At 40.2% G+C, this 131,021-nt stretch overlaps 9 protein-coding genes, 1 long non-coding RNA gene and 1 other non-coding gene across 23 annotated transcripts; 8 read left to right on the plus strand and 3 right to left on the minus strand.

Moving 5' to 3' along the window:
- The first annotated feature begins 241 nt into the window (after window positions 1–241).
- ocel1 (occludin/ELL domain containing 1) lies at window positions 242–6,832 on the plus strand. Of its 7 annotated transcripts, none has more exons than XM_038718311.1 (7): window positions 242–355; window positions 2,595–2,707; window positions 2,971–4,106; window positions 5,302–5,489; window positions 5,690–5,861; window positions 6,031–6,081; window positions 6,329–6,832. In XM_038718311.1, the coding sequence occupies exons 3-7, from the start codon at window positions 2,979–2,981 to the stop codon at window positions 6,437–6,439; spliced, it is 1,650 nt and encodes a 549-aa protein (XP_038574239.1). In that variant the 5' UTR covers window positions 242–355; window positions 2,595–2,707; window positions 2,971–2,978; the 3' UTR covers window positions 6,440–6,832. The 7 variants fall into 7 exon arrangements, with proteins under 7 accessions (XP_038574239.1, XP_038574235.1, XP_038574240.1 ...); XM_038718307.1 differs by having other exon boundaries at window positions 243–355; window positions 2,904–4,106; XM_038718310.1 differs by having other exon boundaries at window positions 255–421.
- A 2,526-nt stretch (window positions 6,833–9,358) lies between these two features.
- On the plus strand, window positions 9,359–21,718 carry zgc:154006 (uncharacterized protein LOC563016 homolog). 2 transcript variants are annotated; one of them, XM_038718313.1, is made up of 9 exons: window positions 9,359–9,579; window positions 10,551–11,127; window positions 12,427–12,630; window positions 12,710–12,871; window positions 16,419–16,570; window positions 18,985–19,239; window positions 20,088–20,259; window positions 20,493–20,534; window positions 21,189–21,718. In XM_038718313.1, the coding sequence occupies exons 2-9, from the start codon at window positions 10,579–10,581 to the stop codon at window positions 21,288–21,290; spliced, it is 1,638 nt and encodes a 545-aa protein (XP_038574241.1). In that variant the 5' UTR covers window positions 9,359–9,579; window positions 10,551–10,578; the 3' UTR covers window positions 21,291–21,718. The 2 variants fall into 2 exon arrangements, with proteins under 2 accessions (XP_038574241.1, XP_038574242.1); XM_038718314.1 differs by lacking the exon at window positions 20,088–20,259 and having other exon boundaries at window positions 9,360–9,579.
- Window positions 21,719–21,894: 176 nt separating this feature from the next.
- nr2f6a (nuclear receptor subfamily 2, group F, member 6a) lies at window positions 21,895–29,177 on the minus strand. 2 transcript variants are annotated; one of them, XM_038718317.1, is made up of 5 exons: window positions 28,884–29,177; window positions 27,406–27,500; window positions 25,675–26,003; window positions 25,203–25,449; window positions 21,895–24,222 (listed from the first exon to the last, which is right to left on the minus strand). In XM_038718317.1, exons 1-5 carry the CDS (start codon window positions 29,150–29,152, stop codon window positions 23,948–23,950), a joined length of 1,215 nt encoding a protein of 404 aa, XP_038574245.1. In that variant the 5' UTR covers window positions 29,153–29,177; the 3' UTR covers window positions 21,895–23,947. The 2 variants fall into 2 exon arrangements, with proteins under 2 accessions (XP_038574245.1, XP_038574244.1); XM_038718316.1 differs by having other exon boundaries at window positions 25,675–26,006.
- On the plus strand, window positions 29,138–30,263 carry LOC119902250. The gene is made up of 3 exons (XR_005444314.1): window positions 29,138–29,219; window positions 29,630–29,781; window positions 30,125–30,263. It is a non-coding gene; the product is annotated as an uncharacterized LOC119902250 (long non-coding RNA).
- Window positions 30,264–41,889: 11,626 nt separating this feature from the next.
- plvapa (plasmalemma vesicle associated protein a) lies at window positions 41,890–47,366 on the plus strand. Its single transcript, XM_038718318.1, has 6 exons — window positions 41,890–42,541; window positions 43,093–43,162; window positions 43,249–43,955; window positions 44,799–45,774; window positions 46,002–46,059; window positions 46,815–47,366. The coding sequence occupies exons 1-6, from the start codon at window positions 42,146–42,148 to the stop codon at window positions 46,846–46,848; spliced, it is 2,241 nt and encodes a 746-aa protein (XP_038574246.1). The 5' UTR covers window positions 41,890–42,145; the 3' UTR covers window positions 46,849–47,366.
- A 12,157-nt stretch (window positions 47,367–59,523) lies between these two features.
- Window positions 59,524–75,665, plus strand: ano8a (anoctamin 8a). 2 transcript variants are annotated; one of them, XM_038718319.1, is made up of 18 exons: window positions 59,524–60,533; window positions 63,199–63,309; window positions 64,526–64,658; window positions 65,362–65,500; window positions 65,669–65,765; window positions 65,888–66,004; window positions 66,185–66,312; window positions 66,684–66,845; window positions 69,123–69,275; window positions 69,647–69,773; window positions 70,070–70,125; window positions 70,223–70,297; window positions 71,907–72,404; window positions 72,683–72,868; window positions 72,979–73,170; window positions 73,302–73,433; window positions 73,696–73,806; window positions 74,372–75,665. In XM_038718319.1, exons 1-18 carry the CDS (start codon window positions 60,341–60,343, stop codon window positions 75,038–75,040), a joined length of 3,279 nt encoding a protein of 1,092 aa, XP_038574247.1. In that variant the 5' UTR covers window positions 59,524–60,340; the 3' UTR covers window positions 75,041–75,665. The 2 variants fall into 2 exon arrangements, with proteins under 2 accessions (XP_038574247.1, XP_038574248.1); XM_038718320.1 differs by having other exon boundaries at window positions 59,525–60,533; window positions 72,686–72,868.
- trnak-cuu lies at window positions 67,259–67,331 on the plus strand. The gene has a single exon. It is a non-coding gene; the product is annotated as a tRNA-Lys (tRNA).
- Window positions 75,666–75,985: 320 nt separating the features above from the next.
- Window positions 75,986–79,189, minus strand: LOC119902253 (DET1- and DDB1-associated protein 1-like). Its single transcript, XM_038718321.1, has 5 exons — window positions 78,832–79,189; window positions 78,525–78,605; window positions 78,316–78,367; window positions 77,967–78,028; window positions 75,986–77,837 (listed from the first exon to the last, which is right to left on the minus strand). The coding sequence occupies exons 1-5, from the start codon at window positions 78,838–78,840 to the stop codon at window positions 77,733–77,735; spliced, it is 309 nt and encodes a 102-aa protein (XP_038574249.1). The 5' UTR covers window positions 78,841–79,189; the 3' UTR covers window positions 75,986–77,732.
- An 879-nt stretch (window positions 79,190–80,068) lies between these two features.
- On the minus strand, window positions 80,069–81,801 carry mrpl34 (mitochondrial ribosomal protein L34). The gene is made up of 2 exons (XM_038718323.1): window positions 81,670–81,801; window positions 80,069–80,794 (listed from the first exon to the last, which is right to left on the minus strand). The coding sequence occupies exons 1-2, from the start codon at window positions 81,714–81,716 to the stop codon at window positions 80,473–80,475; spliced, it is 369 nt and encodes a 122-aa protein (XP_038574251.1). The 5' UTR covers window positions 81,717–81,801; the 3' UTR covers window positions 80,069–80,472.
- A 1,549-nt stretch (window positions 81,802–83,350) lies between these two features.
- On the plus strand, window positions 83,351–90,394 carry abhd8a (abhydrolase domain containing 8a). Its single transcript, XM_038718324.1, has 5 exons — window positions 83,351–83,738; window positions 86,371–87,197; window positions 87,338–87,508; window positions 87,726–87,942; window positions 88,126–90,394. Exons 2-5 carry the CDS (start codon window positions 86,380–86,382, stop codon window positions 88,336–88,338), a joined length of 1,419 nt encoding a protein of 472 aa, XP_038574252.1. The 5' UTR covers window positions 83,351–83,738; window positions 86,371–86,379; the 3' UTR covers window positions 88,339–90,394.
- A 1,176-nt stretch (window positions 90,395–91,570) lies between these two features.
- LOC119902256 (lysine-specific demethylase 4A-like) lies at window positions 91,571–111,359 on the plus strand. Of its 4 annotated transcripts, none has more exons than XM_038718325.1 (23): window positions 91,571–91,726; window positions 93,474–93,635; window positions 93,917–94,092; window positions 94,244–94,358; window positions 94,523–94,716; window positions 96,073–96,122; window positions 96,209–96,312; window positions 96,413–96,550; window positions 97,176–97,396; window positions 99,153–99,319; window positions 99,469–100,145; window positions 100,727–100,834; window positions 101,033–101,150; window positions 101,430–101,605; window positions 102,166–102,379; window positions 103,173–103,252; window positions 104,583–104,638; window positions 105,772–105,880; window positions 107,124–107,315; window positions 108,649–108,819; window positions 108,992–109,111; window positions 109,485–109,577; window positions 109,744–111,359. In XM_038718325.1, exons 2-23 carry the CDS (start codon window positions 93,495–93,497, stop codon window positions 109,879–109,881), a joined length of 3,558 nt encoding a protein of 1,185 aa, XP_038574253.1. In that variant the 5' UTR covers window positions 91,571–91,726; window positions 93,474–93,494; the 3' UTR covers window positions 109,882–111,359. The 4 variants fall into 4 exon arrangements, with proteins under 4 accessions (XP_038574253.1, XP_038574254.1, XP_038574255.1 ...); XM_038718326.1 differs by having other exon boundaries at window positions 101,036–101,150; XM_038718327.1 differs by lacking the exon at window positions 100,727–100,834.
- The last annotated feature ends 19,662 nt before the right edge of the window (window positions 111,360–131,021 follow it).

A 131,021-nucleotide genomic window follows, 5' to 3' on the forward strand; every position in this document is an offset into this window, starting at 1 on the left:
TCCAAGCAGCCTGAATGGCCATCCAGGCTCTTTAAAGCACCTGTTGTAGGTTGCATGCATCATTTCAGGTTAGCTCACCACCTCCTCTCCTCAGTTTTATTAATGCCAACAGTTTCAGCCTCTCTCTCTCTCTCTCTCTTTCTCTCTCTCCCCCACAGATTAACCTAGTGCCAGTCAGCACCAGCACAGGGGCGGTTCAGGTTTAATGTTTAAGCTTTTACTCCCCCCTTCTCCACAGACATTGGCCAATCGCCCTGCAAGTGCGGAACTGTGCATCCAACACCAGTAGTGAGTCACCTGAGAGACTGAAGAGGGTGAGCTGACTGGACCTGGTGGACACGGCGGCCATTTTACAGTAGGTGTCAGTTCCTACAAGCAACTAACATCTGCATGACAAGAGAGACAATTTTGGGTCAAACTGGTAAGAAACATTGTGGTGTTTTGAGATCTTTTTATTGTCCTGAAAAAAAATATGCTCTGTGTTATTAATGTGTTCCCACTTGGATGTACTGTGACTTTTTCAAGACTGTTGCTGTGTATTAAGAGCTTGTGCAGCAGCATGCTGTGAGTCACAGTTCAGCTTGAACTCCTCTGTTATTAGTTGAGTCTGAGCTCTTCTGTAGTCATGTAGTGGTCCCTCCCTGAGTTGTTAGAAATCGTTATTTTTCCTACCATTCCAGACTCTTCCTTTATTACAATTCAATTTTATTAGCAGACTCTTGAAACTTGCTTCAGCTGTGTAATCCATAACAATGAACATTTCCATGTAGGCCTAATGATAAGGTAAGATTAAATAGGAAAGAAGCCTTTGTGTTTATTTTGATGGATGATACAACTCAAGTTTAAAGTGGTCAAAATTTTTATTTTAACAATGGATCACATTGAATGTGAAATGTAACTCATAAGCCCCATTTTCACCTGATTTTAACAAGTAATCTACATCTGGTCATTCATCTGAATAATGAATTCTGATCCATGGGTTGCAGTGTGGTCAGACCTTAAATATCCCAAATTACTTAGGTGGGAGTAGGGTGTGGTAATGAATCAACATTTATATGCACTTTTTTTTTAACTTATTTTGTTTTACTTTCGTCGCATCTATGTCCTGTTTTTAAATCAGAGAGCGAGTCCATCAGGCTAGCAGCACAACACATAAAAGCAGACTGTAAAGATTCCCCAAGTATACAAGTACTGTAATACTCGACTCTATGTATAACAATTCGAAGGCAGGAAATAGTTTCAATGCAGTGTTAGTGAAGGTTAAGACAGAGGAAATGTTACACTGTGACAATTAGAAGATTTGTTTACAACCTTGTTTTAGGTAAAAGGCTTAAGGAGCAGCCACGTGTGTGTTTATTTTTAGTTTTCATGGCGCTAGAAGTGATACTGGGCACGCTGCTCATCATAATGCCAGAAGAATACAATTATTGTACCGGTTAGATACTCTCTCTATCCTTGTTTGTTTGTTTTATAGTTGAGTATCTTTCAAAGGTGGCAGATTACTTGCTTCAGTTGTGGCATACCAAGTTGCAGCAAGACACACTTCCTTAAAATACACAGAAGTTTGAATAGAATATAGCAAACTTACATAGTAAAGCTATAATTATACAGGATATTTCCAGTATACCATAAGACTTCAATTAATAGCTGAGTCTGAAATAGCCTGTCCCAAATATAGGCAGGGTCAATTCAGTGATTTTAGCAAATAAAAGCCTGGGCTATTAATTGAAGTTTTTCAGTAATAGGTTGCATGAAAATGCAGCTGAATTGCAGGCTGAAAATGAGTCCCATTCCGGTCCTAACATGGCATGCCCCAGGTCAAGGAAACCAATGCCACGAAGTCAACCGACCAAGCGGGAACCTCCGATGTCTTAAGTGTCTTAAACCTGCAATCTTTCGGCCAGCAGGGGGCGACTCCACTGGTTGCAAAAAGAAGTCTTGCTCTATTACAAATAATGTCAAAATTACTCTGCTTCTCACCTGATTTATAATGTTGGCAAACACTTTTCTAATGAGTTTATGATCTCAGCTGCCAGTTTCAAATCTTTTTCAATACAACATGATGTTCATTTAGTAAGTTATGGTCCCATTTAGAGGAAAATAGACAATAAAGCAGAGTAAGCTTTTAGGCGGGACTACCTTGTGATTGACAAGTCACTACCATGTTAGCAGTCAATAAGGCTAGAGGCGACTAGTATACACCACATTGTTTATTAGGAGTTGGCAGTTAATTTAAGTACATTTTGTCTTAGGCCTGTTTTTCGCTAGCCAAAATTAGCATCCCGGTTAAAATAACAGTTAATGTGAATTATGGATGCACCTTGCTCATCAAGCTAGCTAATGCCATGGTCTTGTCCAAAAAAATCAAGATGGCGACGGCCAAAATGCCAAACTCAAGGCTTTACAATGGTAGTCCGCAAAACAGTGGGTGACGCCACGGTGACTACTTCCACTTCTTTTAAACAGTATATGCAACCGACTAAGCTTTTGCTACTACATGTAGCTTTTTCCCAGGCAGCTTGAGGTAGTGGGAAGTGGTGGAGATAAGTGATCTTTCAACTTGCTGCCTGAGTTTTTCCTATCCTGTTTTTCAGCGCATTGATTGGGGTTTTCGGCCAGCAACGTCTGAACATCTGAAAATCATAAGCCCTGTGTTCAAAAATAGTCAGTAAAAATCTGAAGTATACTGCAACATGCAAACACGCAGGTATGGTCCTTTAAGATTAGATTTCCATGAAGAAGACTGCTTCTATTATTTAATGTTGTCTGTATTGCATTGTAAAATCAGGGTTTCTTTGTTTTTTGAGAGGTTTATGAAGGTGACGTGTGTTATAGATTTTAGAGCATATGATTATGGGATATATGCTTACATGCTTAATACGATTTGTCTATTCCTCCCACAGTTTCTCCCTCTCAATGCTTCATAAAGATTTTGTGATTTGTTCTTTCTCAATGAATCACCAAAATCAGCCCGCAGCATGAAAAGCTGGAGCAAGAAATTCAAGAGACAAGAGCCTGACAGTGTGGTTGGGTCCTCCTCTAGCAAGAGGAACTCCATTAGTGATCCACCAGTGCCTGTGTGGGTTACTCACACACCCACACCAGATAATATCACAGATGATGACGATACAAATTCCACAGGCCGCACATCCAGTACTCCACCTTATGCAGAGAAGGAGAAAAAAGGGAGCATGAAGGACAGGCTGAAATCCCTCATCCCTCAGTCATGGGGGGGCATCATCAATAAATGGACAAGGGAAAGTGACAGTTTCAATAACTCTGAAGCCAGCACCATCGCAATCCTTCCTAATGGGACCAGGGTGAGTCCTCCTGTAAGTCCACTGCTGGAGCGTAGGAACTGGGGTGAATCACTGGGCAACTGCAGCCAGAACTCCAATAAGCCTTTGTTAAGGGCGAGCCCCTCTGATGATCTGTTCAATCAGGGTCCACGAGAGGAATCTCTGCTCACCAGTATCCACCCTGCAGAGTACTACGCAGAGAAGCTGGAGGTCTATAACCAGAAGTACTCTTATTTGAAATCCTGGCCAGGCCTGCTCAGACTTCTTGCCGGATTTCAGCTCCTATTTGGGGGCATGGTCTTTGCCTGTGTCATTGCCTACATTCAGAAAGACAGTGAGTGGTCCAACAGCTACGGACTCTATAATGGTGTATATAATAATGGGCAAGGCCTATCTGGGTACAGCTACAGAGGCCCCATGACTCCCTTTATATTAGCAGTAGCTGGAGTCTCCTGGATTATAACCCTCATTCTCTTGGTGATGGGATTAACTATGTATTATCGCACCATACTCCTTGACGCCCCCTGGTGGCCTCTGACAGAGGCCTTCATCAACGTGGCACTGTTCCTGTTCTACATGGCAGCAGGGATCGTCTACCTGAATGACTTGAATCGTGGGGGGCTGTGCTACATGACCATAGGCGTTAACCCCATCACGGCCAATCTGTGTCGGGTTGATGGGGGCCAGATGGCGGGAACAGCTTTCATTTTCATCAACATGGCAATGTATCTGGGAAGCTTCCTGGTGTGTCTAAAGATGTGGAGGCATGAGGCCACACGTAGGGAGAGGGAGTACTTTAAGAACAAGGTACAGTTCATTTATCCTATGGAAATTTTAGATGAAAGACAAGCTCATCGCTTCTAAATTTAGTGGGAAGGAAATCATTTGTGTCTTATTCAAGAGTTGCACTTAGTTGGATGTGGGAACTGCTTCTCATGGATTCAGTATAGAAGTATGGTTAAATTCACTATATAAGGCCTATACAAAAAGTGCTACGTTAACCCTTTAAAGTTTTAACTGTCAGGTTATGATCTCAGCTTCCGTAGATATATTGCCCATGCTTTATCCCCTTTCTTGTATGACTCCTGTCAATGCTGCTCTGTAACAGTCTGAGACAGGAGGCTGTCTAAATGACATTTGGGCATCACTCTCCCCCTTTTTTTGTTTTTTGGGGTTATTTGAAGTAATCAAACACCCCATTTATTGGGATCAACAGTAAGGGATAATATTACTGTGGCAGATCTAATCCAATGAAATGTAAAGTCAGTCAAGACAATTTGCAGTGAGCATGCCATTTGTCAGTACTGTTATGTCAGCTTTTTCTGCTGGCTGATGCCATGACATTCAACCAGGATTTGTCCCAAAGCTGTAAAGTGTTTTTTTTTTACATTTATTGACCTCTTAGTATAAATGTGCCAGACACAGATGAGTTTAATGTGAAGTAGACACTCTTATTCTGCTACCCAATGTGTGTTCTGCATCTGTAAATGCTGGTAACCCTGTTATAGCCCATACCTTTGGTATCTATAAGTAAGACGTTTACTGTAGTCTACCAGTGTAACAAAGGGGACATTGGCACAAACAATGTTGTGTCCCAAGTACTCGTGATTGTTCCTCAACAGCTACCAAGCTTAGTACTATCATCACAGCCACCACCTACGGGTGAGAAACCGCATGGTCAGCTAATGTATTTGATGTCAAATAAGAAATGGTGAGAGGCCAGCAGTGAATATAATAATTCCAGCTCCTGGCTGAGGGAATGCAACTTCAGAGGCTTACCTTGTCGAAGCAAAAGAATGGGGCAGTATTTTTCCTCTGACACGTAGCTTAAGCTAAATTTTGCTCCTGGCATTTTGGAAAGCTTCTTGTAATGATGACACAGCCCTGCACACATAGTGGTGTATAGTCATTAGATAATTGAATTTGTTGGTTAAAGTTGGTTAATGATAATTTGATTTGTTGGTTAATGTTTTCTGAATTATACTATCTCTTTTACCTTTAGCCCCAAGAGGAGTTTCACCAGTCCATCCCACTAACCCCTCAAAAACCAAAACGCATATCATTCAAGGATGAAATGGATAAGTCTCTGAGTGAAGATTATATCAAGAACCATAAGAACCCAGTCAGTCTGAACAAAGCCCCAGCGTCTGAATACACCCCCAGAGTCCGTATCATTGCAGACTACGTCATGTGAGTGAACATTTAAACTATAGCTACATTTTAAGTGGTTTGGGGACTTTTTTCTTTCTATTTCATAATCATATTATTAGCCATATTATATGCCATGTATTGCATATGCTTGACATGATTTGAAAACAGAAACAAACCAAAAAAAAAAATAAGCTTGTAGTCACCGTGTAGTGTCACCTCCTTAAAATCCTTTCCTACAGAAAGTATCCAGAGATCAGCTGTGTGGAAGAAAGGGAAAAGTACAAAGCAGTTTTCAATGACCAGTATCAGGAATACAAGGACCTTCACAGAGACATCAGCACCACCCTGAATAAGTTCAGAGAGCTGGATGCCACGATGGCACGACTCCTCAGAGGTACAAAAAGCCAAGCGGTGAGATGGATTTTTAATTAACTTTTATATAACATATAAACCATTTATGTGATAGGCTTCCAGGATTTAATTTAAAGTGAACATTTTTTAATTAGGCCTTCTTATTGTGTGAGCATTGTGTGTCATATTTTGTGAAAACCATCTGGTTATCATTCTATTTATCTTTTAGGATCAGCAGAGGATTCAAAGCATTTTGAAGACATATCAGCAAAAAAAGAATGTAAGTGATATTGTTAAAAAGTGAGGACACTAGTCCCCTTGTATAAACACCCACTTGTCTTTTTCAATAAAGCTGTCCACTTGTGCAAATAATATTACTTCCATTGTGATATGTGAGTAAACTGTGGAAGTCCTCATTTAGAGAATGAATCAGACAAGACGATAGTTAGCAGAGGAAGAGGAAAAAGGCAGATTTGGGTGGTAGTGATTGTAAGCCATTAATCTTTTTTATTTTCTAATTTTCACAGGACCCTGCTTTCCTAGAGAAAAAGGAACGCTACGACTATTTGAAAGCTAAATTAAGCCACCTCAAAAAGAGAATCCGCACTTTTGACCAGGAAGCAAGTGGTCAGACGTGAAGAAGGAAATATCTGCAGCACCTGCTGAGCAGACAAAAAAAATAAACTTTGCGTCATCGGGTTCTTGTCTTTTGCACTAGCATATTGACTGCATTGAATGTATTGTATTTTGAATGAAAAGCATATTTTTCGATCTGGGTAGATTAAATAGATTATTGGACATTTTTCTAACAGAATCAACATGAGGTTAGTGTTAACATGTATCCACAGTTCTAATCCTACTGAGCTACAACATTATTAAAGGCTAAATGGTACACTTGTTTTGTACAGCTTTCACTAAATGTCATGTTACATTTTCTTATTATATACGTGTCATTTATGTCTGTGCAGAGGGTCAACATGTTGCTTCAGTGTACATTTTAAATTAAAGTTCTGCCAGTTTTTCATGTCATACTTTTTTTGGTCGTTTGTTGACAGTTGGTTTACCTTTGTGGGTTACTTTGTTTTATTCTTACCACCCAACTGTTAAAGGTAATCCTTTATTTTTATTGTCCTTTAGCTTTGTAATTTCTTCAATAGACCTCAGACAAAATAACATCATCCTGTGGATAACAATTGTGGTTTCAGAATTAAGTGGAGAGTAAGTATTGAAAGCTATGAACGTCAGCACTTAGTATTTTGAGTTGTTACTGTTAATCAAAAACTTTATCAAGCCTAATAAACAGACTGTTCAAATATTTGTTATGGAACCTTTGACCTAGTAGCCTGGTACATTGCTCATGGCAAAACACGGTCTGCGTAATAGAAAAACACCAAATATGTATTTTAATTGATGATTGGGATTTACTGTACAGATTGTGTCTGTCCTCTGGGTGTATTTCTGGACAGCAGTTAGCATCCAACAGGCCATATCCAAAACAGGTTGTAAAGTGACACAATTCACCCTGTCAGAAAGAAACAGAACTTATGAATCGCCTATCCTCCCACAAGTCATTTTATTTGTAGAGGAATATGTATGTTTTTGTTTTGTAAGATAAGACTGAACTCTTATTTCTTCTGAGGGAAACTGTTGTGCAGCAGTTGCAGTAGAAACAGGAAAGTACAACTATAAAATATCAATAAAGTATATAAATAGCAATTAAAACATATCCAAAATTCGAATAAAATTTCAGTGTACCTGAATTGTTGATTTGACATGTTCCCACACAGGATTTTCTAAAAAAAAACTGATAGAAAGCATCTTGGTAATGTGGCGACATAATAATAGTCAATCTTTTTTATCTTATGGAATCAACTGTTGTTAGGCCAACCTCCCCCACATTAACTGTCTGCTAACTGTGTCCCTTCTGCTATAAAATCCCATGTGCGTGCACTATCATTAGTGGTGGTTTTCTGGATAAAGCTGTGACAGCCACCTCGCCTTGTACATCAGGGTCAATTAACATATCATTATCAAAGTGTTTTTCTCCTCTTTTATGTTCTTGTGTGCGGAGAGTGATGCCGGCCATTTGGATGTTTTAGTACAGCAGTATTAAGGACAATGATGTTTACTGCAGACTGATAGCTGTTGTAAAATGATGTGAATGAAGATAAAGTTTAGGGCAGTTTTAGTTATATTGCTTAATGTCTTGGAAAAAGCCAGCAGCATTCTATGTGATGGTTTACTGGTTTAACCTACATGTTAGGCTGTATGTAGTAGATACCTGCTGGCCTGCTTTCAGGACTGCATTAAAGCAACATTATGTAAGATATGTTTTTTTGAGTTACCTAAGTTTTCAAGTCAACTCAATATTCATAGCTAACGGCTAAACCTCTGAGTTAATACACTTTGCTAACACAGCCAAACATCAACAAAACTCAACAACACCGGACATAGCACGCCAGCTAACAGGTATTCATATAACTTACAAGTCCAGCAGCAAGTAGGCCAGCTTGGCATCTGTCCTGCATCCTTTCATCTCTTTTAGCTTGCGCCAATAAGTAAAAGCCAGTCCGATATTTACTCTCGTCTCTCCCCCCGACGTCTTCTTTGGTCTCTTCTCAGCCTCTGCTATTCATATTGAGAATACAGAGCTAGCTTCTTCTTCTTCTTTGTTACATTTTATGGCGGGTGGCACCCAGCGTGAGAGCTAGCTTCTTCCAAAGAACTTTAATTGTACATTATACACTTTTTGCTTCTTCTTATTGCTTGCTTGCTTTAGAGTCGTGTTGGTGCCGTAAAGCAATAAGGCGTTGTCATGATAAATTTCCAGCAAGGCTGGAGTGGCAAAGTCACAGACTCAGTTTACCCTGTAAGTGTACAATCAAAATGATTTTAAAGCTGTTTTTAAGTTAACAAAAAAAAACAACTACTACATAATGATGCTTTCACACTACACAACTTATAGGATTACCTTTAGAACTGGTTGGTAGTCTATATAAAATGCCAAAGGGAAAAGGCCATCATAATTACCTGAAGTATCAGCTGACATCTTCAAATTTCTCTTTTTGTCTGAACAGCTCACTTGTTTGTTTTTTTTACTTAAACATAAGACAAAGGAAAACAAATCCTCATAATTGAGAAGCTGGAACTTGGAAATTTTTCCATGAAAAATAAAATGACCCTAATTAGCCTACTTGATCAACTAATCAATTAGCCTAATCAACCAACTGTTTCACTTGTGATTGCCTTTAATATATGTAGGCAATAGCTTCACTGTATGACCACCTACACTATAATAGCATGCAGCTATATTAATAATGATACAATTATTATTAGGCTATTATTATAATTATTATTATTATTATTATTATTACAATAAAGCTATCCTTTACAGTAAAGATCCAATTATACAATGTTGTGGTTCGTCAAAACATTCATAAACTTTAAAAAGTTCGAGTGTATTGCATGAAGTGGACTGAGAGTACATGCGGTCTTTAATGTTTAATGTTAACGCAGCTGTAGCTGATGGCTGATGGGAGCCATCAGGTCAGTTGTGGGTGAACTGTGCCCCTGCCGAGACGCTCTGCAGGTTTCATTATCGATTTTTGTTGGGTTTTTTTGTTAGGAAAAAATATCCAGCATGGAAAATGACGACGTTTACGATCGTCGGTAGGCTATAAAGTGTGCAGATCGAAAGGAGACTATCGTGAATAACGCGATATGAGGACAGGTGAGCTGGACGGGTGTAAAGTTGAAGAACGTTTGCTGTCGTGTCTGGGTAAGTTGTGTACCCCTAATCGATAATTTCATTGTTAAAGTTGTGTGAAGGTTTAAACGATTGTTTCATATTAGAATGTGTTCACTGATTTGGCCTGTTGAATGTTTAAAGAGGACTTTCACCTATTATTAGTGGACTTCAACTAAAAGCACTTTGAATTGCAGTTCGTTTTGACCAAAGTAAAATAAATTGCTCGGATCTTACACTTGAATGATTGTAAAGTGGACAGAATCTAAATATTTAGTTGGTTTGTTTGGATAACAGTAATATGCAGGAATATGTCCAGTTCAATTGGTGAATAACGAATAAAGAGAAAAGAGAGGAAAGTTAGAGACATTGAGGAATTATTTTTGTTTTGTTGTTATTTTTCTTACTTTCTGAGAGCAAATTTAAAAAGTTATAGAAACTCTGAAATTGATCAAAACACCCAAACAGCTCTTTCAAGCCTGAGTGGGCTTATTTTGTAACTTCCCGTTTTTCTCCCAGTGGGCTGACACTCACAGCAGGTTCACAAAGGTAACATACAGTAGGCCTAGATGCAGCACAATGCAGTGAACACCCTCGCATGGCTGCCGCGGCTCACCTCTTATCTGCTGTCTGTCTGAATTATTGAAGCTTGAATTATTGAAGCCTGTTGGGTTGAGTTCCTCTGGAGTGATGAAGTGTGGGTCAGCGATACTGGGGAGACGGTTCAGGCATGGGCTGAGGTGAATGAAGGGCAGAGAGGTCCATGCTGTGTTTAAAAAAAACCTAGTTACATCATATAAACAAAAGTGCTGAAAGGACTATGAATGGGCATTTGGAGTAAAGTTATTTTATATTCTGCCATCACATTTTCAATTCTAAGAGTCTTTTTTACATAAGGCATCACTCCAGAGGACTGAGGTGATACAAGGTTAGAATTTGGGTAAAGTGATAAGATATTACAAAATATAACAAGGATGTTATCTTATTTTTCCTCCCTCTTCCAGGTGAAATTGCAGTAAGATCTTCTAAACCATGTATGAACCTCAGTATTACGATAGCCCCCCTGTGTACAGCCCGCCTTACAGCACCACCTCCCAAGGCTTCTATCCCCCAAGGAGCGTTCACTCCCCCCAGAGCCAGTATGTCCCATACACCTATAATGTCCCTCCAGACTCCTACTATATGGAAGAGACGCCTCAACACTTCTACCGCTGGTTTTCTCCTCCTGGTTTCGTCAAAACCTTTCAAGGAGCTACAGTACTCATGTGTTTCCTGATCTTCGCCTGCGTGGCTTCAACCTTGGTGTGGGACATGAACGGATTTGGGTATGGGGGCTATGGTTTCGGGGCTGCAGGGGCTGTCACAGGCATGGATTTTGGATATCATGGAGGCAGCTATGGTTACAGTAGCTCCTACATGACGCCACATTCTGCCAAGTCGGCGATGATTTCCATGGCGGCCATTTGCTTCCTGGTTTCACTGGGGTTCCTGGTGGGGAGTTTCTCACGGTCACGGATGATGCGGGGGTGCAGGTTCTACCTTACTGTGTTCATTTGTGATATCATCTTAGCTGTCCTTCAGGTAAGTTTCACCAAATATAAAATGTGTCAATCAATTCATGATCACACACAGAGCAACATGTTACAGTCAGGTGTGGGTCATGAGGGTGGAAACAGTAGTAGTGATAGCCACTGTAAGAGGAAAAGGGTGGGAGTGTTTCCAGTTCACAGAAGAGATACAGTCCTTACTCAAAACAAATATCTTGTAGTATTGCCCTCTGCTGTATTGAGTCCCATCTCAGCCCCCTCTATGGTCTTGATTCAGTTATTAAATAAGGACTTGATTCTGACAGTTTGATACCGAAGTGAAAAGGCTGTGGGGTAGCAACCTAAATATGAGACGAAAGTGGCAAAAAGCTGCATAGATGTTTTAAATTCATGAAATTGGGGCAGCAAAAACAAGCTGTAAACAATACAAGTTGAAATGGTGAACTTGTTAGCAAAGAGTTACTCATTTGCACGTCCAACAAACAAATTAAAGTAAAATTAATTTGGACATTTGTGTGTTCTGGCCATCTGATGAATGTGAATCCAAAGTTCAGTCTGCTCTGTTTTGGTCTTTCCTGAGAGAAATATCTGGCTCTTTAGCTGCTAAATGCTCCACTATGTTCACAAGCTAGTTTGCTCACTGTGTCTACTGTCAAGCAGGTAGCAGTGGTTATTTATTCTGTTATTTATTTATAATAACAGAAGGGGACTAAGCATTAAGTTAAGGCTAAGTTAAGCATTAAAGGCTAAGTTCTGTATTTTTTTTAACCTGGATCGCATTTTCCCATTTCTATATGGCTTATTGGAATAACATTTTTTAAAATTGGTCCAGTATTGAGCGAACACTCTGCAGTTGGCAGCAGTGATGAGAGCTGCAACGTAATCTTTGTGAGCAATTGTACCCCGTCAAAGTACGTCCACTTAAGTGCCTGTTTTGCCACTGAGTTATTATGAATGCCTGACAACATTATGGAAAGGATCTCTACCTTTTTTTAATACTGAGTTCCCTTTTGGCTATGTTCACACTGCAGTTTCTGGTACTGTACAGTGCGTATAAGCCCTATAACTCTCCCTATCTACTGTTTCCGTCCAGACAAGTAGCAGAATTGTGACGACGGTCTGAATCTATGAGCAACAAATATTGTGTCACTTCGGCCTGCGGTCTGAACACAGCATTTGACTACCTAGAAATATTGCTTTATCGCTCTCGTCAAAGCCAGTCCCTTGACAAAAAATGTCATTTTTTACTTTTTGTATTGGCAGCATCACTCAAAGATAACATAGGCATTTAAATCATTACAGTGATTAAACGTGCCTCTCCTTTGATTTTAAGGGCATCATCGATATCATCTTTGTGATCGGAGTGAACCCGATGTCTCAGAGCTCACAGAGCATGCTGTACAATCCCATGCTGATGATGTGCCAAAACATCCAGGGCAGTCCCAGTTTCAGTGGCAGCGTGGGGGCCGGTTTTCCAGGGGGGTTCCCCATGTACAATCAGTACCTGCACCATTACTGCTACATGGACCCCGAGGAGGTTAGCAGGATTATTCTATTTTACTCTATTTTATTCAATTTTATTCTATTCTGATCTATAATTTACTGTCTTTCCTCAGGCGGTTGCGTTAGTGTTGGGTCTGATGGTGGTGTTGGCCCTGTCCCTGTCTGCTTACTACGCCTATAAAACCCGCAGCAAGATTTGGCACCACAGCCAAGCTAACATCTACTGGGACGAGCCGCTGGTCAGGCCGTCAGAGGGGCAGGATGTTCAGGACTGGGTGAGTAATGTCTCTATGTGTTTTATGATTTTTTTATTCATGATATTTTAACAGGATGAATGGTGATTGTGTTTGTGTGAGTAAAGACTGAGTGAGATGATATATTACTTACAGTCCACAAAAGACCTGTGGTTTATGTTTATTTCGATTTCCCCAGGCAGATAAAAAACAAAACCCAGAGGGACTTCACTGCTTACAATCTCATGTTTGTTCTTTTCAAGTTACCGGAAGGTATAAAGCTCAGAGCCAACATATACTCATTGTGAAGTTCCTTGTAGCTTTGTAGTGACCATTAGGTTTCACAAACTCACATCTCCTGCTGCTGTTGACTCAGAGAATGCTGCTGTTAATCTGCGGCGCACCCAGGTTTCACTCTGACTGATCATTAACCAGACCAGTGATAACAGCTGCAAAGAAACCATATAAAAATGAATGACAAGAAACACTATAGGATTTCCTATGAAAGGAAACACAGCCAGGCAACACATTAAAAGTAATTCACTTAATGGTTAGGAGCCAGGTTTCAATTTTCCAATATTATCACACATGCATTTCCGGCACACACGACACATCACATAGATAGACTGAATCATTTGAAACCAGTAAATGTTGTAAATAGCTCACTGCGTTCTTTACCCGTAGAAGAAACATGTATTCTTAAGCATATGACAAAACCAGACTAGAAAATATGTAGTTGTATGCTAAAATGGTAGTTGTCAAATCTTTACTGCCAAACATTTGCTTATAATTAAATAACATTTACTTTTTTTGTTTCTTTAACACAGAACCATGAAGGTTTCAAACTAATTGCACCATATGGTTCAACAAAGACATTCATAAATAAACTATCCATAGCAATTGGTATTGGACATAAACCTATATATAATTAACCAGTAATGTTATTAAAGTACATTATTCACCTGAAAGTTTTACTCTGAATTGTCAGCTGTAATGTATACCCAAGACTTTCAAACACAACACATATATGCAGAAGTGTCTCTATTCAAAATTGTCTGCTTGTAGGGGGATTTAATCAGAGGACCCACAAGTCCTGCAGCAATTTGGCCATTCACTTTTTCTCCCTGTGGTCATTATGTAGGTTAGATAAGCTATTGTTTATGCGCTGTAGCTCGCCACATACAGATTGGAAACCATAGCTGATGTCTTTTGTCGCACTGGAAGAATGTTTATGGCAATATATTACATAAATAATCATTCAGGGCTCAAAAATCATTTGAGCAAGTGGGTCAAAGTGGCAGAAAATCTAGTGGAAACTGGCAGGTGTGGCCTAATAACAACAATAATTGATAAATCCACCATAAAGTTGTTGAGATAGTTTTATTTGAAGGACAGGTGAAAGTATACAGTATTAATAGATGTAAGTATAGCAAAAGTATGATTCTTAACTAATATACAGTACATGATTTTGTGTGTGATAAATATCTGGCGGCTGCTCCCACAGGTGGAGAGCCACTGTCCCAGACCATCAGTGCTCCAGCATTTAGCAGGTGCTGTAAAGCCCTGTGAAAGCTGCGCTGTTTGTACTTCACAGCAGTAGCCTCATGTGGTATTTAGCAGTGATTAATCTTCTAGTATCAGTGTACTATGAATGTATCATGTCCACCATGACTCATTATGGAAAGGAAACAACATATTCATTCAGTTTATCCAGCGAGGCCTTGGCCTACATACTGCCATCCCTGCAAAGCGTGTAGCAAGTCGCTTCATTGAGATGCAGGCCCTATTCTGGGGCACTCTTGTATTTCAGTGAAGATGCTTGCCTTGCAGGGAGGCATATATAATGTATGTGGCATGTATAATGTATAAAAAGGGTTGAGTTGCCTCAGTGTTGCTGTGTGAATCCCTCCAGAGTGTGATGGCGCTAAATGATTCAGTATGCAAAGGGACTGCTACACACTGCTACAGACTAGACTCCTGGCAAAGAAGTAATTTCCTTGTGTTTTGTGCTACGTTTCTGTTTAACTGGAACTGGAAAGGAGCAGTAATTGAGAGAAAATAATGTAGGATAACTACATAAAAAAACACTGCATCTGTTTTTGAAAATTGTATGTTGATTGCATTATACGACAGCCCAATTAATATTTATCCAAAAAAAATCCCTAAAGTCACAGAGGAGACCAGAACTAAGACTGTAAACATGAGGTGAGTGTGCAGCTCCTCCTAATAAAGTAAATATCCTGAGATGATGTACAAAAAAACAAACAAAATATTTCATGGAGGCGTTGATTTATTTTATACTGCAGAACAATAAAGAAAATAAATATGCTGAAATGATTATTCAAATTGGTGATCATCATCTCCCTTTAAAGGGAGGATGTTTTGCTCTTTTCACTGTAAATTGGAAACCTTTGCGTTAAAGACATAATTTTGGGGTCTAGAGTTGAAACAATTTGAACAAGTTGACTAATTCATTTATTATTCGACTGAAAATTAATCAGCAACTATTTTAATAATCGATTCATTGATTGAGTCACCTGCCAAACATTCACTAGTAACAGCTTGCTAAATGTGTTGCCTTAACCTCTGGAAAATTGTGATGAGCATTTTTTCACAACGTATTGGCATTTTATGACACATAAATGATTAATCAAGAAAACCATCAGCAGATTCATTTTTAAAGAAAATAATCATCTCTCCATCATTGGAGCACTTACAGATTTACGTGTCAGTTCTTTGGATTTTAGCTTCAGCAGTTTTCCGGGAGTTTTATTCACATAGAGGATCATCCTTAGACTCCGCATTCATGAGATCTATTTCACAGGCTGCTTTTTCCAGACATTCACATCAGCTCACTAGATCCTCGTCCTGTACGACTACTCTCCGATCCAGAAATAGGCCAATGACTAGAATTCATTAATTATGCATTACAGTGGATTACATGAGACATAATGCAGTTTTAGTGTTTGGTATCATTTGACAATGTTTTATTTTGACTATGCTGTATTTAACATTACATTTTTTCAAAAATGTTGTGGTTGTAAAGGGTTGTAGCATTGTGTATTGTTGTGTAGGTGTTAAAATCTTCCATTTGATAAGCACGATATTTTCTTCTGAAAAAGAAAAGAACCTGGGTGCCTTGCTGCATGTTTACCTGATATTTCAGAAAGAATGAACAGCAAATGTTTCATTTTATTGCTCTGTTTGTGTGTGTGTCTGTGTGTGTGTGTGTGTGTGTGTGTGTGTGTGTGTGTGTGCGTGTGTGTGTGTGTGTGTCCTTGTATGTTTTTGGCTACATGCAAACATGTCTGGCAGTGACACAGTCTGCACAGTGTCCTGTGCAGTATAACAAACCCTCCAGTTCTGTACTTTCTTTCCGGCATAAAAAATGCATTTGATTCATCCTCATGATTCTAAATATGGCTTTATGCCTCAAAATACTGAAAGACATACTAATCACATTATTAGTATTTTCTGATATTGTTGATTTTCTGTCTTATGCATCTCCAAATAAATAAAATCTAATTATCTGCAATGTAAACACATAAAATTAAGTGATTTTGACTCCAGTCTTCTGTTACTGTCTTAGGTGAACCATGTTGGAGAGGTGCGCAGCACACAGCAGGCTCCAACTGTTGTTGTATCAGAGAGAGCAGCACCTAACCTGAGGGTGGAGAGAAGTGTGGTTTCCTACGGCAAGGGAACAGTCAGCTACAATGAGGAAAATTATAAAAGTAACAGGTGAGTGTTGGCTGCAGCTAATGAGTCCGTGGTGCAAGAACACCACAGTATGGTCTGTGCTCTACCTAATGTTAGTCTTATAATAATTATAAAAAAATCTTCTCTGTGAAAATAATATCAATTACGATGATCTGTTTTCTGATCATTAAAGTTCTACGAGCAAGTGAAACAAATATGTGTTGATGTATTGTTTTATACTGAAAGAAGTTAAATTACTGAATTAGATCATTTACTGTCTTGGTCCAATCAGAGTGATCACATTGTTCCAAAAGTAGATTTGCATTCATAAAGTCACTAAAACACATGATTGTTTTATTTGATTGCTTTTGTTGCTTGGTATTTGTGACCATTTGTTTTTGTCACATTGTAAGCTGCTAGTGTATATTGTTTCATATGAAGAGTAATTTCACTTATTTTCTGATCATTATATTTGGCTTATTTTGCCTTTTTTGTTTGAATGATTCTGTGATGTTTGTTTTTTTGTTATTGTTTTTGTGTGGACCCCAGGAAGACTAGAGACCAGTTTGTGGAAGGGATCCGAATAAAGAATAAAGAATGGGCTTTGAAGTATTCATTTGTTAAACCAGCAATAAAACCCACTTGATCTAAATTAATTCATTATTAAACAAGCTGAGAGGACAAAAATTGCCCATTTGTAAATTGTCATTACCTGGTTTTGGAACAGGGAAATAACAGCTGTGCTCATACTTCTGGGTATGAACTGAGTGGTAATAATATCCTTGTATAATAAGGTCAGAATTGGAGAAAAGATGTCCGGGAAACATTTATAGAATTCTGCAAAATAACCATCTGTCCTGGTGCTGTACCAGCTTTAGTGGCTGCCTTAATGCCCATTTCCTTGACATCTGTCAAATCAAATCAGATCAAATAAGATTTATTGGCATGGCAGATCATCTATATAGCCAGACCAGTACAGAAAATTATTAACACTGACAGATCTATTTTTTGTCTTCAAAGAGGGGTGCATGGTTGGTTGGGTTGTATTTACATTCTGATTCATACAACTTTGAATGGTATTCTTGAAATGCCAATTTTATTTGTTTTTGTTCAAATATTAAAGATCCCCTTTTGCCTTTAGAACTGCGTGTGAGTAGCAGTCCCTTTTCTTAGTGGCATGCTTTCTACAAGGTGTACAAAACATTCCTCTCTTTGGACCATATTGCCATAATAGCATCATGCAGTTGCTGCATATTTGTCGGCTTCACGTCCATGATGCAAATCTCCCGTTCCTCCACATCCCAAAGGTGCTCTATTGGACTGAGATCTGGTGACTGTGGAGGCTATTGGAATACAGTGAACTCATTGTCATGTTCAAGAAACCAGTTTGAGATGATTTGAGCTTTGTGACATGGTGCATTACCCTGCTGGAAGTAGCCATCAGAAGATGGGTACACTGTGGTCATAAAGGGAAGGACATGGTCTGCAACAATACTCAAGTAGGCTGTCGTGTTTAAATGATGCTCAATTGATACTAAAGGGCCCAAAGTGTGCCAAGAAAATATCCCCCACACCATTACACCACCAGCCTGAACCGTGGATACAAGGCAGGATAAATCCATGCTTTCATGTTGTTTACGCCAAAGTCTGACCCTACTATCTGACGAGATACTCATCAACTCAGGGAGCATTTCTTTTAAACTTCTATTGTCCAATTTTGGTGAGCCTGTGCGAACTGTAGAATCCAGTTTCAAGGTTCGACATGTTGTGCATTCAGAGATGGTATTCTGCATACCTTGGTTGTATCAAGTGGTTATTTGAGTTACCGTTGCCTTTCTGTCATCTCGAACCAGTCTGCACATTCTCCTCTGACCACTGACAAGAACAAGGCATTTTCGTCCACACAACTGCGGCTCACTTTCTCTTTTTCCATTCTCTGTAAACCCTGGAGATGGTTGTGTATGAAAATCCCAGTAGATCAGCAGTTTCTGAAATACTCAGACCAGTCTGTCTGGAACCAACAAACATAAATCCCCTTTCTTCCCCATTCTGATGCTCGGTTTACTTACGCTAACTTCAGCGAGATGTCTTGACCACGTCTGGAAACCTAAATGCATTGAGTTGCTGCCATGTGATTGGCTGATTAGCTATTTGTGTTGACAAACATTTGAACAGGTGTACCCAATAAAGTGGCCGGTGAGTGTATGTTGCCTGTGTTGACATTTTTTTGTAATAAGTGGTCAAAAATGGCCGAATGATTCTTTTTTAACTGATACTTTTGAATGTTCGATTCAGACCTCATATCTCTGTTATCGGCGATACTAGATTTAGCAAAAATGTTCTCCTGAATTTGCAGCTTAAATTCTAATAAATCCAACATAAATAAATGTGACTGTCGACGTTCAAGCATAAATATACAATCAATCATCAAATGCCTGTGTCTGACATTTCCACAGTTCCTCTGCTGACAACAGCAACCGTCGGGGAGCTGAGCCTCTGTATCAGAACAGCGGGGTCACAGTTTGTTCCAGCAACTCCTCCGACAAGACTGACTGCTTCAGGAATCCTCCTCCTTATCATGTGGAAAGGGAACAGAGGAAGGACCCAGAGCCCAATCCTGCTGCTCAGGAGATGATGGAGTCCCAGTGTGAAACTGGTTACACCACCGGAGAGACTGGCAATGAGCTGGACCACACAGATTACCTTTACAGGTGGGCCACTCCTCCACTGCCATTTAATACCGCAATCTTGGCGTGTTCATCATCTGAGCAAGTATTCAAACAAGTCTAATCAAAGGGGCAGTTCAAAGTGTTTTCCATATTTAATTAAACTAAAAAAACATTAAATACAACATAAAGCATTTAAACGCATACTAAAGAGGTAGAGAAATGTAGAGAAAAAAAAGATAAATAAGGATGCGTGGACGTGAATGCAAGAGATATCAGTTTCCCCTAAGCTAAATAACGTTAAAAATATGTGAGGAGGTGCACACTACAATTGTGGTTACTATGCTTAAGTTTAGTTACTGTAATTGAACTGAAAGACTTGTAATTCACAGAAGAGCTGTATTGTCTGCATACTGGTTCAGATGCTTTTCCTCAATGTAAAATAACACAATATTATTTTTGAGGCAGGAAAATACTGAAATTTAAAGATGTGGAATAGCAGCATAAATGTTCGCTATCAGCAGCTTGAAGCAAGACAAATCAGCATCAGTGTCAGTAAAAAAAATAAAAAAATAAAAAACTTGTTAAACCCAAATGAAAGTATTTAAGTCCAATCTGAGAGGAAGTATTACTTTCTTCAGGCTTAACTTTTTTTAATTAATAACAGGAGAGACTGGAGAGAATGTGCCCTGCCCTGAACAGACAGTATTATTTCAGAGGAAAATGCTGTAATACCACAAATGCTGACATTACAACTGTCTTTAAGGCAAGTTGGCCAACTTAAATTATTTTAATTTTAACACTGGTAAGAAAATAAAGCTCATCACCTTCTCTTTTTGCCACTGCCTCAATAATACTTTAAATTTAATATTCATATTAACATCCCACTCCAGGCAGTACCCAGAGATAATTTCAGACAAGCAGCGCCGCCAGTACAAGAAGGAGTTTGATTCCGATCTGGCTCTCTATAAGAGCCTCTGTGCTGAAATGGATGACATCAGTGACCAGATGCACAAGCTGAGCCGAGAACTGGACGTGTTGGATGAGGGCTCCATGAAGTACCAGGTAGAGAAAAATAGGAGGGAGGTCAGAGTGGACAAATCCAGGGCAAGCTTCCTGGAGAATGCATCGTCATAGCTGTGTCTTTTAATTAATTAAAATTTATCAGCTTAGTTCATCCTCAGTATGATGGACTGCCATAGAATCACAGTAGTGAAGATGAACCAAGACAGATTTCACTTTTCTGCTACAATTTCAGAATGGTCTTATGTTGTTTACGTTATAATTTTCATTTTCAGGGTGTGGCAGATGAGTATAACCGACTCAAAGACCTGAAAAGGGTGAGTGGAATTATATAATGTGGTATCATAATGTGAAATTAAAGAATTAGTCCAATATTCTGGGAAATAAAAGCTTATTCGCTTTCTTGCCGATAGTTAGATGAGAAGATCGATACTACTCTCATTTCTGTACGGTCAGTATGAAGCTGCAGCCAGCAGCCGGTTAGCTTAGCTTAGCATAAAGACTGGAAGCAGGGGGAAACGGTTAGCCTGCCTCTGACCAAACCGTGTGCAGTGACTTCCTGGAGTCTCAGCTGTTACCTAGCATCCTTACCAAATTTAAAGTGCCACTGAAATTGCGACAATCTTACTTATGGAACAAGAAATAGACTTTGGCACATAAACCAACATGATGAACAAATTGTTGTTTACACACTTTGGTTTTTGTGTGAATTAAACAAAAAGGAAGGAAGGTGTAGTGAGCGGGTGTAGGACAGAGCCATGCTAGCTGTTTCCGCCTGTTTCAAGTCTTTATGCTAAGCTCAGCTAACTGTAACATCAGACTAATCAAGTAGATATGAGAGTTGCATCTCATCTGTCTGCAAAAAAGTGAATGAGCGAATTTCTCAATGTTTTAATACTCTACTATTGCTACCAATGCTGATAATGTTGATTGCTTTTTATCCGCGTGCTTCAATTTATCTTACTTCCTAGACGCCAGACTATCAAGCAAAGAAGAAGCAGTGCAAAGAACTTCGGCAAAAGCTTTTCCACATCAAACGTCTGGTGAAAATCTATGACCAAGGTCTTTGTTAGTGTGTTTTAATAATCTGCTCAAACAGCTGAGGATGAACCCACACAGGGTGCGACTTTGCGAAAGAAACAAGGATTTATACTCCATTTTTTCTTCAGTTTCACTGTTTTTCTGTTTGAATTGTAACAGTTCAGTCCACACCAACATGGCCCTCACACTGGCCTTAGAGTCACTGAACCTCAACTGTTTTTGACCCCAGTGTTTACAGCTTCTGTATTAGTTTCTTCAGCTGTCAGAGCAGATTACTGTCAGAACAGATCTTCTGATAGACTCTCTGTGTGATTGAATGTGTTGCACCTTGTGTTAGATTTTACTTTCCAACTCAATGGCAATTTTTATTTAATGCTGTTTGTTACAGAATGTTGTATTATGGAAACGAATGAATATCAGTTTTTATACAAAAAAATAATGTGATGAATAAAAGTCTGACAGAAAAGGAGACAATTATTTAAATAAATCAGCTGTTTAAACTGTTTTGGCATATGAATTCAAATCACACTTATACATTTATGATACATGTTGCAGTGTTTATTTGGCATTCTTCATACAGATGTAATTACAACACATTTTCAGGTAGTTTAAAAAAAAACATAACAAAAGACAGTCATTTTTTGATTCTTTTAATAACGTTGTCCATACACATGAAATTTTAAAAACTCAGTAACACAAAGATAAGAAAACAGTTATAGTATATTTATCTTTTTTTTCCCTCACTTACATGATTGTGTGAGTGGTTGCCTAAAAGAAGAATATCCAACTTTCAAAAGGCCCGGTGGTAGATCAAGAAGCAGAGTTACATCCTTCTACATGTTTTCCTCCCTAAATGCTGAAATATGTTGTATTTAGAGTTGATTTTGTGGTTTTGTAAACTCGCCTCTTGAAATACCTGTGTGAGGTAAATTCTGGTGGACCAGCGTATCAGGGCCCGTCTTCTTTTGAACTGTTCACAGATAGTGTGATGTTTTGGCATTGTATATCCTCCAAGTGCAGTTTTCCCACCAGATTTCCATGCATTACAGTATCATCTCACATCATTCACAACAGCAGAGACTCACTCAGATGCTTAGAGATGAGAGCATAAACATCTCTCCGTCATATCACCTGTAATGGCATGAAAGTAAGCTTCTTTTTTGACATCTAAACAGATGACAGAGGTATTTTCATGTAAATACATATAAGAAAAAAATCCATTTAGGAGCTAACAGTGAACACAATATTTTAATGTTTAAATGAATCTTGAGTTACATAATGTAAAAGGATGAAAGCATTTCAACTCAGCAGAGATCCAAAACAACATTTGAACATGCAAAAAGACAAAGTTGGCCTCAATATATACACATTTCAATATGTTTTTCATGGGATCATTCCCCCAGAGACCGCATTGAGTGACGTAAACTGGTATTTAACTGGTAGTGTTGGTTATAAACTCTCATCACCAGCTATATTTGTTGAATGAGTTCTTATTGTCTTGAATTGAAAGAAACCCGAGTTGATGTCAGCCTGCCGTATCTCAAAAAAAAAAAAAGGAAAAAAAAGAGGCTAGATCCAAAGCAAGTTTAATAGCTGAATTCACCATATTCAATCAGTCAAAACACAAGTGTTCACCTGGGGGATCTTTTTTAAAAAGATACAAGACGAATGTTTGTGATGCTCGGAATATTTCATAAATGACCCAAATTCATACTGAATAACAAGGCAGTTGTCAAAAAGAAGGCGGTTTCTGGTGAACAACATTTACAGAGTTTTGTGTTTAGGAAATATCAGACTAAAGCATTCTGATGTCTAGTGAGGTATTAGCCCGTTCTCATTTAACTGGCTTTTTTTTTTTTTTTTCCAATCTTCTTCAACTACAGCAACAGTGAGCCCTGTGAATGAATGTAAATGCAATGTTCACTTGATGGTCAGGCAGTCACAGGAGTCCTCTTTCTCTCTGCTTCGTGTACTTATGATTCTATTCTAGACTTTGGTGATTTTTCCTTGGTTTTATTTTATTTCACTTCTGTTCCATTTGATCAGTTCCTTGGCTTGTTCCTCAGTGAATTTTCTCTTCAACAACGAGGCCCTTACTGTGTCTTATATTCAGTTCACCGCACAACCGCAGCTTCCTGATGCTTCACTGTTCAGTTAGATCCATTATATTCATGATACTGTGCTGTAATGTTATCAGTTGTGTGGACACAAAGGTCACTGTATCACAAATGGTGATCTATGGAAAATGAGCCCAGTGTGAGAAAAAGTGTTCTGCTGACTTTCAGTGGCAGGACAGTTTTGTCCTCTAGATGTATGTATAGCAGGGTGCTGGTGCCCTCTACATGAAACTGCAGCGTCTTTATTCACTATGGCATGTGGGTGGTGACATGACAGGCTGTGGTGGCCATATCGGCACCCAGCACGAAGAGCTTGTCTCTGGCTTAAGACCTGGACCAGAATGAGTGGGCTGGCAACAAGACAGATCCACCCTGGCACCAGCCCCTCTCTTCTCTGGAAGCCCATGTGGAGACAGTTTCATGAGGGGGAATAGAGCAGTTACAGTACAGTACATATGACGGCCAGCTGGCACTGCAGTTTCATAACCACAGATGGATAGTGATGAGTCAAGAGGATTCCTGTGGGTCTTTGTCGTCACTAAATCCAGACGGAGACCTCGTCCGCGGGGGGACTACTGTCCTGGGACATACGGCCAGCTGATTGAGCTTCCGGAGAGCTGCATGTCACGGATCAACGTCTCGATGGGTGTCTTTCCTACCAGGCGCATGAAAAAGAGCTGCGAGATGAGGCTGGCCGGAACGGCGCGCAGAGCCGGGAGGCGCAGGAGCAGGCGTCCGAAGCGCTGAGGCTGACTCGGGTACTGCATCCTCTCGTACTCTGTCAGAGCCACCTGAGCCTTCTCCTGCAGAGACTCCACATGAACTGGGTCTGTTAGACCACAGGCGTCTGAGAGGGAGGGAGGGAGGAGGCAGTTACTTAATAGTGTGGGCAGGTTACATAAAGAGTCGTGAGGAGCTGAGAGGCAGGTTGAATTCCAGCAGATAATGTGATAAAATGCCCCTAAGGGGAACACATACAAAAATAGTGCGATTCATGTCTACAATATAAGATCAACAAACGATTTAAAACCAACCTCAAACAAAACTCTAAAACATTTGCAGGATATGGTTATTTAGTTTTAAAAAGATATGAATGCTTTTAGAAAAAGGCACTCCCACTCAGCAATCTGTGTAGGGAAGCCACTTTTTGTGTTTTTCTAAAGTCTTAAAATGCAGAGTGCTGCACAGCGATCAGCGACAGCACTAAATTATGCAGCACATAGTGCATTATTTTCATTTTCATTTATAAGCCAGAAGATGGTGCCATAGTTGGTAAATTCACACAGTGAGGTGGCCAACAGACCTGCAGTTCTCCAGACACCTTAGGATTACAAATATGAAGTTTGCCATTTTAAGATCTCCAGTATTTTCACTGAGCTTTTAGACTCTTAATTTATGTGTGTTCAAGAGGAGCTTTGTCAAGTCTAAAAAAAAATTACCCTGGTGATGTCATCAAGGTTATCTGGGCATAGACTTTTAATTCAGACAATTAATTCAGAAAGCTTTTGTTAAAAACTGGAGGTGTGGAGTTTTAAAAATGTGGGTGTTTACCAGGCAGGAAGGGTCTGCTAAAAGATACTGTCGAGTTGCATTATGGGAAATGTAGGACACAGTGCTTTTGGAGATGGATCCATACAAGAGAGTAAAATATCTGAGCCACTGCCGAACTCACTTTAACCATTCTTTTTTCATCTGTGTTTTCGTCCAAAACTTTATGGACGTAAAACGCTTAATCACTGGAGTGCCCCTTTAAAATTGGCTGGGGTGGTTCTGCAGCACACTGTGTTGCAATAACAGCCAATAGAGCAGCAGAGCAGCAAGTATCACCTGGTGAGAACAGGGCGATGGCCTTGAGACAGCTGTACTCAGCAGAGTCCACCTGCAGCCTGGTCAGCTTGTCCACCTGGTCCTGGAACACCCTCACCTGGTCCATGAAGGAGACCACGCGCTCCGCAGACATGGGTGAGGAGTGGAAGCCGGCCGCGGCCAACAAGGGAGCCATGTGGAGCGGCAGGGCAGACTGGGCCGCGTTGAGGATGAACAGCTCGCTCCAGCTCAGCCTCAGCAGGGCCACCTGTGGATTTGTTAGTGTGCTAATCAGATTGCCCTGCACAGTTATCATCCATTTTTCATGTTCACTGTAACCACTGTATATTTATATTTTGATGTAGACACTGTCCTTCACTTCACTTTCCCAAGTGAAGAAGACTACCTTCTGATAACAAGGGAATAATTAAATAACTAAATATGCAATCAAACCATACTTTTTGACCTTTTCAATTAACTGTAGTCTACTAACCTGGTCTGACACAGGCAGCTCAGGGAAATAAGGGATGTTTCTGGCCCACTCCACAGTGCTGAAGAGCAGCCTGGCAGCCAGTTCACAGATGTTATCGATCCCCATGGCGTTATCCGGACCGGCCTGTTGGTTGTACTGGTGTCCATACCGACTGCTGGGGTATGGTTCGGCTCGCAGCAGCTGGGAAATGAGCTCTGACACCGGCTGACCTCCTCCACTTCCACCATTGTTGTTGTTGTTATAGAACTCGCCACCAAGGCCGCTGGCGCCACCTATGGGTGTGATGGAGGGGCTGAGGCTCGGCTGAGGTGGGATGCGGCCGCGTTGAACTGCTGTAGTTTGGTTGGGGGACAAAGGGGAGGAGAGGAGAGGAGAGGAGAGGAGAGGAGGAAAAAAGACAAAGGGAATGAACAAGAGAAGATAAAGAGAGAAGAAAATAGTGAAGGACAAGGGGAGGTAAAGGAGGGGAATTGAAGAGGAAAACGGAGAGGAAGAAAAGTTAAAACTGAGTTCAGCCAGCGGTGCATGTCAGATTATCAGCAGACAGGCTTGACCCGATTAGGAAGCTATTCTTCAACATTAAAGGAGGCATAATCGAGCCCAGAAGGATTCCTCAAGAATGGCGTGAAAGCAATGAGAAATATTCTTGTGCCCGTCAGGCTACATGAAGGTTATCCATGGAAATAAAACAAAGACACTTACTCTATGTTAAAAATTTTAAGGCGCTGCAATATTAATTGTGGAGGAGAATTACAACATGATTGGAATAAACTAAGGTGACTGTATCACCTTAGTTTATGTTGTAATCATTATAAGCAGATAAGATAAATTCAGCTTGAAGACCAGATGAAGAACATCACCTTAAATAGAAACTCATTTATTTGGGGATATTAATTCATGTGGTGAGCATCTGTCCTGCTTAAGTGTCCTTAAGCAAGACATGGAATCCATTCACCCAGGCCTTGGAATGCTGCTCTGTGGCTGACCCTGACCTCTGACCCCTCTGTGAAGGTGGTCAAGTAGAGGGAATTTCTCTGTAGGGAGCCATAATGGCTCCCATTAGCATGATTTACGAGTATGAGGGGCAAACAGCTCAGAGACACAAACCTTCAAACAAGTTAAATGCATTTTCTATGGTTGCAATGTTGAAAAGCCTTGCAACTATCTATACGCACTGTATTTATTCATTATTTGTTTCCATGTATCTATCAGCATGACATTGAATGATGCCTCCCTTGAATTGCACCACTTAAGGTGAAATCCCCATATTGGATTCTGCCTGATCGAGCAAACAAGGCAGAGGGGTTTCTATAGCTTCAACCAGAGGCTTAAGGCTCTGGGACGCAGGTGTCTTAGCACTGTATCCCTCTCAGTCACTCTTACACAGGCACTAGATTAAGCCACTTAGTACATGGCATTGAGCTGACACGCATGGTTAGCTTAGCCATGATAGGGCCTTGACAGCCACGTGTGGCATTTTCTCTGCACTATGGAGCTCATGGAGCAGAAAAGGCAAGATAACAACAAAGGCAAATGTGATTGACTTCGTTCTTTCATAAGGGCAGCTGACTGAAATAATGAAAGGGCTCTTTTCTGAAGGAAATATCAATGATTTTAATTTTTTATATCAATTCAGTTGCAGAATTCGCAATATTGCACATGTACAGTCACAGCTTGCCCCATCCTTTGCAAGGGATCAAAGTGGATTTACGGATCAGGGTAGACAGATACCTTCTTTGCGCATGCCAACACGGAAGCATTTCTTCAGTCGGCAGTACTGGCACTGGTTCCTGTGGTGCTGGTCAATCTGACACTCTCTGTTTGACCTGAGAACATAAACAAATGATTTTGAGGCAATGGCAGTCTGATTTATTACAGGTGTCAGACTGTGTGATGCTGCTCAGTGATTATTGTTGTATTTATAAGAAAACACTTCCTTTTTACAGTGCTTCTGAACATTAATATTGTATCATGAAACTACATTTCCCATTAGGCCACAGGAAACATTATGCTTAGGAAGCAGATCCTATCATTCACTGTTGTTTATATAACATATCTCAACTGTTCTTAGGTGTACTTTGCAACATACTCTTTTATTTTCATTCAACTGAAGCAGAGCTTAAACAATTGGTCAATTCATCAGTAAGTCAACTTTTTGATGAACCATTAATTCCTTCAGTCACTTTCCAAGCAAGTATGCCATTCTTCATCATATATAATTGTAAATTGAATAGGTTTAGGTTTTGGACTTTGGTCAGACAAAACAAGCAATGTGAAGACATCAGTTTGGTCTCTGAAAAACTGCGAAGTGCAGTTATTTCACTATTTATTGAAATTTCACCGAATAATCGATGAATGAACTTTGATTAACAATGACAGTAATTGTTAGTTGTAGCCCTAAATTCAAGATTTACATAAATTGATAGGTACGAAATGAAATACTTAATACTGACATACTTAATTTGCTCTATAATTAATGACAACCGAAGTCTTTGTTTAACTTCAACTATTTGGAGACGCCTTTATTTGTGCTTGCATGACATGCATGCTTCCCAAACATTACAACAAAGTAGGGCTGCAACTAAGGATTGTTTATCATCAATTAATCTGCCACTTTTTTCTCGATTCATCGTTGTCAGTAAAATGTGAAAGAATAGTGGAGCATTTCCCTGGAGCTGAAGGTAACATATTCAAAAGTCCAAAACACACACAAAAAGCAGAAAATCCTCACATTTGAGAAGCTGCATCCAGGCGTTAACCGACTAATCGATTCATTTTTCAGCTGTATTAAAGAGACACCTTTACTATTGTAGATGTTATGAGTTTTGGTGCCATGTATGACACTTTTCACACACGTCATAGCAAAGACAAATAGGCCTATTGCTTTGTGTGAGTGTAACAGCTCAGCACGAACTCCTGTTTCGTCATTCATTAAGAGATTGGTTGCCTTTTTCTTTGAAAAATACTTTTCATTAAAAATTTAAAAAGCGCTTTCCATTAAACAAAGAAATGGCATAAATAGATCACAGGTGATAGAATGAGTTAAATGTGAAATGTTGTTAGAACTATGCTAGAAAGACTTATAAGCAGACAGTCTCGCCATCTGTATATTAACGTCTATCAATACATAACCACGTGTGGCTGTAACTTAACGTTAACGATGTACGTTTCCAGCAAAACAGAACAATTACCCATGATGCCCCTCTCACCTGCATGTGTAACTGAGGTTGCGTCTGACGCTCCTCTTGAAGAAGCTCTTGCAGCCCTCGCAGGTGAAGACGCCGTAATGCTTCCCGCTGGACTTGTCCCCGCACACCACGCAGTCCACCACGCAGGCCTTGTCATCGTCCCCGGCCTCCATGTCGCTGCCCCCCGCCTGTGGAGAACCGTCCTCCTCCTCCCCCCTCAGGTAGCTCTTGTCTCCCAACCCGTTTGTGCCCCCATTGGGATCTCCCCAGCCCCCACTCACCATGGCCATCGCTTGGTTAGCGAACCACCGCAGAAGAAAATGGGACAGGCAGCCAAGATCTCTGGTTGCTGTCAAGGTAACGTAAACATCAAAAGTCCAGATTGTGTGTTTCCCCTCTCCTGGAGAGAATCAGTACTTTCTGCTCGCCTGTGCTCTCATTTGTTTACTCTCTGCATTAATTTAGAGCATATAATAGCAGAACTGGGAAGAAGCAGAAAAAAACAGTCCTCAGGCTAAACAAGCAGATGTCAAAGTGAGAAAAAAAATAGGCTACAGCCTTGAGGAGGAGGGTGTTTGGCAGAAAAAAAACAAGAGCAGTTCTGTCTCCTCCCACTCCACTATGACCTGGAAACAGTCTAGTGTAGCAACTTTTAGTTGTGCATGCTTGTAGATTTTAGTGCCCCCCCTCCCCTCCACCGCCCTTTTCCCTTATCCAAGTGGTAGCCACTGTGTGTCGGTTTGTCCTTTTCCCCCTCCTCCTTTCAGACCAATTCCTGAGATGGTGAAAGAGAAGCCTGCTCGGCCGAACGGTGTCACACTTCAGCCGAGGAAGCTTTCACAGGGAACAATGAGTCGAGCGTACGGTTCTCCTAGAAGAGAGCAGAGGCAGACTGATTTGTGAGCAAAATACATGAAAGGTGAAAATCCTCTCGGCCACACACACAGCTCCACATACTGTTCTCTTCTCCACTCTCACACAGCTCAGTCTCTGTAGCAACAGTAATGGCTGAAAAAGGACCTCAGTGTAGCTCAGCATAGCACATGCCTGGAGAGGCTTTGACCACCCCTCTTAAAGTACCCCTCACACTGAATTTGTCCTCGCTTGTACCAATTATTTCTCATAAAAAGGTGTCGGTCTACCTAAATATTCCCCTCTAAATCTTCCCAGAAATGGAGTCAAAGCTTACCTCAGGGCGAACATTAATGTGCTGTGTCTGTGGCTTCCTTCCCTGGAAAATAAAATCCTTTTTCTCGCTCTAGATCTTCCTTCCATTCAGCGAGGCTGCGGACACAACTCCCCTATTCTGCTGTAATCCTCTCAGCGGCAGCAACAGCAGCATTGTGACCCCCTAGATCAAGCAAAACAAGTTGATGTCCCCACAGCAACAACAACATCACTTTCATGTGGTCGTGGGCTTCTTCGGGCGCCGCCAGCTGCGGCAGCTGCAGCGGCAGACGAGGCGACGTGGACTGCCTGCGCTTGCCTCCAAAATGTAGATAGTCGACACAAGGAAGTGATCGCTCTTCCCCTGCGTGGTGTAGCACGAGTGCTCTGTTGTGACAATATCCTCGGTGGTGCTTCCTTCCAAAAAAAAAAAAAAAAACATCAAGAAAAGCAGGAGCGCGTCCTTCTTGCTCAGCCCTGCATAGTTCCTGTGGCTGAACTCATACGGGCTTCTCTCTCCAGCCTTTTGTCAGTGCTTGCCCACGAAGAACTAATGACTTGCGGCCTAGCCCTGTGTGCTGCTCTCTGTCTGTGTGTGTGTGTGTGTGTGTGTGTGTGTGTGTGTGTGTGTGTGTGTGTTTGTGTGTGAGAGAGAAGCCTTTCCCTATGGCTCAGGCGAACGGGGGTCTGGAAAGAACGAATGCTCCTCTTCTCTCTCCCTCTCTCAGGCTCTCAGAGTGCACAAATCAAATTATGATTCAAGAAGATGACCACAGCCCGAGACTAGCTGGATTTCTCTGCATTTGCTCTCTTTTTCCTCAGCCGTCTTTCCTCTTGCCTATTTGTGTGTGTGCTTTGAGAGAGAGAGATCAAGCAAAGCAATGGAGAGAGAGAGAGGGAGGGAGGGAGCCAGAGTGTGTGCAGAGGGGGAGGGGGTGTGTGTGTGTGTGTGTGTGTGTGTGTGTGTGTGTGTGCTCCCAGGGATTTGACACTGCTATTCAAGCTCTGTGGTTACCATGGTGCTGGCCACCTTATATGGCCATTGGAGTCAAAGAGCAAATAGGAGTGGGCTGTGTGGGGCAGCATGCACACACACACACACACACACACACACACACACACACACACACACACAGGAAGGATGTGGAGGATCTTTCTCCTCGGAGAATCAGAGAGCATGACCCCGAAGCCTCACAAACCACCCCAACAAAACCAGATTACCCTGAAGCCCTGTAACAAATGCAAGCAAGCCGATCTCCTGCCTACCCTTTTGTCTTCCAGAAAGCAATCAAATATTGCCTCTGAAAGTTTCTACACGATTTTAAAAAGGCAAGCGAAGCCGCGGCAAGGTAAACTTTACTTCTCAAAGGGACGATATATCTCTCCCACTTGAATAACACACTTTGATCTTGTGTATGTGTGAGCATCCCGCCTGAGAACAGCTTATGGTGCTGGAAATAAAGGTTACCATTTTGTGGTCATTGCTCACTTGCTCAAGGCCCTCTGTCTCAGCGCTTTGTAGCGCACACCGTGATTTGTGTTCGAGGTTGCCCCAAGAGGTCAAACTGACTTTCACACCCCTGCCGTGCTAAAAAAGCCCACGGTCAAATGCAGATAAAGGGGAGGAGGAGGAGGACGCACAGTGACCCTGGATAAGAGCTTTAAGAGATAAGTGATGAATCTGCTTGTAGATGTGCGGCTCTTCGGGGGTTGGGGGGTGTCGCAGTCACAGACATGGCAAGATGAAAGATTGACTATATGCAACTTGTTGCCTTATCTAGAGAGTGTCTACAGAGATTTTAAAGGCATACTTTTCCCTCCGCGGACACTTTTATGGCATTCATAAATCTAAATCCAGCTTTACCCCCTGGAGAACCGAAGTGTGTGTGTGTGTGTGTGTGTGTGTGTGTGTGACAGAGAAGCATTGTCCTGGTCATTGTGTGGCTAATGGGTCATCAGAGGGTTGTGTGTGTGTGTGTGTGAGAGAGTGTGTGTTAATTTGAATGAAAGTCCCTTTAATTAGGCCACTGGGCCTGCTTATTGTCACTTCTTGGGTTGGGAAAGATTAGGCTTGTCACATAAAGGACCGTGTGTGTGTGTGCGCGTGTGTGTGTGAGAAGCTGAGATGTCCACAGAGCTGTTAATCAGTGGTATCTAATAAACAGTACATTTTTGTTATAAATTGTTTTTAATAGTAGATATTCATTTAATTTTTAAAAAAAAGTCAAATTGGGGTAATGTTTGAAAATGTTATCAAGTTACATAGTTTTAGTACGGTCAAAAGCAATGACAACATACATGTAGGTTTAGCCTTACCTCACAAAATTGCAGCAGGTTGCCTTCATAACAAGGCAGTGGCTTATTCCCAAACTTTCCATCTTAACAATCACCTTTAAAAGACTTTCCTCAGCTTTCTAGTAGATATTAAATGCAACTTTTGCTATAGAGGATTTATTGGCAAAAACATATACCTGCCTTTGCTAAAGTACAAAACTAGAAGGATAGCTACTGAACAGACTGAATATTTCACATGTAAGATAGGGGGGGTGTGATAAACTAGAGAGATATATAAGAGATGCTATATATGCCTATCATTTCCACTTCAGTGTGTGCGTCTGTTTGAGAGATACCACTGGGGCAGGAGTGACGTGACCTGTGAACCGACAGTCAGGAATCCAGAAAATGCAAGACTGCAAAAATGTCTGCCGGGCTGCCAATCCAACAGATACTGAAGCACAACAGCTTAATTGCAACATAACATATTAAAGGGTCATATTTCTTTGTTTAACCAGAACAAAGAAATATGACCACATTACTCCTATTTTAGCTTCATTACACTGGCTCCCAGTATGTTTTAGAATTGACTTTAAAATTCTATTGATCACTTTTAAAGCTCTTCATGGCCTCTCGCCTTGTTATATTTCTGACCTTTTAGTCCCATACGCACCAGCACGTACCTTGAGATCCTCGGGCAGAGGTCTGTTGTCTGTTCCAGAGTCTCGACTGAAAACTAAAGGGGGACAGAGCGTTTGCTGTCAGGGCCCCGAGGCTCTGGAACAGCCTGCCCGAGGAAATCTGGTCGTCTGAGTCAGTGAACTCTTTTAAGTCCCTTCTTAAAACATACTTTTATAGGAGAGCCTTTCCCAATCTTATTTGACTTTATTTTATCCCTTTTATTTTATTGTATTTTACTAATTTTATATACATTTTTCATGCTCTTATCTTGTTTTTTTTGTTTTTTTGTATTATTCTTTACACTTGTTAAAGCACTTTGTAACTTGTTTTTGAAAAGTGCTCTACAAATAAGGATTATTATTATTATTATTATTATTAACATTACCCAAATTGCAAAACTGAAAGTAATTATTGACATTGTGTGCTGTTTGTGGTGTATCTTTGAGATGTATTATTAACAGCGGCCTCATTTTTTTCATATTAATTGCAGTACCACACTTGGCCACTAGTAAAAATTGGCATGATGCTTGACCCTGCCACTTATAATTTTTTTATACCATCAGTCACCTCAAATGAATAGTTTATGAGGATAGTTTAATAACTACACATGTATTAGTAGTGTGTTACCTCAAATAAGTAACGCCCCAATAAATGTATGTCAAAGCAAACCACTTTGTATGTAACTGCTAAAATGTGTATCTATGTATTAAACCCAAGTGACCCAACCTTACAGCCTGCTATCACCAAATGGCGTTCGAATAACACTGCAATGTCTTAAGTCATTTGATGTCTTATCACACATTTTTTTGCTTGTCATTTCACAGTATTTAGTCTCTATTGACATATATTGTGCAGAGAAGGCGTGTCATTTTACGAGCTAATGTCATAGAGAAAAAAAATGCCCGGTGACGTAGTATAGAGAACGACAATGTCCATGTAGAGAGTCAAATATGATTTATTTTAACTTACACACGTAGTGTACCTTAACAGACTTATTTTAACCCACACCATGATTCTTTCTTGAACCTTACCAAGTAGTTTTGGTGCCTACTAACCAACAACCATCATTAAAATAGTATGAAATGGTGCTGAGGTGACAAGGACAAATTGAGTGCTATAACTTAATGCCATAATCTAGGTTAAGGTTAAATTATCAAATATTTTACACTGAATATGTGTGGGTCTCCATACAAAGGAAAGATAAGTTAACCTCTTTTTTTTTACCATGAAAACTAACACAACATATTATATTCTATATAAACTTTATCCTTAGAGAAGTATACTCAGTCACCTGTTTATCAGGTACACCTGGCGAAAAATGTACAAAGACCGGATAGGGCTGTTGAACATTATGGGTATTTTGAATACTAAACTTTTGTCCAACCTTTTTATGTCCGTGAAGGTAAACATTTTAACCTTAATGAAGATAGGATTTAGGATAGCATGGCTCTTGTATTAGCCAGATGTACCTAATAAACTGGCAACTGAAGGTATGTTTCAGCCTTCAGCCAACCACAAAGCATTTTACAGCAATCATACAGCACATAATTAATACGAACCCCTGATCAACCCACAATTTGTTGAAAGAAATTCTCACCTCCACACTGTAGTTAACCCCTGGATTGCTGCGATTTTAATGACCAAGCTAAATCCTTACAGCGCCTTGCTGGCTTCTTGTGCTAGTAGCACAAGAACCAATTTCTGGTTTGCCAGGCTTACACACACGTAGAGTCTTCATGCACCACCAGCAGTGAGTGTAAATAAAAAAACAATTCTACAGCAGGTATAGACACATTTGTATGCACCACCATGTGTGTCCATTTCCCTTCCAGATGGTTTGAATTTTTGTTGACTGTGTACCTCTGCCTTCATGGTGTTGTGTTGATGGCATTGTTGTTTCTACCTTTCTGGAAATAACATGTTGCCAACAGTTTGTGACTAAAACAATAACAGAGCACTCAGCTTGTTTTTGTCTAAACTTTGTCTTTGTTCAGCTGAAAGCTTTTTACGTTATTGGGATGAAAAGTTTGTTGTGGAATAGGAGGGACATAATTGACAAGTCACGGCTGTAATTTGAAACTTATTTGAGGTTGAGCATGCCTGGTTGGGATTGTAGCATGTGAACTATGGTTCTGTGGGTGAATACATATAAACAGTATTTTCTTTCAAATACTGAGCCTGTGTCAAGCAGCTGGTGTACAGAGTTCAATGGACAACCTTGCTGTTTTAAAAGGCTTTTTGGCCTTTAGTCAGTTGTCTGACCCCTAAAATGACAGAGTCATACCTCAGTGGAGGTCTTGTTTGCTCTTAAACCAGATAGCCATACATTAATTAATTCGAATTCTACATGTTTTCCACAAATTTTGCTTTGTTTATGTTTTGTTATGTTTACTCACTCATGTTTCCATTAGAATTATATTTGACCGTATTTTTGCTTGTCGATGTCTGAGATTAGAGGAGGTTCTGGGTTTTCCGGATTACTCAACAGATAGTAAATGTGTTTCTTGGAAGAGACCCCGTTCATTAAGAACTTAAAGTTTCTGTTTTGTTTAGTGGTTTAAATCTGCCTTTTTAAACCTTGTTATCCAGTTCAGAAATTCTATAAGAGACCTGTCAGTCAAATTTTAAATAATCCTCAGTTTTCTTAGGCTTAAAATTGTCGGACTTTCTTTACAGTTAAGATTACAGGGTGTGCATTAAATCCCACCCGTTGGCATTTCTGGGCAGGCCCAAACACGACTCACTCAGCTATTGATTCTGTTAACATTTCAACTATTTAAGTTAACCTTTAAGGTCTCTTACAGAGGACTGTCCCATAGCAAATATGAACATCCATCCCCTGCATGTCCAAGTGTCTAAAGTTAGGCCAGCCCTCTCCCTGATGCATCTCCAGCAACCACTGTAATTCAATCTCGGGGTTTTAGTGTGTGCTCTCAACCGCATCAGCATATGGAAAGTAGGTCTTTAGTTAAAGTAATCATGAGGTGTCTGTGCAGCCTTCTCACAGGGACAGCGTTTTCATCACGCTCTGATGGCTGTTAAATGTTTAGACTTGCTGTGACAGCTTCACCCTGAGACCAGAGTGACCTGTGACCTTTGAGGAATGGACAAGCCTGGAAACAAAAACAGAGGCCTTTTGTGCGGGTCAAAGGGAAAACATCTGCTGGGCTGAAGACACAGAGAAAAGTGGGGGGATTAACTCTCAGGGATTCATCGTTTGGCCTTTTCAGCCTGATGAGAGGTGTCTGATGGGAACATGCAGAAAGCCACTGTACGTCACATCATTACGAGACGAATCTTCCTTATTTTACTCACTAATACCCCAGATGCCTCTTGGCTAAGCAGGAAAATTTGATTTTTAAAAAAGCAGATAAATACAATATGAGGGAGAATTTCTTTTGATATGAATGCTGGAGTCTCTCTTATCACATCACCACAGGAGCCACTGGTCACAGCTAGTCTTTCATTTTTAAATTAAATTTGAGCCTGAATAAATGATCTGAGAGGATTGCATATCACAGTGCCTGTTGAGAAAATTAATTTCAACAATTCAGGCTTTGATATCATCATACATTGTCATGATAAATGAGTGTCTGAATTTTTTTAACCCCACCAAAGCGATACAGTATCAATTAAATTCGGCCGAAGGGATGTTGCCCTCTCAGATAAGGGTCACAAAAGGAAACATTTCCATTTACTCACTTTCTCCACTTAAAACAAACTCTGCACATGCAGTTATTTAGCACCATATTGTTTATTTGTCTCTGTTCAGTCTGGTGGTTGACTCAGGTATTTACCGCTTTCCCTCTGTGCCGTCTATATCTGTAACAGAGACCTCTTTCTTCAGGCCAGCCATTCCATATAGCACATGGCTGTGATATTGGTTACCCGATCCTTCAGAGCAAGTTACCAATTAGCCAAACATCTCTGGACGGAACCCTCATGGTGTGATTGTACATGTGGAAAGAGTGAGAAGTGCTGGAATAAATAGAAAACAGAAATTGGATTGTTTTCCAAATATTTCATTAAAGGAATAGTTAGGCATTTTAGGATACACTAGCAGTTGCTAGACAAACATCAGAGATTCCAGGAGGTTACTGCTCCCAGCCAACAAATAGTCTGGCAAATAACCCCCACCCTCCATCCCCCACCCCTTGTAAAACACCCAATTGTTGTTTTTAAAACATTTTTTTTTACACATTACATAAATTAAAATGAATTCAAAGCCAAATTGTGCTTAGCTTAGCATAAAAACTAGAAACTGGAGGAAATGGCTTGCTTGGTTTTGTCCAAAGGTAAGAAATCAGGAAGTTAGTGTGCACGGGCAAGAAATCGTTCAGCACCTAACCCAGCATAAATCTACAACTTCTTGTTTTTACTCTTCTGTTTTTGTACAAGGGGTAACATGATAATTAGTGAGCTTTAGAGGAGCTGGTAGGTGGATTTTGTTACCTTTGGACAGAGCAAGGTCAGCTGTTTCCCTATGTTGTGCTTTGTGTTAACCTAAGCTAGCCATCTGCTGGCTCCAGTGGTATCGATCTTCTCATCTCACTCTTAGTAAGAATGTGAATAAGGCAAGGCAAGGCCAGTATATTTGTATAAATACCCAACAACAAGGTAATTCAAAGTGCTTTACATAAAACATAAAAGCAACAGGGAAATATAAAAAAGTTTAAAAGTTAAATAGAAAATAAAAACAGGCAGGTCTCCCACCTTTGCTTATTTTACTCCTTTGATTCCCCATCTCCCACTCTATCCCCCCTTTAGTTACTTAGGGACTCTAACCCTAAGGGGATTATCCACAATGCAAAACTTTTCCTTTGAGAGTAAATTTACTTTGCCTTGGCCTGCAACTTGCAAAGACTGTCACACCTAGTGCATGAGAAAGAAATAGGCCTAACATGTATTAGTAAAGCTGTGTTCAAAGCAGCCACTATAATTACACATTTCAGCGAGATTCTAGGTTAGTTTACATTTTTCATACTTGGAGGTGATTGTTAGTTTAAAAATTCAGAAGCGTAGGCAGTATGTGAGACGCAGTCCATCAAATATTTAATACAAATAATACCAGTAACAGTTAAAGCCATGAATAAGTAAAATACAACATTTTATCATGTACAGCTGTTTATCTTGTCCCCATTTACTACCATATTTTCACTGCTTCACTTAAGGATACTTTTCTTCTGAAATCTTCTACTTCATTCACTACTTTATTGATAAATGGTGTAGGTAGGTGATCTCCAGCAGCAGTTATATTGATTCCCCACTAGGTGGCAGTGTTCCATGACAATTAATCCACCATGAATGTGCCACCAAGGCCTCATTGTGTCAATGAAAAATTAAAATTCCAGATCTAATGCTGTTCATTCAAAGTATTCTGTGTTTTAAGCTGACACAAGCTGATCTCAGTGGAAACCCAGTGGATGTTTGGAGGGTTTATGATGTATTCAAATTAAAAAACATGAGCATAACAGAGTGAAGTGTGACTTGAGTGAGTTGAACAATTTGAACAATAACTGACACTTTTGCATTTTACACCTCAGATGACTTTGTTAATGCAGTTGGTTAAATGTTGGCATGTAGTTTATGCTCAACAAAATCACCCCAAACCAGGCCAAGACAATCTCAACAGACTCCTTCAGCTGACAGGAAACCATCCCTCTAAACACTGTTTGTATGCAGATTTCCCGGCTCTGACTTGCCCTCTGCAGTCTAGACATGATCACCTGACAAAAGACTTGTGTACGCCAGCATCTTTCCATATCTACAGTAGAGTTCACAGTTTGCTTTGTGTCTAACAGGAGATTTCATACCCAGAAGACTGCCAACACAGTAGAGCTCAGTTCCTTCGCTCCCTGACCCAGTATGGGGTGTAATCTGACACCCAATTCCCCTCCTGAAACTGTAAATTCTGTTAAAGCCGTGTAACCTCAACAACAGTAGCAGATGCTACACACCTACAGTAACTGGGTGGTGTGTGGTACAGTTTTGGCTTGTTCACCCATGAGGTGCTGCCAATTTGGGCCATTAAACATCCACATGGGAATCTTTTGATACCAGTTTTTTAACTAAGAGATAAACAGAATATGGGTGGTTTAAACACTTCTCACTGGAACGTACTTTCTTTTTCTAACAAAAAATATTGCTGGTATTATCAAGTCTCTTAGAATGATATTTAATCGTACAATTTGTTTTGATAATTGTATGACCTTCATTAGTACTAATGATGTGGTGGCATGATGTGATCTCTCGGGGTTTCTGGCTCAGTAACTTGGGGTTCATCTATTTGCAACTGTAAGGTGCACTTTCATAAAACATCCTTTGGAAAAGCGTAGGCTATGCCTCTGTTGGGGGGAGCAACTTGTGGAGCAACTCCTTACTCTCAGGAGTCAAAAGAATCATAAATGAGATAAAGGTGAAACAGACTTGTAGTCTTGGATGCCTTTAAAAGATTAATTTTCTGAATGTTCAATGAGCAGCACAAACTAAACTCCATCCTCCTTTCATTTAATTGCGATGGCTCCACATATTTCAGAGGCGAATCTCACAAAACCTCAACACCTTAAAGCAAATTTATCTGTATGGCTAAGCGCCTCTAGAAGTAGTTGTGTAGATATGTATTTATGTCATTTGAGTGATCCCCTAACACCATTTTCAAAGCATCAAAGCATTTTACTGTATCAGCTCTCACTTGTTGAGACATACATTGTTAGAAGCTGCAGAAGTGCAGTAGAGCACAGATGGCATTCTGCAAAATTACAATGCTCACACCCTTTACACAGATACATTATCAGTTCCAGACAGACACACCAATAAACCTTTGACCATACTTCTAGTTTTTGGAAGTAGCTCAAATAAGACATGCAATAACTGTTCCATGTTACGCGGATTTTTGATTTAGCGATTGGATATACTGAAGCAGAAATTTTGAGATATATAAGCAGCACACTTAGCAGCAGTTTTACTCCACATTGAAACAAGTCTGAATTTGTTCTTTTTTATATTATATTAAATTGTTTTATGTTATTTCTAACAATATTATAATATTAGAGTATAGTTCCACATTTTGGGAAATATGCTTATTCACTTTCTTGTGATAGGTGAGTAAATTGTCACACTCTCATGTAAAGCTACAGCTATTTGCTGGTCAGCTAAGCATAGCATAAAGATTGGAAAACGCTGGTGTAGTAGTTGAAGTTGCCAGGTATTTTTTACACTTCAGTTTTGTTAAGTAAAAAAAAAAACTAAATATAATGTGTTGATCAGTGAACTTAGAGGGGCTGGTAGGTGGATTTTGTAACCTTTGGACAGAGCCGTTATCCCTAGTTTCCAATCTTTTTGCTAAATTAAGCTAACTGGCTGCTGGCTGTAGCTTCAGAGTACAGCATGAGACTGAAATCAAATCTTCTTAATTAACTCCCGTCCAGAAAGCAAATATGGTATTACCCCTAAAAAGCTCAGCCTATACATGAACCTCTGTTTCAGTTTCATGAATGCAGAGACATTTGTTTACAAAACCACTTTTGCAGTAAACTTTTTATTCTTCTTATTTAACTTCCTATTTAATTTTCGTCTGCTGGACATTAGTAGGCTAAGCTGAGTAGACTGTCCTCTCTCTATGAAAATAGCCTTTCTTACTGATTTGAAAGCACTGTGTTGGCAACATCCCATGAATGGATCCAAAATGTAATTACATCCAAAACAAAAAAAAAAACTTCCATACCCAGTGTTTACAAGTGTAGATAAAAACAACCCACTTGAATCTCAATTAAATCAACACTGTGACTGTTTATGTCTCCTATTTCTGATATCCTGCGTTTCTTGGCACCTTTTATCTAGTCCTAAAAGTTGTTCCAGGCTTGGCCAGTTCCTCTATGAATTACTGCTTCCTTTCAAGATGAGGCCTGGCACGTCAACAATGCCTGGCAGGAAAACGTTCTGCCTGTTACTGTCATACTCTTGTATTTTTATTTTAAATTGTGTGTGTGTGTGTGTGTGAGCATGCTATGAGACAGAGGGAAGCTTACCCACGTCACCATGTTGGACAGAGACTTGCGGCATCAAAGAGCCACTAAACAAGAACATTAATAGAACGACATGAGCCATTGTCCTCCTGGCCTGCTGTACACAGGAAAACACTGTTCATGATCCCATAAAAAATGTTTTTGACACATTTATGGAGAAGCTTCACACAGTGAGTGAAAAAAAACTGAAAGTGTTGCCAATATAAATGTGACCTAATCAAAACACCAAATTGAGACTTTTCTTCTTTTTTGCATTCTTACTTTAGAGGTTCATACTGATTTGCTCAACAACAAATGCTAATGAAAGTAGATTTTATGGTGAAGAAATCTAAAATGCCCTTTTGATGTGTTAAACACGAACTCGACAAACGTGTGGGTTGTGTGCGGCACCTACTGCACACTCATGCAAACTGGCTGTGTGTGTGTGTGTGTGATAACCTATGCGTAGGAAGGGGCAGACAGAGCTGCAGGGAGACACGCTGCGTTCCATTTACCTTAGTCGGAGGTTGCAGCTGGGAATGACGTCACACCCAAGTTAGCGGCGGTCCAGTTACAAGTCTGAAAACCTCGCTCAGCCAGCTGTTTGTATTAGCCAGGTTAGCTAGTGATACGCCGGTTGATTAAAAAACATTGTGCGGTATTTACTCACACTAAACACTGTAGCAACACGTCCACATACAGCTATTGGACAGCACTTTGTGTACGAACATTTATATGAGTCACAAGTACACAGAAGTGCTAATAAACAGTATAAACTACAGCTTTCACTAACTGTTAATAACCAATAGCTTACGGAGGGAGGGGACTAAGGCCAACCAACCTTCCTATGATGGGAAGTGTGTGGACAAAGGAGTTTATAAATTCCTGCCCATGCTTACACCTCACGCACAATTCGATCAGTTCTCATGCTATCAACGCTGCAGAGAGGAAATGCCTAGACCTCGTCTGTAGTGCTTTGGGCTTTGTTAGAGTAGGCGCACAACAACTGGACTGTGAAACTGAGTGCTGAGGAGGAACTTGACCGGCTTCTGATTTAGAGATGAGCCTTGTTTGAACTTGGCCGCTCATAGTAACCCTAAAGTCTTGGACTGAACTATATACTACTTCTCTCTGAATCTCCTTTGGCCATCAGTACCCATGTACAGCAGTGGCTACTCCGAGGTCTCCAAGTACAGTTCGGAGGCTCGAAAGAAGATGCAGCACCGCTCAAAGGGAAAGAGCTGCGGCTACTACATGCGGATTGTCTTCTTCTTCTCTTCGCTCATTCAGTTTCTTATCATAGTTAGCCTGGTGCTCTTTCTGATCTATGGTAAGAAGCAGGACTCAGCGTGCACGTCGCGCATCCAGGACCTGGAAGAGAGCTTCAGCCGGCTCTCCATAGAGAATGTCGCCCTGAAGCAGCAGAGGAAGAACTTGACCAACTTACTTAACGTCACCCTGACTGAAAAGGCGCGAAATGACTGGGACCTTGCCGTGACGCGCAACTACTTAAACATCTCATTGATTATTATTAAAGAAAGGGAAGGGAGGCTGGTAAGAAACTAAGCTAAGCCATTTGATTATATCTAACATACCGTACAAGTCCCTGTCTTTAGTGTTTTCATGGGCAATTTAACTTATTAGGAATAAACTCCGTAACCTTACAACAGCTAGAGAAATTAAGGATTGGATATGTTTGTGCCAGTATGGTTCACTAACTGTTGGTAGTGTGAGCACAGATAAAAGCAAAATACCCATCAGTACATCTGCAATGCATTAGTCAAGCTGAGCTTCAGCAGAAAAAAAAGGTGTGCTCTAAAGAGCTTTAATTGCATCATACTGGTTTCAAATACTGAGATATATATATATATATATTCACACCACTGATTATTGTCTTAGTTTTTGGAACAAGAGGCAACACAACAGATTTATTGTTATTTTAATTATTATACATTAAAGCACCACTTCTGAATATTTGTATGACAGATAATAACCTTGGCTAAGTTAAATTCTACATGATCAATGTTTTTCCCTGTTTTTTTCTATACTTCTTAATTGGTCTAAACAAGTCACTAAAACAACAATGGCCTTTCTCTCACTAACAGCAACAGTGCTATAGCGAATTGACGATGTCCAAGAACACAGCACGTTTTTATGGCCCATGCCAAACACAAAGTAAGTATGACATTTCTTCAGCGCAAACTCAGAAATAATCTACTAAATAAATAACACATTTTCTCTTTTGATTTTACAACCTTTAGCTGGCTGTAACTGTGGGCTGCTGGCTGAACAGCTGAAAGCCAGGCTTGAGTTGGTGGAGTCCAACTTCACGCAAACAAGGCAGAGAATGAGGATGGAAATGGACCAGATTGCCAAAGACAGGGACAACATTAACTTGGAGGCCATCAGTCTTAGGAGGGACAAATCCACACATGAAAAGGAAGTGGAGTTCTACAGACAGAAATGCAAAGATGACTTTGCTAAGTCCTTGAGTGGTGTCTCTAATGTCACTAAGGCTTTCCTACAGAAGGTTGATTCTCTCTTCCCTGTACACATCGCCTTCCAGCTCACCTGTGCGAAACAAAGGGAACACCTGGAGCAAATCCGCACCAATTGTACCAGCCTGTCCAGAGAAGTGGAGGACAAGTTCCAGCAGTACCTGAATAGTGTGGGAGAGCAGGTGTCAGGCATCCAGGGCGAGAACAGCCGCTTGAAGGCAGAGAATTGGCGACTGTCTGAGGACTACCGCTGGTGCAGCCAGAACCGCACGGGCCTGATCCAGCAGAACAAACAGAACTTGGACAAGCTTCAGTGGAAACATGATGAGGACAAGGAAAGACTCCTCATGGACAAGATGAGGCTAAATGGAGAGATAGAAGTCCTGGGCAACAATGTCAAATATAAAAGTAAAGAGGTCGAGCACCTTACAGAGAAACTCAAGCATCTCAACATGTCCTGCATGTCTAGGGTAAGAAAACAAGTGCACTGACTGAGTACATGAACATGTTATAATCTCTGCAGGGGTGTAAGCAGCAGTATGGCCTCTTGGGGCCACAAGCTGTACATTTCTGTACCATTAACAATATTGTAAAACCTTCGGAACAATATTAATTGTTGTTTTAAGAGAAGCAGTTTGCCCGTGAAAGCAGGAGAAAAGAGTATCTCATTTGACACAGCATCAGCAGATACTACAGTCAAGATATACTGATTCTGTAGTATAGTATAATGTAATGTGAGTCTATTCAAGTTATCACATTGCATAGCTGTTGACTTTTACCAAACCCCTGTAATATGTAATGCTCTGTATACTTTTGTGCAGCAATAAGGTCATTTTTTGACGTACAAATTCTAGCTGTGTTGTCAAAAATATTCTCATCTAGATAAATTTGCTTATAGAAGTAGAAATACTGAAATACTGACAAAGCCCTTATCTCAGTGCTTTGAGATCTTAAGGCCTTACATAAGATGTATGAAATTAAAGCAGCCTGATAAAGTACAGAGGAGGTGGTGGGAGAGGGTCTGCCAGCAAAGTACCAAAGGGCAGAAGGGTGAGAACTGGGCAAATATTTCCATCAGTTATGTTAAGTGTCTCCTGTTGTGTACAGGCAAATTTATAAACGAGACATAAAGCTTTATGATGTTATTCAAATTGAGAAATCAGGGGTTTTGTGTCTTAAAACAGAAAACGTAATTCAATACAATCATGTTTTGTGTGTTAATTTCAAAATAGTCTGATTGCATTGTATAGTGTTAATGATAAGTTTTTAGAATAATTTCCCCCCATATTAACATTGCTCTTATTTGATTTCAGACAGGGTTTGCTGGATTTCCAGGGGGCTCGAACTCTCTGGCAGGCACACACAGTCAACCTGGGTTTAGCGGAGCATTCAATAAGCCAATATCAACTGGGGCGGGCTCTTCAAGCTCATCCTTCTTGTCGCCTGGGTCAGGTAGCTCCACTGGGTTAGGATTCAGTAAGCCAGTATCCACTGGGGCGGGCTCTTCAAGCTCATCCTTCTTGTCGCCTGGGTCAGGTAGCTCCACTGGGTTAGGATTCAATAAGCCAGTATCCACTGGGGCGGGCTCTTCAAGCTCATCCTTCTTGTCGCCTGGGTCAGGTAGCTCCACTGGGTTAGGATTCAATAAGCCAGTATCCACTGGGGCGGGCTCTTCAAGCTCATCCTTCTTGTCGCCTGGGTCAGGTAGCTCCACTGGGTTAGGATTCAATAAGCCAGTATCCACTGGGGCGGGCTCTTCAAGCTCATCCTTCTTGTCGCCTGGGTCAGGTAGTGCCACTGGGTTAGGATTCAATAAGCCAGAATCAACTGGGGCGGGCTCTTCAAGCTCATCCTTCTTGTCACCTGGTTCAGGTAGCTCCACTGGGTTAGGATTCAATAAGCCAGTATCAACTGGTGCGGGCTCTTCAAGCACATCCCTATTGTCCACTGGGTCAGGTAGCTCCACAGGGTCAGGACTCAATAAGCCAGCTTTCTCAAGCTTTGGTTCAGCAGGGTCAAATCCAAGTCTTAGCTCAAGTGGAATAGGCTCAAATAAACCAGCAGTGAGTGGGAGAGGCCCATCAACCAGTGGGTCATCCTCTGGGTCAACTGGATCGACGAGCAAGAGTGGGCAAAACCTCTCCCCATTTTCTTGGTTTGGGAACATTAACTCAGGACAAAGTAAGACAGGAAGCGGAACAGGGAGAGGAACATCAAGTGGGAATAGTAATGGTGGAACTGGATCGTCATTTGGTGCTGGAAGGACGAGTGGACCAGGAGGTGGCACAAGTAAGAATTAATAAATGCAGTATTTGCAGTTTTTTATCTGTTTACCCATTCTGGGACTTTTCATCAACTTGGAATGAATGATTCTGATATTTATAGCCTTTTGAGCACCTCAGAAAAAGTGCCAACAATGAGCAGTTCTTTAGTATTGTGAAGCATTAGAGCAGCTTGATTGATTACTTCATGACATGATAATGACAAATCAATTTTTCCTTATGTTTAACCAACAGTCAACATTGCTCATTACCTTCAGGATGTGCAGCGCCTCATCAATCCTCCTGGCCCACAGTGAGTAATAAGTCTCTTTAGCTTTAGTTTGAAAGTGAGTGTGAAAGTGTTTTTGTTGCAGTCTGAACAGTGTGTGCACAGATGTAATATTCCATATTTTTGTTATTGTTAGCAAATCCACACAAAAACACATTAGTCTGTCTCAATACTTTGATTTCCCTGTCTGTAGCAATCAGCCCCATATCCGCTGGTTCCTTATGGAAATGTAAATATTTAAAAACACACTCAAGGTCATAAATATATAGTATCCTTTTTTTTAAATGCTAATGATTTTCTAAAAGACATTGGGTAACATTTGCTACAAACTACAGTGCCAAACAGAAGTAAATATAGAGCATTTGTTGGGGACTATTTTCAGGCGCGTATTAATACACATTTGGTGCTCTTGTAAGTTTTCACAGCAGCAGCATGGTGTATACAGGACTGGCTCAAAATAAACTAATGTGCCCATGTTCATTGTAATGATGGATGCATGTCCGTGCAACAGTGTGGCTCTTTGATGTTTTTTTTTATCGTTTTTGCTCAAAAATAGAGCCGACATGGCACAAAGGAATGAACTAAAACAGACTTTGCCTGATCAATTCGTTGTTGGGATTTGTTGTCAATATGACAAATATAGAATATCATCAAAAGTAACTATTAACAAAAAGCTGTGATGTTTTTAAGTTTGATGCACTCACTCATCAGTATCACATCAATAAATAATGTAAGGTTTCTCTCCCGCTCTTTCTTTCTTTCTGTCTTTCTTTTCCCAGGGAGAACCAAGATCTCTCCAGAATGTTGGGTTAGACCATCTTGACTTGAAAATTATTAGAGATTTATCTTCCACTGTATCTATTACACAAAGCTAAATACAAGCTTTTCATAGTGAGTTCACATATAGTATTTCAAAAAAAATGTACCCTATATTATACTGTTTTTATACTTAAATATTCATTTAAAGAATTTAATTTGAATAACTATTGCACTTTTGAATATACAATGTGAAGTTTGTGTGTTAATGTGTTCATGTTAATGAACAGTGGATAAGATACATGCCTTTGGTGTGAGAGACCCGGGTTCAATTCCCCCTGTCCATTCACCAATGTTTCCACTTAAGACCACGCAAGACACTTAATCCCTAGTTGCTCCAGAGGCATGCAACCTCTGACATATATAGCAGTTGTCGCTTTGGATAAAATGCGTCAGCTAAATGAATAAATGTAATGATTTGTATCTACACAGCACGCAACCTAGCATGAATAAGCAAATGTAGTATTTTTTTTACATTGTAAATACAGAAAAATAAAGGCTTTGTTTAAATGTAAGCAACTGTCCCTGTCTCTTCTTTGTAAACAAATCTGTTCATGTTAAGGTGTTACCCAATGCAGACCCAAAAATAACTTTTTGTCCGTGTGCGTCACCTATTGTGTGGTTAATGGTCTACAAATGACTCCCTAACCCCTCCTGTGATGTTTCATGCAATATTTACTGGCAATGCGATTTATGCCTCCAGCATGTTTATGTTTACCTGCCAACCTCTCAGCAGGCCGGCGGAGCCAGATGGGAGGAACCTTTGGAAACACTCTTGTAGGCCTACATGCTGTTGTTTAAAACAATGTGCCATCACTTAACCGTAGAGGACACGGATATCCATAGCCTAAATAAAATCCAAATATATCTCTTATAAAGAACACGAGGGGGGAAATACAGAGCTTAACTTGGTATCTGATAAGTGTTCTGACCTTTCCCAAAATAAGCTTAAACACAACAAAAGCAGTCAGATTGCTTGGTTTACGAAACAAAGACAGAAATTAATATAAATACATATATAAACAGGGTTGTTAGCATGTAGAACTAAATATCCCATGTTTGAACATTTGTAAGATACAAGTGACACTTTCTTTATATCTTTGTAATAGACTTTTAAATTATTGAAATGGATCATAGAATTATTTTGTTGCAAATTTACTTTCATTTGGACCAGTACAACATTACAATGGAGCCAGAATGGAGCAGGAGCTGTCATGAGAACAGACAAACATCCTGTTCGTTGCACTAGTAAAAGGATGGGAATGTTCTGTTAATTCAAGAACCACAAGTGTATTGTGTTGGTGCCAATTAATAAATACAGTACTTAGACTTGAGCGAAGGGAGGGCTCTTTCCCGTCTAAAGGATTTCCTTTGTTTAACACAAGTGTTTTTCCACATTTGGGATGTGCAGCTTACTGCAGGAGTAGCTGTGGGGATATTAAAGGTCAGCTGGTTGGATGCTGTTGTGAGTCGCTTTTTTAGACTGACAGAGATACAGGACGTGTTAAATCTACTCCACTGGAAAATCATCATGTTGATGCTGGTCTGTGTAAACACATTTCCTGTCATCTCTGTGCATTTTCCTGTCGACTCATATCATTTTATTGCATGTCCCTGTAGTAGAAGACAAAACAAATCACAGAATAGGTTCAGCAAAACAAAAGACATCAATGAAAATATATGGAATTACGTCAATAATACTAACCTGCTTGGGTGTCATTTTGTCGTATGTGAAAAACTTTGGATAAAAAAGTCAAACCAACCAACACTGGACACTATCTGATCAATCTTTACATTAAGTTTATGTATAATGCCTATCCATACATGTCGTTATTTTTCAAGTAGGTCATAATTTAGGCCAAATGCGGAAGTGGGATCAGGATCATCCAGTACATGGTCATTTGGGGTTCAGTACTGTGGACAACACAGAGACCGCTGACAAAGAGTTGAGGCCATTGTGTCGCTGCCTCCCCGGCCACCTCCCACCCACTCCTGATGCAGGAAAGGGACAGGGTGCTTATGATTACGACCTCCTTCCTCACCTGGAGCTGCAGGACTGTGACCTCCTTTGTCTGTGGCTGCTAATGTTCCCTCTTTACTGTGACTTCTAATTGCATTTCCTATCTGCCTGGCCTCTCTCTGTCCCATTGCTGCCCAGGCTGGTAAAGACATCAGGGGGCAAAAAATTTTTTCTCTTATGGAGATACTACAGTGTTGAGGGGGAGTTAGGTAAACACTGGAAACAGCTGGGAGAGAAGATGTACCGCAGTACTTATGTCCTTTTGTGTTGAAGTCCTTGGGTGCAACCCTGACTTTCACCTTGACCTTGAGTTCTGTAAAGGAAAATATGGGTAAGTTTAATTGCTTAAAGGGGATGTTTGACTTTATGTAAACTGTGTTCGAGCAGCTAGACCGAATGTATTATGGACAATCCTGCAGTCCTAAATACTGCAGATGCACATTTTCTAATGCTTACTTGTGTGGAAGCCTGTGGAACTATATTAAAATGATTATGTAAACATGAAAATTGAAAAATCTTGAAAATATAATTCAACAATAGCGTTAGTTTTCCAAATAAAAATGAAAATGCAATAATCTAATTTGCATTTTCTTTTTCACATACCTGTATGGGTGGTCTATGACCTTATTGAAATGAAAATGGAAAAGCTGTCATTTAATTTTCAAAGTCGTACCTCACTGTACAGTGGACAAAATTCAAATGTTAATTGAAATTTGAAAATTAAAATGTAATATAAACAATGTAACCTGGTTTTCCATTTATTCACAGATTTTTGTGAAAACTGAATTTCATATATTTAGTTTGTCAAATCCACAAATGAGTTAGGAATTAGGTTGGAAAAACGACAGAAGCCCACTTGAAGTGTTTGTGGGGGCTGGGCCTTGCCGATGTAGTGTACAAAAACACAACTTTACACTGATTTTGGTAAAACATGATCATATTTTATGAAAAACATATATAGAGAGCCTAAGCCCTCCCCTTCAAGTGGACCACCATGGGACCTTACTTTGGAAAATATAGTATTGCATGGCTACGTGTGTAGCCTACGGCGCAGGTACGCACATAGACCCTACGCAGGAGTATAAATGGGCCGCATTATACGTGTGCGTAGGTCTGTCCATAATTCAGCAATTACTCCCCTAAACGCTAGTCGGCAGTAGCGCTACAGCGTCCACTGTGTTGACTTTTGCCGGCCGAGCAGGCTAACTTCCGGTTTAGCGCTCCGCTAACGTAAATGTGGGTAAAATTGTTTCCGTGCGGCTGGTACAGCCTTTTCAAATGTTATCGACCCAATGGATCACATTCTGATAGCGAAACGAGTCATTTCGCTCGGGTCGCGACGGTCAAATATATTGATTCACTGTGTTACAGCCGCCGTTTTGGCCGATAGTAAATGTTACTTCAAGCACGGGGTACTTATCGGCTGGGAGGCATCGCGAGGCCGTTTTTTATATAAATATGAAGTAGTGCCAAACCACGCTAACACTGGAACCAGATGTGCGCGGAATCTAGATGCTGAGAAGCTCGAGTGAAGATAAATCAACGTTGTAATCCCAAAAACTAATTTACAGTTTTCCTCGATTGTTTACACACATTTTCTGAAAGAATGCCTTATTTTCAGAACTCTACACACAAATCAAAAAACACACACACACAGGGCAAAACCCCTCAATTCTCCTGCAAAATGAAACTTTACATTCAAAACAATGTTATTTCTTCTCAAAATGGTATTTTGTTTTCAAATGACACAAATCATGAATATACATTCATAAGAACCAGTTGAACACTGATGTGCTCAATGTAAAACACTACTAAAAACAATGTACATCCCATTCTCAACCAACACAAATTTGCACATACACTACATACAAAAAAGAATTTACTGTACACAGTTAAATTAAAAAAAAAAAAAAAAAAAAAAACCACCACACTTGAAAACAAACTATGCTGCATCCTCTCTTCTGTTGCGGTCTGGCCACAGCACCTCATCCACGTCACAAGCAATGTTTTCCCTGGCCAAGCAGCGGGGGAAATATCGCCTAGCATGGCGATTCCAGCCATGAAAAGCATCAGCTGCTATATCTCCACATGCATCTTCCATAGCTTGGAGAAGAGGTATACACGTTTGTGGATTTCGGTCATACACTTTCCATCTCAAGGCAGAAAAAAAAATTCCTCAATAGGATTGAGGAATGGAGAATATGGAGGGAGGTAGACAACTAAAAAGCGTGGGTGGGCAGTGAACCAGTTACGAACCAGAGCAGCCCTGTGGAAACTTTTGTTGTCCCAAATGACAACGTACTTGTGCTGCTCTGGACCATCTACCTCAGGGGTATTCAATTAGATTTCAAAGAGATCCAGTTAGAGAAAATTTCCCGAAGCAAAGGTCCGGAACATCAAAACGACTAACTTGCGTTATCATTCAGTACTATAACCTATAGTTGTATCAACACATGTTTTTAGTCAACAACGGACTGTCAAATCAAATAATATTTCAGTCAGTTTTCACATCAAACTGGAAGGATAATAAATAATAACTATTCAAATAATAAATTCTAAATTTAAGTAAACTAAAGTGCCTAATTTTTAGAAAAAAATAAATAAAAAGTGTAGCTTGAAGTGATGAAGTGTAGTCTTAACCAATTTTATAATAAACACTCAACACATCATAACAAATGAACAGCTGTAATGCCTCCTCTTCTCTTTCTTTTCCTCTTACAGAGCTACCACTTTCCTACTTTCTGTTGTTCAGTGAGAAACGTGAGCTCCATCTAGCATATTGGAGATCTATGAGATATTCTGGTTTTGAACTGCCCGTGGGAGGAATGTACATGTAAAAATCTGTACATTCTTCATTAAAAGTCATGTGAAATCTCTTTTATCTTTCGTCTCCTCAATTCGCGTGTGTTTCCAAAACGTCTCTGGTGAATCTCGCGGACTCAACTCGCAAGCATCGGTATGCACAGATTTGATTGGCTGAGCAGCGTCACATGAGACGATTGGAGCACATGCGATTGGTCTGTGCGTTTCCTGGTCCTCTAAACCAGTACAGTAAATGCTAGAAAAGCTGCGCGGGTTAAAATAGAAACGCTCCGTCACGAGGTAGTAAGTCTCAATAATAAATGGGCTGTAGGTCGGCGGTCCGGAGAGGACGGTCCGCCTATTAGTGACCTCTGATCTACCTGATCTGGTGTAATGAGTGTTGTGTAGGGTGTCCAGGAATGTGATCAGATGGGCGGTGTTGTAGGGGCCAAGGGTAGCATGGTGATGGATGACGCCGTGGTGGGTAATCGCTGCACACATTGTGATGTTCCCTCCGCGCTGGCCAGGGACTTCAACAATGGCACGCTGGCTGATGACATTCCTTCCCCTCTTTCGTCTTTTTTGTGTGTTCAACCTCATCAATGAAGATGAACTGGTGCTCCACTGCAGCCACCTCTAGCTCAAGGCCTCTCTGAAACACACATGACAATATCAGAAATAGACATGGAGTGGTCACTATTGTGAAGCACAATCATTATGATTACAATATTGAAATATGTATCATTTACTGTATACAGTGTTGAGTGTATGCATCAATTGTGGGACTCACTTGCACATAGTTATATCGCAATTCTTTGACTCTTTCTGAATTGCGTTCAAATGGCACCCTGTAGACCTGCTTCATCCTGAGATGAAGCAGGTCTGCACAAGACACGGTCCAGTGTTGATAAGCTTACCCTATCAATATTTTGAAATATGTAATTGTTTTCTATTATTTCTTTGTATTTGCTGTAATGTTATGGCGTTGTTTTCTAGGACCATGTTTATGATTTTAGTTTCCTGTTCAGGAGACATAAGACGTTCCCGACCACCTTGTGTTGGTAATCTTTCAGTTCTGCCAAACAAATAGTAAAATACTGTAAATACAAAGTAGGTATACATTTCCTAAATACTTGAAACATACTTTACAGTCCTACAGAACAGTCCACAGGCAATACTGTACTACTGTACTCATTGAGTACATGATCGGATTGGCTCTGGCTCTGTTTCCAATGTTGGCATCCATTGCTCCATTGAAGAGCTCACCTGTTGCCCTTTTATGCTAAAGCTCTGATTGCTAATTGGAAAACTGTGTGATGGGTGTTTGCCCTTGTGATGAGTCAGTGTGCATATTTGAAGGGCAGTGTGTTCCTTGTGAAAACAAGATATTTTCTGCATAAAACTTGTGACAAAAGCAGAGAATTGTGTGTAGTGTTTTGAAAAAAGTGTGTTTTAGAACTGCAATTTGAGTGTAAAGCAGGAATTGTGCTTGTAGTTTAGCAGAATTGGTTCAGGGGGTTGGTGAATGAGTTACATGTTGTGGTCATTGTGTCTCAAGTACCAGAATTTGTGTGTAAACAATTGAGAAAAACTGTAATAAAAGCAGTTTACTCCTCTCTCCTCTCTCGAGCAAACGGCGTAGTTGTCAGAGCAGAATCCAGTCTGACCACAGGTGTTTATTTGCCCAAAAGCTGGAGAGCTGCTCCCTGCTCCTCTAACCCACGTTCAGCAGCTCTCAGCTGGCGTGCAGATTTTCAATCACCCGCTCAGCCTGGCCCTCTCCACACAACGCTCTGAAGCTGTCAGTGACGTACAGACAATCTCAACATTGTTAGGCTATCGCGACTCAGCCTCATGCGAATTTCTCGCCCCCTTGGCGTTGCTTCGCGCCGCCCGAAAGGAAATCGTGGCTCTACGCATCTTTGCATTGGCTATGTATGTAAACTCACCACCCCGAACACTCGCTTTTGGTCTGAAAGCACCATTAGGCTCTCTATTCTGGATTTCCTTCTGATGTCCTCCAGCTGCTCTGCCTCAAGTCAGTGATTTACGGACTTTCCTGATGGATACCTTTACGTGTTGCCAAAGTACTAACCACTAACTGCTGCTAACTCTAGCTGCTTTAAGGTAGTTTGCTCAGTTAGCCATTCAGCTAGTGGCCCTATAACAGAATCTGCCCGGACTTTGAGCTCGGAGAACCGTGTTTACACCGCTAGCACAAGAGCTTTGGATCGCAGGGAGTTTTCATTTTGACTTTAATATTGCTTGCAACTTACATTATCATTTTTACTTTATATTTATTTTGCTTATGCAGTAGTGACGATTCTCTCTGACCAGTGAGCAGTCTGTCGTGTTTTCACGTTACATTTTAGTATCCCTCAGCTCGCTTGAAACCTCGACGGAGGTGAGGTGATACGATAAAAAGTACCTGGAAGCAGGTACAACATTTCTACAATGGAAAACCAAACAAAGGCGAGTCGAGCCAAAGGGCCTCTGCTCAGACTAGCTTGGTTTGAGGTCGTGCCTGACCCCGCTAGCCGCTTGGCAAGCTTTATGACGCGTTTTCATTGTGACGTCACAGTGAAGGGCTGGACTACAAACTAGTTTTTTCAGGCAGTTCAGAGCAGAGCTTTCTGTGGGAGATGGGAACTCCCTTTGGGCTGGACTTTGGGCTTTTTCCCTTTGCAAACTTGTTACATGCACAAAAAAAGAGATATAACCTCCTCTCCTTTATTGAGTTCAAGGATAATGCCAGATGTTTATTGGTCAGGTACACTGAACTTTAGAAGAGTGCAGTCTTCTCACTCAGCCTTGTTATTCACAAAACACACACACCCAACCAGCCAAACAGTGTTGCTAGCAGGCCCTGTCAGAGGCTCAGGTGAAGGCCATGATTCTGAATTAATATTGCACATCCAACAGAAGTGCAAACAGGGCTTTTGTGGGTTTTAACATAATGTTACTCGGACCTGCACTTAGTACTGATAATGTACTTTCTTTTTTTTCATTTAAAGAAATATCTTTATTTGTAAAGTGAACAATGACTGGAATAGTCATAAATACAACTAATCTGAAGGCAGTGTAGGTCATTATGTGACACAGCCTATATATTTACATACAGTCTATATACAGTCTTATTTCTATAGAAGTGGTATAGGGTAGAATACACTAATATGTGTGGAGGTGGGGGTGAAGTAGGTGGGTCCATTAGACCCACAAGAGGAAGATACACATGTATTTGTTTTATTTGCTTGAAATTATCACTAAACCTGAGTTAATTTGAACTTTACTGGAATCCGTGTCTCATTTAAAAGAATATGGTACTATTTACATTGAAAGGACAGTAGTTCACATAGGTTGAGTGTGAGAGTGAGGGCTCATAGGCCTCTGGCCCGGTCTAAAGGGGTTTCTCCCTCACTATACATGGAATAAAACATGTTAAAATAAAATATTGTTATCCGTTGGTCTCTGTGTACCTTATGTATGTACCAAAGGACAAAAAGAGTCTACAGCCATGCCAACAGAATTCAGAAGAACCCCCAGCTCAGCAACATTTTTCCATCACATACTGAAAGCCTCAGGCCCCATCCACACTACTCCGTTATTGTTTACAAAGGAGAATTAAAACGAATACGATCTCCATTCTCACCAGCGTTTCGGTTGCGTTTTGGAGTTGATCTCCGTCTACATTACAACGACTGAAAACGCACAGCTAGGACCCGTTCAGGTGCACTGGGCATGCGCGTGCCAGTGTAAACATGAAGCACATGGTCTGTTCCGTAGTTACATAAGATTTGGCGAAAGAATAAATAAAAAAATTTAATTCAATAAAGAGCTGGGACTGTTACTGAATGTAACAGGAGTGTGGCTTCAGAAAACAGACTGGGAGTTGCTGCAAAGTAAACGGCGACATGCACAGTACAAGTGTAGGCAGATGAGTGTTATTTGCATGGTACAGAATATTTTAATAAAATGTGATATCAAAAACCCGGTCAGCAGCATTGTGTATCTGCTTTGCAAGCCCCAGTCAGAGAGCCGAGCGTGAGCGGCTGCATCAGCGTTTCTAAAGTCCTCCGTTTTGGCCCGTCTTCACGAAAACGCCCTCCGGAGTTTTGAAACGCAAAACGGGGTCGGCAGCGTTTCCAAACTTCTCCGTTTTAGGTCTTTGTTTTCATCGTTGTAGTCTGGACGGGAGGTGCAAACTTAGCAAAAGGTCTCCGTTTTAATTCGAAAACGCAGTAGCGTGGATGGGGCCTCAGTGCTGCTACACCACAAGCAGGGATATAGAGAAAATGACTGATCCTCAAGTCTGCTAAGAAAGAGTAACAGAGCTAAAGCCACCTCAGTTATTTGGTTTCAATCCCTCACACCCATTTAGTAACATGAGTCATTGTACAAGTGTGTGACAACTGCTAAAATTATTAGGTGAAGTTATAAATATTTCATAAATATTTCTTGCTGACAATGAATAAATAATATAATTTTCGTGAGACCTAAAGTTATTCTGCTTCCTGGTAGTTAAAATATTGTTTGGAGGTTATCAGCTCTCTCTTGATGTTGAACCCTAACCCTAACCCTAAAACAGAAAGTGAAATCAAGAGAGAGTAGGCTACCCAAGGTCATTTCTAAAGAGACGATTTCTTAAATGCATAGGGGTCCATTGAGAAGGTCATCTGACTCCAGTTTTAGGTATAAACTAATAAACAACAGGTTTTGACAGAGGCAGGGCTACCCAAAGGCCTACAATTTTTTCAGGGAGGTCCGGTGATTTGACCTACATGTCAATTTTGAGAACTCTCTTTTAGACACTCAAGGAACTTTAACTTTCTTTTTGTCTCTGCAATCTGAACGAGTGCAGGATCATATTTTTCTACATCAAAGGTCACATGCTTTGTTTCTGTTGTCCTTACGGTTTTGCACAATTGCTAAGACACATTTTTTGAAATCCATTTTGTCGAAACTTTAAACACAAAACCAAATCTTTAAACTACATTCACAAAACCCCTGACTCTTCCGGCAAAATCAAACAATCGCCTCAAGACCATGTGATCTGTGCTCAAAATCAAACAATGCTTTCAAAACATAAACACAGCCAGTCAAACACTACAGAGCGTTCTTTAGACACTAGCCTACTTTAAAAAATTTAGAACAGTGTCCAGGGCATGTAGTTACAGAAAATGTTTTTTTGCATATAGGAAACACATTTTCCTATTTAAAAACATATAATCACAACTTAATACAATAAATATATAGTATACTGTAAGTACTGCAAGTAATACAGTATTGAATATCTGTATATTCAGCACTTGCATAAAAATACAATACTGTAAGCCCAAAGAACAAAAAAACAAAACAAAATCACATTACACTCAAAAATATTGTGCAGCCGCAAAATCAAAGTCAATGAGAGGATCATTCCACCTCAGCATCCTTTCTTTGTGTTGGGTCCGGCCAAAGGACTTCATCCACATCACATGCAACCGTGTCCCTTGCCAAGCACAGGAGGAAAACTCTAGGGTGTGCTGGATGCAGCCTTACTGTAACAACAATCCACACCTATCACCACAGGCCAATTTCATTGCCTGTAAGAGATATCCGCTAGTAAATGGGTTTCTGTCATAGACCTTCTACCACCAGGCAGAGAAAAAATCCTTTATTGGATTGAAGTAAGGGCTCTATGGTTGAAGGTAATCATTTATGAATCACTGGTTGCTGGTTGATGTTGAACCACTTGCTTAGCGGGACACCACAGTGAAAACTGACATTGTCCCATAGACAGGATATGCTGCCGGCTGATAATCCTGCTGCTCACGCTCGAACACAAATCGTCAGTGTTATATGGCCCCAAGGTTGAATGACAGTAGAGAACCTGTCCCTTACTTATAGCTTGGTCAAAGGGTGACATTGCCTCTACGCTGGCCAGGGACTTGACCGCATATTAGTTTGATCACATCATTAGAAACAAGTGTACAGAATTATGAGTTGTGTATAAAAGATGACAGCTGTGTTGTAGTTGTGTTTAACTTTTGCCTCATGTATTTACCATTTTGCAACACAAGTGCATCACAGTGCAAAATGTGTTTTAGTGAGTGAGAATGTATTTAGTTTTGCAAAAAGAGTGGATGAGATTTGCAAAAAGTGTCTTAATTACCTGAATTTGTTTAAGGTTTTGCCAAAAGAGTGACTGATTCGACAAATGGAATTATGCCTCTGAGCATTGGGTTCAGACAATGGGGTTTAGTGTTTTAGCAATTGTGAAAAACTGTAATATAAAATATGTGAAATACCCATCAGAATATTTTTGCATTTGTTTTTCTCAATAATCAATGAGAAGCTAGAACATTGTATTTGTGCTAAGGATTGTTTGTTTAGGTCCATATCTGGCACAAAACTGCACAACAGAAAGACCTATAATTGTATAATAATAGCATATAATCGTGTTTAAATTTTAGTGTGAGAGTTATGATAAAGTAGTTTAACATTTGAATTAAGTGGCAGCAGCTTGACCCTTCCCTAGTGGCTTTAAGGATAAAACTGTACTGCCTCCATCTGGTGTCCATAGCAGTGTAGTGCCCTACTGGAATTGGAGGGAAATGTATGCCTCGTGAATGTGTGAAAGTGTTTTTCTAGTTCTGCTTCTTTTTACAGGTCTAAATAGTACAGTAATTTAAAACACCTGAAGTTAAAATCAAAAAAATTAAAATATTTTATCAGATTTAATACATACCATAATCATATGAGGTGTTACATTCACAAAACACCCTCTCCAACAGGCAGAGCTGAGGAAGGATTTGCCCATGTGTTGACATGATGATGGGAATCTGTGACAGGCTGACAGAAAAGCCTTTTGTGTGATGGCCCCAGCAGAAGGTGTGGATGAATAATTGATCCCAAGAAATCAAATTAGTTTTTCTCTGACCTTGTTGGGCAAAACATATCCACACAAGAGTTTTTATTCATGTTGTTGGTTAAAAATGAGACATGCACACATAAATACTGTACCATTTGGTATTATAATTACATTTTCATTAAATTCTCCAAGCTGTTTACCTTTCAAATGTTTTTAAGATTCCGTTGTGGCAAAGGGCGGGCTGACATGAACATGTTTATTGGGAATGTTGACGTTGAGTAATTAATTTAGGCATCACTTAACATGTTGCCTGATTATAAAATCTATGATTGCCTTAGCCTATGCAGAATATTTACATTAGTCTTTGTCTTCTGTTCTTAGAAAAAATAAACAGCTCCTGGGAGCGTGGCTTTGTACCTCTCAGGGCGTATGAGGTATGGTAAATATGGATATAACAAGGGTTATTCTATGAATTCTGCTGCTGGATTACTAACCATGCAAAGCAGTCAACTGCCCCAGTGACCCCAGACTCCCAGGACCCCAAAAAGCCCATGTTCACAGCATGTCAGTTGGTTTTAATAAGTTGTACATTTGTAGGAGAATTTGCACCACTGAGGTATATTAGTAACTGTTTTTCAAGTAAATATACAGTTTGAGATTTTGAGAAATATGTTAGAGTTAAATGAGGAGATTGATCCCACTCTCATGTGTGTATCCTAGCTTAAATGTAACTCTACAGCCAGCATCCTGAGCTTAGCTTAGCACTTGGAAACAGGAGGAAACAGTTACCATGGCTCCACCTGCCAGCACCTAAAGCTTACTTAACATGTTATATTGTTATATTAGTATCACTGTACACAGACTGAAGTGTCAAAACATCAACTTGTGGTTTTAATGGTGGTTAGACTATATGAAAACAAATCTATAGGTGTCGCAGTGACTTCCTGGAGTTTCCGCTTGTTGCCTGGCATCCTCACCTTTCGTGTTTACAGTTTAGTTTTTGTACCTGATTACACAAACAAGTTAGCCATAACAAAATGAGCATTAGAGGTGCTGGTTGAACTACTCTTAGACAGAGCCACGGCAGCTGTTTCCTCCGGTTTCCAATCTTAGTGCTAAGCTAAGCTAACCATCAGTAGTGCCATCTGCATGTCAATATTTAACATACATGTGACTGGTATCAATTTAACTATTAAATATGTCAAACTAACTGTGTATACTAACTAAACAAACAGCATGGGGGCCTTTAACATTAGACTACATGGGCTCACCAGGTTAATCTGGCCCAGCAACACTGGACACTGTGTAATATTTAATATGAAAAGCAATAGGTCTATATGAACCGTCCTAAGATGCATTAAACCATTTTAGTGGCATACATTTAGAGCCATACAGGTATAGTGACATTTCGAACAGGCCTAACTTAGTCGACAAACAGAAAATATCTAAATATGAAAAGTCACTGTGGGACATAGTGCAGTGATGGCAGATATGTCTTCAGTACATCCAAGGCACGGCTGACAGAACCACCTGCAGCTAGGACACATATGTGCAGCGAAAACACCTATGCCAGTGTTTATAGACCTGCAGCAGCCTGCGTGGTGTTTCCCAAACTCTGTCGTCACCACCAGTCACGACTAGTGCGCGTGTAGATGCAATGATCATGTTCCTCCTCCTCCACCAACACCACCACCTCCTCCTCATCATCATCTATCTGATACACTAGGGCTTTCCCTTTACATGCAACGACCATGCAATAAAAACAGAGTCTAGTCCTCCCAGCCCCACCACCACCTGGAGTATTTGTGCACACCACCATGCAAGCGACGGACACCGGAGCATCTGACACCGACGCTACTGTAAACAGTAGCAGCCTCAGCAACACCGCAGACGTCGACGAGAGCGACGGGGCAGGGGAGAGGATGGACAGGACGGTGCCAAGCGAACAGCAGGACAGGACCAAAAATCACCAGCAGCGGCCAACGTCCTCAACGCCGTCCGGAGTGCTCGGTAAGTCACAGAAAACCCTGTAAAAATACTGTTATGTGTTCTGCGTGCGTACAGTGGAGATCAGAGGAAGGATTTGTGTTTATTTGGAGAAAAAAAAGGATGGGGATTCGGCTACTGTTCATGGGCAATATGGTGCAGTCACCGATGCTTGACACACTTCACCTCACTGTATGAGTCACGGGAGACTGAAGGGGTCAATCGATTGTGTTTGGGTTTTGATTTAGGTGCGTCTTCCCCATTCCCGCTAACGGTACATAGTGCGCATTCCGATTCACACAGGCCCGGGAAGAGTCCGGCTTTTAATGGTCCACAGGTGCATGCAGGAGTCGTATGCAGCGGAGGTACATATCCCGACGGGCTGTGCTACACTATACTTTGAAGAGAGTAAAGATTGTGTTGCAGGCTCCGATGTCAGGTGTGTCCGTTTTGTCTCAGGTGTTGAAGACTTGAGGATTATACTGGAGATAACTGTAGTGGTGAGCAAGCGATTGGTGCTATGGTTAGTTGTGGAACTGCAAGATGAGGATTAATAAGCAGAAGCGAAAATGTGATATTTTATAACCTTTCTTCCTGGAGCCCCTGTCCATCTCAAGGTACCCTGAATTGTTGAGTTTTATGCCCATTCAGCATCTCTTGCGAGGAGGAGTGACTCAGGCCAAGACCTGGTCATCTGTATATGGTCATATACAGCTGGACTGTGACTGCAGTTATTGCTTTGATAATTTACCATCTAAGACCATTATTAACTAGAAGTGAGCGATTTCACAGCCTGAAGTAATCTTGAAATATCTTCTACATCTGTTTCACCAATATTAGTGTGACTATAGGCTTGGTGTTGTTCTTTTAGCTGAGCTGTAGAATATGAAGGTGCATCTGATCATGAAGTGGTGGTGCACTGTTGCACTGGTGAACTAGACAGCATAACCACATGCAGGTCTGAATGTGGCGGTCTGTCTGATGTGACTTTATGGCCTGAACCATATCCAGGCTGCCTACCTGCATTTTCTCCATTACATGCTGGGAAAGGCACCAAACTCACTGCCCCAGCTGCCAAATCTGTGACTGAGAAACAGATGTAGAAAAAAAGAAATGGTTATTCTCTTTGAATTGTTTATGAAAATGTATTTTGAGTCCTAACTTTCTGAAACAGTTGTGGGCCTTTGATTAACCCAGTGTGTTTCTGCCAACTTTGAGACAGGAAGTGAAGTGGAATGTACTATGTTGATTGGTATGACCTAAAAATATGCAGTATAACAATAATTGTCTAAGTTTTTGTAAAGATCAGTGCTTTAGATTGGGTGATTTAGGTCGGTTGTTGCAGCACTTGTCAGGTTATAGACATTTATTTAAGGTTATGACATGAGTTTTACTAACTTGAGCTCTAACCTCTACCAAGCATGACTGAGTGAAATATATGTATATAGCCTATCTATATCCAAGATCTGTCTATATTGTTATGCTTATTAATGGCAAATTACATGTCAAGCTATATGGCTCACCACGTTCGACTGTATTTCAGAGGTCATTCTGGAAGAGGTCTGACTTATGATATTTCAAAAACAAAAAATACCACGATCCAATTACAATTGTAGACAATAAACAATTACTCTCAATTTATTACCTAGTCGAGGTTAGGAAGCTTCAAAGTCTATATCACTTACCGCAACTGTTTACACAAAAAGAAGAGTAAAAAATGTCTATAGTATATTCTAGTTTGTAAATCTATACAAGCTCTACTGCAGACTGACATTCAATCATCTTATCATTCATGGTAATGTTTTTCCGAATGGATAAATTGCCGCTGCTTGGCCAAGAGATTTGCATGTCAGACATGTCTGGTGGCCTTAATGAGCAGTGTGTCATAGGTACAGTATACTGTTTCTTACAGTTACTGAGTGGGCGTGTTGTTCAAAAACATCTATAACAGAGAGGTGACAGCAGCACTCACTGCTCCCCATAAGAGGGATAAAAGTGCTCATAGGTGACGTTATATTTCAGTTGGGCTGCAGAATGTGAAATGCTGATCACAGACACGTCCTATGAGAGTGTCCCAGTGCGGTTCAGTGAACAATAAAGAGATCAGTCAGTTACTCACTATTGCGTGAGTCGTGAGACCGAGAGTGTTACTTGAGAGTATCACTTTCACTTTTGAGTGTTAACCAACATGTAAAAGAAAAAATAAAAGATGACTTCAGAGCATACACTGCATTGTGAATAAGTGCAAGCGGGACAACACCGCTGGGAAGGCCTGCTGCTATACCTACATCTATTTTTAAGAGACAGTCTTGAAAAGTTAGTTTGCTAATGGCTATTTACACACCACTCAGTTTACATATCATCTATTTGTTCACAGCTCAAAACGTTGGCTCATAGTCATATGACCAGTGCAGCACAGTCAACGTGTCTGCACAATTTCATTTATGTAATTTTGTCTTTCCCCCAATTCTCCATGACAGAGCAAAAAAATAGGAAATTATGGAAAAATATGGTGGAGAAAAAACATCAGTGATGAGTGTCAGGGTGATACTAATGACTAACCCGTCAAAATATCACCATCTGCCCCCTGCACTCTACCTAGCCCTCTTTCTCAGTCATTTTAAACTGTATTTTACCCAATTTGATTCACTCTTACCTTCTCGCCCTGCTGCCCCCTTTTTCCTTTTAGATAAATTGTTCGGGAAGCGCCTTCTGCAGGCCAGACACTACATTATGTCTCGGAAGTCCTGGCTCAAGATGGTGCCCACCGAAAACTGTGATATCCTGATGACATTCCCAGGTACTGAAGGCTCCGGCCTGTCCTCCTTGTTCGTCCTGTGATGAATCCCTCACTGTAGAGAGAACAGTGGATCCTCATTAAATGTTTTTGGTGATCAGCCAGCCACTCAGGACTTAGAATGGTCTCTGAGGACAATTAGATCTCATCCATTTAGTGTACTTGTATCTACAGACTAGTCCTTCCTGCAGTATTTTAAGGAAGCTGCAGTTGTGGGTAGAAAAATGTGAATTGGACGGATGAACACTTCATTGGGCTTTATCCTCAGGGGTGGACTGCTGTTGCTCTTTGGGGACACATATACTATGTTTGGCATACATTATCTTTTTGAGGCCTTCCTCTGTTATAGAGATGCACATTTTACAAAATAGCTCAATAGTATATGTTGTGTCATACATACAGTGTTAACTCAAACAAATGTAGAATTGATCAACTGCAGTAAAAGTGTTTGTTGTGCAAGCATCAACAAGGACTCCAGCCTTCAAAAATGGATTTTCTCCAAAACCGCCATAATAGCTACCACAATTTGAACGTGAAAGGCATTGCTTTTTTAGATGGCTGTTAAGGTCAAAGTCAAATTTGGTGGTGTTGCTAGAGTCTGACTAGTCCCGCTGTGTTTAATACATCTATCTCGTGGACAAAAGTGGGGCAAGGTGAAATAATCCCAAATTAAATTGTTTTACTGTAATTGGTAATCAAAGCATGACCTACATATGTAATGTAAATTAGTCATGAATTTAGTCTTTGTGCATGCTGGATGGATCCAAAGTCTCAGTGATTTCCAACTTCATGTTTATTGTTTTCAGCTGTTCTTATGATATGGAGTCAATGGTAATGATACAAAAGGCACACAATTAATAGCTTAACTGAGACACAATGTGCTGCGTACAGTTGGCTGAAACAGCTGGAATCAGGATTGGAATAAATACGAGTTAAGATTTAATTAGAGTGGCCTATTACAGTCAACACAGCACTGCTTCTTAGGCCTTCTGTCAGGACGGTGAATTGGATTTGGTCCAGCTTCTCTTTATACAGCAGTAATCTGATCATTTCCTGCATCTAGCAAACATGCCTGCAAATGTGTGAGTAAATAAAGTGAATGTAGATCAAATAAACTGTTGTTTCAAAATATGTATTATGATGAACATATTCACTGTTGATGAAAATGCAGTTGTCTATAAATGATGGAAAGCATGCTACCACACGTTCTCCCTTACAGATGCAATAGATGACCACACTCTGCTGTGGCTCCTGAATCAGATTCGTGTTGGAATCCCACAAGTCAGCATTCAGGTTCGGCAGCATAAACACACCCAGACACACGCCTTCTTCATCACGACAACATTTGAGAAGTAAGACCCCGAAACTCACATTCACACTGTGTGTGTGCGTGCATGCATGCATGTGTGGTCTTAGTTTAAACTTTTCCAAGTGGCCACTGAGCACTGGTGCTTTTTCCTGGAGTTAGAATAATGGTTAGGTAGGGTGATTTAAATGTTATTCCTATAGGTTATTGGTAACATTTTACTTCATTATTTAACTGCATATACAGAGGGTACAGCAAAATTGCTAAAATGAAGTCCAGGGTTCCCAAACCTAAAGTTGGAAATCTCTATTAGATTTTGTAAAAGACAGGATTTTTTAAGGCAAATTAGCACGTATGTGTTTGTATGCATGTGTATATGCATGTGTATGAAGATTTCTGCACCACAGCATCATAAAGGTAATACATAGAGTGATTAAGTTTGTTTTTAATTTTTTTGTTATGAATGTCTCTAATTTTTAGCCTATTGAAAATAAAGGAATAGGCCGACATTTGGGGAGATACACTTATTTACTTACTTTCCATTCTAATTAGTTTATTTCATAAAAAAACCCAAAGTGTATGTGTGTATCTCCCAAAATATGGAACTATTCCTTTAAGCACACGTTAGTTGTGTGCTTACCCTGTGCACTTAATCTATCAGACATCTGCAGTCCAGCCTGTACACGGTGTTTGTGCTCCATTAGGTTTAATCTTGCTGTTCATTTAGCCTGTGCTCTCCTCACACGCAGCTTACTGCGGGGAGCAGAGCAGATGGGCATGCACAAGGCCGTCAAACCACAATTTGGTGGCGGTATGCGGCGCTTTTCCTGCGAGGAAGACAACATCTATGAGAACATAGAGAGCGAGCTCTGCTTTTTTACCTCACAGGTTAGAGCTCAAAACTGTGGGCCATGTGATATGTAATATGCATAATGACACTTGCTACAAACTGAGTGTGTTATTAAAGATCTGTGTATTTATTTAAATTTCAGGAATTAAAATGATATGTCTAATAGTTATGATTGTTTTTCTCCCCATAACTGTGATGGTTTTCAGGAGCGTCAGAGCATTATAAAGTATTGGCTGGACAATCTGCGAGCCAAACAGGGGGAGGTGCTTCACAACATTCACTTCCTGGAGGGACAGCCAATCAGTATGCTGCCATTTTATTATGATTGAACTTTTTCAATACTGTTCCACATACCTTGTGCATTGCTTAGTGTTGAAATGTTACCTTAGAAACCATGTATGAGTTTCATGATGTCTCCTCTTTAGTTCCAGAGCTGGTAGCTCGGGGGGTGATCCATCAAATGTTTCCTCTCCATGAGCAGAGGATCCTCAACCAGCTGATGACATCCTGGGTCCAGGCTGTGTGTGAAAGGCAGCCCCTGGGTAGGAAATTATAATTGAAGAAAATTTGGCAGGACAGTACACAGCAGGCCTGGCTGTTAATGTCACATTAGTTTATACTATAAGATAGTATCAGCTTGTTGGTAATGTAAGTGATTGAGAAATTATGATTCTTCCCAAAGGCTCAATATTAGCTTGTTTACAACTTCATCTGCTTTATAGATGATATCTGTGACTACTTCGGAGTGAAGATCGGCATGTATTTTGCCTGGCTGGGTTTCTACACTAACTCCATGCTTTACCCTGCTGTCATTGGCTTTCTGCTCTGGATACTCGCAGAGGCTGACCAGGTACTTGAAACCTATTCTATAACAAGATTTGTTATACAAGATCTGACTTTTTTAACCACTTGGGATATTATGGAGAACCCCCCTTTAACTGTCACAATGTATGTGTACTGACGCTGATTTCTTTTTTCTTTCATCCACATATTAGTTTTATTTCTATGCCAGGAGTGTCAGGAATTTACTGAGGTTTTTATGTCCATTTCTGACCTCATACATTTTATATTATTTCCTGTGTGTGTTTTGTAAAAAAGAGACTTTGACAGCAAGCTGAAGCAGCGCACTGACACAAATTAATTAATGAAACGGAAATGTGCGTGGCATAATCATACTTTTAAAGGTAATATAAGTTTTCATTCTCTCATGCTCGTTCACAGACCAGTCAGGATATCTGCTGTGTGGTTTTTGCCCTCTTCAATGTTGTGTGGGCCACGTTGTTTCTGGAGCGCTGGAAGAGGCGGGAGGCGGAGCTGGCCTACAGGTGGGGCACCCTGGACACCCCCGCCGAGTCCTTGGAGGAGCCCAGACCCCAGTTCAGGGTGAGGATTGTTACTGAAGTTTGAGCATGCATAGAGGAAAAAGCTGCTCAGATCGACTATCAAACGATCACAGTCACTTGCTAATAGTCAAAAAGTTTCATGCAGCAACATTACAGACAGTAAATTCTGTTATTTCAGTACACCAGTTCCACTATGCTCAGGTCGCAGTATCAGTCCGGTTGAGTGGTTTATCAGCGAGCTCTTGCGTAGCTCTACGGGATTGGCACACAATACCAGGAAATGTGATCATTATGTTTACAAGAGGAGTGTGTCTAAAGACGCCACGTGCTCTCAGACAAAAGTGGGGCAGGTAGCCACTCCCCCACCCCCACCCCATCTCCTGTGGTGTAGAATGAATGGAAGTCTTAGGGGAGGGGATGTGGGTGAGTTTGGATGTGCCCGATTTTGGATGTGCCCGGCTAGCTCAGTCGGTAGAGCATGAGACTCTTAATCTCAGGGTCGTGGGTTCGAGCCCCACGTTGGGCGGCAAAGCTTTTGAGGATGCACTTCTGGCAACAGCAGTGTGGTTACTCTGAATAACAGGACATCAGAATCAGCTTTATTGCGAGGTATGTGTACACATACAAGGTATTTGGCTCTGGATTGTACAATGCTCATGATGTGCTTACTTATACAATAACACAATAATACAGCAATAAAATCAAACACAGGCTACAGTATAGAAAACACATATATACACACTATAAACAAAACAAACAGATTGAGACAATAGTGCAATGAGCAGAGTGCAAAGGATGCAGGAGTAAATTATTATTACCATTATTGTTACTGTGTACATGTTGGAGGTGGATGTGATATGCAGGTACACATACACATACAAGCATACATGTACACAATGTGATGAGTGCAAAGAATGCTGGAATAAATAAGTATTATATGCAGGTGTGAACAGCTCTGAAGAATGATAAATAAATAATAATTGGACACTGTGAGGCAGAGTCAGCTGTTCATCAGAGTGATGGCTTGTGGGAAGAAACTGTTCTTGAGTCTGTTGGTTTTGACAGTGCTCTGTAGCGCCTACCAGAGGGGAGAAGCTGGAACAGGTTGTGTCTGGGGTGAGATGGATCTGCAGTGATGTTTCCTGACTCTGTAAATGAAGAAGTCCTCATTGGAGGGCAGGTTGGCACCAAGGATTTTTTCTGCAGTCCTGACTGTCCGTTGTAGTCTGCTCCTGTCCTTTTTGGTGGCAGATCCAAACCACACAGTGATGCATGTGCAGAGAACAGACTGGATGATGGCTGTGTAGAAGTGGATCAGCAGCTCCTTAGGCAGGTTGAGCTTCCTGAGCTGGCGCAGGAAGTACATCCTCTGCTGGGCCTTCTTGATGATGGAGTCAGTGTTGGGCTCCCACTTTAGGTCCTGGGATATAGTGGATCCCAGAAACCTGAAGGATTCCACAGCAGACACAGGGATTGAGTATGGGGATGGGGGGACTCCTTCTGAAGTCTACGGTCATCTCCACAGTTTTGAGCGTGTTAAACTCCAGGTTGTTCTGGACAGCTGATCAACCTCCCGTCTGTAGGCCGACTCATCACTGTCCTGGATCAGACCAATGACAGTTCATCATCAAACTTCAGGAGTTTGACAGATGGGTCTCCTGAGGTGCAGTCATTGGTGTAGAGGGAGAAGAGCAGCGGGGAGAGCACGCACCCCAAGGGGGCGTCAGTGCTAATAGTCCGGGTGCTGGATGTGATTTTTCCCAGTCTCACCTGCTTATTCCTGTCAGTCAGGAAGTTTGTGATCCACTGACAGGTGGGGGCTGGCACAGTGAGCTGGGTGAGTTTGGTGCTGAGGATGTCCGGGATGATGGTGTTGAACGCCGAGCTGAAGTCCACGAACAGGATCCTTGCATATGTCCCTGGAGAGTCGAGGTGTTGCAGGATGTAATTCAGTCCAAAGTTGATTGCTTCATCCACTGACCTGTTAGCCTTGTAGGCAAACTGCAGGGGTTCCAGCAGGGGGCCCGTAATGTCCTTCAGGTGGGCCAACACCAGTCTTAATGATATGACATAATGACATGAAAAGATGATGTTATTACTTATGTGGTAATTGCAGTTCAGTTGATGAAGTGGTGTTTCATTTGTTTGACGTTTTCTACAAAAATCCGGTATAACAAATATAGGACATGCAATCAAGCAAGCAGTTACTATGAAGCACATTCTTCACAAACATTTCCAATCCAAGATGATTGCAGTCATGAAAAATAAGTCTGTAATACTCTCTCAGGCTGTTTTTATTGCTCTGCTGTGTCTGCAGGGAGTGAAGCGCTGCAGTCCCATAACAGGCTGTGAGGAGTTCTACTACCCGCCCTGGAAGAGAGCTCTGTTCAGATGGCTGGTCAGCCTGCCCATCTGCCTCCTCTGTCTCTGTTTTGTCTTCCTCGCTATGCTCCTCTGCCTGGAACTGCAGGTTTGAACAGATAACACAGCATGCAAGTCCAGTGAAGAGAAAAAGGAGTGTAAATAGTCTGGGGCTAATAAATGGGGATGATGAAGTGTATAATTAATTTCTTGTAAGGACTTTAAACCCCTTACTGGAAACGTCACGATTAACACAGAAAGAGCTAATAGTTTATTTCATGATCCACAACTCCAGTTTAGTCTGACATTGTGTAATTTGATCATTTTTACAAACAGGTTAAATAAGGCCCAGTCAAATATAGCACTTGCCAGTTTATATTAATTTATTAGCCTTTTAAAAATAGCTGTGGGATTTGAGAGAGTAGGTGTGAATGAATAGGACATATTAAATATGTATCATGCTTCTAATGCACCTTGCAGGAGGTGGTGATGGAGATTCAGGAGCTACCTGGTATCACAAGATTCATTCCTAAGATACTTCTGGCCCTTACTGTAACCATATGTGACGAAGTGTATAAGAAGATTGCATACTGGCTTAATGACATGGGTAAGTGACTGTCATTTATTATATATCTTTGTGATATATAATAGATTAATTGTTTAATAAGAAATTAAATTAAAATGGAATGTATTTGCCCATAGTTGTAATTTAGGATAGACACCCTCTTAGTATGCATGAGAATTATTTTATGCTACGTGAGTACTGAAAACTTTTAAGCTCTGAGGTTCCTGTCCTTTGCATTCAGGAGATACCATATGAGGTTGTTGAAGGTAAAACCTTTTTACTATCATTCAGCTGCCCTTTGACAAATGCTCCCTCTTACATTTTTTTTCTTCATTCAGAGAACTACAGACTTCAGAGTGCCTATGAGAATAATCTCATCATCAAAATGGTTTTTGTAAGTCATGTTTCCTTTGTCTGTTTGGCATAATAGAGACAATTCATCATTCTTAATTGACTTCCAGTAATGTTTCATTCCTATGGTTGTTTTACAGTTTGAATTCATCAATTCTTACCTTAGCCTTTTCTATATCGGCTTCTACCTCAAGGACATGGAGCGACTTAAGGAGGTAACAACTGTTGACAATAGAGTGCTGCAAGAATGAGTCCTAGAACCTGGAAATGAGTTAGTATTTTTGCACAACTGGTTCCCTCGTCTTGAAGAAGCTTAGAAGCTTAGTGGTGACAACACTGAAGTCTGGCGACCGTGGTGTAGTTTGTTTATAGCCTGACGTGAGCTTTTTACTTCTGGCGATTGCATTTAAACTGCATAAATCATAAAAGTGGTGTCCATTTGTGAAGATTGTCTTGCTGAACAAAATATTTAAAGGTTCAGTGTGTACGTTTTCGTTGGATCTAGTGGGGAGTGTTGCGAATTGCAAACAACAGTTTAGTCACCGCTCACTCCTCCCTTTCCAAGCGTGTAGGGGAGCTACGGCCAACACGCTCTGTCTGCTCTTGTGCTAAATAATACGTGTGGGCCTCCATTTGTCCAAATTTCACTTCTCTTCTTACTTCTAATAAACCAGACAAACTATTACCACTACTAGGGGTGGGAATTGCAGGGTACCTCACGATACGATACGATACATGGCTCACAATAACGATAATGTGATGATACAGCAATTCTGCGATAATCGATATATCGCTAGACAATCCTAAAATGATACATCACAAAATGCCCAGGAAAAAGTTCTCTATTTATTTGTTGCAAATCCAACCACTTAGAAAACAGCACAATTCTGCAGCACACAGCTATTTTTTTTAATTAAAATTAATTTTATGTATCAATATGATGGGCTGCAATATTGATCATGATCATGGAAAAGTGTATAACGATAAATGTAAATGCTCTGTACTTGTATAGCGCCTTTCTACTCTTTTTTCGACCACTCAAAGCGCTTCACACATCTGCATGCAGTCACACACTGAGCCTAAGTGCTCAAACGGAAACTAACATTCACACTCACTCATACACTGGCGGAATAGCTGCAAGTCAGGGTTCAGTATCTTGCCCAAGGACACTTCGACACACAACCAGGGGGGAGCCAGGGATTGAACCGCCAACCTTCCGATTAACTGCCAACCCACTCTACCTCCTGAGCCACCGTTGATATATTGCTGTATCGATGTATTGGCACACCCCTAACAACTACTACTTCCTTTTTCTTTGTACATTTTCAGCGTAGTGACGAAACACATTCTGTAGAGCTGTTTGTGCTTTTGGGCTACTGTAGAAACATGGTGGAGCAACATAACAACTTGTAAGGGGACTCGTGTTATATGTAGATAGAAATGGCTCATGTCAATAGATCCTCCTAAATACTATGTACTAAATACCCTTAAGTAATAAAATTTAGTTTGTCAGAGAGCATATTTTCAATAATATGCCAAAATCCAATGGAAAAATCCTATTGTCGAGGGAAGGGATGCTAACTTGTGGGTGGTTGGCCTACAAAAATATGTCCTCCCTGCAGCACTCTATATCACAAACAATAAGACAAAATGTTGGACTTCTGACAATATGTACTGTAGCTCTCGCTGAACATTGGCCACCAATGGTGATAACTGACCTCTCAAAATTCGTAGTCATTTGCAGGCTTTTGGAGTGTGTGCATGTTTTCTCTTTTGCACTTCTTAGATTCAGCCCAGTAACAGATGTTATCCTACTCCTCACAGATGCTAGCCACTCTACTGATCTTCCGCCAGTTCCTACAGAACATTAAAGAGGTCCTCCAGCCTTATCTCTATGAGCAGAACAAGCTGGGTGTCTTCACCCCAAAGGTGCTGTGGGAGCTACTCCAAGCCATCATGCTCAAGTATGGCCGCCTGGCTCTGGGAAAGGCCCAAGCCTCAATGACAGGCTATTCCTTCCTGGGTCCCAGAGGGATCCCTGTCAGTCACACTGCTAACGGTAACCCGGAGACAAGGAGAAGAGGGGATCTGAAAGCCGGGTTCAGGCTGACAGAGGAGGAGTGGGACATGAATGACAGCAGTCTGAAGCAACGTAAAGTCAGCTTCACAGAGAAGGTCGACTACCAGGATGTCACGACAGAAACACAGACGGTGTATGACAGCTCCCTTGAGGACAGTCCCACGATGGTGGAGGAAGGGATGGATCGGTCCAGTATTTTTGACAGTTGTGACGAGGACAGTGATTGTGAATCGTTGGCTCAAGTATGTGGTCTGTTTGTTATTATGACATATCATTCTGTTTGTAGATATTTTAGTTTTGTGGTTTTGGCTTCTTCTACTCTGACTAAACTCCCTCCAAAACAGTTCAACTTGTTTCATGAAGTTTTATGAATTAAGTCATATTATTTTTGTGGGGATTTATCTCATTCATCCAGATACTACTCTGACTGTTTAAATTAAGCTATCCACTCTACAGCTGTAGAATTTAAGATGTCTAAGTTGTTACCAGAGAAAGTATCATAGTCCACTGTTTACCTTAGCAGGAGACCAAGGAGAATGCCACTGTGTCCTCTCCAAAGGAATCTGACTCTCTCTGTCAGAGAAGAAAGAATGTAGGTGAGGGGAGAACAGAAGAGAATAAGAAGTCCTGGATTGATCCACCAGAAGAACCCAAAACTGTCACTCTGACCCAGGCTGAGATTGAGAGCTGCATGCAGACGTACGAGGTGAAACTCTTGATATGGGGCAAAGAAATGCTCATTTTACTTTTCTTTATACAAACTATCTTGCATCATACAAATTCTAATAGTGTTTCATGGTGTTTGACGGCCAAAAGGACACACTCCAGGACTACCAAGAAATGTTCATTCAGTTTGGCTATGTGGTGCTCTTCTCCTCTGCGTTTCCCCTGGCGGCCATGTGTGCTCTTATCAACAACATAATCGAGATCCGCAGCGACGCCTTGAAGCTCTGTACCGGCCTGCAGAGACCCTTTGGACAGAGGGTGGAGAACATCGGACAATGGCAGGTCAGTGTGTTTTGTTTTGGAAAATGTCAGAAAAGCCTTCCAGGCTACATCGTACATAGTGAGGGCATCTGATCAGATCAGCCTATAAACCTCCCCCTCTCTCTCTCTGTTTCACTCTCTCTCAACATCAGACTGCAATGGAGGCCATGGGCTTGATAGCCATTATAGTTAACTGTTATTTGATTGGTCAGTGTGGGCAGCTCCAGCGTCTTTTCCCCTGGTTGAGTCCTGAGATGACCATCATCTCCATCGTCTTACTGGAGGTATGCGCTGTTCTGTGTACGGTAATTGAAGGTTTGTCCATGAAGAGTTTTAAGAGAAATGTGGCTTTACTCCCCAAGTGACACTTTTTTACTCTTACCAGTGAAGTAGAAATGTGCATGGCCTGCTATTCTTTGTTGTGACTGTAAAACCTTCAAAATCGACCCGTAGAAAAAAAAAATACAGAACAAGAAACAGAATGTGACTGTGCCTTGATGTAACTGTGTGTTGAGCCTGTCCCTTTGTGGTCTTGGTGGTTTACAGCACTTTGCAATCCTCCTAAAGTACATCATCCATGTTGCCATCCCTGATATCCCTGGCTGGGTAGCAGAAGAGATGGCCAAGCTAGAATACCGACGAAGGGAAGCTTTCAAGGTATAGTTGTATCATAGCTTGAAAGACCTTCGGCCTGCTGGCTGCACTTTGTGCAATTTACATCATATTTCTATATATTTACCCCTTTGTGTCCCTTAGGCTCTTGGTGTGCAGTCTTTTCTGACTGTCCACAAGAAATAATTGTGTGTCTGGCTACATTTGTCTGTGTTGTTGTATCACATCAGTGGCACTTCTCTTGATGGTGTCTCAGATAAGTCTTGTCAAGAGATAAAAAAGCACCACTTTTAGCAAAAGTCAGTATATTTGGTGTGAAGTCCCTAACAGCTTGTTTGTGTGAACTAACTGCTGGATAGGATGACAACTTATTCGACAATGAAGCTGTAAATGAGGGAGGGCACACAGGCTGTTACTCCCACTAAAGACTGACCTGAAGAAAGTTTCATCTGTTAGTCCTGTGCACTGTATTCACTGCTACCTCACATTAATTTATACTCTTCTTAATCGATTTTCTCCTCTCCTTCTGTTTCATTGTCTTTCTTTTTCTTTCTGTGACTCTTTCTCTCTCCTCTTCTCTGTCTTCATTTTAACACGCCTCCTTGTTTAGAAGCATGAGCAGCAGGCCCAGCAGCACTTCCAACAACAGCTCAGACGCCGACGTGAAGAGGGGGAGCTTCAGCGGCAGGCTGAGCTGCAGGCCGAGGCCCGCCAGGAGAGCGACTACCACAAGGCAGACACCCAGCACATGCACCAGCACCACCATGACAAAGCACCAGGCGGCAAGCCAGGGGACAAGCCAAAGAGACCCAGCTCTCTGCTGGGAAACAACAATGTCATGAAGCTAAAGCAGATCATCCCTCTCCAGGGGAAGTTTTCCTCCGGCACCTCACGCTCCCCAGCCCAGTCCCCAACAGGAGGTGAGGCAAAGCTCCCAGGATTTCTGAAGTTCTTGAAGTCGCCTGAGGTGAAGAAAGAGCCAGCAGTGGCAGTTGGAGCAACTCCAGGGTCAACAGTGACCTCCTCAGCTCCCTCTGGTGGCCAGGAGAGGTCACAGTCTCCCAACAGGACATTCAGTCCTGGGAAGCTGTTCAGCTTCAGCAAATCAGAAGGGACTGTAGTGTGTGTGAATGGGACACAACCAGCAACCCAGCTTACTAACGCTCAGCCCAACAGGGCTGACTTGAACACCTCGCTGGAGGAATTACCCTCTAATGAGTCAGATAAAGGAGAATCAAGACAATTGACCGATTTAGAAAACTCTGTCTCAAAGAGTTAATAAATGTTCAACCGTACCAATGTATCTCCTACCTGTGCTGTAGGAGAACACATTAGTCACAAGGACCACACGTAAGGTCAACGAGCGTTTAGACTTTCACTCTTGAGGCAACTTACTTCGCACAAAGTATTATACTGTATCTATTAACATTTGAATATCTAGCTTCCATGTAAAATATGTACAGTAAGTGTAACTCCCTGAATGGGGCTTGAGTAACCTTAACTGAAGGTTAAAATACTGCATGACTGCCTGGTTTTTAGCAGCACCAGAGCAGGTAACTGATGTGAAGGATCTTTTTTTCCAAAAACCAGCTGATCATCAACGAGCACTTGTGTCAAAGGACATTAACAGCAGCTTCTCACTCCAGGTTTGTTTCTCATTCTGATGCCTGTAATGCATGTTGCATCATGTGCATGCGTTACGTATCCATCGTGTCTTTTCAGTTGTGAAGCACTTTCAAAGCCATTGTATTCTTCTGCAATAGGTCAGATTATATTCACTGTGACCATAACAAATATTCTATTTTTCTTAACTTTGATTTTCTATGAATTATTTTACTACATAAATTAGTGAATGTACTTCTATAATGTAAATAAATCTCACTTGAATAAAACATCCATCAACAGATAACGCACTGGCTGAGTTTGTTAATAGCAAAAAGATAGAAATGGGTGGTAGACCGTTTTGCTGGATAGGTTGGTTTCATGGAAATAGGTATGTAACTACATTTTTAAGGAACATTATAGAGACTTCAGAATTCAGAACAGAACATACACTGTTGTATAAACACATCTCTGCCAGAAGGCAATTACAATACAGAACTGCAGTATTTGCAGAAAAACCTAAATTAAATGTTATAGGAAGGAGGTGAAAAATCTGGCTGTTAAATATGAGTAACAACCCCTACTGCATGTCAAGTCATATGTGTAGAACAAGAGTGAGATCTGAAAGTGACAATACATTTATACAATAAACTCAAAGCAAACCATTTCACAACCTAACATCCAAAACCTAATCATGTGATGGAATACAGACCATATGAAACAAGTAGAATAAGCACACTCTTCTATGAAGTAAAGTTAAGTAAATAAAACACTGCATGTCTCTGGTTTAAAGCCATACTTGGGAAACTTAGTGTGTGTTCTACTTATTTTGACTGATATAAACAAGCATATACTGTTTAATCTGGAACAAATTATAAAAACATAAAATAGACTTAACTGTCAATTGTGCCAAACATTATTGAAAATCTGGCAAAATATTTCCAGCTGATTACTTTTTATAAATGCACACAATGTGATATTTCTAAAGGTGCAAACCCAATTATGTAAGATGCTTATGTTTATTTTGAACAAACTCTGGCTTGAATCCTTCCAGCGTAAAATAACTAATTGGCTAAACAAATTGAAATAACTATATGGCTGGTTTATGAAAGAAAAAATTGTCACCTGATAAAAGGGTCAGAACAATTAAAATATGCAAAAAGAGCTGTGGAGCCTTGTGATGAGCTTTACTTACTTTATGAGCAGCAAACACAGACTATTTAACCCTGCTGTCAGAAGCTTGTAGATCCAAACACACATTCCCTCAATACGACTCAAATGATCAACTTATTTAAACAAATGTGAATGGCACATTTATAACAAGGATTGACAGCAGTTTCTTCAAGTCACCTATACGTCAGTACAGCTAAGTACTTGCAGTCGTCACCTATTCCATAAAATATTGTGCTAACCTTGTGATTACAAAGATACAAGCACTGCTTATAAAATGGTGATGTCATACTACTGAGCATCAAACTGGCTACAAAATCTGCAAGTCGCACTGTACAAAATGTTTGCTTCCTGTAGCATGACTCTATTGGCTTGAATGTGTCCGTATTTAAAAGACATGCTAATATCCATTCATTGCTCTTCCCCTGAAACAACATGTAAACCAAAGGACACTCTAAAACATAGTGAAAACACACTCACTTCCATTTAAGGCAATAAATCATTATTCATCAGGAGAAAACATAAAATTTCTTTCAGCACTTGTGTCTTCTTCTGCAACAGTCCATAACAAACCCTGAATGGACAATTAAAACTAAGCAACAAACACAATGCAGTTTTACTTCCTGTTACTGTAATGACAGCAATCACAAAGGATGGGCTAAAATAAAGTGTTTAGGAACACTGTCATTACATAATTTAAAACTAAAACATCCTAATGGAGGAGGAGCTACAAAAGATGGCATGTCACTTATCTCAGAGATGGTATGAACAACTACAGCAGTAAACCCCTAAATAACAGCAGGGGAGCAATGACTTTACGCCCTGCATAATTAAAAGAAAACTGATGATAAGTGAATGGAAAACCAGAGGGGTGGAGGAATAAGGAGGTAGATTTATGCTATTATCAAACTACAAAGACTGAAACCTGAGGCAGAGGTGTCTTGGAAGTAAAGAAAATACTGGATGAGAGTAGTAAACAAACTAAAACATTTTTGGTTAGAGGAAATCTGAAGTAAATACAAACATTAAGACAGATGTTTTGGGGGATTAATGTCATGCCTGCTGTAGTCTGAAATGTTATCAATCCTTGTGTGCTTCAGTCTCAAGGCGTGAGTTTGCAACCATGTATCCTGTATCTCTGTGTGCATTTTGTATGTAAAGGTCAGTCTCTGCTGTGTGTGCATCAATAGCACAGAAATCTACGAATCATCGTTCAGCTCCCGACTGTCTATTCTGGCAATTTTCCGTGGAGGGGCCGTGTTCTCTCCCTCTCCGTGTTCCTGCTCGCGCTTTTTAGCTGCATTCTAAGAAAGAAAGAAAGAAGCACATTTAACACACCATGAACCACAAAACAGAGGTCATCTACTGCCATTAATAAAACAACAAGAAACAACTTTCTCCTCCATTACGTTAGCTATTTTTCAAACCTTTACCTTTTTGTCCCACTGCTGATGAAGATACCTCAATAGGATGTTTGTCTTCTCTGTGACTATGACTGAGGAGAAACAACACGTACACTGATTAGATCAAGAGACACAATATTAAAAGGTGCAGAAAAGTAAAAAAGGAGTTGAAATCAGCTGTTACTATAGAGAGTATTAACTTAATAAACAGTAATCTGGAGGCAATTTCCTCTAATGTAAGTCTTAAACTAAGACAGTTAATAATCAAATGAGTGCTTGGGGTGTACACTTACATAACTACTACATTTCTTCAATTTTAACAGAAAATGAGCTGTAGTTCCCCTGCCCTGTAAACATTTTCAAAAGTTCATGCACTTACTCTGTTCTGATGGATATTCCCGGGTTGGAAGATACACAGATGGTCGACGGTTCTAAAACAATATCGGGATCCATGTTAATCTTCAAATTGCCTCGATTTACCTCAGATAATAAAAATAGCAGTACTACCGTGTGACATAATCTCTTGAATTATGAAGACATATGCAACACCATGAGCTCACCACATTTTTAGATAAATAAATGACTTACTGATGCTTTACATACAGAGTCTGCATGGAACCTGCTGAAGTTATTTTTGTTGTAGACAGGAAGTCCCTTCAGAAAATCTCCCTGTTAACAGAACAGAAAAATATGAACAAAAACACTCCCCGTACCAACAAATCCAACGAACGTAAAGTCCTCATTATGAGTGAGCAGTAATGTGGTATTAATTGACAATTGACGTCGTTTGCCATAACGTAACGTTACTCAACGTATCTGTCGCAGCCAACTACATAAGCGAACACCTACAGGTTAATCCCAAAACGACAAAGCAAAGAACCAGCAGTGAACCTACCTTCTCCATTTCTGTCAGAGCTCTTCGTCCGTTGACTAGCTAACGTTAGCCAAGAACCGTGAGAGTGAAAACGAGCTACTGTTTCTGCTAGCTAGCCACTTAGCCTTGATGTCTTTGTCGTAGCTAAGATACCGGTTTGTTTACCCGTTCGACAGCTTCTTACGACTGCTATAAAACATGAACTACGTATGACTTCGATATTGTCGCATCACACCACTTCAAATTCAGTATCAACAGCAACCTTCCACTCGTGTAAAGGTAATAAAAACAAAAAGTAAAACTGGACGTTCTTAGGAAGGTAACTTGCTACTAGTTCGCAACTCCATTTTTGTTGTTCGTCTTTTCGGGGGCGGATACCTTTCAGCAGCGGGCGTACTTCATTGGTTGAGAAGAGGTCGACGCGTGACGAGACCTAAACAGCAGTGTGCTTATTGGCTAGAAAGTCATTATGTAAACAGACCTATCTCCCAATACAAGGGGGTTGTGGCATGAGGCTCAGATGAAAACACAAGTACCTTCTGCAGTATGCCATTCTCCATGGACAGTATGTATACATGTATCTCTCAACTACTGTTACTGCGACGGTGAAAGTACTGAGATAATAAAGAACAACAGCAAAGCAATCCGTACTCTAAAACTCTGAATTATTATCATTAAACTATAAATGTAATAAGTAATTACTAATCAGGCTGTTTATTAAAGTATATTTTTTTCTGTCTTCTGTTTTTAAGTGTTCATATACAATGCAAACATTAGTAATAGGATATTAGAACTTCCAACAGTTAATACTTTAAAAATCACTTCATGACAATTAGTACAAATGTTTCAGCTAAAGCTGATGTTTATCTGTACATTATTATATGACTAGCACACAGTTGCAAAAATGGCAAATGCTGTGAAAGTGAGAATCCAAGAGAATGCTGTTTCCATTTTCTCTATTTTTAGTCATTGCAACTTCACAATCATTTTCAACAATTTCTTGGGTGCTAGTGGTATTCTGGGCTACCCTGCCTGATGAAACGCATGACCACAAGGACCTAATCCTTTCCCCCCAGCTCCTAAAACTCTTTTCCTACTGCTTTTAGTTAAATAAACCTGAAACTCATAAATAGTAGATTGCAGTCAACCCTAAGAGATCAAAATTTAGTCTCTTGAGGGAACAAAGAAAAAACCTTTGTACACAAACTACCTTTGGGAAGCAGTGATTTTTTTGTTTTCAATCACAAATGCAAATACATTTAATTCTGCAGGGATGGTTTTTATTTCAAAGTCAACCAGAATTGGCACTTTCACTTGAGAACAACTAAGATGACGCAGTTTTTTAAAGACAAAAATTGTCTTTGAACCAAATGATTTCACACAAGCAAAGAAAAAAAAAATCCATAAATCTACTAACATTTAATGTTTATGACCAAAAGTTTTATGAATGACAAATAGGGTGAAACTAGAAGGCTTTCATTTACCCAAGGCATATGCAACTTGTTTGTTGACGGCCCGTTTTCATTCTCCCATTCATTATTAATGCAATGGGAGTACCAATGCCCAAACCCACACCCATTATCACCAGTTAACCAATACACAAGTTCTTTGCAGAGCCAATGTTTTTTTCCCTCAGTCTCGCAAGTTTTGCAACAGGAACTTTTAGTGTGAGAGTGATTTCCGTCCCTTCAACATGCGCCGTAGAATCACCTCGATGCCGCCTTGTGAGCTGATCCTCTTGATCCATCCGTGTGTCCTCTTGCGTTTGATGTTCTTGGGCTGATACTCTGTGCCTCTTTTCCGTGTCCGTACCTGCTGGTATTGCCACGGAAGCTGTTGGAACACTCCTGAACCCTCAGCTTGTAATGAAAGTGGCCCACATCTGGAAATCTGGGCTCCTGCAGCTGCCCTGGGCACAATCCAGTTGCTGAATAATCTAAGGTGAGAAGTGCCAGTTACCACAAGGTTTCTGGCAGGGATGCTGCTGAAAGAGCACAGATGTTATGAATAAATGTTATTGTCTCGAAATTATGCCAAGATAGTGCCGTGATTACACTCAAGTTGAAATACATTTATGGTGCTGCTACTTAGTGTGGAGTAGTCTCATGCATGGATGTCATGCCTTGGTTTCAGAGAAACCAAAAACGAAGTATGTAAAGACTGAAAACAAATCTTAACTACTACTTTAAATCTTTAAATCCTCTTCCCCTGTAATATGCTTGGACAAAACAAATTCGGAGTAATGTACAAGTAAATAACTGCCACATGGTTTTGTTTTTCTTTAACATATAGTTCTATTATTTTATAACTTGCATCTGTTGATTCCATATTTCTATATTTTTAAATCAAATATTTATGTCAACTGTAAGTTTATGTCTAGCACTTAATCACCATAGCATATTCCTCGTACCTGTAAAATACTACATGGTATTAAAACTCCTGATTCTGATTCTAAACCACATCAACATGTGATCCCACTCCTTCAATATTAAGGATCGTATTAAGATTATTCACATGACATGTTGTTCAGTCCTTTATAAATACACAATGTGATTAAATGGCTATTTAAAGTCTAGAAATGAGGACAGGAATTACAAAGTGTCGATCTCTTTATTGTAAAGATGTAAATCAATACCGTCGTACATATATTGATGGGAACATTGGTTTGATTCGCTATGGTTAAACTATAATTGAATAACCTAACTAAATATATTATCCAATCAGCAGGTAAACCAGCCAGCTTCCTGCATGATTAACTAGCCACGCTGCTAACGTCCTGCTAAGCTATCTTGCTAATGGTAGCGTTGTAAACAAAAACCTCTGGCTTTATCTCGCATGAGAATACGTGAACTCTGTTACCTGATGAAATGGGTTATTCCACGCAGTCGGGAAAAAGACGACAGCATAATGTTAATTTTTAGATTCTTTATACAGTTGACATGCGAACAGTGAATGTCACAAGTATGTCTCACAGCCTGTGTTTATGAATCAAAATGATTGGCTCACACCTTTCAGCCAATTGAAATGCTTGTTGCTGGAGAAAACCAATATTTTATGCCCCGAGTACTGCCTTTCAGGTTAAACTCTTGGTTTACCGACCGACACACAATGTCTCACCAATAAAACGGTTAATTAGCAAGGATAACTGATCCAACTGTGAGGCTCAATTTTTGTGTTTAATGTCTGCCAGACGGGAGATACTAAACAAGGTAATCAATGAGATTTGTAAGAAGATTGTGGGGAAAACTGCCTGGCAGGTTACACTCGGGGGTTAAATGTATCAAAACTATTACCTCCGTTGTTTCACACATTTTATACAATTTATGCTTAACTCTTACAATTCTCAGTGTTTGAAACACTCTCAGTACTTTACTCTAAGTGCATTAATCACAAGTGAGTATACACCTCATTTAACTTGCAATAGGTTTCACTCAAATGTCAAAATCAAATAAATGTATTAATCAGTGCTCCACCGCTACCACAATGTAATTCCCTAGAAGAGGCGAACGGCTAAATATAAGTGTGTTCATTTACTTAATTTCTCATTTAGACTTAGATTCAATCGCCCAATAAGGCTAATTTCAAATATTATTTTAAGCCTGTAGAAGAGAATCCATCAGAACCTATGTCATACAAGCACCAGTTTCTACACAAAGCACATTTTCCCAGTTTTTTTCTGTAAATACTCTTACATCATGTACCATTTATAGCTAAACGTTACAGTTACAGTAATGTCGAAATACAACCAATTAAAGCAATTTAACACTATTAAAAAACAACAACCTATGTAAATCCTTTCCATCACCTCAGTGACCATTCAAACACTCCAGTGTTTCATAGCATGTTATCTGCCTCCCCCTTAATACCTCTGCCCGGATGTCCACACAAATGTTTGAAAGGTTACATTTGGATATCTTATTTTTAATGTGAGGATTGTGCGCTAATGTGGGAGTGCAGGATTCCCCACAAGCTATTTGGCAGGGTCATTGGTCTAATTGAGTTTTGAACCATTTTATTAAAATACCAATGCCGTTTCATAAACAAAATGCAGTAATTGTCATTAACACTGGCTGCCAAACAATAACAGAAAGTAGGCTACACAGATGTTGGCTCAAAGGCTCTCCTCCCCATGGACGTCATAACTGTCTGTTCAGTGACAGGCACCGGACTGCACCAGTACCATTTTTTATGCGACTTCAAGAACACCATAGTCTAAATGGTTAAAACTTAAAGGTCATTCCTTCAGTGATGCAGCAACCACGCTAACACCGTTTTCAGGTGTCAAATTATAATGATGCAGTTAAGGATGATTTAAACCCATGTATAGAATTGGAAATGTGGTCGCATGGCCATGTGTTAGAATATTTCGATAATTATCTAGCTGGACTATCATTTTTGATCATTTCTATCACTATCCTTGACCACACGCACGCGCCCACCCGCACGCATTTTGATATTCTATCAGCCTTGGCAACAAGGAAACAGGCTTCTCCCATTGGCCTCCTCTCAGTGTTCAGCTGTCTGTTATTCGCCCTCCTCACTGCCACTCAGGAGCGAAAATGCCCGGAGACTGCTGTGGCTGCTGCGGATGGAAGGGCAGCAGGGCTGGGTAGGGTCTGGTCTGAGTGCGCAGTGGATGGTGAGGGAGAAAAAACCCATTGGCGTTTGTTTTCGTGATGGGGATCATATTGAGATGCAATTGGCACACTTTTATGGATGCATGCTTTATGATCAATTCAAGCCCATCTGTGTTCAGTGATAGGAGCCTGATCAGGCAAATTAGAAGCGTTTACTTTTTTGTAGCATCTCTAGCGTAAACAAATTGTTGCACCAAATGCAACGTTTTCCTCAGTTCAGTTTCGTCGGCCCTTGACTGTCATCTTTTGGTGCATATTTCTCTTAAGCCTTCATCGTCAGTAACTCTGCAGGTAAGGAATCGATTTTTATTGCATTGCGTTGTGCTAATTAGCCGATGTTTATTGTGCACCATCTAGCCAATCGCATCAATAAGCAGCTGCACAATGCTATTTGTCTTGTGACAGCGCAAAAATAATAGATCTGTCAATAAAAACCGTAGCAATTATGGCCTTACTCACTAGATTGCCACTGATTTCTAATCTTTTTTATTTGTGATGCGACACTGTTAATTGGGCCTATTTATGACAATAAAATGTCATTGGCTGTGCATTTTTATTGTGAAAAAATTTGATTTAAGCTATACATAAAATTATTACTAGGTCCTACTACTGCGTTTTATGGCTTGAGGATTCTGAGTAAAAGGCTTGTATAACCGCAAAGCTATAGGACGTCTGTGAATTAGGCCTTTTTGAAAAGACAGAAAATAGTTTATAATGGTCTCACGTTTAAAAATAAACGCATTTCACATGTAGATATGATATAACGACTGCTCCATACTGTACGGTGTATAGACCCATGTTGTGGAAATAGAGCAGCACACTGTGTACCAAATGTGTGTCACTGTAAGACTTGGCAGACATATCAACCTAAATATTCTGCAATGCAGACAAAAATAAAAAAAAATATGGCTGAGTAACCTTCAGCATGTTTGACTTTAGAATATTTCAGATTCTGGTCCACTTGTTACCCTCTGCCACATTTAAATCCGGGTTGACCTAATTGTCTATAGATAGTAGGTCATGGGGAGAATCCCTGATTTAAATGGCAGGGATGTTAGTGTGTTAATGAGGTGTAGTGGCATCTCTACCAGGGTCATCAAAATTTTTAAACAAGGTCTGGTGATGTCCTGCCATGCTGTCAAATGGGTTCAGAGGACACCTTTATCTCATCATGTACAACTTGTCTGATTGGTTCATAATAATAATAGATAGATAGATAGATGATAAGGACACACTGCAGAATTGATACTTTAATACTTTTGATACTGTTTTATGAAATAAAAAAACACATTTTGAGACTTAAATGAAGCTCAATGCAGTTCATAAGACTGACAGCTGAGCTGCAGGTTGGAGTGTCTGCTTATTGCGCCAACGCTCCATTTTGATGTTTGCTGAAAGACAGTCCTCTGAGTCAACACTCACTTGGCTGCAGAGTGAAACTGAATAGCACTTGATGCACTGACCTTCAGACCATCCTTCCACCACCAACAACAGCATGCAGGCAAACACACACACACACACACACACACACACACATACACAAGTGTTCCTCTATCCCTGTGGGGACACCTCATTGACATAATGCCTTCCCAACCCTTTACCTGTTACCCCAACCTTAAACCACTACAACTACATGCCTAACATTAACTCTTACCCTAAACTTAACCTAACTCTAACATGAACCAAATGTTAACCCTCAAAAAGCAGTTTCGACCTGTGGGGACTTCAGTTTGACATTGACTTTGACATCAGTCCCCATAGGTTATGAGTTTATAACATAATAATAATAATAATATGCATCAGAAGAAATTAGAATTAGAATCTAGAATTGGTTTCAATATATACACTTGAAATGACTTTAATTTGGAATAATTATTCACTAATAAAAATATGGAATCCCAGCATACATGATTAAAATAATCTTTATCAATGTAACATGATATGCAATGAGCAGTAATGTGAAATCTGCCCTGTGGACAGTAATGTGCATACTGCGCTCTGTTTCACAATTTCTGTAACCAGGATACAATAAAACCTCACCGTGTAGATGTGAGTTTTCCCACACTGTTTCCTAGAGATAACCAGCCTGTGTTTGTATGAAATGTGAGGACTAACGAAGCTTTAGTTGTCAACAACTGCCAAAATACAGTTTGGCTGGACCTGGGCTCATCTCCATTGGAAACAATATAGGGTGAAACTAACTGATACCATACCGTTATGAGACACACTGCATAATTTGCAGGCATGTATACAGTCATGCCCTATGACTGGTGTTTTCTATTTATGTATATCCTGGTTCTGACCATGTGAAAAAGAGGGGTTATTAATAGTAAACGTCTAGGTTGGCATGTGAAGGGTCAGTGTTGACTGACATTGAAACTGTAGTGCGGCACAAGTATTGTTTATGAACTTGGAATCCCTGAATGTTAAGCTGCTTTGTCACCCAGGTAAGTGTGCTAGTAGATCTTTACACTGGCTGTTGGAGCAGCACTTGTACTGACCATGGTATTTTGAATTTGCATAGAAGTTTGGAGCCTGTTAAACTGATAGCACCCTTGCTCTTGGTGTGTTCTCACTCGTACTGGCTGTGGTCTGATGAAAGGATAAAGAAGACCATTTCATTGTAACTGTGTTGCTAAAAAACACTGCCAGCCTGGACCCACTTTCTTCCAGTTGAGCTGTTGACATTTGCAAACACTGCAACAAATAAACCTGGAACCATTAATAAAGCATATGTTTGAAACTGTGTGAAAAAAGTTGTGAAAAGCTAGTCAAGGGTTATACCCCTATGTTGATACATTGTCTGCTTTTCCCTTTTTCCACTTTTCATAAACCTACATAATCTGTGTTTTTAATTATATTTTAAATTAAGGATCTGACTAATGATGTGCTTTGTTGTACCTGTGTGATATTGTTTATGCAGGAAAGCACAATGCTGACCAGTATCACCGAAGGGATTCTGTGCTGCCTGACTGGGAAGGCTGCCAGTCTGGTCTTGCCCCTGGAGTCATCAGAACCCTCTAATGGTTTTGAGTTTGTGGAGGTGAAACCTGGGAGAGTCCTACGGGTGCGGCACATAGTCCCTGAGCGTCAGCCTATAGTAACAGAAGAGCAAGATGCAGGCAAGGAGAAGACGGAAGGCGACTGTGATGATGACGGCTCTCCTGAGGATTCTAATAATGAGAGCAAGAGCAGTGTCCACTGCAAGAGGAAGATCACAGTCTACCGCAATGGCCAGCTTGTGATCGAGAATCTCGGTGATGTTTTGCACTCTGAGATCCTGCAGTGTCAGGATGGGGATCTGGAGCCTTGTAGCACTGTAGAGGTGGAGCTTGCTGACTACAAAGAAATGCCCTCTTCTCCAGACCCCAACCCTGTTCCTCCTCCAGTTCCTTCACCTCTTGGGGAACAGAAACCTGCTCCGCCTCCTCGCCGCCGCCGTCGTAAGCCCAAACGCACTGTGCTAATCGACTCAAAGAGGGTGATCTCAAGCTGCAAAGGGACACACTCAGACGTAGCGCTGTTCTTCATGCATGGCGTGGGGGGTTCTCTGGACATTTGGAGTAGCCAGATGGACTTCTTCTCTCGGCTTGGCTATGAGGTCATCGCGCCTGACCTGGCGGGACATGGCGCCAGCACTGCCCCACAGATTGCAGCAGCTTATACTTTTTATGCCCTTGCAGAGGACCTTCGTGCCATCTTTAAGAGATATGCTCGTAAACGCAACATTCTCATTGGCCACTCATATGGGTGAGGATTTGTGAGATGCCTTCATTAAATATCATTCACTACTGGAAGCAATTCTTCGGTTTCTTTGCTAGTTGTCTATCTAGTGTTGATAAACATGCTGTTGTTAACATGCTGTACCCATCTCATTATACCTTCTCCAGAGTGTCATTTTGCACCTTCCTGGCCCATGAATATCCTGATCTGGTCCATAAGGTGGTGATGATCAATGGAGGGGGTCCCACAGCTCTTGAGCCCAGCCTATGCTCCATCTTCCAGCTGCCATCTTGTGTCCTGCACTGTTTGTCACCCTGTCTGGCCTGGAGCTTCCTCAAGTAAGATCTGCAATTATATATAATAATTGCAGATTTATATATATAAATCTTTATATATATAAATTGACACTAGAGACAGTGACACATCACAGTAACTACTCTCATTGCTAACCAAACAATCATTGCTAGAAAAACCTTAAAAAATAAGGGGCTTTGATCATCAAACTGTACAGGTAACAGTTCCAAGTAACACTTTCTTTCTTTTTCTGACCGTTAGAGCTGGATTTGCCCGTCAGGGTGCCAAAGAAAAGCAACTGTTGAAGCAGGGCAATGCCTTCAATGTGTCTCCATTTGTCCTGCGAGCCATGATGAGTGGCCAGTACTGGCCTGAGGGGGATGAGGTCTACCATGCTGAGCTCACTGTGCCCATCCTTCTGGTTCATGGCATGTGTGACAAGTTTGTGCCCATGGATGAGGACCAGCGCATGGCAGAGGTATAGTACATCTTTATATGTGAATGAGTGCTGATTTATCGTGTGATGTTAAATATGAAATGCTGTGTTTGCGCTTAGTGTTGTTGTTGTTGTTGTTGTTGTTGTTGTTGTTGTTGTTGTTGTTGTTGTTGTTGTTGTTGTTGTAATGTAATGGTCTGCATTCATTTTTGGTTTCCTTTCTAGATCCTCCTGTTTGCATTCCTAAAAGTCATTGAAGAGGGCAGTCACATGGTCATGATGGAATGTCCTGATACCGTTAACACCCTCCTCCATGAGTTCTTTCTATGGGAACCTGACATGTCCAAAAAAGATAGCGGCAAGACAGACACAGAGAAGACCGTTGCTCTGAGTGACACTCTCCACTCATTGAAAATCAATAAGGCTATGGACAAATAATCAACAAGGAGTTTAGTTTTATCACAGAACCAAGCAGAAGGCCTTTTTCGGCATGTGTTCTTAAGGCTGCTCCCAGGCTGAGAGCTGTTATTAGCAGGGCCACATCTTAAGGATGTGGACAGCCACTGGTGCTCCAAGATAAAGCAGGACTTAGGCATGGTGCCAACCAGAGAAAGATGGAACGAACATAAAGATAAGCAGGATGGATACACAGTTTCTGCTTTGCTTTTTGATACCAGTTTGTGCTCCATCGCGTCATGTTTGCAAAATGATACAACACCTTGAGGTCAAAAGGACTATGTCCATTCATGATTTGTGTATGAAATGTTTCTGGTGAAGAACTGACTACTACAAGATGTGAAAAACCATGAAATGGTGTGCGAATTTCCTCGCCTTTATCTAAAAATATTCTGTAGTACTGCAGAGCTTCTGTCCTTTACAAAATGGTCTTACATCTACTTTCAATGGGAAACTGGCAAAATAATATGCAGTGAATTGAGGATTTACAGATCTGATTTTCCAGTATGATGGTGAAGGACAGCTTATAATAAGAAAGTGTTGATAATAATAATTTATTATCAAATACTGACTGGATGGTATTCAGAAATGGTTTAAACACATTAAATATATACTGATGTACATGCAAAATGTAACTAAATAATTGCACCACATGCAAACATAGATCATATTATGCCAGAAGGAGAAACTTGATTGTTAATCTGCAATTTAGCCACCTATTAACCACATCCATACAGTGTGCATTGTACACCATATGAAAAATGAAGACTCACAATCACAGCTATTGTCAACATAATTGGCTCATATATTTCCAAATTACAGCAATTAATTTTCCATATGTTGAACTCTAATGTAAAATCTAAATCCAAAAGTTTTGTGTGTCTTTGTAAAGCACAATGTAACCAATTTATCAGTTCATAGTTGCATGAAAATTAAGTAATATTCAATGACAGATGTGTGTGAACTGGTTACCAAAACAAATGCAAACAAAAATGGATGCGAAAAGGTTCTACGTCTTTATTCTAGCAGCCATTTCCTCAATAGTAAATATTATCCTAAGGATACAAATTACTAAGACCCTGCATGAGTTCAGAATATGAAAAGGTATGAAGGTTGTTTTAAACAGTTGCAATATATTCTCATATTGAAAAAATCCCGGTGCACTCTTTCCTTATGAAATAAGTGTTATTTTGCCTTTATTCTGAAATAACAGCAACTGCCATAAGTAATTGTGGTTGTATTGACCGCTTCAAGCTGTTGTGTCTCTAAGTTGATACATGCAAAACAAGAATGTGTTCCCCTACTACTCTCCACTCCACCCTATTTATGTAATAGTGTCAGACAGAAAGAATGAGCTAAACATTATGCTCATTAATTCATGGGTGCTGCTTTGTCTCATAGTGGGACAGTAAGGTGTGAGTAAAAGCACAGTCTAATATTATGCCACGTGACAGTGCTTATCTGTTGACTGGAAAGTTAAAGTGTAAATTGGTGGATTTGTTAGACCGGGTGTAAAAAGCTTAAATTCAAACATGAGTCAGCCAGAAGAGAAAGTCCCCTAAAAAGAGGGACGTTTGTTCTGACTATGCTGGTCTGTTATATATGCATTTTGACAGAATGTGGATGCAACATGACAGGCCTTATGCAACTGGAACAAAATAGAGAGAAATAGAGTGGAAACAAGCTGACCTGGCATTGACACCACAAAAACATTATAAAAACCAACAAGTGCTGCTAATGCAATTGTACTGTATGTCTCCTTTGGTGTAAAAGGTCATTAAAACGGTATGGACTACAGGGTGCACATGTACTTCCTATTAATGCTAAACCTGTGCATATACAAATTGTCAGTGCTCATATGTGCTAAATCTTTTTGTGGTTAACAAAATGTGTTAATGTTACTGTTGCATTTATTCATGGGAATCAACAATATATGCACTGCCTAAATGTAGATGCATATAACATTATATAGCCTATCAAAACAGTTGGATTCAGTGTATGAATGTGCCTTTCCTGGCATGAAATAAAACAGATGTTCACAGTCTACAGGTGATTTTGCTTGTTTGTTTGTTTCCAGTTGTACTGTCAGTGAACAACAGAATAACAATAGTGTCATTAGAGATTGAAAATCTGAAGATGATGCTAATGCAATTAGCTGCTTATTTCTTCATTCTGACAAAAGCTGAAGGTACAAGTGTGACTTGATGCAGGATACAGCCACATGAGTATGAGTATGATTATCTTAAAAAAAAAAATTCAATAAATGCAGGTTCCTTGCCTGTCTACCTAATTAAATCAATTCCCCCAAAATTCCACATGAAAGCTCTTTACGTTATTGTCCTATATTTATTATTTAAAGCTTTTATTTCTTTCTTAAGTTTGTTATAATTCAGTAAGCTATTATTTAATTTACAGTTGCTTTAATTAAGTAAAAAATGACATGGAAAGAAATTACCTTGGGTAAGACTAGGTGGTTGAGTATTACTAACATATTAATCTAATATGTTTAAAACATATAAGGAACCACTCTCTCTATGTATCATTTCAATTCAAAGCTCAGCAACACCAACTGATATATTGGTTAGTTAAGTTAATATTTAAATTCACTACAGACATTTAACAAACATTTAGGCATCATAACAGGAGATATCTATTTTTAATTTACTTAATGTACTGGTTTTATTGTAAAGTGTTTTGGAGTGTCCTGAAAAGCGCTTAAGAAATAATATTATTATTATTATTATTATTGTTGTTGTTATTATTATTATTATGTTATACCACACAGTACACAGTACGTAGTAAGTTCACCTTCCTTCATAACAGATAAATTCAAAAGGGCATTATGACAGAGGTCGTTTGCCAAATGAATTGGAAGAGACAGACAACAAATGGATACAAGGAAATAAAGTATAATATAAAACTAAATAAATAGATACTAAGTACAAAATAGTCAAATAAATTGATGTAAAAAAAAGAAACAGAAAAAAGTGAGCAGGATCAAAAGTATATTAAAATAGAGAGTTCCTGTACAATATTAATTTGATAAGCATATTTATTATTATTTATAGCATGGATAGACTACTTTCTAGTCATTATTACAAAAAGCTGAAATATTAAACTAATGTTTTCATCCATCATATGACGCGCCATCAGAGCCGCCCTCTCATTGGCTGAGCGTGTCCCATGCGTGTTGTGGTAAACAAAATCTGAGGTGCGTGTGCTTGCGTAGAAGTGGTAATGGAGGAGGATAGTGATCTGCTACCAGGGGCTTAGTTAGCAAGCTGTCTTTTTTCTTTTCTGTTCACAACTGCTGTTTGTCTTGATTTCGAGGTAGCAAAGGAACAACGTCTGAATCAACCTAGAGGAAGTGGTATGTATCTGCATCTCAAGTTAGCTTACGGCCGTCGCTGGTGGTTAGTTTCTTAATCACAATGCTAATCTGATTGCTAAACTAGCCGGAACTGCTGCACAGCTAATCGTCGATGCTAGGCGTCGGGTGCAGTCTATTTCCTGGAATAGATATAACTGACTTAGCGAATGATATGTTCACAGTTAGTGTTGTATGTGAAACTTATGTTAAGTCCAATATGTTGAACAGCGTTTTTATAAATAAGCCAGTTCAGTGTGGGAACGTTACAGCTAGCTCTATCCAAGTTTCCTAATGTGGCACAATAACGGTATACGAATGAGCTGCATAGACTGTAATCTAAGTTAGCGCTAGATTTATTGATTCATGTTATACAGAAGATAGTCCCATCCATTAATGGAAGCTAGCTAGCCAGCTAGCTATTTAGCTGCCTTGCGACTATTACTTTTTCATGTCCATGAGAACAATATGGCAAGTTTACTGTCGGTAGTATACGTTCATTTGTTCTGTTATATACGTGATCAGAACTTAGTTGCACTTGAATAACACTGAAAGCATGTGCGCTATCAGACCAGCTAATGCTGTGTGTCATTGCATATTCATTATATGAATTAGTTCATGTTTCTTTAGCGAGTTAGCAAGTGAGCCAATGCAAGCTGGCTGTGTTTCCACGCTGGGGCCGAATTAAAGAGACGCTGGTTTAACCAATCAGAGGCGGGTATAGTTTGTCCCAGTCCTGTCCCAGCCCTGTCCCTATTAGCTTGTCCCCCGCAAGAGTGAGGAAACATAAAAACACATCAAGTATGTAAGTATAATCAGACAAATGTACTTAAAGTATTAAAAGTACTCTGTGCAGGAAGAAAAATACATTAAATCATTATTATTACTCATGCATTCATGTAAAAGCATTTAATGTTGTAGTTGGTTGAGGTTGAACTATTTTGTATTACACTGCAATTAATGACAATTTTCATTATGGATTAATCTGCTGATAATTTCCTCCATTAATCGATTTTAAAAATTACCGAAAATAATGATAAGTGTTGTCATAATTGCCCAGAGCCCAAAGCGACACCTTCACAATGCTTGTTTTGTCAGTCTAAACCTCAAAATGACTAGAAAAATACATTAAAATAATCAAAAGGAAAAGCAGCAGATCTTCACATTTGTGCAGCTGGAACCACAAAATGTTTTTTCAAATATTATCAAAATAGTTGCCAAATTTCTGTAAGCTATTAGCTGTACTTGTATAAACCGTGGGATATCATCATATTTTAAATATTTTTCATATGTTTTGTGAGTGTTAAAATCTTCCTTTTTAAGTAATTAAATGAAGCTGTCATATAAATGTAGTGAAGTAAAAAGTACAATATTTCCCTCTGAGAAGTAGTGAGTAGAAGTAGAAAGTGGCAAATCAAAAGACAATACTCAAGTATTGAGTAGTCATCACTCGGGTTACCAAGTAGTTGGTATGTTGAAATGTTAATCAGCAACCACTTTGGCAAATCCTGAAAATTATTATAGCTATTAACTACAAAATCCTATTTTAATTTTATATATATATATATATATATATATATATATATATATATATATATATATATATAAAATCAATGAAACTATATGGATGCAGTCCAGTTAAAGATAAGTGGCGGTGGGTAGAATATTTATAGAGAAATAGCTGATTTAAAACCATACTGGATATAAACCTCACATCATAAAATAATAATTTCCCTTTTACAATCCACAGGAGCTTCCAGTGAGTTTTGGGATGGCATCGGACGTTGTTTCCCAAAACCATGGCTCCAGGGGGATCATGACTTTTTACCCCACTGCTGAGGAATTCAAGAACTTCACACGCTATATTGCGTATGTGGAGTCCCAGGGAGCACATAAAGCAGGCCTGGCTAAAGTAAGTACTGATGCATTTCATGTGTTACCACAGACCATATTCACACCCATTGCAGTGTTTATGGGATCATATTTGGGGAGGGGGTGATGATGAGTGAATGCATGATTTAAAGCTAGCCAATATCTGTTTTTCTGCTATGAAATTATTTTTATTATTACATGTTTACACTAGCTTCTCAGAAAAAGTAATACTTGCATACCCCCAAAGCTTTGCTGGTGAATAATCCTGAAAGCACACATGTTAAAAAAGAAAAATAACTCTGTCTATTTTCCTTCTGCAAGATTGTCCCACCAAAGGAATGGAAGCCTAGAAGCTCTTATGACGATATAGATGATTTGGTGATACCTGCACCGATTCAGCAGGTGGTAACCGGCCAGTCGGGCCTTTTCACTCAGTACAACATTCAGAAGAAGTCCATGACGGTCAGGGAGTTCCGCAAGATTGCCAACAGCGACAAGTGAGAAGTGCAGTAATTGAGGACTTTTAAGCCTTTTTCCCCTTCAGAAATCTGCAGTTGATCTACAGTCAGATGCATTTTTAACCTTTAGATGCTGAGCTTCATTTACGATGTTTGCACTAATTAACTATTGTTAATGCCTTTTTTTTAGATTCTGTAGTCCACATTATGATGACTTTGAGGAGTTGGAAAGGAAGTACTGGAAGAATGTGACATTTAACCCTCCCATATATGGGGCAGATGTTAATGGAACTCTCTATGACCCTGTGAGTTGACAGTATTCAGTATATCAGTATTGATGGGTTTTCTGATTGCTGTGTATCCGTTCTGTCCTGTCAAGGGATGCTGATAAACACTAATATGATCAGTATTGTTATTACTGCTTCAGTTCTCATCTGTGAATCTTGGATTTTCTGCTGTACTGCTGCAGGAAGTCAAAGAGTGGAACATTTGCCACCTGGACACCATTTTGGATACCGTTGAACGTGAAAGCGGCATCACTATTGAGGGTGTTAATACACCCTACTTGTATTTTGGCATGTGGAAGACCACCTTTGCATGGCACACTGAAGACATGGACCTCTACAGTATCAACTACTTGCACTTTGGAGAGCCCAAATCATGGTAAAGACACAAACTATTCTTTTCTTGATCAGACACAGAAATGAGGCGTATGATTCTTACACATACTAGTGTAAGTATGTGTAAGAATCATAAGCCTCATATCCTGGTTATCATAATCTAAAAATGTTGTGATAGTGATTACCCACTGCTGCTTGAAACCCATAGGAATCGCAGTTAGGAATATGCAGTGTTTCCCCTAGGGAAAGACAGTTCAGCCTCATCCTCTCCTCAAAGTTGTAAACATTGGCACCTGCCTTGACACGAGGGGGAGGCTGGCCCTTGCATAATTTGCTACGCTACTAAGCGCATAGGGCCGCACGGCTCTGCTAGCCGCTGACAGAGAAAAGCAGGCAGGTGAGAACAGGCATGACCCAGGAGGCACTATGTGATGCTGTATAAGCATCACATAGTGCCTCCTGGGTCATGCAGTTTATTTATTACCATTATGAATCGCCCCGAGAACATGATATGGAGAGGGCAGAAAAGAGTCCCGACAGTGTGAGAATGGTCAGCACATACTAAAGTAAAAAGTGCCAGTACTGCGTACCTGCGTACTTCAAGCACTGCATATAAAACGCCAATACAACATGTATTACATGTTGCAAACAAATTTGGATCAAAAAATAGTTTTAAAATCGTTATAGAAGTGGGGATAAAAAAAAATTAACTGTTTACAGTGGAGTCAGCTATTAGCTAGCTAGCTGTCATTCATTCTTCCAATTCATTCCAGTATTAACTTGCATCACAACACCATTCAGACAGTGTTAATTTACTCAAATTTAATGACATTTTTACTGATAAAAAAATTGACTGATGTATGACGTTTCCTTAAGGGAATCCTATCCAAATAATCTGTAACGTTAATATCGCTAATATAATATCGTGTGTAATATCGTTAATATCGTTAGGGCATCTGTCTGTAAGCCCCGCCTCCAGGAAGAAAAAATATAAATATATTTTTGTATCAAGATGGATCTTCCAAATGTTATTTATTTCACAGATATGTTTCCTTGCATATTTCGATCAAATTATTGTGTTTGCCTTACTGTTACTGTGCGAAACTCACTACCCGGTGCTTGTGGTTAAAATCGTTACCCTGTCATTATCGGCTTAGTGCAAAGTATTTTCACTTATATACTTTACGGGTCGATTTGACCTGGATATGAAGCGAAATATAATGGTAGTTTCTAAAGAGATAAAACAGAGCTCCTCTCCTCTCCGCTCGTTAAAAAAAAGCAAGAGATCAGTCAATCCTTGGAGCAATGCAACATTATCTGACAACACACAGCGTAACACATACATACATGCATAATATCAGTTTACTGTGACTAAGAAAACTTATTTGAATATATGCAGGTACTGTGTTCCTCCAGAGCATGGGAAAAGATTGGAGCGTTTGGCTAAAGGTAGGAGAACGGTGGATTATTTTCTACAAGTATATAGCATAAGGCTGTTCTCATGGAACATAACATCTGTCTGCTCTCTCTTCTAGGGTTTTTTCCTGGTAGTTCCCAAAATTGTGAGGCCTTTTTGAGGCACAAGATGACCCTCATATCTCCTTCTATATTGAAGAAGTATGGCATTCCATTTGACAAGGTAGGAGTAAAGTATTTTTATTTCAAATCCTTATTTCATACTACACAAGCCAAATGTATGAACTGCATTTACTAATTATTTTTTTTTCTTTCTTCCTAAGATTACTCAGGAGGCTGGCGAGTTCATGATAACTTTCCCATACGCCTATCATGCTGGTTTCAACCATGGTTTCAACTGTGCAGAATCTACCAACTTTGCCACCGAGAGATGGATTGAGTATGGCAAGCAAGCAGTTTTGGTGAGTACGGGCAGAAAGCCATACTTTAAGTTACTTTAAATTTTTTTATGCAACATTCGTCATTTGAACACAAGTTGTGTTGATTCATCAACGTTTTTGGAAATTCAAAATTCGGAAAACTTCCTGAGTTTCGCAATTTTTATGCTCGCTTAAGGTGGTTTTTGTCTTTTTTGAAAAAGAGTTAATGCACTAAATGGGAGATGGACACACATTTGACCAATAAGTTCTGATGTAGCGAACATTTTCCTCACTTTCCCGATCAGCTGTTTCCGCTGTCGACGTCTTCTGACATTCCCATGACATGTCTGGTAGCAACTTGCCCACTTGAAACACATTCCTGCAGACCCCTCTCCATTTTTCTCTGATCCATGGTCTTTAGGTCCATGAAATTGGTGTTGTTTCTGGTTTGCAACATACACTTTTTGTTTATTACAGCGTCTGACGTAACTGTGCTTTGCTTGGCCTGGTTTATTCGCTCCATACCAGTTGATGGAAACGTGCCTATTTGGCATTTTCTTAATTTGTTTGCAACATTTCAGAAGTTTGTATAAAATTCACTTGACAATTAGAAGGAAAAATGGCTAATGTCTTTTTCTGCCTTTTGTGCCGTTTATTCCTTAATTAGTGCTCCTGCCGTAAAGACATGGTGAAGATTTCCATGGATGTATTTGTAAAGAAATTCCAGCCAGATCGCTATGAGACATGGCTGGCAGGGCGAGATGTGGGACCCATTGATCACTCGCGGCCCACCCCAGAGGCTAGAGAGTTCCTGGGGGAGTCCTTCAATGACATCACCAGCAACAGTAACTCCATGGAGAGCTGTGGTGAGGACGGAGAGCGAAAGAGGTGGGTCGTTAAAGAATGTCCTAGTATGTGTTTTTGTTTAAATGGTTAAGACCTTATCTGTAGGCTTTGTATTGCTCTATGGTCTTCCGCTCAGTCGAATGGCTTAACCACTAAGATTCCCACTATGGTGGTTGAAATAATACATATACGGAACATTTAATAGACTTTATCAGACTCTAACTGAAATCCCTGTGTTATTTTTATGTTTACTGTGTTTATAACAATTTAGCAGATGCTCTTTTCCAAAGCAATTAAGCAATTAATAGTATTGGACGGTATTGATAATTAATTTGACGGCAGTCATACAACAGTTGGAATCTACTCCACTTTCTAACAGAAAAGAAAATATTAGCTAGTTGCGTTGGAAAATAGATATTAAATTTTATATTTAATATAAACGTGATATTGGACTAAAAATAATCTACTGAATCTGTAGTACAGGTAATCATTAAAGCAATTCACATAAAAAAAAGTTATTCTATAAAAAGTAAACCATCAGAGCAGGGCATCCCTCTCTAACTTCAAGATGCTATTATAACACATCTAACCCCTTACCCATAACATGCCTGTGCTCTTCTTCTGCCTCCTTACAATTGTTTTATGTTGATTGCAGTATTCGTTAACTCTTACTTCTTTCCTAGGTAGTTACCCCATTGATGCCATATGCGCTAATAGTTCTTACTAGTTTCTCTTACTGCTCCTCTTACTAGTATCTATTGTCACTTGTAGATCTCCCAGTTTATTGATGCTTGTATGTTGTTCCTCAAATGTAAGTCGCTTTATATAAAAGCGTAAATGAGTAAATGAATATGTCAATTATATATTATAGAGTAAGTGCTAGTCACAATTAGATTAAGGACCCATTTACAGCAGAGCAAATCAGTACTAATTACTGTAGACAAAGCAAATCACTGCTTTTATGTAGTAATTATTATCAAGAATTATTACGCGAACACACTTTTCCAGGAATGCCGTGCTCCACACTCATAGCAGCCTTATGTGTGTGCATGTGTTCACTCGCAAGACTTCACTCAGCAAAAAACTTTGTTGCTTATTACATTACAAGTTGTGGTGGATATTTTACAAGCACGGACCAGCTAAAACAGCGGTGAAAACACCAGTGCAAATGTTGGTTTCAGTTGTTTGATAGGTTACATAATTAAGAAGCCAGCATGCAGCTCACCTGCTTCTGTGATAACGGATTGTGGGTGGAAAAATATGTGGAAAAAGAAGAGTTCTGGGTCGTTTAGGTGACTTTATAAAATGTACTGCTGATGGAGAAAGTGGAGTAGACTGGGGGAGAGAGACAGAGAGAGACGGGACAAGCCGGTGTGTTTGCAGTTAGATACCACAGGTGTAAGTTAGGTGTGTGTCTGAGTGTGGGGAGAAGAGAAGTCTGAGGCAGGTGCAAAGCAGGTTTATATAAAAATAATAATGTTTGTGGGGATTAAAATCTGGGGTACAATCACAATGGCGGCTCAACGTTTTAATTTCTGTCAGCCATCGCTGATGGACGATTACATCGTCTGTCGACCCAACCCTACTAACATGAACTCCTTAAATATAATCCACAAAATGTTGACATGATGGTTGGAGGTGGGGAAGAGCAGTCACTTTGAATCTGTCCTTGGCACACGTGATAAATATTCCAAAGATACATTTGCAATTTTACTGGACAGTTTTCTGAAATCAGAAATCAAAAGGAAATGGGTTGAAGTGTGTTTTCAACTGTTGTGTCTCTGTTTGAACCGTACAGCACTACACAGAGGATAGAGACCAAGAGACACAGAGTGTGTCTGGAGGTGCCTGAGGAGGTTGTTCCCAAGGATGAAGATGAGGAAAATGCAGAACAGTATGGGAAGCGTCCCAGGCTAAGCCTTATACCTCCACGTACTATGTCACAAGATGGCAAGAGAAATAAAGGTATTGTCACCTGTGCGTTATCGTACTAGTTTCCTGTAGGGCAGCTAAGTCTGTAATAAATGTTTTGTGGTGAAAGAAAATGAAGTCTAATGAATGTGTGCATTTTTCACCCTCACCTCCTAAACCTAGACCTTTGATTTAATTTTCAGGCCCACCAAAATTGGTTGTCACACCAACGAAGCTAACTTTATTGGATCCATTTCACAGGGGCTTGACCCAAAGTAACAGTGATGTAGGCCGCCCCCCTCATTATACCAAGACTCGTGCACCGGCGATCTCGTCTCAGTCACAGCCCAGAAACGGACATCTTTCGGTTTCAGCGGCACCTACATGGACAGAAGCGACTGCTCAGCCTGCCCGCAAAATGGGAGTAGCCAGCCTGCTCTTCCACAGGACTCTGAGTCCAAAAGATACTCTTCAGGTGCACAGCTACACTCTAGAGAAGCAGCAGCAGCCTCACACTCAGCTGCAGGTGCACAGTTATGCCAGAGAGCATCAATCCCGTCATCTCCAGCACAAAACCTGTAAACAAAGCCCTTCACACACACAGATTCAGTTCTTGTCTCAGGCACCAAGCTGTGAAAAAATGGAACCACAGCCAGAATCCAAGATGATTCTTACCAAAGTAACACTGAATGAAGCAGAAGCAGAGAGTCTTGTGCAGCCGGAGCAAAAGGTGGACAAACCGAAAATGGCAAAGCCAGTTGAAGCTCAGGATGATGAAGTGGAGAAGCCCACCAGCAAGTCTGCTTCCTCTCAGACTCAGACTCAGCCAAGAGAGTTGAGCAAAACAGAGATGGAGCCCCCCAAGAACAACAAGCGAAAGGTGTGGGGGTTTTTTTGTAGAAAAATGCATTTTTCCATCAATTTAACATCAAATTATGATTCCAAAATATCTTACAGGTCATAGTTATCCAAGGTGGGTTAAAATGAAGAGCAACTGGACTTGAAGACATTTCCCATCTCATCCAAGAGGCTTAGTCTTGCAGAGCTGAAGAAGCCTCTTTGATTAGAGGCAAAACTTCTTTAAGTATCTTCAAGTGCAGTTGCCCTCGATTTGAACTCATCTTGGATTATCCAAAACAGTCTGTAGTTGCAGCTGAACAAATATAAACTTGTTAAGTTTATATTTAACACTCATAGATACACATGTCTTTGCTTCATAATACTATTGTGCATGTTGTCACTAAATGAAAGAAACAGGTGTTTGACTTTTTGGTAGCTCTGTACTGGTGCACTTTCCTTGCATGATTGGTAGGATACTAATGTATTTGAGCATTATTACTAACTCTACTAACAGAACAATTTGTGATTAGTGATCTCGGTGGTGGCTGAATCTACTTTATCAAGCATTCTTCCAAAGCCTACCATGAATGTTCAATGTTATACGTGCTGTTCAAACCGCAGAGTAACCAATGCCCCCTTGCGGATAGTGGCATAGTCATCCTGAAAGACACCATTCCCGTCAGGAGTCCCGTGCCTGATGAGATGAGGGTGATCGCTCAGAAGCATCACGTAAGTAGTTAGCTGAAAGGATAATTCTGAAAGGGATAAATGGACCTAATGTTTATGTGGGAATGTATGCACACTAGTACAGAGCTCCCAATGAGCCTCATAATTGGGAGGCTTCGTGGCAACTGATGTGTTCATTGCTACAGATTCAGTATAATCCCTGTTGTGAAGTTTTGCCTGATTATACACTTCTTACTCCAGCAGGTGTCAGAAGAGCAGTCCTACTGCAAGTCAGTTGTGAAGAAGCAACAGCAGCAGGCACAGCTCTGTAAGCTGCCCCGTCATCACCCTCTAATCAGAGAGCTGCACAGTGACGACGGTACGTTTAGTTCATCTGCTTAATGGAGTAGTGTGTTGCGTGTGAGGCCTGTTTTCCAAGCACTATATTTACAGTAATATGAGGTCCTGTTTAAATGACCTTTTTTACCCATTTTATTGTATACCCAATACCTTTTTTTTCTTATGAACTCATGATGGCTGTAATGTCTCTTTCTCATTCTCACACCCCATTAAAAAATAATCATAATGTGTCTCCCTATCCTTTTGCTCCTTCATTCACACTACCCCTCTGTCCTTCATCCAATCAACCTATCTGCAGATGTGTATGTAGACGTGGAGGTCGAACAAGAGGAGAAAGAGGAGTGGGCAAAGCCGCTAACCCAGCTGTGGCAGTGTCGGCCGTATAACCCTCAGGCAGAGAGAGAGTACAACAAGAGGGTGGGCCAACAGGCACCCTACTGCTCCATCTGCCTGCTCTTCCACACTTACCATCAGGTGACAGCTATAAGCATTGTATGCTTTTATGAAGTTAGTACTGTTATTATTATTCAATGTTATTACCACCTTTTTCTATTTATATTGAGCGGCCACCCGTAGTTGTCAGTACAAATAATTGACATTTATGGCAATCAACCTTTGAAGCAGACAGGAATTACAGAGAGAATGCTGTGATGAACTATCTATTGTAATGGGTAGTCAGTGTTCATGGCTGCTAGAACAGAAAACGGATGTCTTTATTAATGCTTTACTTAAATTGTGGCGTTCATGGCTTATTGTTGTTATGTATGTTGTAGGAAGTTAAATTGAAATTGAATTTCATTAAGTATTATATGCCTGTGTTCTAATAAGTTGTATATTTAAATTTCTTCCCCAAACTTTATTCATTTTTAAAGAATAGCTTGCCAGTGTAACATATTAATGTAATTTGCCACAGTAATAGTTAAGTTATGTTAACAATATACATAGTTGTAACTGAGGATTGGATCCATCAAATATTCATATAAATGTGTGCAATTATCTGCTAACAAACCTTTGGAATTTCCCCCCCTCTTAAGTCTGAGTCCAGTAGTGGGAGTTCCTGCGTGACATTGGTGAACCGTCCGGGGGGCCGCCAGTGGTCCAAGCCACTTATCCCTGAAATGTGTTTCAACACCCAAACTAGCAAGACGAATGATAGCGGGGAGGGACAGCTTTCTAACCCTAATGTAGCAGAAGACGGGACCAGCCGGCTGGTCAGCTGTGCTCAGTGCTGCGTCCGCGTACACACCAGTAAGTTCCTTTTCTGTGATGAGCAAGTATCTCTTAAAGACTACTTAAGCATATAAATGTAATATTGTAAAAGAATGTGCAGACACACCTATGGCACAAGTTGGCCATAGGGATGTTTGCGCATTGTTTGTATATAAGCTGGGCAGCACGGTGGTCCAGTGGATAGCACTGTGGCCTCACAGGATGAAGGCCTTTCTGTGTGGAGTTTGCATGTTCTCCCTGTATCTGGAGATCTGGAGGTGGTCCCCGGGTGCTGCACAGCGGCTGCCTTAAGGGATGGGTTAAATGCAGAGGATGAATATTGCAACATGTATGTGTATGTGACAAATAAAAGTACATTTACAATAAATTATTGAGCCAGCAGCTCATACACAGCCTTTCTATAAAGGGATTGTTTTGCTGAATGAAAAAGCTAAAGGTTGAGTTTGATTTACAATACTTCCTTATTTTAATGAATTTTCTCCTCTTTTAAAAATGTTTTATGTTGGTGTTATCTGATTTAGTTCTGTTCCATTTTTAAATATTAAAGATTAATTTTCAAGAGGTACACACACATCAACAAAGTAAAAAAAAAAAAATCCATGCACACTGCTCTTATTCGTAGTTCATTTTTTTTGTATGTAGGAATGACAGTGTATTGTTCTCATAAAATAACAAGCGTGAATCCACATGGTGTGGGCGACTAATTTATAAGTTTCATTTCCCTGAAATTCTCTGAAATAACCAGCCAGACATCAGTAATAACTGCTGAATGAAGTTTGTGAGAAGTGAACGTGTGACATCTTGTGTTCAGGTTGCTATGGTGTGTCTGGGGAAGAAGCGGAGCTGGACGACTGGCTGTGCGCCCGCTGTGAGGCTGATGCCATCACCGAGGTTAGTCACTTGGCTCACCTATAGTAGATGTCATGAAAAGCCTACAGAAATATGAATAATGCACAAATGTTTTATTTTTTTTAAAATAACAATTTTCTAGGTCATTTTTCTTATGAAGCCTGCTAAATAATGAAAACAGTTGGTCTAGAAACTAGTTTGACTGAAATCCACATGGTGTGAGATTAAGGGTTTAATAGAAGAAACAGCTGTATTCACAGTTCACTTCCTCATGACACACTAGTGCCAATGGCTGACAGCTACTGTGACCAGTATGTAATAACATAAACTATAATGATCCCATGCAGGGAAATTGAATTTTTTTTTTAACTGAAGTTGATTGCAGCTGCTACAGCTAAAACCACTGTGGCACCATTGGGAGCCTCCTGGTGGTTTCTGTGTTTTACCGCAGCTGTATTTTGGCATCAAACAAAATTGTATATTCAATTCAATTTTATTTATGTAGCGCCAATTCAAAAGAGTTATCTCAGCGCTTTTCAGCGACAGAGGCAAGGAAAAACATGTTCACCCTTTGTCACTCTCTTAAAGTCAGTCCTTATTTTGCATGAAAGTGCAATATAAGCCATTATCTACTACACCAGCACCACTAAATCAGCTTGAAGTGAACTAATTGTTTATTAAAATTGACAGCTACAACAGCCAGACTTGGCTCTCTGTGCTCCTGCTTCCTTTGTTTTGAGATAGTGAGGGTGTTCTCTTTCTTGGTGTGTTATTTGTTTTTCTACGTTATGGTCCTTAAATTTCCTGTTCTCTTTGTGTTCCTGTCTGCTCAGAACAACAGATTGTTTTGGGAAATGTGGCCCAAGTTTGGCACAAACACCTTTTCACCACCAGTGGGCAATGCTTCACTTTGTAATTCATTGTGACACCTCAATGCACTTCAGCTTCACATGGTTTTTGTTTTAAGTCGTCTGAGTTTTCAATTTTAGTATGTTTGAGCTGAAGGATTCTTATTTTTCCATCTTTAAGTCTTGTTAAGAATTATAGCCATTTATTTTATAGAAATAATACAAACTTTAATGCCGCAAATGTTATTAATTTGGCTAATAAATAGATTGGTGATCAGGATGTCCCCATCAGGTTGTTTTTCCCCTGAAGAAAGACAATGGGTTGTAGGGATCAGCAATAGGTTGAGCTTTAGCTGATACATAACTATGTCATCCAGTAGAGGAGACTGCGTTATCCCCAGTTTAAGCTATAAATATTATACAGTAGAACATCATATATCCAAACATGGGGATTTAGATGAAGATAAAATAGTCAGTTGCCAAAGTCATCATTTTTTTTTTTTGTAATGTGTTACTTCCTCCAGGACTGCTGTCTATGTTCCTTGAGAGGTGGAGCTCTACAGAAAGCCAACAATGACAAGTAAGTAGCAGACACCGCCAAGCTTTAATTTGCGGACCAGAAGCAGTACGGAAACTACTCACCTTTTGAAGTTGTATTGTACTGTACATGTTTACATGTGATGGAATTTTATAGGACGGCCAGAAAGGCAGTTATTGGTTGACGTTTTAGTTACACCCACTAACGCAGCAAGATAGTACTGCTGAAGATGTCATGTTTTCTAGGAGGTTCCAAATGTAGAAAAGTTTTGTGCTTTCCCAGTGCCACATTTTTCTAAAACCATATGACCCTGTTCCTTTTTAATGAGAATGCCTTTGTCATCACAGTCTTACACTTGTGAAAGTAAAGTCAAGAAGAAAATTCACAAGAAGGATTTATGATGTTTACAAAACCGCTCAGGCACAGTGATTCTGACTGGTTGCTACAGATTATTGAGCCGCTCTCTTCTGACCTCATTAAGTCTATCTGTCTCTTCAGTCTGTTACTGCTAATATCCATCTGGTGGATCAAGACCCTCAAGCTGAATGCACTTTTTAATGTGTGTTTGTTGTTACACACCTACATCCTGTGGTTACGTGCTATCGCTCAGTTTAGTGCATTGTATGTGAATGTCAGTTGAAATGACGGGAAATGCATTCAGTCGGAAGCAACATATTCTCGTCATCTATATTGAAATGGTTTATGACAGATGAGCAAGCAAGTTGTTGCTTCTTCTTGTTGTTCATAATAATTCACCTTATCACATATGTGGCAATATCTTGGTATCAACTTCTATGAATAGGTGACCATAGTACCTTTTTTGTGGAATACTTGTGGCTTGTCTAAATATTGTAATTTGCTGATTATTGATTTCCAATGAAATAATAATAGTTTATCAATAATTTTCTTCCTATATATGTATTTGTTATAATCTCAGCCCTAAATTGTATGTTTTGTTCTTCTATTTAGAAAAGCATTTTATAATGAATGTAATAGTTATGGATCAAATGTAGACATAAACTTGTAGTTCCAACATCAGAAGGGACCACACAAAATGTTAACTTGTTTAAATACCGTTAACCACATTGTTTAATACATGCTGTAACATTTCAATATTTAACCCTGAACATTGAATTGTTTGTCCAGAATCGATTTCGTGTTTGCCTTTCACACAGGTGGGTTCATGTGCTGTGTGCCATTACTGTGCTGGAAGCTCGCTTTGTCAGTGTCACTGAGCGCGCCCCCATTGACCTCTCTGCAATCCCACTGCCACGGTTCAAACTGGTAAGACTCACTATGATCACGGGGGTCTGCTGTACATTTGGGATACAACAACAATAAAGTGATATAGTTTTTTTACACAAAAGATAACACAGAAATGTTATTCAACACCATCATGCAGGAACAGAAGGGGAGATTGGGACCATCTTACACAGTTGGTCGGGCACTGAATAGGTACACCTTTGAGTCAACGGTCATTGAGACCTTAAAATAGGTCTATATAACTAGCACATTACGGGCTTTCCCGTCATCCTGTGAGTGAGTGTGAGTTTCACCTACAGCTCATAGAGAGGCTTCACATCTAAAAACGCCAGGAGAAAGCAAATCAATCTGTGTCGCTATCTAGTATCCATCTTTACATAGCAATCAAGTACATGTGTACCTGTTAAGCCAATACATTCATCAGTCAGTTTAACAATATAATCAATATAGTGTTCCTAACTTCCATTTAGCCAAAAACACTTTATACCTTGTCTTTTACATGGATGTAAACTGCAACTTGTTGCATACAACTGCAGGGCAGTAATTCAAGATTCTAAATGTTGCATTGTATATCTCGCTATTATGATGCCTATTTATTTATTATTGGCATTATGAGTCAGGTCTATTTCCCCCTGCCATTCACTTTTGATACACAGATTGGAGGCTTTGTCAACAGAGCTGATGGCATCTGTTTCTCACACATTCCACCCTAATGAAACTAGTGTGGTGCCTGTTTGCTGTCCTTGCTCAGTTTCACTTCTCATTATGGCCCCTGAATGTCTCCCAATAATAGATGTTGTTTCAACTACGTAACTGAGTTGTGTTACTCTGACCAGATTTGATTTAAAAATAAATAATAAATAAAGTAATACCATTATGTTTTCCTTCTATCTTGTTTATGAGTCACGTACAACCAGTCTATTAGAAGTAATGCAGGACTTCCTGTGCAATAGTTGGCCTTGTCTCTGTTGTTCTAGGTCAGGATCTCAATGGATCGACTTCTAAATTTGTGCATGATGTCAGAACCTCTTTATTTAATCAAAGGGAAGTTGTTTAATTTCCCTCTAACATTTCCATGTTCCAGTTGTGTGCCTGTTTTTTTACTCCCTTTTAAACCTTTTTTTAATCTTTCTCCTTCTCATCCTGCCCACTTGGCTTGTTTCCTTTTTACTCCTTTCCTTCCCCTGTACTTCCTTTACTTGAACATGCCATTCATAACTTTTCCTCTTGAACCCAATTCTTCCCCTCTTTGTCACTCTGGTAGAAGTGTGCATACTGCAGGAAACGGATGAAGAGGGAGGTGAAGGGCTGCTGTGTACAGTGCTCCCACGGTCGCTGCTCCACTGCGTTTCACCCCACCTGCGCTCAGGCAGCTGGTGTCCTCATGTACCCAGATGACTGGCCGTTCATAGTTTTCATCACCTGCCACAGACACAGAGCGCCCATCATACCTGAGGTAACCTACCAGAAACGCTGGCCAGTTGTAATGGAGTAGATGCAACAGGTCACATTGTTTGGTGAGAGAAAAAAGGGTTAACTGGAGCGTCTCTTGTTTGAAGAAACAGCCAATCATGTGATACCCCACCCCCCACCCCCCCTTGTGACTGCTCTGACAGCTTAGCTTAGGTTGTTTAGCTGTAAGGCAAGCTGAAAATCCAGCACTGAAATGTCAAAAATTTCCACAAGCTCTTTCTCTGTTTTGAGAACAGATATGCATTAGGGCTGCATGATATGAAGGGGAAAATCATTGCGATTATTTTGAATAGACAGATACATGTACAATTTGCGATATGATTCACAATTAGTGGAAATGATCAATTTTGCATCACTGTTTTCATTTTCACTGAATAAACAAACAAACAAGATTACGCTCCGAACTTTTGAGAGTGCTTGAAAATAATGGCTTATATGGTAAACTTTTGGTAAAAGTTTTTTCACAGTTACTCATTGGAAAGGAAGTTCAGTGGTAAGGATTTTTTAGTATCATTTCCTGCCACATTTTAAGTTGAATATAAATATTTTTTTCCAATTCATAAGATTGATAAATGCACCCATCTTGGTGCTAAAATGTCTCTGTGTTATTGTAGATTGTTGACAAAGAGGATCTTTTATGAAGTCTGTCTAATTAGCCTTGCATCTTCGCTTCCAGTGCTGGTTTAGTCAGCCCTGCAGCACAGTAATGATTGGAAGATTCTTTTCTAACCTCACAAAAGGACAGGGATTCTTTACAGTACATTTTGTACTGCTTTGATTCACTAGTTGGGTGAGTCAGACATCTGTTTGGTCCTGTCAAGAGAGATTTAGAGACAAAACTATGCGAATGAACCTGCTGTGTGCGATTCTTAGTTTCTGTTTTCGTTAGGTATGGGTCATGTTTTTTCAAATAGACATTACATTGTTTTTTTTAAAATCACAGTTTATGCGACTGTCTTCTTATCTTCAAAAATTGTTTTTACCCATGACTCGTTGTGATGCGTCAATCGATCTTTGAAGAATGGTTAAATTGTTTCTGGTGACAAATAATATTTTTCCATGCCCGTCCCTAGCTTGGGCATTGAGCTATGTGACTACAAGTCTGAACTTGTTTGTGCAAATCCTCAGCTGTAATGCTCAGATGTATTTTGTAGCATGAAGCAGAGAGCTGTATGATTTCCTGATCACACCTCACTGAGCAAATATTGTTTGTGATTACAGTAGCCCAGTCCTTGCTGAGTTATCTACAACCACTATCTTTGCAGTGCTGTAGAGTGATAAGCTTTTAAGACTAATGATCAGTTTCTTTCCCCCAGCGCAACAAGGATTCCATGCGAGAGCTGTCAGTGAAGCAGAGGGTGATTTGTAAATACAAAAACGGCCGTTACTACCACAGCGAGGTGGTGGAACTGACCACAGCCACCTTCTACGAGGTTGTGTTCGACGACGGGTCATACAGCGACAACCTCTTCCCAGAGGACATCGAGGTTAATAGAACTGCTTGTAGTCGTTATAAACTCTGTCAAGTGAAAATATATTAAGGGATGAAGTGTAGTAACGCGCACACATAAACGTAGTGAGATTTAAATAACAGATGTAAGCTCATATAATTTGAGTTTCCTTATCTAACACATGGTTAACCATTCGCTCTCTTTTCAGAACCGTGACTGTGTCCAGCTCGGTCCACCTGCTGAAGGCGATGCTGTTCAAGTGCGATGGACAGATGGGTTGATATATGGAGCCAAATTTGTAGCATCACACTCCATCCCTATGTACCTGGTAATCCTCAATTTTTCTGACTTACCGGCATTGACATCTAACAGGCTTTTTCAAACCACATCAGAGGATGTTGGGTTACATTCACCAAGCTCAACATGTGTGTTGAGTGTTTAAAAGTAAAAATGTTGAGACGCATTAAAAAATAGATAGCTTACTCATCAATATGTCATATTTTAAACAAAGTGCTTTTATCTGGGTGGCAGTTTGTCCTTTAATAATGTTACTGTAATGGTGGGCAATTAGAGATCACAGCCATATTAAAAAATAACTATTTAAAGCAGCATTCGTGCAAATACAGAGATACATGAAATGTTCATGCTCATTATGTATATTAATAGTTTCACTTACTACATGCTTGTGTGTGTACAATCAGGTGGAGTTTGAGGATGGATCACAAATCTCTGTTAAGCGGGAAGAAATCTACACTCTAGACGAGGATCTTCCCAAACGAGTCAAGTCACGAATGGTAACATAATATCCCCCATTTCATCAGAAGGCCTCTGAACCTTTTAAGCTTAGAAAAAGTGTTATGACGTGTGCTAGGTGTGACCTATAGCAGGTTATTTCTTGTTTGAGATCTGCAGAACCAGCAAGCACTAATTTCTATTTCTGATGTTGTGCTTGGTCCACAGTCGGTGGCGTCAGACATGCGCTTCGAGCTCTTCACACAGAACGACGTCAAACAGAACTCCAAAAGGCAACGGGTCATCAATTCCCGATACAGAGAGGACTACATCGAGCCCATCATTTACCGAGCCATCATGGAGTGATGTCTATTTCTTTCTCCTTCAGCTTTCCACCTTATCTCAGAGAAATGCAGCTCCAGGTCTTTGTTTCTTTGTCTGGGATCTCTGTTTCTGGCTACTGCTCACAGGAATGACAAACCGCCATTTTCCTCCTCCTCCTCCTCCGTCATATTTATGAACTACGGCTGGGACTTGAAATGACTTTTGTGTGCATTGAAAAAGATTCTTAGACCTGCATTTTCCCATCACACTCTGGATTCTTCCTCCATTTCATTATGTTTTTCTTTTTCTCAGGAAGAAGCCATCAATGAATTATTAAATATAGAAAAGGTTGGATTATCTAACTGGGGCAAGATGTTTTGTTTTTCCTCTACCACCACATTTAGCAGCTGTATGGGCAGTTACAATGGACAGTTTTTCTACTTTAGTGATATTCTTCTATAAATGACCTTTTGCTCTTGACATGCAGTTATTTTCATTATAATTTATCAGAATAAATTTTCATAATAAATATTTTGCAGTGACAAATACAGTGCTTGGGAGTCAGGTTTTAAAGGAAGCATTATCTTGGTTCAGATTTTTTAACTCATGAAGTTAAACAAAAGCAGAGCTGTAAACTTTGAGCCAATCAGCTGTTGACCATGATAATAATTCAATTCGTCAATTTTAATAATCAACCCAAAGAAATTAAATAATGTCTCTTTGACGCATCTTCAGATAGTACCTATAACTTGCATTACATGGTTCATAAGTCTCCTTATGTGTGTCAGCGTGCGTCTACTGTGAAGATCAGAGAAAACTAAACTTGTTTTAATGGCCCAAGCCTTACATTTCAAAGGGCCAAGCGTGCTTTGTTTTTTCTAAAGTTTAAGGTTTATTATAACTATTGTAATTAATGTTATTATTACACTTTATTTATGCAAATGCATTGACTTTGAGAACAAAGCTATTTTTGTCATGTCCTTTTCACAATCTGTAGAAAACCTCAGATGTATTTATATTTATTATATTGAAAGGTTTTCAGACATCACCAGTCTAAATTTTGAGACTCGCTTTTCCTGTATTGGGAATTGGAAGGTGTGTGAATCTGGCTCAACTCCCACTCTAAGCAAAAAGCACTTATTGTTACCTCTAGCCAAGGGACTTATACCATTTTGTAGACAGATGGCCTCCATTAAGTTTAGTTTTCTTTTGTTTGTTTCTGGTACGAGCTAGTTCTAGAGGTGAACATTGTAATGAGGTTATAGTTTGATCCCAAATAAACATAAAAGTGGTAAGAGGATAATTTTTACACTTGCAAGTTTTCTTTCATGTTGAGTCCTTGATATCTGCTTTAAAAAGAATTGTAAAAAGGGCGATGTTGTGTGCAGAAACCTTTTTTGCTATGTCCGTTCCATGGCTGCTGTTTGTTTGGTTTCATTAGGCCTATGTCTAAAGCAGCATTACATCTGTACACCCTTTGTAAACAACTGTTTGAGTAAAGTTTGGAGTAAGGAAAATAACCTTTTGCAGTTAACTTTCTCTAGAACACACTTTAAGAGATCAAAGTGCTGAGATTCAGGCACTATTTCTAGTGGACCCATGCCAGTTTTGCAGCACGCTGGCATCTACATTTTTACCCCACGTGTTTTTGAGCTACTGGGGTTGATGTCTCAGCCACAGGGCCAGCAGCTACACCCAAGCACGATGAGTCTTGTGCAGGAATTTTATTAGATAAATGGTTCCTGGCTCTCCATATCACAACACTCTTATAACCTCTATGGGCGGTTCATACAAGAATATTATCCAGCATGTAATATCCACCTCTTTTGGACACCAATATATCCGTGGTTGTTCACCTGTTAAAACATTTTGGGTGTTGTCCATCTAAACCAGTTTAAAAACTTCTTCCTCCCTCCTACCTGACATATGACATCCACAGATTGCCATTGCTGCACAGTCATGCCACATTGCTGTCACTTCAATCTTCCATCCTTTCAAGGAAGAGTGAATGATTACATGCAAAGATGTTCACTTCAACAGGACATTGTTTTCTGTGGTTGCTCCCTTTTCCTAATAGAACTGGTACATTAAACACTGATCAAGACATTTTTGATAAAGCTTGAAATTTTGTCCAAACATTCTTGGTGTATAAAAGGCTCTGACATTTCTGGGTGCCTGCCGCTTTAAGACTCTTCTTCTGTGGTTACGGTAGGGGAAGTGTGTAGCTAGTGCGTCAGTAACACTTGGTCCTACTACTTCTCCACCCAATGATGGCAATGCTGTTTAAGTGTGATGGGCTGATATATGGAGCCAAGTCTGTAGCATCACACTCCATCCCTATGTACCTGGTAATCCTCCTCATCTGTCTCTCTTTCTCTGACTTCCTAGCACGGACATCTAAAAGGCTTTCCATTTTTTTTTTAAACCACATCAGAGGATGTTGGGTCATGTACCTCAAGCTCAACATGTGGATGGTCTGTTTGGTCAAAAGTGAAAATGTGAAGATGCATTAAAATGCAGCTATGCTTGTGGTGTTGGTTAGCTTTGTTGATGGGTTGCGCACCCCATGTGCGGGGGCTGGGTCCTTCTTGCAGCGGCCCGGATTCGAGTCCTGTGTCGAGGGCTGTGTGTACAAACAATACATTTTCTTCAGCACAAACACAGGAGATATTTGCTGAATTTGACAAAAATTTGTTTATTCCAATGTGAGGTAGAGTTGGAGTCAGGGGCATTTTTAGGATCTTGAAACATTGGGGGCTTAGCCCAGCCCATAAAACTTCATATCTTCACATAATAATTGACCCCTCCAAAGTTAAGTCTCTAAAGCAGTAAAGCAACAGTAAACATCCTCTATTTATACGGCACAACGAAACTCACAACAACACTATTAACTGTCTCATTTTGATGCTGCTAAATTGTAATGTCATTTGTCTAATTATAATGTTACAACAAAAGTATGGCAGTATGAACCGGGGCGTTTGGGGGTACACCCCCAGAAAATTGTGAGTGTTAAACACTTAATTTCCTGCATTCTGGTGTTTTTCTGCACCAATTTCTGCCTTTTCTGCATCAATTTACTGTGGAAAGTATTTATGTAAAGGAACACACAAAATTCAGGTAGCAGGCAGGTGGCTGAAACTTTGTGAGCCTGTTTCACTGGTTGCTTTTAAATGACTTGAAGGCTTCAGATTTTATGACTGATTACTTGTTTGATCATCCTTGTTGCTGAATTGTGGTCAATATTGAACATTTTGATATTTTATGACCTTGTATCTGATTATTTATTCCCATCTAAAATGTGCAATTGTGCTACTGCCTGCCTTGGCCAGGACACTCTTGGAAAAAGAGTTTTTCTGGGTTAATAAAGGTATAATAAATTTTAAATCTAAAACTGTAACAGAATATAATGCAGAGCAGCTCTCAGGCATTCTGGGTTGCTTTCAGATACGTTTCTCCTGTATACTTTTAATATCATCACTGCTGAATCAACACACATGCAGATGTGACTGATTGAGGTAACCTCTTTAAATGTGCATGTGGCACCTTTTTACCTCATCAATAATAAATTAAATCATTTTAATTCAGTTATAAACTCCTAGACTTTATATTAATAATATTTTGAGAGGTCAAATAGGATAAATCATCATAAACTTTGCAATCAATCCGCGGTCCACCTGCTTGCTGCACTGTGTGGAAGGGATATATACCACAGATTCTGCAACCCGTTGCACTACTATCCATGATAGTTTGGGGATTTAATTCTTGCATGTTTTATTGTGCAGGATCACAGCCCCTATGTGTCCACATGAGGAAAGGTCAAGATAGACTTTTAAAATGTTTCTGCATATGCAGTGAAGAAGTTCAAGTTCTAAAATTTGTGATTTATTTTCATTCATAAAAACGTCTCAAAACATTCCCCCAATTTATTAGCGTATTTTTATTAAGCAGCAGCAACCTCTGTGAGGACCAGTCCAGTCAACACATGTATGGGCGCACATCATTTTAAAGACAGTAATTAGGAGTGAAAATAGGGTGCTCTGGTACCAGGTACACTTATGAGCATCCTTATGTTCGAACATGGTGTTTGTTATAGACAATGCATGACTAGCACAGAAGTCTAACAACACCCACTCGGGTTCAGATCAGGGAGGCCGTCACTCCCGATCACGCCGTTATTTCTAGGGAATGCAATTTGCTTTGCTTTATCTGTAATTTAGATATTTCTACAATTCTATTTCTACAATTATTTTCCTTTTTATCTCCATGAAGGTGTTTATAAGATCACTTTAAAATATCACTTTTGCTGCCCAGCCAATTATTGTTGCCTGTGCCTTTTATTGTGGAGATGTAGCCAACCAAACTTCTTGCTTTGCAGTAGCACAGACTGCCAATAAAATCTGATTATTCCTAGGGCATCTAAATAATTTTCACAACGCAAAGAATTATTGTGGCAGTAACACGGAGCAGCTCGTTGCTGAAGCAGGTAAACCTACATACAGAGGAAGCTGTGCGTCATGCGTAAAACCCAACAGGACTATTTCATCCACCATATTTTCTCTCTCTCTGTGCATCTCAAAATAAATAACAGTTGTTAGCTGCTGAGTGAAAGATTAGTTTCACCGGCGACATTCTGTTTATGGATTCACCATCAGACATCGCTACAAAACAAATAGTGTGTATTAAAGAAAAGAAACAGGCTAATGTCCAAAGCGATGCTCTGTTCAACATCAAGAGACTTTTCATATATCTCAATAAATGCAGTGATCATCTGACTTAGATGTTACAGTGTGAAGTCTTCATTTGCTCTGCAGAGACTAAATACGCTTTTAATGCGCCGTTAATGGAAAGGCTTGTGAAGGAGCGACGCAGGCTGCTTTCCAACACGGTCACCAGTGCCATGGTGTGCGCTCACTGGATTTCAGTTGTATTAGTAGAACAATAAAGCCTTAAACTTGAAAAGGTATTTGCCTGATTTTCTAAATGTTTGCATCTGCCCAGGTCATTCATATCTGTGATAAGCGCCTGACCAGCGCTTTACTGCGTAACTGCGCGCACACAGGATGACTGCTCATTTCGGTTGATGAAGAAAAATGCAGATTACTGATTGCTTAAGTTATGAAGGCATGAATGGAAAATTTAGCGAAATTAAAAGTACATTAGATGTACCCACCCCTGCTGCAGACATAATCACTACTGCCTTCAGCTAGAAGTAACAGCAGCAAAAAAGAAAAGTCTGTAATATTGAGGCACTTTGCTGCACCATCCTCGAGCAACTACTTTTTTTCTCCCTCAACATTTCTATAGGCAACATTTTGTCCGCCACTGATGTGTGAGTGATTGACTATTCACTTAGTAAACTGCCTCCTGTATGAGCCAGCTCCAAAATCGCCAGAGCCAGGAAGGCAATGCCAAACTTTACATTAGAAAAAAAGGGGGGGTGCCAAACATAGATTTTGAAATGAAATATGCATAACGGCTCCTACGCCTATCAGGGGATTAACCTCCCCAAAAATCCACAAACGTTAATTTCAGCGCCTCTGATAAAGTGCAGCTCACAGCCGCTTCAGATGGAGCTGAGAGGACAGACACAGAGCTACAGCTGTATCATCTTATTCTCCATTAATTTACAGGAGAATAAATAATAACATTAATCTCTCTCACTTGCTCGCTCACTCCCGCGCGCATAACGTTAGATAAGCAAGTAAAGTTCAATTTTCGGCCTTTTGTTTTTTAAAAATCCTTCTGAGATCTGGGGCTTTTCAAAAAACATCCGGCCCGGATGCACAGGGCTAACGATGGTGCTGGTTGGAGTCATAGCATTTCCCACCAAATCCCTACTCCAGCTACTATTCAGGGTCAGCCTGGTGAAGAACAGGTTGGTCCCTTACACCAGTACTTTCCAAACTTTTTCATGTCAAGGATCCCAAGTCTGACACAAATTAGACCATGGACCCCCATTTGATAGGACTTTTAGATGACACACACCTGGTCAATCACTGTATGAAGATTTTTGGTGTCAAGATGGCTGCATTGGCTAAGGTGGCTGCACATTTGTCCCTGAAAACAAAACCTCCTCCAATGCCATCCTCCAAACCTATTTAATTAAAGAGGTGGTAGCTCATTTGTAGTCCAGCCGTTTCCTTTTCATTTCTATGATGTCACATCTTGCTCCAGTCTATGTTGCCAAGCTGGTTGGCAACATGTTTTGCTGAACCAAAGCCCTGTTTACCGCTGACCAGCCCTTCTCTGCTTCTGATTGGCTAGTAGTCCTTGACTAGGAACTGCACATATGCAACTCCCAACAAAGAGACAAGATGTATCACTCAGGTTGAAAAGAGGAGCTGCAGCAATGTGCATTATGACAAAAATATGGTGTTTTTTGAAAATTAAACTATGTAAACCTGTTGTGGTAGAACCCCTAAATACAATTTTGAACCTGAAAATGAGCATAATACCACCTCTTTAATCATCTACTTTAATCGCCGGCTGGATAATTTGTGTAAAGTGGTGAAAGTTCTACTAAAACATTTTTTCCAAGCTGATTTTGGCTTGCTCGTGCCACGTGCAAAACCAGTTTTAACGCCATTGACGCTGCACTTGACAAACATTTCTCCAGAGCTGAGGCCATTTCTCAAGAGCGATGTACTCAGATTTAGCAGCGCTCTCTCCAGTCAGATATATTATTATTAAAAGAAGAAACCCATGCACTCCATGAAGATCATGCAACTTTAAGGAAACACACGGAAAAAGTAGAGCACACCTCAACTTCATTCTCAAGCACAATAAAGTCGGCTGAAGCAAAGTTAGCAGATCTATGTTCATATACTGCCTGAAGGAAGAGAAGTTGTATTATGAAAATGTTGTGGACTACTTTTAATGATATTATGGGCAGAACAAGCAAAAACAAGCAACTCCATCATTTCTGGAAGCAGAAGGAAAATTCCTGACTAAACCAGTTAGATATTGCTAATTACTTTAAGAAGTATTTTAATTGAAAAGAAAACAAATATAGGAATGAGATGGCTGAAACAAACAATAAGCAATCATATGATCTAATAACAAATCACATCATGACATTTTGCATTTTACAATTGTAACACTACTTCACTACTGTTACTGTGAGCTATGTGAAAAAGCTGTTATCTGGATGTAAAGACAGACCATCTAGTATCAATAATATGGATGGAAAACTACTAAAATTAGTAGCAGACATTATTGTTGTACCTATTTGCTATGTGTTACATGTATTTGTCCACAAGCTTGGAAAACTGCAAAGATTATACTAAAGTCCAAGATGTACCATTTTCAGGCCCTAATAGTCGTCCAATTAGTATGTTACCTGCTTTAAGTAAGATCATGGAGAGAATTGTTTATAAACAAATACAATGTTATTTTTCAGCTAATGATTTGAACACATATTATCAACATGCTTACAGAAGGGCACTCCACTGAAACTGCGCTGACTCAAATGTCAGATGATTGGCTCAGAGAAATGGACAGTAACAAATGAGTAGGTGCTATATTATTGGATTTCAGTAAATCTTTTAATATAATTGATCATAGTTTGTTAGTAGAAAAACTTAAATGTTATGATTTAATCAGACTGCAGTTCTTTGGCTGCAGAGCTATTTGACCAACAGGAAACAAAGAGTTTTCTTTAATGGAAGTTTTTCCAATGAAAAACCTATTTGCTGTGGAGTTCCTCCAGGAAGCTGTCAAGGTCTAGTGTTATATGCTGTGTTTACAAATGAATTACCATTAACCACATATAGGGTAAAAGTTAGCATTTATGCTGATGATACAACAGTATACATGGCGGAACCCACAATTGAAGAAAAGTGTAGTTAGTGTAATAAATAGGGAATTGCAGTCTGTAGCTGAATGGGTAATGAATAACAAACTAGTTCTTAATGTCTGTAAAACAAAGAGCATTGCATTTGGGACAAATCATTGCTTAAGAAAAGAGCCTAGGTTAAAGTTGTATGTTAAAGATGTTGCAGTTGAACAAGTTCAAGAGACCAAACTTAATTATCATTGTCTATACATATTAATAAATTAGTGTGTAAGATGGGTAGTGATTAGTTCATGTTGTAAAGCTTTACCAAAAAATGTAATGGGACATATAATTAAGGCACTAGTTTCATCTCATCTGGATTACTGCTCAGTGGTTTGGTCCAGTGCTTCCATGACTTAGATGAAAAAATTACAAGTTCAAGTACAAATTGTTCAGAATAAAGCAGCACATTGTACGCTTTGATGCTCATATAGAACTAATGTAAATACAATGTACAGCTGTTCATTCCGGTTAAAGGTAAAAGATAGATGTTCTGCCTCTTTGCTTAATTTTATAAAAAAAAGATTTAAGTTACTAAATTACCAAAGGTATTACATAAACCGTTATGTTTGAGCTCAGATGTGACTATTATACCAGGCACACTACTGAAGGTTCACACTTCCCAAAGCAAAAACCTGTATAATCAAGAACACTGCAATGTATAGAGCCATTATTGCATGGAATCATTCAGGAGAACAGTAAAAATTGCTTTAAAATTTTACTGAAAATCTCCTTGCAAAAACAGCTTTCCTTATCTGAGGACACTTGGGTAGTATCTAGATTTTATACAGCACAATATACTATCTAGATGATAGATTTTCTTATTGTCTTTTTCTCCTGTTTGTTTTTTTGTGTGTTTTTTACTAATAAGAGCTGGGTTCTGTGATGTGTTGTATTGTGTTTGTGTATGGTTGTTGTTATTGTCATTGTTGTGGTCATGTGTGTGATCTTCTGTGATTGTGTTTTGTGTGGACCCAAGGAAGAATAGCTGCTGCTTCAGCTACAGCTAATGGGGATCTTAAAAAATGAAATGAAATGTTTAATTACAGAAATTATTTAAAAACCCTTGACCAAAACAGTCACACATTCTAGTCATAAAGTCATTGCAATACTTATGGATGGAATTATACTGAAAATAAAAGATTGCCCTTTTTGCTGGGAGCCCCCTGCAACCCCCTCAAGGACTCGTGGGGGTCCTTGGACCCCCTTTTGAGAACCAGCCTTACACCATGCTATTTCATAATTTGATTATACTGTGTGTTATTTTTTATCAACCATAATTTTAGGACTGATTCGACTGTCAATCTCACAGTCGAAGCTTTGCAGCTAAACAAGGTTCATGCCGGTATGGGGGTGCTCAACGTCTGATTTACCAGTTTTCTCCCAATTTGTTAATATACAGCCTATTACAATATACATTTCAATGTTTAATGCTGTAAATAAACATTTCAATAAATGTTTTTAAAGTTCCTGAATAAAATGCGCATGTGTAGGCGTAGTGTGTGTGTGTGTGTGTGTGTGTGTTACAATTGCTGAAAACAGGAAGGAGGAAGTAATAGCAAGGGCAATGCAGTATGAAAGCGAAGATGGCAGGATGTTGTATTAATTTCTCACTACCAGCCTATAAGTGAATGACTACATGAACCTTTCTACAAATTTCTATTGAACTTTAAGCAGAAGGTCACATTAATAAAGGGGGTTTCCATCAAGGGAAATGAAATGGCACTCCTGGGGAATTTCCTTGAAACTAAAATGTTGAAATGTTCCGAAAGCATCTAATTTCCTTTAATACATTTTCCATGAACTGCGACTTTCTTGAACCAAGGTCACACCCTTATACAGTGCATACTGTTCCCATGGGTACAGTACCCGCGTGTGTGTGTGTGTGTGTGTGTGTGTGTGTGTGTGTGTGTGTGTGTGTGTGTGTGTGTGTGTGTGTGTGTGTGTGTGTGTGTGTGCGTGCGTGCGTGCGTGCGTGCGTGTGTGTGTGTGTGTTAGGAGAGAGAAAACAATTCCTCTTTTCCTCAGCTTGTAGAGACACATACTAGATATTTAAGCATTGGCATACGGCATAATGTTTGCTTCACTGCAACCTATGGTCAATTCAGTCCATCACTCTATATTTTTCTAAATATGCTAAATCAGTTAACATTAGCTGTAATTTGCACTGTATGCACATCATTTCCTTTTTTATTCAGTTTTGCATCAAACGTCACCAAAAAAATACCCAGTCTGTAATTGCTTTAACTTGTGAGAGGGTGAGTGAAAACCAGCACTCACCAGTGGCTCAGTCAGTACCTTCTTTGGGGATATGAAGGTCAAGGATTAAAGTCCCCAGGTGGCCTACTTGTACTTGCCAACAATGGGGAAGTTCACTCATGTGGTGTGTTTTTAGTCGAGGTAATATTACGTCGAAGACTGCCTATTGTACTGGGACCCTGTGAACATTTCTTCTTATTTTTCTCTGCTAAAAAGTGTTTGTGCAGCAAAAACCTTTAAACTTAGAAACACAAAAATTGGCAAATTTCACCCACTACTGAGGCAAATGTAATGACACTCATTGACCTTAAGGTGAGGCTTTAATAATAAAGTTGACTTAGAGTCAAAATTCTTTCATCATTTCAATCATCTGCATCTGGTATGCTCTGTAGATCTCAAATTTTGCATTTTTGACCAATGCTTGGACACCGATCAGCGTCTATATTTAGCTATGTTCTAGGATGAGACAGATGAAAGTTGCATTCTCACATATAGTCAGACAACTTAAAATCCAATAAAATCCAATACATGCACAGTTTCTTAAATAAGAGTGTGGGGCTTTTCTTCCAAAAAGATATTATTATTAGACGTCAAAATTATGAAATAAAATAAAAGAGTGTAAGAAACCGACCTGTACTTCTGGGCTGACACTGACTAGGACCTAAAGTAGGGATTTAGTGTGAAAATAATGTTGAGCTGTTTTCCCAGTAACAGTTGACACAGAGGCTGTGCTGTTTGGAGTGCAAACATGTTCAGACATATCTGGATAAAAGATTGTTCAGATATTTGATCTAAAGCTTTTGTGTTGCAAAAATGTTGAGATATTAAGAGGATGGCTGTTGATTACATGAAGCATACATACATTATGCCCATTTCCTGTAATATATGGTTTGATCAAATAGGCTTATAACAACAGAGACCACCTTCCTGTTACCTGTATGAAAAATCAGCCAATGAAAGCACAGTGTTAATGAAAAACAATTATTAGTGGTCTGTAAGTGAATGTAGACACTAGTGCTGTTGGCTAATGAAATCTTCAAAAATATGACATCAGTTCGAACAAGACCTCATATCTTAGCAAAAAAGGTACCAGAATGTATACAATTTATTGTCTGTATTAAAACAAATCTACATACATATCAAATGACATAAAGCAGAAAAATAATTTATTACACACGTACATTGCAAAAGTCATATTTTTACTTTATTTGAACTTGAAAGAGAGTCTAATTCATTCTTATTCGGGTTACAAAACAGAAATCCATGACTCAGTGCTAAATGCTTATTTGCTGCTTTGCTGTGCTATCATTTTCACCAGTGGCCGTTTTCAATGAGTCCATGGGAGCTAAAATTAAATGAAAGAGCTACTGTGTGGTTAAGTACTACTCAACAAATCTGATGCGCTGAAGTTGATCCTCACAAAGAACAAACTGATTTTTATGTGGCGTAACAGAGAAGGGCGTATCATGATTGAACACACCAGGGTCATGTGAATCCATCTGACAGTTGTGCTGGTTCCCTCGGTACAGCCTGTTCAATTTGACTTGTAAAGAAGCTCAGCTCAGATGACACTGCGCTCAAAACGTATACTACATCACTGTATCATTACTGTTCTATATTTGATTTTGTTGGAGAAATGCAATGACTAATTTATGTAGAAATATTGTGAATTTTGTACTCTGAAATGTCCTCAATATTCTGTGTGCACCACATCTTTGTATACCTTACTAACCTCCATTATTTGCTCTCTCTCTTTTGCATTGTCAAGTACTTGATTTTCTATCTTCTCGAAAAAGGCTACAATAATCATTTTTTGATAACAATGGGTCTGATGACTATGTGTAATGAGGTTTTACTCAAACCGACAGAGAATTATCACCGGTCTCTGCAGTGTTTTATCATTTTTCAGCTAATTGTTTTTAATGGAAACTTAACAGTTATGGTTCAGTCTTACTGCTGTCATCACCATTATTTGTGGTTTAAAATTTTGTAATGCTTACCCTCAAAACCCTGCCCTCGCTCTCATATATTGTCGCTTGCACAGATTTTCTGGCTCCAGCTTCAGCCCTTCTCCTGATGTGCAAGCAACAATATATCTGAGTGCAAGCATACGGTTTGAGCAGAAATAGAGCAAATCTAAGTGCAAGCAGGGGCTGGTTGAGAGCAAGGGCAGTGTTTTAAGGGAAAGCATTACACAGTCTGAATGTGAAACCAAAAAGTCATGCTCTCAAATTGAAAGGCTGTGCTCTTGAATAAAGATGACAAAAATAATCCCATAATAGCCAGGTGTTTCACATGGTCATCAGATCAACTCGATGAAGTGATAATGTGTCAGAGTCACAACATTGATGCAAAAGTACATTTTGTCATGCAGACATGGAAAAAGAGCAGGCACATCAAGCAAATGGCTCACTTATTGTTTTCACCCCAGCACTTTGTCTCAGGAAAGCCATATGTAAACTCTCACCCCTATTTGTCACTTGGCAGCTGTGACTCCTTCAGGTCCCTCTGTTAGTAGAGTATTATTGTCTACAACCTCCTCAGACCAGTCACATGTGAGTCAAATGACAGAGCTCAGGTTCCTTTGTGCTAGTGAGGTCTGATTATCAGACATTGGTGTTAACCAACTGTTTACTAAGCTTGCTTTCAAAAAAAACGCAGTAGTAATAGTTTACTGTTTAACTGACTGTGTAATTTATTAATGGATGTAGTTTTATTTTTGACTGTGTTGATAGTTGAAGTGAACAGATGCAAGATATGCTGGTGAGATTAAGCACTACATACTGCTGGTGTCAGAAATATAACATTTGACAAAGTAGATCCTTCTAAATGCCTGCTCTGTAGCTAGAAGGCTACTGCAATTGCAACTGCTGGTTGAAGATAGTGTATTTGTATTGGTCTTCTTTAATCAGATAAGGCCTTTAACCACACAATGCTGGTGCTGATAATACTACATGGTCACGGGGTATGTTGCTTGCAAACACAGGAAACATTACCCTTCCTCCTCAGTGAAAGTAGTTTAAAGGAGAGATGCATAATAGCTGATAAAAGACATTAAGAATCCACTGATTGTATCTTTCACTTTCAAAGCAATGATTTTTGTATGTCATTAGTGAAAAACTACAGTGGCCCTGAAGTGCAAACCACAATAGCAATTTGCCACAATACCACAGCAATTTGCCACAACACGAAAGCATTTTGCTGTGGCAAATTGCTGTGGTGTTGTGGCGATTTGCTGTCTGAAGCCTTTGTGACGTACGGACAATCTCAACGTTGATAGGCTATCGCGACTCTGCGTCATACAAATTTCTCACTTGAAAATATTTAACTCACTGTCTTTGCATTGACTTTGTATGTAAACTCACCGACCCAAACATTCGCTTCGCTTTTGGTCTGAAAGCACCATTAAAGTGGTCTTGAAACATAGAGAGACTGCTGCAGGCTACTAAACAAAACTTTCATCACAAACAAAGCAACAGTTATTGATCATCTTGTTAAAACAAGATGGCTAAGAAACCGAACAAAGTGACATATTCTGTCTGTGTGTCTGTCAGTCTGTCAATCTCAGAGTCCCATATGTAACCATGTTAACATTGAGTTTTAAGTTAAACAACCTGACATAGGAGACTAACACGTGACATGTGATTTCAGACACACGATCTGCAGTTCACCAGTGTTCAGAGTGTAGGGCAATGTAACCATGACAATCACATGATGTCATGACATAATGTACTTATTTTAACCTAAACAAAGTGGGACCATTTCACAACATAAACCATGTGTTTACCAGCATGTTACTTACGTCATGTACTTCTGGTCCGGTAGCCTGTCGCTGGACAAGTACTTTCAAACAGTCATACATGTTGTTTTGGGAAATGTAAGGGTATGTATAATTGTGGGACAATTGACAATCTCCACATTTTGTCGTTTAGGCATGGACATGTGTTTTTTTTTCTCCTATTTTGTGAGTATTATCTCTTACATTTTCTACTTAAATATGTCGTCGTACATTACTGTGGAACAGCAAACTGACTGTAAACTTTTACCTCTGGTTTCACTTACAACTGATTTATCAGAGGCAAATGTTTTACTAAGAACTGGCACCTTACGTTTGGGTATTACTGTAAAGTAGTTCCCAGTATGATTTACTTTCCTTTTACTTGTATCCATTTCTCCTTCTGCTTACCCTCATGAATGTTTTTCTATGTCTAGAATTCATTGTGCATATTTCATCTTTCAGGATGTAGACCTGTTCTATATGTTTGTAAAAGCTACTTGCATTCACATTATTTATTAGCATGTTAGAGACAGTGGACTTTTCAAAAGCCAGTAATAAGGTGAAGGTCAGAGACTTGCAGTGTTTCACACTTTATGATTTAAGGCTGTTGAGAGCGGAGTCCTTATTCAGAGACCACTGTCATCGTTACATAGCCTAGCCTATACACTGAACCATGTTGAACTGCATTTCAGTGCAAAAAGGGGTGACTGTGAGGGGTGTTTTTGAACATTTTGCTCTACATCTTTCTTTCTGCCTTCCTGGACGGATAATGCTTACTTTTTGTCTGGCGCAAATTCTATTAAGCATGCATTAAAGGGTGATACTAATCAAAAAATGAACAAAGCAAATGGTATTAAAAGGTCAGTGAACAGGAGTAGAAAATCTTATTTAATCCGTAAGATATTGTAGTCTTGCATGTGTTGTGGTGGCAGCTCGGCTGACGGTGAGTGTCCTGGTTTTTTTCTCCTTTCTATCAGTTATTCTGCTTTTTCCTTGGTTTTCTGTTCCCTGCCAGCCTCCCTGTGTTTTCTCCCCTGAGCCCAGCCAACGACCCGCACCTGCACCTCATCAGCCACTTCATCAGCCTGCCGCACCTGCCAGTAATCACCCTCATCCCTGCCTGTTCTTCAACCCCGGTTCTCCCCGTGCCTATGTTTCCCCGGCATCCACCTCTCCCTCCACTCCAGTCCCTCTACCATTCTTTCTCCTCAATAAACCTCCTTCCCTCTGAGTGCTGCGTTTGGGTCCTCTGTCCCCACACCACACCACCCTCCTAACAGAATGATTGTTTCAAAAAAGCTGATATCATGTTGCCTCACTTCTCAGTTTTGAAATATTCACAGGAACAAACTAAAACAATAATGCTTCTATGTGGCTTTAAGTGAATCCGACTACAAATTAATTTATTTGCCAAGCACAATACCATACAAAGTATTTTCAATGACAGCTACAGCACCAATGTCCCAACCCTTCCTCCGTGACTTGTGCCTGTGGCCTGTTTTTTTCGGCCTTTTGGGAGGCCTGTTCTACGAAGTGAGGTGGCTTAACTTGTGACATTAGGTGTAACTTCCCGATTAACCCGTACTACGAAAGGTGAGTTAAGTTTTACCAAAACTATGCTGTTATGGCAATTTAAACAGCATCTCTAAACTGCTCCAAGCAGGATGTCTTTGTGGTTAACTACACACCGCTCTCTACTTTAACTTCCTGAACAGACACAAATCTCCTAAACCTCCTAAAATTGTAAAGATTTACGGTGTGGGGACTTGCACAATGTGACTGTAAACAGATTTATGTCCCTACACCATTAGTAATACCCGCCCACTCTTTCATATCTGTGTGTGTGTTTTCATTTGCATGACAGAGACAGAAAGTCTAGATGTTTGAATGTGTGTGTATTTGTGTGACAGAGACAGAGAGTCTAAATGTTTGAATGTGTGTGTGTTTGTGTGACAGAGACAGAGAGTCTAAATGTTTGAAGGTGTGAAAGCGTGAGTTGATGAATATAAATATTAATATAGCAAGCATTGTTTCACCTACTTATCAAACAGACAAAAACTTTCCTCTTCCATGTACATTTAGTCATTTGGCAGTTACTTTTATCCCCCCCAAAAATTAAAGAAGGTTTTCATGTCCTCAGAATCCCTAGACTTGCTGCAATGACAGATGCAGTAAGTGGAAAAGGCAAGAGTATTGACCGCTGTACTATGGATCCCACCCCAGTACGTATGAATGTGCAAGTGAATATGTATGTATGTCCATGACAGTATGTATGTGCGAGCATGTATGTACAGTGAGGAAAATAAGTATTTGAACACCCTGCTATTTTGCAAGTTCTCCCACTTAGAAATCATGGAGGGGTCTGAAATTGTCATCGTAGGTGCATGTCCACTGTGAGAGACATAAAAAAATATCCAGAAATCACAGTGTATGATTTTTTAACTATTTATTTGTATGACACAGCTGCAAATAAGTATTTGAACACCTGTCTATCAGCTAGAATTCTGACTCTCAAAGACCTGTTAGTCTGCCTTCAAAATGTCCACCTCCACTCCATTTATCATCCTAAATTAGATGCACCTGTTTGAGGTCGTTAGCTGCATAAAGACACCTGTCCACCCCATACAATCAGTAAGAATCCAACTACTAACATGGCCAAGACCAAAGAGCTGTCCAAAGACACTAGAGACAAAATTGTACACCTCCACAAGGCTGGAAAGGGCTACGGGGAAATTGCCAAGCAGCTTGGTGAAAAAAGGTCCACTGTTGGAGCAATCAGTAGAAAATGGAAGAAGCTAAACATGACTGTCAATCTCCCTCGGACTGGGGCTCCATGCAAGATCTCACCTCGTGGGGTCTCAATGATCCTAAGAAAGGTGAGAAATCAGCCCAGAACTACAAGGGAGGAGCTGGTCAATGACCTGAAAAGAGCTGGGACCACCGTTTCCAAGGTTACTGTTGGTAATACACTAAGACGTCATGGTTTGAAATCACGCATGGCACGGAAGGTTCCCCTGCTTAAACCAGCACATGTCAAGGCCCGTCTTCAGTTTGCCAATGACCATTTGGATGATCCAGAGGAGTCATGGGAGAAAGTCATGTGGTCAGATGAGACCAAAATAGAATGATGAGTACCATCCCAAGAACACCATCCCTACTGTGAAGCATGGGGGTGGTAGCATCATGCTTTGGGGGTGTTTTTCTGCACATGGGACAGGGCGACTGCACTGTATTAAGGAGAGGATGACCGGGGCCATGTATTGCGAGATTTTGGGGAACAATCTCCTTCCCTCAGTTAGAGCATTGAAGATGGGTCGAGGCCGGGGCTTCCAACATGACAATGACCTGAAGCACACAGCCAGGATAACCAAGGAGTGGCTCTGTAAGAAGCATATCAAGGTTCTGGCGTGGCCTAGCCAGTCTCCAGACCTAAACCCAATAGAGAATCTTTGGAGGGAGCTCAAACTCCGTGTTTCTCAGCGACAAGCCAGAAACCTGACTGATCTAGAGAAGATCTGTGTGGAGGAGTGGGCCAAAATCCCTCCTGCAGTGTGTGCAAACCTGGTGAAAAACTACAGGAAACGTTTGACCTCTGTAAGTGCAAACAAAGGCTACTGTACCAAATATTAACATTGATTTTCTCAGGTGTTCAAATACTTATTTGCAGCTGTATCATACAAATAAATAGTTAAAAAATCATACATTGTGATTTCTGGATTTTTTTTTTTGATTATGTCTCTCACAGTGGACATGTACCTACGATGACAATTTAAGACCCCTCCATGATTTCTAAGTGGGAGAACTTGCAAAATAGCAGGGTGTTCAAATACTTATTTTCCTCACTGTATGTATATGCAAGCAAAGTATTCAATTTTGGCCTAGGCGGCTTCTCATATTGTTCTGCCGCTCACTCTCTCTCATTCGCTTGGCCTCACTCTTAGGATACACAGAGAGCTGCCAAGCGTTGAGTGTCACCATGCTTGCACAGTTGTGCGAGTTAAAATCATTGCTTGCGCTTAAGATTGAGTGACATTTAAGTAGGGTAGTTATTCATTCCGCAGGGGTGGTGTGCCGAATACAGGGGAACACTGGTTTCTCTGCTATGTGCCCGCCACAGACAGTCTCCGCGAATTCCGCCTTTTGCGTTCTGTCAACATTACGTTATCAATTAACATAAATAACTGATTTTATGACATTTGTTAATCGAGTCAGAATCTTCCATGTCCGCATCGCAATAAATCTAAGAATAGATCCCCCCCCCCCCCCCCCCCCCAGGATTAAAACATCAAAAGAAGACTGGATGATGACTAGCTATGTGCAAGTAACTTAACCGCCAGTACATAGAGTAATGCTTTGAATTTGCAGTTTTATAATACAGATTTACTCTATGCACTGTATATCAAGTATATTCTTCTGTTACTTTTTCATCTTATCTTGGCTTAAAGAATATCAGTTTTTTTAACATTGCTCACTGCTCATGATGCTGAAATCATGTACTGTGCTGCTACTGCGATCATCAGAATCAGCTTTATTTGTCAGGTATGTGTACACATACAAGGAATTTGACTCAGGATTGTACAATGCTCACGATGTGCTTACAATACAATAATGATACAATAATAAAATCACACACAGGCTACAGTATAGAGAACACATATATACACACACTATATAAAAACAATACAGACAGATTGAGCCAATAGTGCAATGAGCAAAGTGAGTGCAAAGGATGCAGGAGTAAAATTATCATCATTATTATGTACATGTCGGGGGTGGATGAGACATACAGGTACACATACACATATATGCATAAATGTACTCATGTGACACAATGTGAAAAAGCATAGTGCAAAAGATGATGGATTAAATAAGTATTATGTACAGGGTGAGGTAGGTGGATTTGGTACACAGTATATACAATATACAAAATGACAATATGAACAGTATGAATAGCTCTGAAATAGAAAATGATGAATAAATAATAAGTGGTAGCCAGTAAACAGGTGGCTGATTGGAGACAGAGTTACTGGGTTATTGCATTGGGTTACTGTTATTGTTCCTGACACTGTGAGGCAGAAATCAGATGTTCATCAGAGTGATGGCTTGTGGGAATAAACTGTTCCTGAGTCTGTTGGTTTTGGCGTACAGTGCTCTGTAGCGCCTACCAGGGGGGAGAAGTTGGAACAGGTTGTGTCCAGGGTGAGATCTGCAGTGATGTTTCCTGCCCGTTTCCTGACTGATTTTTTCTGCAGTCCTGACTGTCCATTGTAGTCTGCTCCTGTCCTTTTTGGTGGCAGATCCAAACCAGACAGTGGTGAACGTGCAGAGAACAGACTGGATGATGGCTGTTTAGAAGAGGATCAGCAGCTCCTTAGGCAGGTTGAGCCTCCTGATCTGGCTCGGGAAGTACATCCTCTGCTGGGCCTTCTTGATGATGGAGTCAGTATTGGGCTCCCACTTTAGGTCATGGGATATAGAGGATCCCAGAAACCTGAAGGATTCCACAGCAGACACAGGGCTGTTGAGTATGTAATGGGGCGAAGAGTGGTGGGGCTCCTCCTGAAGTCCACGATCATCACCACAATTTTGAGCGTGTTAAGCTCCAGGTTGTTCTAATAGCACCAGAGAGCCAGCTGATCACCATCCCGGATGAGGCCGATGACTGTTGTGTCGTCAGGAAACTTCAAGAGTTTGACAGATGAGTCTCCTGAGGTGCAGTCGCTGGTGTAGAGGGAGAAGAGCTGTGGGGAGAGCACGCACCCCCAGGGGGGCGCCACTGCTAATAGTCCGGGTGCTGGATGTGATGTTCCCCGGCCTCACCTGCTGACTCCTGTCAGTCAGGAAGTTTGTGATCCACTGACAAGTGGAAGCTAGCACAGTGAGCTGGGTGAGTTTGGTGCTGAGGATGTGAGCTGAAGTCCACGAACAGGATCCTTGCATATGTCCCTGGAGAGTCGCGGTGTTGTAGGATGTAATGCAGTATCAAGTTGACAGCATCATCCACTGACCAGCTTTGTAGGCAAACTGCAGGGGGTCCAGCAGGGGGCCTGTAATGTCCTTCAGGTGGGCCAGTGCAAGTCTTTCAAAGCACTTCATGACTACAGATGTCAGGGTGACAGGCCTATAGTCATTTAATCCAGAGATGGAGGGTTTTTTGGGGACTGGGATGATTGTGGAGCGTTTGAAGCAGGTTTGCGCAGATTTTCAGGCAGGATGGAGACACACTGTCTGGGCCAGGAGCCTTCCTGATTTTCTGCCTCTGGAAGAGCTGGCTCACCTCCTCTTCACACATCATGAGTGCAGGTGAGGGGTCAGGGGGGGGGGGGGGGTGACAGCGTGGCAGTGGAGGAAGGTGATTGTTTAAAGATTGTTGAGTACCAGCAGTGTTGGGGATGGTTTCCTGCTGCCTGAGTTTTGCTGTGAACCTGGGTTTTTGTTTGCTGCATGTGCGGAAGGTTTTAGTCTGCACACACATCCTCACAAAAAACGGATGTAGGATGTCACAGTGTCAGTTAGTTTGTCCAGGTTAGTGGCTGCAGCCTCAAAAACACTCTAATCAGTACAGTCAAAGAAGGCCTGTAAATCCAGCTTTGACTCGTTGGTTCATCTTTTCACATTCTTTAGAACAGGTTTAGCAGATTACAGTTTCGGCTTGTGTGTCACGATAAGATGACCCAAACAGTGATCAGAGAGTCCTAAGGCTGCATGGGCAACAGAGCAATAGGCGTCCTTTAATGTAGTGTAGCAGTGATCCAGTGCTTTAGTGTCATGTACAGCATGTACAGCAGTATTTCTTTCATTCTAACGGGACTTCCTGTTGTTGTCACCTCATTAAGCTGCAGACAGCAGCAACCTAAGCTTATAGGTTTCCCCAAGGCTCTACTTTATCACATGATGGATCAAGCTCATAATCGTCTGAGCAATCTTGTGTCTGCAAGCACACAGTCATTCCCTGTACCAGAGCCACCAGCTTTGGTTTGGAATGGATGGAAATATACTGTTTGATAATGTTCCTGCCACAAATGAAAATGCCAAATTTTCAAGATCATGGTGGTTTGAGAAAGAGGTGCTGTTATGATTTTTATTCAGTGATTATAAATTTAAGTAGAAAGCTACTGTGGTTAAAATGTAGTCAGCATAACCCAGATCTTTGAGTAATTACCATTTTGCAAATGTCATGCCTCATGTTCAGTTTTGGCTAGTGAAAACGAATATTTATAGAAGATTTTGACTTTTGTAACAAACTTTTTGATAATGAAATTCAGTAGCTCAGATAACAGGTCTGTCCAAACAATATTTACATGAATAGAG

The sequence above is a fragment of the Micropterus salmoides genome, unplaced genomic scaffold (assembly GCF_014851395.1).
Source record: "Micropterus salmoides isolate LMB-PRFRI ecotype aquatic unplaced genomic scaffold, ASM1485139v1 Ms_hic_scaffold_14, whole genome shotgun sequence".
Classification (NCBI taxonomy): domain Eukaryota; kingdom Metazoa; phylum Chordata; class Actinopteri; order Centrarchiformes; family Centrarchidae; genus Micropterus; species Micropterus salmoides.

Excerpts from the sequence above, each read along its gene's own strand:
- ano8a (XM_038718319.1), top strand. The coding sequence starts at position 60,341 with ATGCAAGCGACGGACACCGGAGCATCTGACACCGACGCTACTGTAAAC. Across the intron at positions 64,659-65,361 it reads ATCACGACAACATTTGAGAA|CTTACTGCGGGGAGCAGAGC; the intron begins GTAAGACCCCGA and ends CCTCACACGCAG. Across the intron at positions 66,313-66,683 it reads TACTCGCAGAGGCTGACCAG|ACCAGTCAGGATATCTGCTG; the intron begins GTACTTGAAACC and ends GCTCGTTCACAG.
- abhd8a (XM_038718324.1), top strand. The coding sequence starts at position 86,380 with ATGCTGACCAGTATCACCGAAGGGATTCTGTGCTGCCTGACTGGGAAG. Across the intron at positions 87,198-87,337 it reads CTCATTGGCCACTCATATGG|AGTGTCATTTTGCACCTTCC; the intron begins GTGAGGATTTGT and ends TACCTTCTCCAG. Across the intron at positions 87,509-87,725 it reads CTGGCCTGGAGCTTCCTCAA|AGCTGGATTTGCCCGTCAGG; the intron begins GTAAGATCTGCA and ends TCTGACCGTTAG.
- LOC119902256 (XM_038718325.1), top strand. The coding sequence starts at position 93,495 with ATGGCATCGGACGTTGTTTCCCAAAACCATGGCTCCAGGGGGATCATG. Across the intron at positions 109,112-109,484 it reads ACTCCATCCCTATGTACCTG|GTGGAGTTTGAGGATGGATC; the intron begins GTAATCCTCAAT and ends GTGTACAATCAG. Across the intron at positions 109,578-109,743 it reads AACGAGTCAAGTCACGAATG|TCGGTGGCGTCAGACATGCG; the intron begins GTAACATAATAT and ends CTTGGTCCACAG.
- nr2f6a (XM_038718316.1), bottom strand. The coding sequence starts at position 29,152 with ATGGCCATGGTGAGTGGGGGCTGGGGAGATCCCAATGGGGGCACAAAC. Across the intron at positions 27,501-28,883 it reads AACCTCAGTTACACATGCAG|GTCAAACAGAGAGTGTCAGA; the intron begins GTGAGAGGGGCA and ends TTATGTTCTCAG. Across the intron at positions 26,007-27,405 it reads TGTTGGCATGCGCAAAGAAG|CAGTTCAACGCGGCCGCATC; the intron begins GTATCTGTCTAC and ends ACCAAACTACAG.
- LOC119902253 (XM_038718321.1), bottom strand. Across the intron at positions 78,029-78,315 it reads GGAATATCCATCAGAACAGA|TCATAGTCACAGAGAAGACA; the intron begins GTAAGTGCATGA and ends GTTTCTCCTCAG. Across the intron at positions 77,838-77,966 it reads ATCAGCAGTGGGACAAAAAG|AATGCAGCTAAAAAGCGCGA; the intron begins GTAAAGGTTTGA and ends TTTCTTTCTTAG.
- ocel1 (XM_038718305.1), top strand. The coding sequence starts at position 391 with ATGACAAGAGAGACAATTTTGGGTCAAACTG. Across the intron at positions 422-2,970 it reads GACAATTTTGGGTCAAACTG|CCCGCAGCATGAAAAGCTGG; the intron begins GTAAGAAACATT and ends CACCAAAATCAG. Across the intron at positions 5,862-6,030 it reads GAGGTACAAAAAGCCAAGCG|GATCAGCAGAGGATTCAAAG; the intron begins GTGAGATGGATT and ends TTTATCTTTTAG.
- zgc:154006 (XM_038718313.1), top strand. The coding sequence starts at position 10,579 with ATGTATGAACCTCAGTATTACGATAGCCCCCCTGTGTACAGCCCGCCT. Across the intron at positions 11,128-12,426 it reads TCATCTTAGCTGTCCTTCAG|GGCATCATCGATATCATCTT; the intron begins GTAAGTTTCACC and ends TTTGATTTTAAG. Across the intron at positions 12,631-12,709 it reads GCTACATGGACCCCGAGGAG|GCGGTTGCGTTAGTGTTGGG; the intron begins GTTAGCAGGATT and ends GTCTTTCCTCAG.
- mrpl34 (XM_038718323.1), bottom strand. The coding sequence starts at position 81,716 with ATGCTGTCGTCTTTTTCCCGACTGCGTGGAATAACCCATTTCATCAG. Across the intron at positions 80,795-81,669 it reads GGAATAACCCATTTCATCAG|CAGCATCCCTGCCAGAAACC; the intron begins GTAACAGAGTTC and ends GTGCTCTTTCAG.
- plvapa (XM_038718318.1), top strand. The coding sequence starts at position 42,146 with ATGTACAGCAGTGGCTACTCCGAGGTCTCCAAGTACAGTTCGGAGGCT. Across the intron at positions 43,163-43,248 it reads TGGCCCATGCCAAACACAAA|CTGGCTGTAACTGTGGGCTG; the intron begins GTAAGTATGACA and ends TACAACCTTTAG. Across the intron at positions 43,956-44,798 it reads ACATGTCCTGCATGTCTAGG|ACAGGGTTTGCTGGATTTCC; the intron begins GTAAGAAAACAA and ends ATTTGATTTCAG.